A 142,945-nucleotide genomic window follows, 5' to 3' on the forward strand; every position below is an offset into this window, starting at 1 on the left:
CCCTTCAACCGCAACCGCGCCGCTCTGCTTGGGGACAGACACGTGGGCTCGCCCGGCGGGGTTTCCTCTCCACCTCCGCCTCTGGCTCAGTTCTCGACTATTCCCTAATCCCACCCCCAGGCAGGATCAACAGCGCGCGTGGGGGCCGTTCGACCTCCAGGGTGCCGTAGGGCTTCGATCTGAAACGGACGCAGCCTCGAGGAGGGTTAAGCTGGGAGCGCCAGCTTTGGGCTCCGAGGGCATAGAAGTCAGCCGGGTCGAGGTAGCTCCGGGCGCAGCGTCTGGCCTGAGCCGCCAGCACTCTGGGGCCGAGGTGCGGCCGCCAACTCGCAGAGCTGTGGCCTCTCTTCTCACGCACCCAGGCCGACTCAGGGATGCCCGACCTTCCCGCCCGGACCCTTGGCCCAGCTCCCCTAAGTGTCTCGGATAGGAGGCGGCCGGGTTTGGCGAGAGGGGGCAGGTGCCAGGGGGCGTGCCTGGCAGCGGAGAGAAGGTGCCAGGGGGGCGGGTAGGGCTGGGCAGGTGGCGGTGCTCCGGCGGCGGCGCGCCGGTAGGGCGGATCGCGCTCACCTGGGTCATGAGGCGGTCGGCGCCGGTGTTTTCCTCGTCTTTGAAGATGATGTCGGGGTTGTAATTGGGAGTGAGCTCCTTGAAGCGCTCCGAGCTGCGCGCGATCTTGCCTTCATAGCGACCGCTGGCGCCCAGCGTCTTCTCAGGCACGTTGGGGCTGAACTGCTTGTAAGCGAGTGGCACAAGTTTGCGCGGCGGCCGCCGGCGGCTACCCACCACCCGGCCCGGCCCGCAGCCCCGCGCCGCCGGCACCAGCAGCAGCAGCAGGAGAAGGCAGAACCGCAATCGGGGCCGGGGCCGGAGCCGGGCGGGAGACATGGCCGGAAAGAGCCCGGGAAAGCGACGGGGGGCTCGAGCGCCTAAGAGGGCTAATGGGTAGGCGGGTCGACGGGCGCGCTCTGCTGGGGGGAACTCAGACGTCCGGGTGGCTCCGGAGGGCTCCTGGCTGGGGCGCCATGGGCGGCGGGGCGCGGCGCACGGCCGGTGGGACTCAGGTGCGGGGCAGGGGCCCGGGGCCCAGGCTGGTGGCGGTGCGCTGTCCCCCTCGGCGCCTCGACTGTGAGCTGCCCGGCTCGCCGGCCGCCAATAAATAGGCCGGCCCGTTTGTTTTGGCAACGCGGCAGCGGCGGGGGGCGGCGGGCGGCGGGGCTGCGGGCCGCCGGGCTGGGCTGGGCTGGCCGGGCCGGCGGGCTGGAGGGCTCCGCGGTTAGCACCCCGGCCCGGCGGTCAGGCGGCTCGGGCGGAGCAGGAGCTGCTGCCGTTCGTGGCGCAGCTCGGGGCCGAGTGAGAGGGGAAATGGAAGAGATCCGGGCTCCAGCCCCGCGCAGACCGCACCCTACCCATGTCCCTGCCTCCTGTGCGCCCGACAGCGAACCTGCGGCAAGGGCAGCCCAGCCTCCTCCCCCTCGGGCGGGCGGCCCCGCCGCTGGTCCAGCTCGCGTCTCAGCCGCGCATCCGCCCGCCCGCTGCCCTCTGCGCCCCCACGCGCTGCCTGAGGTCTCCCTCCCAGATCGGACGAGCTTCACCCCCACGTCCCCGCTTCTCGTGGCTCCGGGGGTGCCCCGTCAGGCGCAAACCTCCTGGACAGGAGCTGCCACCCCCACAGAGACCGCAACCCACGGCGCGGCCGGATGCAAGGAAAGGGTTGGGGGGCGGAGAACAGTGGCTGGACCGCACAACCGCCCACGGTGTCCCCTGAGGGGTAGCAAGCCCAAAAGGCAGGAGGCCGCTGGTAACCTGGTGCCCCACCCTGCAGGGCAACGTGCCCTCAGTTTGGCGGGACTCAGTTTCGTGTCAGCCCGTTTCGCATCCCACGGCCCGCGCGGTGTGAAACTGGGAGTGGGTAAAGCAACCTTCCTAAGAGTCAGACAAGGGATCTGAGTGGGCAATAGGCATGGAAACCAGAGGGAAGAAGCTGCACAGGCAAGACAAGGCCAAGAGGCAGGCCAGCAGGGCTAATAATGCAGGGAGTATCCACGGAACGTGGAGGAGCCGCCGGGACAACCCATTGACACGGGAACAGTCCAGATCTCCCCCACTTAGCCGGACTTGCTAAGAAAGTCAAAGTGACGCAAAACCACCAGCACCCGAAGTGCCAAATAATCACTCTTACAGGGAATCTTCTCAGGTAAAAAGCTAAGGTAGAGAATATGGGAAGGCAGTCAGAGAAGAAACCATTGGCTATTCATTTCGATAAAGGAAAATCCTAATTCAGGACAATCAAGAACGCTGAGCGAATTAGGATCCAATCGACCCAAACAGGAAAAAGACAGCAGACAAAAACCACCACCCTCACCATGGCACGCCATCCACTTTGGTTGAAACGGATTCTACATATTCAGTAAAGTCAGGAACAAAAGTATGAGAAATCATGAGGCTGGGAAAACTCTCATTGTTCCGGTATTAACAGGTGCCACTGTATTAGTGCTTATGTATTTGGCCTGAGGCAGCTTTTAGATACTATGATACTTAGAGTCCCACTCACTTTGTCCAATTTATACTCACAACAGTTGCATGAGCTATCAAGATCCCCATTTTACACAGGAAGACGTTGAAGCTGAGAGCTGTTAACTTGCTGCTGGCTGAGAAGCCAGGAGCCCGCCCCCTACACACACACACACGCATACATGGGTGGTCTGCCCTGGGCCTGACTTTCCCATGTGCAGGTGCAGAGACCTTTGGTCTGCACAGGGCTCAGCCATTCAGCATCCCTGGATTTGGACTGAGGCAGCTTTTCCCAGACTGGATTAGTTTTGTCACCACAAATAAGACTAGAAGGGGCAAGCAGGACGGTTCAGTTGCAGTCCTGGCTGCTGAAAAGGAGATGGGGCTCACCGGAGGAGATTTTGGATGGCTCCCCTCAACTCTCTGGTGGTGTGGAGTGGTGGGATGGCCTCCACTCCTGGCTGAAGCTCGCTGTCTCGCTACCCTTCTGCCCTCCCTTAGCATTTGGCTCCCTTGTTTCCTAGTCATAGATTAGTATTTCCAAGGTGCTACCAGTGGTGTTTTCCAAGGTTTCAGAACTCTCCTTGCATGCTTCTCATCGACCACTCTACCTCTGCTCCCGACCCGCTTCAGGTGTCTAGGGCAGACCCTTCTGGCAAGTCCAGACCAAACAGGGGTGCCGTCTTCCTCCTTTCCTCTTTAATGCAAATTCTTTTTTTAAAAAAAGATTTATTATTATTGGAAAGCCAGATATACAGAGAGGAGGAGAGAGAGAGAGGAAGATCTTCCATCCGATGTTTCATTCCCGAAGTGAGCCGCAACGGGCCGGTGCGCGCCAATCCAAAGCCGGGAACCAGGGACCTCTTCCAGGTCTCCCACACGGGTGCAGGGTCCCAATGCATTGGGCCGTCCTCGACTGCTTTTCCAGGCCACAAGCAGGGAGCTGGATGGGAAGTGGAGCTGCCAGGATTAGAATCAGCGCCCATATGGGATCCCGGGGCGTTCAAGGCGAGGACTTTAGCCGCTAGGCCATGCCGCCGGGCCCTCCTCTTTAATGCAAATTCAACCACCACTATCACCCCCTTTTTCTCTTGACCTCAACAATTAGGGCCATTGTCTTGCCTGATGTCCCACGTACAGTTCACTTTCAATCTGCTTTTCTCTGAGAGAAAACTGTAAGATTCCGATTCTCCTTGGTAGCCATTTATGATCTCTGCCATTTTCCTTGCCACTCCTTAGTGTCAAATACAAGTCCAGTGAAGGTCTGAGCAGCGTCAAAGCAGAATGGCTGGCGCAGTGTCACCTCCCTCCCTGATCTTCACTGAGACTCCGCTCTGCCAGGCAGTGGTCAGTGTACATTCTGGCAGAAGCAGATGCAGGTCAACATGCACCACATCTTTCATCTCTGCCAGGTGCTTGACACAATTAATAAAATTCCCACAATGCCACTCCGTGAGTAGCAGCTATTATTCTCATTTGACAAATCCCAGCTTTCAACATTAGAAGTGGTATCATATGCCTGTAGCCTCACAGCTAAAATTTGAACCTCTAGAGTGTTTTTTTAAGTTATTTATTTATTTATTTATTTATTTGTTTGTTTGTTTTTACTGGAAAGTCATATACAGAGAAAAGGAGATACAAAGAGAAGGATCATCTATCCACTGGTTCACTCCCCAGGTATCCACAATGGACAGAGTGAGCCAATCTGAAGCCAGCAGCCAGGAGCTTCTTCCATGCGTGCAGGGTCCCAAAGCTTTGGGCCATTCTCTATTGCTTTCCCAGGCCACAGGCAGGGAGCAGCCGGGACATGAACCAGTGCCTATATTGGGATCCTGGCACATGCAAGGCAAGGGCTTTAGCCACTAGGCTACCACACTGAGCACCATCCCCCCCCTTTTTTTTAAAAGATTTATTTATTTTTATTAGAAAGGTAGATTTACAGAGAGAGGGAGAGAGAGAGAGAGATCTTCCATCAATGATCAGAGCTGAGCTAATATGAAGCCAGGAGCTTCCTCTGGGTCTCCAAGAGAGAGGTTAAGGACTTGAGCCATCCTCTGCTGCTTTCCCAAGCCATAAGCAGGGAGCTGGATTGGAAATGGAGTAGCTGGAGCTCGAACCTGTATTCCTATGGAATGCCAGTTCTGTGGATTGATGATTACCCGGGTGAGCCACCGTGTTTGCCTCAATCCTGGAGTTTTTATGCTCCAAAGCTATTCTTTTTTCATGACGCAAGGGTACTGCAGAACCCAAGTCTCAGAGCTCAGCCTCAGTTCAGGCTCCTGCGGTGGAGGGAGAGGGAGCAGTAGGCAGAGATTAGGGCACAGTTTTATAGCAGTGAGTAGAGCACTTCAAAAAAATATTGATTTCAAAGTGGCAAAGAAAGTGAGAAGCAAATATCTTCCACCTTTGGTTCACTTCTGGATGCCAGCAGCTACCGGGGTAAGCCAGGCTGAAGCCAAAAGGTAGAAACTAGGAGCTCTGTGTGATTTTCTGCTGTGGGTAGCAGGAACCCCAGGACTTGAGCCATCATCCACTACCTCCCAGGTGCATTAGCAGGAAGCTGGGCTGGAAGCCCACAAGAGCCAGGACTTGAACCAGTTCTGTAGAAATAGGAATGTGTGTGTCCCAAGTGGAAGCTTAACTCACTGAACCACAAGGGCCACTTGAGCAACTTTAACCAGTTTAGGTGCCAAGACCCTTGATCATTCCTGGGGTGCCTAGGTTTTTAGCTGTTCAGTACACATGGGGCCAGTACCTTAGACCCATTAAGGGAAAGCCTGACTCTTTTCCAGGTTGCTGATGAGTTCTACAAGCCGCAAAATGGGGGAACTGAAGTGTGCCACCCTGGAGGCATGAAGGGCCCGGGTGTGCCCTGGGCTCAGCAATAGGACAGAGCAGCAGAGACAAATCCTCATCAGGTGCCTCTTAGGTCAGTCCTGGCCTGCAGATGGAATCATCTTCTTCTATAGCCTTTAGATCCTTTCCACTCCTCAAATAATTGTTTTACAAAGAACAAGGAATATCCTATTTCTTTGGATAAAGTGATTCTTGTTTTCCCACTTATAAAAATGAAAGTTGAAAAGGGAAGAAAATACAACCATGAAATGTGATCATGGAACCATTTGTTTGGTAGACTACCATATGAGTATATAGAGTCAATCTTAGCTTAACACTAAAGTATAACCACGTAGCCCTTATAGTACATAGTAAGCACATCATATATATTATATCCATAGCATGTAATGTAAACTCACGTGCATATGAATTCTTCAAAAAGGTTTTCAAAAATGGAACTAAAAGATAGGTTTATTTTGGTGCAAAGAATTTTGAAACCATGCCGTGTTTTTTTCAGAATATACATTTTTATGTACTTTTTGAAGATCCTTCATATGCTTTATTTCAAATACAAAAAAAAAAAAATTGAACCTATCTTGTGGTCCCATTTTCTTTTCCACTGCATTCTGCATAGATCTATACTTCTTTAGTCACCTAGTCTGTTTTCTCCTAATCCTACCACTTGACTAGATCAATCCAGTTCTAAATCCAAGAGTGCTGAGCCACAGTCAGGCATGTTTGAGGAATGCAGTTGGTCAAATGTCCACTTGGGAGTCATTGTTCAGCAGTCCTGGTTCAGTGGAAGCCGTAGAGTCTGGAGGGGACAGACCCATGCCTGAGCACGGTTTTTGCTACCTTCTACTCATGTGACTTTGGGAAAGTCATTTCACTTCTCTGAATTTGTTTTCTCACCTGTACTAGGAAAATAATAACAGCTATTTCATAGGGTTGTTGAGAGGGTTCAAAACCCAAGTGTTCAAGTGCAATAGCTGAGTGTGTCGTTCAATCCTGTCCTCTGCTGAGCTGACTCAGGGTAGTGATGGTCCTGTGATTCCTTCCATTCATCAGGATGCTCACTGTGTGCCCCTGGATGGCAGTGGTAATCAGGAGGTCCCTCATCCAGTAGGGAGCATCCAGGACCAAGATATGGAAGGATAGCAAATGCAAGCAGCTGAGTCCAAGGCATTCACTGCTCTTCCTTAAGACAAATCTGGAAAGTGAAGCACAATTCCAAAAGAACAAGAGCTGTTCGTGAATGAGTGTGGAATAATGTTTATAAGTCAGATAGGTTGATAGAAGAGGCAAATTCGGCCCAGGAAAATGTGGGGTTGTTAAATGACTAACCTGAGGTTAGATTTCTTGGAATTGAATCAGTTTTGAAGGAGCAAAAGGAATGATAGACAAGGAGGAGGAGGAGCCACAGAAAAAAAGAAGGGTGCAAGCCAGGCGGATGGCCCCTCCTAGTGAAGAGCCAGGAGAAGGGATCTGGTGAAGGTGGAAGCCCTCCTGTCACTCCATGAAGCCATCACACAAACCCTACTAAGGGGGCACTTTCATCTTGGGTTTGTCATGAGGACCCTGAGGCCCAGGGCTCATATGTGAGGAAGTGGGAGCTGAAATCCAGGCCGGTTTGACTCGGCAATAACACTGTTTCTCAGAGAGTGACTCCCAGGGCAAGCATGCTAGGTTGTTGACCTGGGTCCAAGTCAATCATTTTCACTTCTAAAGCTAAGGGACTGTTTTTCCTCTTTCAAGAGTCATTGCCTTTTGTTGGGGCTTTTAAGCTCTCATATTCTGTTTGACCAGTTCCCTGTTTGGGATCATCCTGACTTCCAGTTTTGATTTGAAGAGGTTAGTGACTCCATGAAGTTTGACCTATATGCAGAAATGCTTGTCTTTCCAAACCATGGATCAGTCCAAAACATGTGGTGAGATGTAATTAGAGACACTCAAAACTAACAATGCCTTAAAAGCTAGCTATTGAGAATGTCAAGTTACCTTTGCCCAGACAATAAGCTCATTACAAGGCACTTCAGAGAGATTTGGGCATTAAAGACCTTGCTTTGATGACTTTGAAAAGGTAGGAAAAGGCAGTAGAATTACTTTCAAAAAGAGTGTTTTTCCTCTGTCGGAAAACTAAAGGTTGTGGGAAACTCTTATCTTTGTAGACAGACATTTGCAGATGGAACGGCATGGGGACAAACACACTTCTGTTTACAGATTGTAACAAGTTTACCAGCTATCCTGTTCCAATGTGTCTATTTGAGGAGGCATAGTTACTTTCTAGAGAATCTGAATGTTCCCTGAAGAGATACTACTGTTCCAAAACTGGGATTATCCTCCTGACGCGCTGTTAGTTTTCTGTCCACCCACTCTCTCTTGCCTGGTCTCTCTTGGTAGAGAGATGGTATCCTATAGAGGCTGAGGATTTCTAGCCAAAGAAAGTAAGAACACACTCCATTACTTGCTTCTAAACACACGGTCTTAGACGCTGTAAAATGCTGAATGCATTCCACTGCAGCTACAGCCAGCAAAAAGGTTTTCAACCCCATTCCTACCCCACAACATGTTGTCCCCTCAGAGGGCTAAAGCCACCCCCAAATACTGCAAGCAGGTGTGTGTGTGTGTGCGTGTGCTTTTTCGTGTATTCACTGAGAAGCAAAACAATTTTTAGCTCCTCTTAAGTGCCAGACATGATTCTAAGTACCCGGGATGTGAGACAACAACAACAAAACACCCCAGACATCCTTGTTCTCCTAGAGGTGTGTTCTAATGGGGGAAACAAAGTACTAAAAGCAGACATTATAATGTATGCAATATGCTGGAAGGGCCTAAGGAAGGACTAGGATTTATTACAGGGCTTTAGAAATAAGGACTAGGAACAAAATAGGTTAAGACTGGGTGAAAGGATTGAGAGCATGGGTGCCAGCTGAGAAGGCCCACGGCTCTGCTCCAGTAAGGAACGGCTGGGGTATTAAGAAGGTATGAGAAGATCCCACAGAAATCTGGCAGCGCCTATGTAGGGATAGGGCACTCCGGGCAGGGGGAATTGCACAGAGCAAAGGCCCCTCCAGGCAAGGCATGCTGGGAGAAACAGCCAGGAGGCCCTTGGGAGGAAGATAAAGCTAGAAGAAATGGAAGGGGAGAGCTTGATTTTCTGCCTACTGACCACATGGGTGTTTTTTTGTTTTTTAATTTTTTACAGAGTTCAGAGTAAAGATAATGTGCATTTTTAAGATATTTATGTAGCCATTGGCAGGTACATTAAGATACAACATAGCCCAGTGAAAGTAGGTAAGACGATGACCTTAATACACAAGCTTCTTGTAAAGGGAGAGCCCTTTCTATTCCAGACACTTGAAAACACCATCCTTTAAACATCCTTTAAACATCAATGCTGGCTCACCGCCAGCTTACTGTAAGCAGAGAGGGTTTTGTTGTTGTTGTTGTTGTGTGTGTGTAGCTGTTTGGTAAGGAGCTTCATACCCTTGATGGACTGGATGCTAGGGAGCACTCCACACTTGTCTGATTCCTGTTTCTGGTTGGACACAAGTTTTCCTGTCTCATTCCCAACATATTTCCTAGAAACTTGTCCCATTCCTTCAAACTTCTTTGTAGTGATCAGGAATATTTTTCCATTTGCAGCTCAAGGCTGTGAATAACATGAGGTTTAACTGACTACCTTTGCTTCTTACTTCTACCTGTTCAGGAATATAGCCCATTCTCTGGGGCTTCTGATGTGGTTCTTCCATCCCACGGAATGCTTTCCACATGCTGTATTGCAAGTTAGCCAAGATGCTTCCCATCACCTTCAGATCCCATTCATAGCGGTGTCCCATTTGATGACTCGCGGTATTTCTGAGCAGCCCAAACAGCAGCTTCTAGGAGCTGCTTTTGATGTGAAGCACAAGTGCCGTCACGCAACCTCAGCTTCAGAACGGCTTTGAGGAATGACCTGCAGGAGCCCTGCTAATCCCTGAGTCAGCACATTGCACCTTTCCACGAGAAACGTGGCCCAGTGTTCCTTGCTCTTGCTCCGCCCCCACCCTATTTGCACGGATTAAGGAAATAAGGTTTTGTTTGGCACAGTCCTGCTAGTTTTCATTCTTCAAATCCTTAGGGAGAAGAAAAAAAAAAAAAGCACAAACACTGATGGTTCAACAGTCCACGGTCCTGGGACCGGGGCCTCAGGGTACTTATCTGACTGACCAGTGACCCTTTCAGGGCAGTGGCTGCCACCTGCACCCAGTGCATGCTGGGTACAGAACCACCAAGCATGTTCCTGAGCTGGGTGCGCTCGTGTCTGCCAGAGAAACCTGGCTGAACAGATCTCTGTGTTAAATGTCCCCAAAGCTGCATCTTCTGTTCTTTTTGGTTCACTGTTGGTTGTGTGGCTTCTCCTCCTTTCAGGATCTGTCATCCTAATTATGTAAATCAGCCTGCCACATTGAATTCACAAAGAACACTACCTCTTCACCAGAGAACCCCACAACTTTGGTCACACGGATAACCTTCATGGACTCTCAGAGTATCAATTTTAATATTGCTATCATAGGTTACTAATGTAACAGAAAACCTTTGTTCCCAGCTCTGCTTCCCGCACTGCTGCCTTCCCCTTCCTCCCAAAGGTAACATAGAACCAAGTGGCACTGCCATGACCTGGAAGCCCCAGGTAGAAACAGCAAATGAAGTTGGTGGCTTTTCCTTGTCGTGTGGGGCGAGTTTATCTGTCTTGAATGAGTGAATCTTATTCCCACCCGTGATTCTCAGCAGCTGTGTCTCAGGGTCAGTCCCTGAATGGAACCCGCACCCTGTGGGGTTTCCCAGCAGCTCCAACCCTCTTTTGCTCACCTTTCAAGGCCTGGGGTGGGTAGGAGAGGGAAGGCAGGATGGAGTGCCAGTCAAAAGGATCACCCTTCCCCTACTCCATTCTCCCCTCTCTTGTCACTGATTTCTGACTGGCTCTGGATCCTATCAGGGGTCCATAAAGCTGGGAGGACTCTGGCCCGGGGAGAGGGGGGTAGGGGTTAGGCAAACACACCAGGGAGGCAGTTGGTTGAAATTTAACCACAATATTCTCAGTCTCTATTGTTTTGAGTGAGGCCCAATATTTCCACAGTGGGATTATAGGATCTGATTAACCATGTTAGACAACAATGCCAAGCTGGGATGGGCTTCCCCTTGCAGCTGCCAATATGAAAAAGTAAATACAACACCCAGATTTCAGAAGGGACTCCCAGCAGCCCCTGAGGCCCACTCCCCAATTCCAAGCCTGCTACTGTGTTTGGCCCCAAGCAAGGGGAGGGAGGAAGAGTGTGGCACGGCATGCTCCTTTAACTGCTGGCCCTTGGCCCAGCGAGACAAGTCACCCTGGCACAATCTTCTCAGGTGAGTCAATGGCCCTGTGCTCCCCACACCCTGGAATGTGGCCAGTGTCATTTCCGGGTTCCCCCTGGTTGGCTGGCCCAGATTCTGAAAGCTGGGTGCCGGGAAGCTGGCCCACACCTGGAGGGCCTGGGCTATGGATGAAGCTCCTAGGAGACACTCAGTGGGTAGTGTGAGGAACAGCTCAGAAAGAGTGATTGGGCCTTGGCTGCAATTCCTTGGTGCTGCCAGTGGGCTTTCCATAGGCCAGGGGGCAGAAATGAAGCCCTAGAGCTTAGCAGCCACATTGGGGACCCCCCAAGAACAATGGCACAGGAGAGGGAAAAGTGCCCTCCCTGAAAGTGTTCTGCAACCAAAGATGGGGGAACCCACTTCCAAGTGCCTCAAATGCAGGTTCCCTTGTCCCTACACATGGACAGACTACCTCAGGTGCTCCCCCCCAACTTACCCAACACAAGACCCTCTGGGGCTCCAGCCAACAAGTCAGGAAGGAACTTTGGTCAATCCTACAGCATCTCTCAAGGGTGCTAGCAATCAAAGGAAGCCCCTCCTTTGCTGTGCCCTCCCCACAACATGAGCTCTCTTCTCTTTCTGTATTTTTTTTCCTGTGTCTATAGGGTCTCCTATAATCTATTAGAAGTTTGCCAGCGTACATTCAGGACTTGTGGGTTCCACACATGGGAATTAGGGTACCCAGGGCCTGAGGTCTTTTTAGTGTCTCCTTCAGCACACAACTTGGAAAAACCTAGCCTGGTTGTTATCAAAACCCAGTTAAGATAAAGCCAACTCTTCTTTAGTAGTGTAATACCACGACTGTGATATGGACTCAAATCAGTGGCCTCAAACAACATAATCAAATCGATGGAGGGATGGCTACCAACAAGTGCACAGGACACGTGTCTGTTAACACCGATTACATTCACACAGCACAGTGAGGGCTGGGCAGCACAGGTGATCTGTGCTTGCCAAGTCACGAGGAGGAGTTGATTAAAAAGAGTTAGGCTTCTTCTGAATTCTTTTGCCACAAATCCTTCTACTCTTATAAGGAGGAGAAAATGAGGGAAAGGTAAAAGTGGTGAGAAGAAAATGTCCCTAACTGAGTGTCCAGAAGGTGACCACTTCCAGGAGCACTAGAAGCACAGCCAGTCCCCCACTTACCCTACTGCTTCATAGAGAGAATGCAGGTGCTAAGAGGGGAAGGTGAGAACTGGGGCAGAGAAGGGTGCAAAAGCAGACTGTATGAGCCAGGGACAGGCTCGCAGCAGCTCCATCCCCTAGGGCTCCCTGTGGGCACATTGCAGCAGGCTGGGTGGGGATGGCAGGGGTGTGGGCCAGGGTGCAGCTCTTATTGGGCCAGATTCTTCTGCAGTCCAGGGCACAAGGGTATCCTAAGAATTTTGTACTCAGGGAAGGCATAGTGAAAAGCATCCTTCTCCCTTCCCTTTTCTGAAATTTCACTGCTTTTTTGGGGAAACTGCTTGACCCAGAGAACTAACTGCTTGATGATGGGAAGAGAATGGTCCTGGTGGGATTTCCGAGGTTCCAGGATTGCTGTGAGGTGCTCTCACCCCATTTATACCCCACATGAGGCATGAGGCGGCCCAGCAATGAGGGATTCCTCCCATAGCCTAGAGCGTGCTTGTGTTGCCTGCCAGCTGGCAGAGCGGCCTGTAGGGCCAAGTAGGTCTTGCAACCTAGGTGGCGCTATTTCTCTACTTTTTAGGTCGAGTTCCTGCAGGAACTTCCTCGAGGTCCCAAGACCTCTGCTCCTGGTTTGCTGGCTTGCTCGTGTAAACCACCTTATATTATTTTTTTTGCTAAAAATACTCCAAAGCAATTGAAAGAGTCCCTTCTCCCACCAGCCAGCCCTGGCCCCAGCCCCGGCCCCGGGGAGCGGGTGGGTAGGCGGGGAGGTGGGCCACTGCTTTATTAAACACAGGGAAAACTAATATTTACGGAATAAAATTTATGGAGCAGCCACGAGAATTCGACCCTTTTATGTGCCTGAGGACTGGGGGGGAAGGGGGTTGGGCCAGGCTGGGGGCCTCAGGGAGGGGCCCAAGCCAAGGGGCAGGGCTGGAATACAGCCTGATCAGGCCAATTTGTCAATGTGGGGATTTCCTCAGTGTGGCCTGAGATGCATGTGTCTCTGCCATCACCCCGGGCTCTGGGGGGGTGGTGAGGGCTCAAGGGCACGGGTACCCCAGTCAGGGCCACGGCTGCAGAGTCTCTAAGGCTGCATTTCAACAACTCCCCCACAGAAGCAGCAACCTCTGGGAATAAAGGGGCCATGCTGGTTACCAGGCATGCTGGGGCTTAACTTTTTCTCCAAAGTTACACACTATCCAAAGTTGCACTCTTTGGATTTTTCCTTACAGCCTTGGAGGGTTTACAGGCATCTCTCTGGTCCCCCAATGAGATGTGCCCTCAAGACCATGCTCTGACAACTCAGGAAGGACCCTCCTCGGTGAAGGGCTATGTTATCTCCCAGCTTCCTGGAGAAGCCGTTCTGGTCCCATGCCTTGGAGATGTGGAAACACGGCAGTGGGCATCAGGTCTCAAGGAAACTAAAAACAATCTGAGTGGACTGAACCACCAACTGTGAGCGCCCCGGGGGCGGGGGCTCTGTGGCCCGAGGTAAAACACTCAAGGGGGAGGCAGGAAATGGTCGAAAGGAAATCCTAGGAGCCTCAGGGAGTTCATAGTGAGCTGAGCAACCATGGTAAGGTGCAGGGTAGGAGGAAAAGGATGGTTACAGTGGCAGACCAGAAAGAGGGATTTAACATCTCTCCTGGCGAGTGTTCCCTGTCAGCTAAGCTTCGGTCTGCAGGGCCAGCATCCCACATGGATGCTGGTGTGAGTCCTGGATGTTTCGCTTCTGACTGAGCTCCCTGCTAGTGTGTCTGGGAACTGTATGGGATGGCCCTAGTTCTTGGGCCCCTGAACCCACGTGGGAGACCCAGAGGAAGCCCCTGGCTCTTGGTTTCAGGTCAACTCAGCTCCTACTGTTGGGGCCATTAGGGGAATGAACCAGCAGATGGAAGATCTCACTCTAGCTGTCCTCTGTCTCTCTAAATCTGCCTTCCCAATAAGAATATAAATAAATCTTTCAAAAATTAAAAAAAAATTTAAAAAAGGAACAAAAAGAAAGTATTCCCAGGTTAGGTGGAGAACACTGTTGTAGAGTACTAGGCCAACTAGGTTTGAATCCTGGCTGTTATTACTATGGGACCTTTGATAAGTCCCAGAACCAAAGACTTCACTGCCAGGGGAGTTAACAGTATCTTCTACATGTCATGCTGTGAGGATTCAACACCAGGCTCCAACCAGAGGGCCTGCTCTACAGAAGCTGCTCAGTAAGTGTCACATTATTATAAAATGTTTTCATTGTGGCTTGGATAGTGATCTCACTGTGACTTGACATTAGGACAGAAACAGCTCCCACTGGAGGGGACAGAATCATCAGAGGCACCTGACAGCTCTTAGTGAACCTCTGAACTCTACTTTTGTTCTGTTCTCATCAATGGACAATTTCAGTGTTTTTTTTTTTTTTAAGTGATATTCTTACTGATTGATTTGAAAGGTGGAGTGACACAGATTGAGGAAGACAGAGACAGAGCGAGCAAAAATGTGCTCCTAACTGCTGGTTCACTTCCTAGTCATACGGCCAGGGCTGAGCCAGGCAGAGCTGGGAGCTGGGAACTCCACATGGGTATTCCACACAGGTGGCAGAGATCCAAGTACTTGGGCCATTTTTGCTGCTTTCCCAGACTAAGAAGCAGGGAACTGGATCAGCAGAATAGCAGCCAGGATTCAAATCAGCATCTATACGGGAATGTCACTGGCACAGATGGCAGCTTAACTTGCTGGGCAACAAACGGCTCTTCAGGTGGTCTTATCAAGAAAGGAAAACCTGGGCCCGGCGGCGTGGCCTAGCGGCTAAAGTCCTCGCCTTGAAAGCCCCGGGATCCCATATGGGCGCCGGTTCTAATCCCGGCTGCTCCACTTCCCATCCAGCTCCCTGCTTGTGGCCTGGGAAAGCAGTTGAGGACGGCCCAATGCTTTGGGACACTGCACCCGCGTGGGAGACCCGGAAGAGGTTCCAGGTTCCCGGCTTCGGATCGGCGCGCATCGGCCCGTTGCGGCTCACTTGGGGAGTGAATCATCGGACGGAAGATCTTCCTCTCTGTCTCTCCTCTGTATATATCTGGCTGTAATAAAATGAATAAATCTTTAAAAAAAAAGAAAGGAAAACCTGGCAGTGAAGCCTGGGACTTGGCCAATTGTGGAGTGATGAAGAACTTTCTACTTGCCTCAGACTCTACTGATTGCCCTTAATCTGCACCCTTTTTCCTGCTTGACGCTCTGAGTTCTATGGACCAATTCTGTCGTCCCAGGGAACCCCCCAGTCATTTCCTGTTCTCTGTCATCCTAGCTTTCCTAGCTGGGTAGTTACAGGGTTATTTAAAGTACAGTGGAGAAGGAGGAAGCAGCCTACCTCCCCTGCCTCTTTCTCCCCCTGCCTCCTGCTGCCCCCCACCACCCGCCCCCAGCTGGAACCTCCCACGGCCCCAGACCTCGAAGCTCTTTGTTATTTCAGTCCCTCCTTGTGGCTTCACATGTTGTCTGTGTCTTGGTCACAGAGAAACACCCAGGCTTGGCCCAGGAGAACACCAGCTTAGTTTCTTGTCCTATGCCCACCACAGACAAGGATCCTGAGATCAAAATGTCCAGATGCAGGCTTTGGAGCTGGACAGAGGATGCCAACTGCACCCAGGGGCAGCCATGAGGTGGGGGACCCAGGGAGGCCAGGTAAGGTGTATGGCCACAGAGACAGGTCCTGGCAAAGGCAGGGCAGTCCAAGAGAGTGTGCTTTATTCTCTGCCAAGAAGTCAGGTGGGTCCCTGGGGAGAACCTGGCAAGGCAGACTTTCTGTGCCTTTCTACTGCTTCGTTCTCTAGCTGGGTCCTGGTAGAGAAACTCCATCAAAAGCAAATGCAAGATGCCCAGAGACTGGTCTCCACTAGACCAGGCAAGGACAGTGCCCCATGGGTGAGAGCCATGCTCCTGTTGCCTTTGCAGCCCCTCCCATCAAGTAGCTAGGGGCCATGGATTTCAGCTTGCTTGTCCAGGACTCTGTCTCAGGGATTCTGCTGCCAGGCTAGCTCCTTTCTAAGGCCATCCCCAGCAGTTGGGACAGGTTAATCGAAGAGTCCCCTTGGCTTCTTCCTCTTGGCTTTTGATAGCTGAGGTCTCTGAGAAGAGGTTGAAATAACCTAGGGAAAACCAATCAAACAAACTTAAGTGAACGGAGTTTAACAATTTTTTAAATTATTTTCAGTCAGAAAAAGATTTTTTGCTAGTTCACTGCCCAAATGCCTATAATAGCCTGGGCTGAGTCAAGCCACAACCAGGGACCAGGAACTTAAGTTGGGTTTTCCACATAGGTGGCACCTGAGCTGTCATTTGCTGCCTCCCAGCGTGCATGTGGGCAGGAAACTGGATCTGAGGCAAAGGAGCCAGGACTTGAACAGGTGTCCCAAGTGGAGTTTTAACTGCCATGCCACATGCCTATCCCAAGAGGGGTTTTGAATCAGCACCACTTAATTCAGGAAAGGAACCTTCCACTTCTCAGGGCCACTGCTGAGAAGAAGAGGCCTCTGCAGGTGGCGGACATGTGTTTTGAGCTTTGTGTCATGCAGTGAATATAAGACTCTGAGGAGTGATGTGTGTACCCCTCCTCCTCACACACTGTCACTGGAGATGGGACAAGGTGACTTAGGAGCCAAGGATGAGGGCTGCTGAAAGCAGACGGCAAGGAGGACTCTCCCTCCACACAGGCCCGGATGGGAAGCCTGGTTATACACAGCCCTCAACATGGCTGAGACTGTCCATGGGGGGCAGTGCCAGGGGCTTCCAGCTTGGGATGATGGGTGCCCACTCTTCCATTGCCCAGAACATCACTCAGGAAGCTGCTCGGGACTCACAGCGGGCTCTTTCTCAGGCCCTGAAAGGGCTGCTGCTGAGACGACTGGCTGTTCTGGCTGATCCACAAGTTGGTTGTCAGCAGTTTGTATGGTGGCACTGCTTGAGGTCAGCAGATCTGCTAAAATAAAAAAGATCAAGAGAAGATAGTGATGAATGCCTTCTTCCTATCAGGGAGACATTTGGATTCCCTAAGCAGCTGCTAAGGATCAGGCTTTGGTATCAACACATAAACAGCCAGAAGGAGCCCCCAGTTCAATCTTCAGCTGGCTTCCAGAAAGTCCTGTTTCTACCACAAAGACTGCCCTGGCCCACTTTCAGCAACCAGGGTAAGAGTTTCCTTGACTGAAAATAACCAACTGTTCTCCTATACTTCATTCCCTGACATGTCTTGAGTATGGAAATTCAACTTTCTCCTAGTCCTCTTGCTAACCTTCTTCCTCTTCCTTTTTCCCATCCAGCTATTTGAAAGGCAGAGCAACAGCGAGAGTGAGACAACAAGAACAAGAGCAAGAGCAAGAGCAAAAGAGTGAGAGAGAGAGTATTCTTGACCTTTCACCCACTGGTTCACTCCCCAAATGCACACAGTAGAGCTGGGGATGAACCAGGTAAAAGCTGAATGCTTCATCTGGGTCTCCCATGTGGGTGGCAGAGACCCAAGTATGTGAGCAATCACCTGCTGCCCTCTAGGGTGTGGCATTAACAGGAATTGGATCAAATGTAGAGGAGCCAGGACTTAAACCAGGCATTCCAATGTGAGATGTGGCCATCCTATGTAGTAGCTTGACCAGCTACACTATAATATCTACCCCTCTTGCTAAATCTTCTGAGTACTTAGAACTCCTGGCCATGATAAAAATGTTCCATATCTGCACTGTCACATTTGATAGTTACCAGGCTAAAAATCCATACCTTTGAAAAGTAGCTAGTGCCAATGAGAAATAAATGGAAAATGTTACTTTGCTTTCATTCATCAACACTTCTCAGAGACCTCAGGGACTACTCACCTGTGCCTTGAGGCTTCTGTCCCCTCTGTACCTCTTGCTTGGTGACTGCCAGGTAAAGACTCTGCAGACTCAGGACAAAGGACCTTCCATCACCAACACTGCAGGCCTCTGACAGTTTCTACAGAGAGAGGAGACCCAGTCTTTGCTTATTCTGTCTGACCAAAGAAAAGGGCTCTGATAGCCTGCCATCAGAACTCTAATGGTTCCCAACTGGGTTACAGCTAAGAGAGAAGATCACAGCCAAGCCTCCTGGGATTAACATCAAGACTTCCTTGGGCCCGGCGGCGTGGCCTAGTGGCTAAAGTCCTCGCCTTGAACGCCCCGGGATCCCATATGGGCGCCGGTTCTAATCCCGGCAGCTCCACTTCCCATCCAGCTCCCTGCTGGTGGCCTGGGAAAGCAGTTGAGGACAGCCCAATGCATTGGGACCCTGCACCCGCGTGGGAGACCCGGAAGAGGTTCCAGGTTCCCGGCTTCGGATTGGCGCGCATCGGCCCGTTGCGGCTCACTTGGGGAGTGAATCATCGGACGGAAGATCTTCCTCTCTGTCTCTCCTCCTCTGTGTATATCTGGCTGTAATAAAATGAATAAATCTTTAAAAAAAAACCAGACTTCCTCGGCTCAACTCTGATCAGCAGCTCCAGCATACATCCTTACTCCCTCTTGGTCTTTGGGTCCTTAATGTCTTGCTGTGAATATTCCATAGGTTTACAGGCTCTTTCTTCCAAAGGAATGACATCTAGGGGGGCTGGTGTACAACATCATCTTCCCTAAGTTGCACAGAAGACTAGTTTTAATGAAAACTACTCCCTAATTTCCATACTCTAGATGAAAAAAAGCCCCAAAAAATCTAGGATAGAGAAAGAACAAAATGGAGGTGCCAGGTGGAGAGACCCAAAAGGCAAATCATGACACTGTGATCACAGTCAGAGGAAACAAGGGTGACAAAGCTCTGGAGGCTCACCTGCCATTCCCGACTCCCCACTGTGGTTCTATTGTATTGTGCTGATTCAAACACTTATCATGGGAATGATGCTTCCCCCAAGAGGCTGGAAACTGATTCTTGAGGGATAAACACACTTAGCTAGCTATACAAATAATACAAAAATAGACTTTTGGTATATAGCTGTGTATACAGCTTACAATTTCCTGAGCAAGAGTCACTAGGGAAAATAAATGTCTTAGAAGTTTCCTTAGGGAGATGGCAGTGAGAAAAAGGTTGACAATCCCTGCTACAATTGCATGATATTACATGTTCCCCTCACCAAAGGATGAACCATGACTTTAAAAGTACACAGAATGCTATGTCTAGTTTTATATACTTGCCTGAACCAAGCTGAAATCATGGTTGAAGACTGAACAGAGTGCACTAGAAATGACAGAATGTGGTGTCCAGCAGTCCCAAACCTGGCTGCACTTCAGAATCTTGGGAAAGGCCTGGAATGACTTCCCCTGTCCCTATGCAGCCTGGCATGCACTGCCAACTGTCACTGTCCCAGCCAAGTTAGCAGGTCCCCAAGAACAACTCCCACGGGAAACAACCCAAGAATCCTGCAGCTCATGTCAAGGGCACCTCTCTGTGCAACAGGGCATTCATTCCTGAGAACCCCCTGTGGGAGAGGGCAGCAGAGAGAAGGTGGGAGACACTAGAAGGGAGGTGCTGAGCCTCAGACAGAATTACAGCTATCCTTCCCTAAGTGTTGTGATAGCCGGAGAACTTACTGTTGCCCAGGAAATGTATGTTACAACATACATCCAACCCTACCCCCCATAAAGACCATATCATGCTTGGACTTTCACTGTAAACCACAGGCAATGACTCACGAGCCTTGAGCTGAGACTTTACCTCCTGCCAGGAATCAGGCTAGGAGTCTCAACAGCCCTTTGGCAGCATGCCCCATGAGGAATGACCTGAGACAGCGAAGGTAAAACTCTCAGGCCACACCACATCCACCCTCCCTCACCCTCCTTCCTGGGTTCAGTTCTCCAACTCCCAAGCCACCTCTTCCCTGAAAAGAAGGTCCTCTACACTATAGCCAGAGAGCCCTGGCAGTGGGGAGGCAAACAGACTTATCTCCCTCCTTACAGCTCATGTCTCTAGGCTGTCTGCTCATACTGCTCAAACCTTGTAGCCTTCCTAAGTATCCTTCTTACACAGCTGGGTAGGTGCTGTGCTGTCAGTACAAATGGGTTGGGCAGAATCAAGGCAGTCCAGGGTCATTTCCTCCTTCGCTTTCTATGGAACTAAACACTCATAAATTTTCCAGAGTGATCTTTACCCAGCTCATGTATTCAACCTCAAAAATAAAACGCCAGAAATGAAAGGCCATTGCCACCAGTGCTGCCCTGTATCTAAGGCCATATCTGGAACCTGATGTTAGCTCTTCCTCTCTCAGAAAGATCTGGTCCTTCAGGTGCTGCTAGAGGTGATCCCTGAGAATGCATGCTCTCAGGAAAGCGGGATGGCTGTATTTTGAGGAACAGACTATTCATATTTTTGCTCAGTATTTATTATACGTTAGTTAGTGCTTTAAGTATTTCAAGTGTATTAGCCCGTTCTTGTTTTATTGACTGCTACCTCTGTGGCATTCTAGAATTGCCCCTAGTCTATGATAGGAATTCAATGACATCAAGAGCATGAGAGGAGCCCAGCGCAGTAACCTAGTGGCTAAGTCCTCACCTTGCACACACCTGGATCCCATATGGGTGCCAGTTTGTATCCTTGCAGCTCCACTTCCCATCCAGCTCCCTGCCTGTAGCCTGGGAAAGCAGTCAAGGATGGCCCTAAGCCTTGGGACCCTGCACCCATGTGGGAGACCTAGAGGAGACTCCAGGCTCCTGGATCCCATATGGGCACGAGTTTGTACCCTGGTGGCTCCACTTCCCATCCAGCTCCCTGCCTGTGATCTAGGAGAGCAGCAGAGGACGACCTAAAGTCTTGGGACCCTGCACCCACATGGGAGACCTAGAGGAAGCTCCTGGCTCTTGGCTTTGGATCAGCTCAGCTCTGGCTATTGTGGCCACTTGGGGAGTAAACCAGAGGATGGAAAATCTTCCTCTCTGTCTTTCCAATAAAAAAATAAGTAAATAAATATATATATTTTTAAAGTATAAGAGGCACTAAAATATTCCTGTTTGCCTGAGGTCATTAATCAGAGCAGACAAGTGGTAGAGCAAGATTAGATTCCATGCAATCTGGGTCCAAGGACTTGAGCCCCTGACACCCATGTGGGAGATCAAAATGGAATTCATGGCTCCTGACTCGGACCTAACCCAGCCCTGGCTGTTTGTGGGCTTTTGGGGAGTCAACCAGTAGACAGAAGATCTCTTTCTCTCCTTCTCTCTCTCTCTCCTCTCATTCTTACATTTCAACTAAATAAATCTTTAAAGAGAGAAAGAGAAAAAGAGAGAGAGAGAGAGAAAAGGTCACAGAAGTCTGGCTCTAGGGCCCATGCACATTATCACTGCTCTCCTTACTTCTTGGAATAGAAGATTTTTAGTCAAAAGGTTAATCCAGACTCTCTCATGATTACAATCCACAGTCCATGGCACCTGCCATCCAGCTGAGGAACAAGCTCTCCAAGATGACAAGAAATGAGTGAGCAGACAGAAAGGAGGTAGCTGGTCCAGACTGGACCCCATAAGGACTGACAGGCCACACTCACAGTCCGATTCTGGCAGTCCCCATTGCCACAGATTCCTTAGGTGCCATTCTCAGAACACAGGGCAGGGAAAGGCCTGCATTTGGGAGGGAGAATGCTGGCTCCCTGGGCAGAACAATGGTAGGATCCAGCTGGGGCAGGCAGCAGAGATCAAAGGGAGAATCTGAATAAGGACTAAGCAAAGCAAATAGTGCCCCCGTTAGAAGTACAACTGAGCCAGGATCATGATGTACCAGCCACAAAGCGGGTCACTGCCCAGAGTGGGAGGGGAAGAGGCAGGTCAGCCTACTGTATAACACGTTCATCTGATTAACCCAGAATCAATTTTAGCCAGCAAACTGCTGTGGGGGTTCTACTGTGTGCCAAGCACTTCAGGGCTGGCAGCAGGGGAAATGGATGCATCAATCCTTCTTTCCTCTTAACAGGGCTAACCTCAGGTAAAGTGAAGTAAGTCAGGGTCTCTGCCTCAATGGGTTCATATTCATGTGCGCGAGATGGGCACATAGAACTTCTTTTGTTTTACTTTTCAAGAGATTAGCTGCAACAGAATTACAACAAAAAGGGGGTGGTGATAGTAAAAAAAGGGACGTGTTCTGACTGAGAGTAAATAGCTCAAGAGGTGGTGACTTCAAGGTAAGCCTTGCAAGTTAGACTTTGAACGTGATGTTAGTACGTGAGGCACAGGTGTCAGAAGACAGGCTATGTGGACAGATCTTGGGGGAGGGACAGAGGGCTAAGTTCACAGAGCAGACAGCAAAGGACTTGGTTTTCTGAATTAAGGGTAATGCCCACGGGAATTTCCTTCTGTCTCACAAAATGACTTCCTCTGCTACAAAACTGTTTGCCAAGCCTCTTTGGCTCCAAACTGATATTGAAACTATGAGGAATCAGAAGCCCCCCACCCACCCCCAACTCCTGCCCTAGTTTCCATTTCTAGGCTCTCTGCTACAGTTACTTGAACTCTTTTAGTACTTCTTTAGTACTTACTAATTTTTAGTACTTACTTCGAGTACTGTGACTTTGCAATAAGCTGTTCTGATTCCCTATCACCACTGCTGCTGCACAGTCCTATCAGAAGCTCCAGGACGAGCAACACTGTAGAAAGCCACAAGGATTGTACTTCTCCTGTGCCTCCTGTTGTCCATTTGGGTCCGAGGGATCCAACTCCTGCACCTTCCCTGGCCCTTTTTTCACAGTAATTCCCATCTTCATCAAATCTAAAACTCACTCTGAGGGGCCCTAGAAATTCTAACATTCCCTCTGCATTTGCTGGAGAGATTCCAACTGCCATTTTCAGTGAGAAACAAGTGGTCTGCCTCTCGCTCCTTTTCTCTGAGACTTTCAGAAAAGGAACCTTTACCGTCCTGGGGAAAGAAAGGCTTAACCCTAATATACAGCTTACCCTGCAAATACAGGCCCATTTCTGCAGCTACAAGTGTGACAGAGAAAAAAAGACCAGAAAGCAAGCTACCTGGAGCTCTCCAGCATCTGTCTTTGAGCAAGTCATGGGTTCTGGCAGCAACCACAGAAGCTGGTGTAGTCCAAAGTCCTGGCACCGACTCTTACCGTATCATAACTACCAGGGCAGAGGCCCTGACATTTGACTTCTCCACAGGTAAGAAATCGTTTCCCACCTCTTGCAATCCAGAGAACTCTGCTTGTCTGGACATAGTTTTCCTTCCCCCTAAGTCCAAGTCTCAGTGTAGGGAATCATGGCAATGTCTGTCATTAGCTTCTCTCAGGCACAAGAGCATATTAGGGATTTGTCTAGGATCTCAGGTTGCCAGAGATTTTGCTAAAATAAGTATAAAGAAACAAGAAACATGATATATGAGAGGACTCTAGTGAGGAAGACTATAAGAGACGCACCTCTGAGGCAGGTGTTTGGTTCAACGGTTAAGACTCCACTCGGGGTGCCTGCATCCTGTAAGAGTATCTGGTTCAAGTCCAAGCTCTTCAATCTAGCTTCCTGCCAATGCATATCCTGAGAGACAGTGTTGATGGGACAAGTACCTAGGTTGCTGTCACCCACGTGTGAGACCTAGATTGAGTTCCAGGGTCCTGGTTTTGGCTTGGCCTACCTCTGGCTATTCTAGGCATTTGGAGAGTGAATCATTAGATTGGAGCAATCTATCTCCCTCTCTGTCGCTCTTCATGTCAAATAAAATGAAATATATATATATATAATATATATTATGTATAATATATAGTATATATAATATATGTATAAATATATATATATATTTTTAAAAACTTAAAAATACCAAGAAATTCAACACTCCTCTGCCAATCCATTCATATTTAACAGAAGTTACTATCTGCTATGGTGTTCAGTACAGCATAGACATGGAGGATATAGTGTGGTAAACAAAAGAAATTAAAATCTCTTGAAGTTTATGTTCTAGGGAGATCAGCACAAACACACAGGTAGTTAAAGCATACTCCGTTAGATGAGGACAGTACCAGATCCACAAAGGTGCCATGGAATGAGGGTAAAAATATGTGCAGTGTTCAACACAGGCCAAGAAACGCATCACTGAGACAGAGTGACATCTCAAAGAACTGCATGAAAGAGAGAGAGAATGACCTCTGAGGCCATTGGAATCAAGAAACCAGAACCCCAGTTGGCCTTGAACAGTCCCTTTTTACGTTGATTTGCCCAGTTTCATCAAGGATTCCCTTTCTTTCTTAGAAGTGTCTCAACTTGTAGGCTAAATTAAATAGCTGTCCTCCACTAGAGAAAGAACATTGGCAGATAAATGGATGTACCTACAGTTTATTTGTAATCATGAGCTCATGTGGCAAACTCTTATTCTGTAGGTTATGAGGCCACTAGATCTTAGCAGCAGATGATGAAATGATATGAGTTATATTTTTAAAAGATCACTTTGAGTATGAAAGGGCCAGGAAAGAAGCAGACAGCCCTGTGAGGAGGCAGCAATGGAGATGGTGAGAAGTAATGATAATGATGGGTACACTTGAAGATATAACCGACGTAACTTCAGACTGATGGACTGCGTGTGAGGGGGTAAGGATGACCTCACTCAAGAGAATAAGGAAGATCCCAAAACCTAACAGGAAATTCCCAAAACAAAGATGAACTAACAGAGCCCCTAGGTGCATAAAACAGACCCTACTTTGGCAGTAAAAAAGTGAGAATCAGAAGGAAAGGCAACTCAATGTCCAAGGAAAGCATCAGTTAGAAACAGAAAGCCTCAAATGCTTTTCAGTAGAAGAAGTAAGACTGCTCAGGAATTAGGAAAGAAATTCCTAGGATAAAAGAGCGGGAGAGAGAGAGAAAATGGAAACAAGCTTTAAGTTCTGGCTGCAGAGTCTTAAGGACTTGGATTTGTATCTAAGATCTTCTACTTGCCAGTTGTGACACTTTGGGCAGGTTATTCTATTTAGTCATCATCTTGTATTGAGAAGGGGGCTGAGACTAACAACATCTATACTGCAGAACTTATGAAAGGATTAAATGAGAGAGCAGAATATGTAGCCAAGTAATGTCCGTTTCCTCCCTTTGTGAGGCACACCGAGACGCTTCTTACCTGGCCCTATTCCAGTGTCAAGTGGACTCAAGAATGATAAAGTACATAGAAAAACCTGGATCTGAACCAATTATTAACTTTTCCCCAACTGGTATCCCAAAGAAAATGATCTTCTAAGAATTCAGTGACTAGTTAAGGTCCAGATCAGGAATGGAGAGTGGCACGGAAGCCCAGCTAGTAACCTGCAAGGAGTTTGCCTTACCTCCCCCAAACATCTTACTAGCCTGCTTTCCCCTCTCTAATATACAGCAGGGCAACACAGCTCTTGCTTTAGCAGGTCCTGTTCAGAGCCTGGCTTTGCCAGTGACCAAGTATGTTCCTAATCTCTTTCAGTCTCTGTTCCCACTCCAGAAGAACACACAGTGCAATCCCTATTGGACAGATGAAGGACACACAAGATAAAATGTGGAATGGTATCTGCCCGGTATGCCTCAAGCCTCCTGACCTTCCAACACAGCCTTCTGGCCTTGTCCTTTATTCACCCAGCTCTTCAGGAGGTTCCCAAGAGGCCAGGCTTTCACCCTGTTTTCCTGTGGGGTGGGAATGGAGGGCAGGTGCAACAGTGGAGAGTAGAGCTATGACTTTGCCCAGACGCCACCAAGCATAAACAGCTTGCTTCCCACAACATGTCATCCAAACTGTTCTGCACAGCCTAATGGGTCCAGCAATGCTTCTACCAGGAACTCTTTCTCACTGCCACTTCCTGCTTCTAAGTATGCCTTGTCCAACAGGCTCAGCTAGACTGTTTCTGTTTTAAGGCAATACTCTCAATAAGCTCTCTTTGGAAAATTAAAAAAACATGACCTGCAGCTATGTCATCCAAACAGCTCACAAATGATTCCTGATGGGATTAATCTCACAGTTTCCTTAAAGTCTGAGACAGTAAGGAAAAAATAATATTGATAACAGAAAAAGAGGAAAGAGATCGTGGTGATGTTCAGGTTTTGGAAAGACCATCTCATGCTCCCTTCTTGTCACATCATCCTCCACAGCAGCTCCCCGGATGAGCTGTTCCTGAGTTTCAGGCAAGATCCAACCTTGAGGCTGCTTTTTGTCTCTCACCAAGCATTCACCTACCAGTCACTGAACAGAAACCTTGCTGATATGGGAGAGAAGGTAGACCCTTTAGGTACACAAGGCCTGCTGCCCTTGAAGGGCCGTATGTGGAATCAATGAGACAGCCGACATGGCTCCTGTGTTTGGTCTGAGTTGGCTTTGTTTGGGTCTGTGCCTCCAATAAGACCTTGTTTGTCCATTCTGTCCTGCACTGCTGACTTCAGAGCATCTATTCAGAGCTGGACTAGAAACAAAAAGAGCACAGGGGGGCCTGAACTTTACCTTGGATGTAGGGATCTTGGGAGTTAATTATAGTACAACTCAGTCCTCCTCTCTTTTTTGTTTTTGAGGTTTTTGTTGTTGTTTGTATGTATTAATTTTAAAATATTTCTTTCTTTTTTTGGAAGGCAGAGTTACACAGAGAAACACACACACACACACACACACACACACACACAGATCATCCATCTGCTGGCTCACTTCTTAAAAAGCCACAATGGCTGAAGCTGGGCTAGTTTGAAGCCAGGAGCTTCTTCTGTGTCTTCCATGTGGGTACAGGGGCCTAAAGACTTGAGCCATCTTCTGCTACTTTCCCAGGCCTCTAGCAGGTAGCCGGATCAGAAGTGGAGAAGCCAGGACACGAACTGGCACCTAAATGGGATGTCAGAGCCACAGGCTGAGGCTTAGCCTAATACACCATGATGCCAGCCCCCATTTGTTTTTAAGACTTATTTTTATTTACTTAAAAAGGCAGAATTACAGAGAGAGGAAGAGGAAGAAAAGAGCAAGTGAGTAAGAGTGAGATTCTTTCAATTGCTGGTTCACTCCCCACATAGCCATAACGGCCAGAGCTAAGCCGACTTGAACCCAGGCACTTCTTCCAGGTATCCCATGTGGGTGCAAGAACCAAAGGCTTTCAGACATTCTCTGCTGCTTTCCCAGGCTTTTAGTATAGAGTTGTATTGGGAAATGGATGAGTTGGGACACAAACCAGTGCCTATTTGGGATGCTAGTACTCACAGGTTGAGGACTAGTCAATTGAGTCATCGCGTTGATCCCACTGAGGTTGTCCTAGGTAGCCTTTCTCAGGTGTATTAGCAGGGAGATGGATCAAAAGTGGAACAGTTAGGTCTTGAATTGCCCATATGGGATGCTGGCACCACAAGTGATCATTTAACAAGCTATGCCAACATGTTGCTTCCTATCTCCTACCTTTTAAAACAAGGCCAGAGAATGGATGCACGCAAGCTTCACCCAAGCAAGCATACATGTACATCACTTAGTCAAGTTAAGAAACTACTCTGTGTGCGTGTGTGTATGTGTGGCTTCCCTTCAATATGTGAGAATCTCGCTACCTCATGCTTTCTCCTAATGTAGGGAACACAGAAGAGGTAAGATAGTTACAAATACAAAACAGGTAGAGAGAAAGTTCAGGTCATACTATATTCTTAGACTCCCCTGGTTTAGTTTGAGGCCTGGCACAGTCCCTGAGGGAGAGAGAAGAAATACTGTAAAGAGAGGTCCAAACCGATGACTTGAATAACATCAGTCAGTAGGTAAGATTAACCAACTTTCTGAATGCTTTCAATGTGTTACATACTGGCTAAATATTTAAACACATTATCTCAAGCTGCATAGTTACCTTATTGACTAGGCATCATTTTATAGATGAGAAAGCAAAGGCTCAAAGGGATTAAATAACTTGACTAAGGTCACAGCAAATGGAGAAGCAGAAAACCCATGAAAGGGCTGGGGTTGCAGGGAACAGTAGGTTAGGTTGCTACCTGTAATGTTACATCACATATGAACACCAAGTTTGAGTCTTGGCTGCTCCACTTCTGATCCAGCTCTCGACTAATGCATCTGAGAAAACAAAGGAAGATGGCCCAAGTACCCACATGGGAGACCTGGATGGAATTCCAGGCTCCTCCTGGCTTTGGCTTGGTCCAGCCCTGGCAAAAGTGGCCATTTGCGGAAAGAGCCACTTGATGGAAGCTCTCTGTCTCTCTGTGACTGACTTTCAAGTAAATAAGTAAATCCTTAAGAGAAGAAAACAACGATCTTAGAAGTTGAACTCTAGAACCTACCCTTGAAGTACGGCATGATAAAGTCTCTTAAAAGCACCCAGTGGGATTCAGCTTCTCCTTCCCACCCTACCCTCATCAAGGATCTGGTTACCGTTCTGAGGTCTGCTAGGAATAGAAACTCTTTCTTCCTCTGTCCAATCTCCAGATAGGCCAAGAAGCTGACAGAGGAAAAGACAGGATGCTCTTTGGGGAAGGAAAGTCTTACCTATCCCTTTGTGTGTCCTCTGAAGGTACCAGAAACTCAGATAAACGAATCTTTGACTTTGGGCCTGGGGCAGAGGGCTGTGGGGGCGAAAGGCTCTAGATCCTGAATATCCTTTTAATGTAAGTACAGCCCCTTAGAGTCATAGCAAGAAGGCCTCTCAGCTCTGCCCCCAAAGAAAAATAATGGTGAAGGAGTGGAAGTGGAGGTGGGGGCAGGGGCAGCCGCTCTCATAAGAGCCCTTTGTGGTGGCTGCCTCTGAAAGGAGGTTTTACCAGACAAGGTGGGACTTCTCAAGGTGACAAGCAAATGGTACAGACTGAGCTGTGACCCTCTGCTCCCTCCCCCACCTCCCCTTTGGAGGGTCAGAGCCTAAACTGCAGCTAGAGCCCCACCCAGCCACAGCACAAACCAAGGCTTTCTAGTCTGGAGAGCAACTAACGAGCGGCCAAGGGGCTCGGGGGACGACAGTGGTTTCCGGGGGGGCCGGGGCCACAGAGCCCCTCCGAAAGTTCAGGAGCCCTTCTCATTAATTCTTTTCTCTGCTCCCACTCCTTCTCCAAGAACAAGCAGCTCCTGTCCGTCCTGATTCGAGGAAGGGGCTCTATCTATGCAGCCTGGCAGGGGGCTAGCAGTCTGAACTTTACTTTGATACTGCAGCCAGCTCATCATCCTTTTCCTAAGTAGAAACAAAACAATTTGGGGGGAAATCAGAAAGAAAAGGAGCACCAGGTTAAAAGCCAACCTAAGGGCTCTAAGGAGGCGGTTGGGCCAGGACAGTTCATTCCTGCCTTGTGCCACGGCACTGTGCAGGGTGCACATTTTGTCTCTGCCTCCTATGTTCAAGTGGTGAGGAAAGAACGGTTGGTGCGGTCTGCAAGTGCAGAGGTGAGTAAGAGATCAGTGGCATTCTCTTGGATTCTCTTTCACTCCAGATTACACGCTTGACAGCTGGGAACACAGCCCAAGGCGCTGCCTTCTGGGGGTGCCCTGCCTCCACAGTCTCTCTCCTGCCAGCTCTCTCTCTCTTAGGGAGACAGTGTCCTCTCTGCCCTAAGAAACTTTACTTAGCAGAGTAATACAGCATCTCCTTACACACACACATACACACACACACACTCTGATACGTAGACACATGCACACATTCACACACTCTTGAACACTCACATGCTCACATATGTACACCCATCCTCAGTCTCTCACATTCACACTTACATATTCACTCATATGCTCACACACATATACATACACATTCACACACTCCCATACACATTCACACATACATAAACATTCACTCACAGGCTCTCTCTCTCTCTCACACACACACACACACACCACACACACACACACACACGTTAGGATCTGATCTTCATGTCCTTCGAAACATGAAGACTTAATCACACAAATCACAAAAAAAAAGGTTGACAAATTGGACATTAAAATTAGGGATTTCTATTCATTGAACAATCCAATTAGTAACAAAGTAAGCTGCAGGGTGCGAGAAAATATTTGCATTACATAACTAACAAAGGACCAAACTCTAAAACATATGAAAAACTTCTATTAAGAAAACAATCCAATATAAAATTGGAAAAGAGCTATGTCATACCTAAATCGTCAATGATTATATGAAAATATGGGCCCAGCATGATAGCCTAGTGGCTAAATTCCTCACCTAGCACACGATGGGATCTCATAGGGCACTGGTTCTAATTCCGGCAGCCCTGCTTCCCATCCAGCTCCCTGATTGTGGCCTGGGAAAGCAGGAGTGGATGGGCCAAAGCCTTGAGACTCTGAGCCCGCATGTGAGACCTGGCAAAGTTCCTGGCTCAATCCTAGCTTCAGATTGGCTCAGCTCTGACTATTGCAACCACTTAGCGAATGAATCAGCAGGTGGGAGATCTTCCTCTCTGTCTCTCCTCTAGGTATATCTGACTTTTATATATAAATAAATCTTAGAAAACAGAAAATGTACAGAACATATCTAGTTGTCGGAGAAATTAGAACCACAATAGGTGGGAGCCAGATTACGCTTTTAATGTGCATACTGGAAAAATTTTAAGTGTTGATTTAGGTGATGGTTACACACCTATTTTTATTTTTGAATACTTCTACCAGTTGGATGCCTATGAAATGGGCACTTGTCTGTATGTATCTTATATATGAGGGGACTTCAAAAGGGTTATGGGAAATAAAACCAAACCCAAAAATAAGCTTATTTTGGTGCAAAAAGTATGATACTTGTGCATGCTAGGGATTTTCAAAACATTCATAAAATATATATTACAAAATACTATGCATGTGGGGCTGGTATGGTGGCTCAACAGGCTACTCCTCTGCTTTGCAATGCCAGCATCCCATTTGGCTACTAGTTCTAGTACTGGCTGTTCTACTTCCAATCCAGCTCTCTGCTTTGGTCTGGAAAAGCAGTGGAGGATGGCACAGGTCCTTGAGCCCCTGCATCCAAGGGGGTGATCTGAAGAAAACTCCTGGCTTTGGATGCGTCAGCTCCAGCCATAGAGGCCATTTATGGAGCAGGCCAGCGAATGGAAGATTTCTCTCTCTTTCCCGCTCTCTCTTTACTCCCTGTAAATCTTCTTTTAAAATAAAAATAAATAAATCTTTAGGGCCCAGTGGCGTGACCTTGAGGCTAAAGTCCTCGCCTTGAACGCCCCGGGCTCCCATATGGGTGCCAGTTCTAATCCTGGGCAGCTCCACTTCCCATCCAGCTCCCTGCTTGTGGCCTGGGAAAGCAGTCAAGGAAGGCCCAAAGCCTTGGGACCCTGCACCTGCATGGGAGACCTGGAGGAGCTCCTGGCTCCTGGCTTCCAGCTTCAGATCGGCACAGCACCGGCCGTTGCAGTCACTTGGGGAGTGAATCATTGGACGGAAGATCTACCTCTCTGTCTCTCCTCCTCTCTGTGTATCTGACTTTGTAATGAAAACAAAAATAAATCTTTAAAAAATAAATAAATAAATCTTTAAAAAATGCTTGAACTGGGCTCAGCACAATAGCCCAGTGGCTAAAATCCTCGTCTTGCATGTGCTGAGATCCTATATGGGCACCAGTTTGTGTCCTGACTGCTCCACTTCCCATCCAGCTCCCTGCTTGTGGCCTGGGAAAGCAGTCTAGGATGATCCAAAGCCTTGGGACCATGCACCTATGCGGGAAACACAGAAGCTCCTAGCTCCTGGCTTTGGATCAGCTCAGCTCTGGCTGTTGCAGCCAGTTCGGGAGTAAACCAGCTGATAGAAAATTTTTGTCTCTGTCTATGTAAATTGTAGATCTGCCTTTCCAATAAAAATAAATAAGTCTCTTATATGTTATATATATTTAAAGATTTATTTATTTTTTACTACAAAGTCAGATATACAGAGAGGAGGACAGACAGAGAGGAATATCCTCCATCTGATGATTCACTCCCCAAGTGACCACAACAGCCAAAGCTGAGCTGATCCAAAGCCAAGAGCCAAGAGCTTCATCCGGGTCTCCCACGTGGGTGCAGGGTCCCAAGGTTTTGGGCCATCCATGACTGCCTTCCCAGGCCACAATCAGGGAGCTGGATGGGAAGCAGGGCCACTGGGATTAGAACTGGTGCCCATATGGGATCCTGGCACGCTCAAGGTGAGGATTTTAGTCACTAGCCCACCACACCTGGCCCAAAATAAATAAATCTTAAAAAAACATTTGTAGGGCCCGGAGTGATAGCTTAGTGGCTAAAGTCCTCACCTTGAACGTTGCGGTCACTTGGGGAGTGATTCATCAGACGGAAGATCTTCCTCTCTGTCTCTCTTCCTCTCTGTACTTCTGACTTTGCAATAGAAATAAATAAATCTTTAAAAAATATATTTGTACTTGGGCCCGGCGGCCTGGCCTAGTGGCTAAAGTCCTCGCCTTGAACGCCCTGGGATCCCATGTGGGTACCGGTTCTAATCCCGGCAGCTCCACTTCCCATCCAGCTCCCTGCTTGTGGCCTGGGAAAGCAGTCGAGGACGGCCCAAGGCTTTGGGACCCTGCACCCGCGTGGGAGACCTAGAAGAGGTTCCTGGTTCCCGGCTTTGGATCGGCACAGCACCAGCCATTGTGGTCACTTGGGGAGTAAGTCATCGGATGGAAGATATTCCTCTCTGTCTCTCCTCTCTGTATATGTGACTTTGTAATAAAAATAAATAAATCTTTAAAATAAATAAATAAATAAATATATATATATATATATATATATATACACATATATTTGTACTTAACAAAAAACATGGATTTTAAATTTCTATGTTACCAAAATAAACAAATCTTAATTCCAGTTTCCAGAAATGTTTTGAAGTATCCTTGTACTTTCAAATACTTTGTTTATTTTTATTTTATTTGACAGAGGGACAGAGAGAGAGAGAAAGGAAGAGGGCAAGAGAGAGAGGGAGATACACCTTCCATCTAGTCGTTCATCCCACAAATGGCTATAACATCCAGGGCTGGATGAGGCTGCAGCCAGGAGCCTAGAACTCAGTCCAGGTCTCCTATGTGGGAAGCTGAGACCCAAACACTCCCGCCCTTACATGCCACTTGCCCGAGTGTGCAAGAGCAGGAAGCCAGAAATGAGAGTGGAACCAGGACTCACACCTAGGTCCTTCCTCAACAAGATGTGGGCATTCTAATTGACAGCTAATCTACTGCCACAAACACCCATTCCCAGTAACTTGTAATTTAATTTTAAAATTTTATTAATAAAATACAATCACTGTGGAAAACAGTATTTTCCTCAAAAACTCTTGTGTTCCTGAAAGATTTAAACACAGAGTACTATGTGATCCAGAAATTCTACTCTTAGATATATGCCTTAGAGAACTAAAATCATATGTTCACATAAAAATGTGTATAAGAATGTTCATAGCAACAGTATACTTAATAGCCAAAAAGTAGGAACAATCCAAATGTCAACTGACGAATGAACAAAATGTGAGATCACCATACAATGGTATCTTGTTCTGCCATTAAAAGAAATTACATATTAATACTTGCTTCAATAGGTGAACTTTATAAACATTATGTTGGGCCCAGCGCGGTGGCCTTGAGGCTAAAGTCCTCACCTTGAACGTGTTGGAATCCCATATGGGTGCCAGTTCTAATCGTGACAGTTCCACTTCCCATCCAGCTCCCTGCTTGTGGCCTGGGAAAGCAGTCAAAGACAGCCCAAAGCCTTGGAATCCTGTACCCGCATGGGAGACCTAGAAGAGGACGGCCTAGAAGAGGCAGTCGCTAGAAGAGGCAGTCGAGGACGGCCCAAAGCCTTGGGACTCTGCACCAGTGTAGGAGACCTGGAAGAGGTTCCTGGCTCCTGGCTTCGGATTGGCGCAGCACCAGCCATTGTGGTCACTTGGGGAGTGAATCATCAGACGAAAGATCTTCCTCACTGTCTCTCCTCCCCTCTGTATATCTGACTTTCCAATAAAAACAAATAAATATTTTAAAAAATAAACATTATGTTAAGTGATAGTGGTTACATAAGAGACCACATACTGTATGATTCCCTCTGTGTGAAATATGCAGAAAAGACAAACCCATAGAGACAGAAAGTAGATTGGTTCTTTTCTAGTGACTGGAACAAAAGGGGTAAACAGAAAATGACTGCAAATGAGTATAGGGTTTCTTTCTGGGGTGATGAAAATGTTCCGGAATTAGATAATGGTTATGGCTGTACAACTTGCAAATATACTGAATTGGATATATCTTATTTTACTTCTAAAGATTCATTTATTTTTATTGCAAAGTCAGATATATGAGATGAGGAGAGACAGTGAGGAAGATCTTTTGTTTAATGATTTACTCCCCAAGTGACTGCAACGGCCTGAGCTGAGCCAATCAGAAGTCAGGAGCCAGGAACCTCTTCCAGGTCTCCTACGCTGGTGCAGAGTCCCAAGGCTTTGGGCCGTCCTCGACTGCCTTCCCAAGCTACAATCAGGGAGCTGTATGGGAAGTGGAGCTGCCAGGATTATAATTGGCACCCATATAGGATCCCAGAGTATACAAGGCGAGGACTTTAGCCTCAAGGCAACCATGCTGGGCCCTAAATTGGATATATTTTTTAAAATTATTTTATTTGTATTTACTTGAAAAGCACAGTGACATAGAAAACGAGATGTTCCCTCTGTTGGTTTATTGGCTAAACAGCAACTGGGATAAGGACTGACTGAAGTAAGCAATTCCATCCAGGTCTCCCACAGGGGTGGCAGGATTAAAGCATTTAAGCTGTTTTCCACTACTTTCCCAGGTGCATTTAGCAAGGGGCTGGACTAGAAGCAGAAAATCCAGGATTCAAATCTGTGCTCTATATGGGATCTTGTGTCATAGGTGGCAGCTTAATTGTCTATATTACCACACCATTCCAAATATCGCACACTTTTGGTATACATTTTTCAATAAAATTTTGTGGGATGAAAGTCATAGCTCAGTTTGTTTAAAGGATGCAAAAAAAAAAAAAAAGATAAAATCTTTATTCTCCATTCTGCTGTCTATCCTCTAATCTGTTCTCTCAGGAACAGACTTTCAGGCTCCCAAAGGGCCTGGACAACTTTAAAAGGATGTGAACACTCTCAGCGTGGCAGATGCTGGCTCAGTGGCAGAGTGACTGCCAGTGTCATGGGATGCTCAAACGCATGGAATCTAGAGCCAGACAGGTGGCTTTGAAAAGAAGTTCCCCACTTACACAATACTTCTATGATCCTGCAAAGTGACTTAACTCTTTTGAGCCTCAATTTTCGCACTAGTTAAGTGAAAGAATTCTTACCCATGAAGGTTGCTCTAATGATTATTAAATGACATAATGTATGTAACATCTAGTTCTCTTCCCTTGAGAGTCCCAATTGAATCTCAGCTAGTTGACAACAAGGAAAAGCACTTGCTGCTTACGCTGGGATCCCAGGTGCACACTTCACTTTTTTCTAAACTTTAATTTTTCCAACTGTATCATGGGAATATTAACAATTTAGGTGCATTATAGACTTCTTATGAAGATTAGATGAGATAAGGCTCATGTAAAATGTCCTTTACATTGTCTGGCACACACTGGAACATAGGAGGTGATTAATACATGTTAACTCTTAACTGCCCACAAAGCCAGAGAGTGTCTGTGCTAAGGTGAGGGAGGGTTCACTGCCCTCAAGGAGTTCACAGTCTGACTTGGGAGTTAGACACATAAACAAACAATTGTTCTCCCCACACTGGAGCCTTTGATTCCCAGTCAATACCACCAGGTTGGAAGTGTTAGGAAACAAAGCTGGATGTGTAGGGAACAGACTAACCCTGATTCAACAGTAGGCCCTTCTCTTTCCACAAACAGCCTACAGAAATCTAAATGAGTAGGCAGGCAGATAGATATCCACCTAGGCAATACAGTAGCTGGCCAGCACCTTAAGGAATCATCTCCTACATTTCTGCCTACCCTACCTACCCTTCAGGTCTCAGTTTTTTTGTTTGTTTGTTTGTTTTTTAAAGATTTCCCTATTTTTATCACAAAGTCAGATATAGAGAGAGGAGGAGTGACAGAGAGGAAGATCTTCTATCTGATGATTCACTCCCCAAGTGAGCCGCAACGGCTGGTACTGCACCGATCTGAAGCCGGGAACCAGGAACCTCCACTGGGTCTCCCACATGGGTGCAGGGTCCCAAAGCTTTGGGCCGTCCTCGACTGCCCTCCCAGGCCACAAGTAGGGAGCTGGATGGGAAGCGGGGCTTCCGGGATTAGAACCGGCGCCCAAATGGGATCCCAGAGCGTTCAAGGCAAGGACCTCAGCCACTAGGCCACGCCACCGGGCCCATCGGGTCTCAGTTTTAACCTCAGTTCTTCCAGCCCCCAACCATATAATCTAAGGCATTTGCTCTTGCAACATTCTGTCCTTCTTCCTCAAAACAATTATCCTAATTTTCAATTACTTTTTCTTGACTTGGTTCCTATCTCTTACACCAGGCTGTGAGCTCCTTGAGCCTGCAGCCATTCATCAGCAAATATGCACTGGCTGTCTACTATGTGCAGGCCCTGCAGTGTACGCTGGGAATTCATCTGGAGTGTGGGATACACAGGGTCATCACCTCACAGACCTTATGGTCTATAGTTGGGGAGAAGCTTTGGGATGAAGTTTATCCATCTTGGCTAAAGAGTCTCTTTTTTTCAGATTTATTTATTTTTATTTGAAAGGCAGATTTACAGAGAGATTGAGAGGTCTTCAATCCACTGGTTCACTCCCCAAACGGTCATTATGGCAAGAGCTGAGTTGATCTAACATCCAAGAGCCAGGAGCTTCCTCCAGGTCTCCCACCTAGGTGAAGGAACCTAAGGACTTGGGCCATTCTCTGTTGCTTTTCCAAGTCATAAACAGGGAGCTGGACAGGAAGTTGAGCAATCAGGACCAGAACCAGCTCCCAGATGAGCTGTCAGCATTGTAAGGCTGAGGATTAGCAGTTGAGCCACTGTGCCAGCCCCAGACTCTCTTCTGACTAGCTAGTTAGATATAAGCTCTTGACTGGCAATTTCTCGTAAGTCCAAAAAGCTGGAGGCTGCACTTGCGGGAATCTGTTTTTCCTGATATAATCCCGGCTCCTCATGCTGATACACTGTCCCAGTTTAAGCTGGGACAAAAAACACAATCTCACAGGCCATTCCTGAGGATTCTTTTTTCAATAATATGATTCATTACCAGCATCCAAAGGGTAGTTATGGCTGGTATTAGGCAAGGGACATTTTGGTTGAGGTGGAGGGTGTTATGAGTTGGAAGGCAAGAGACTCCCTAAGTCATATAAAGAGGAAATAACTGAACATGGAGTTGCTGGGCACTCAGCACATTTCAATTTTGATAGCTCAAGCTTCTCAGATGGTTGCTCACCTTAGAGTGAGCTTCTCTGTATTCAGTCTGATTTCATCCTTAAGGTTGCTTCCTATTAAGTCAGCCTGAGGTCTAGGGGTGCTAACTTAGACTCTGGTAAAAATTTTCTGCTTCAAACCCTTTGGGCAGAGGTCAAGGGAACACTGGTTTCCAAGACTAAGAGATAATAAAATACAAAAGACAGTTGGAAAAAACTGTTTTGAATTCTTTATTAAATGAAGAAGGATGTGTGTGTGTATGTATATATAAAATTAATAGATTCTTAGTTTTTTTGTAGCTCAAATATATGTATTTATTTGGCAAGAAAAGTGGTAAAGAGAGGGAAGAAGAGACTGAGTGAGGTCTTACATCCACTTGTTCACTCTCTAAATGGTCACAATGGCCGAGGCTGGTCCAGATTGAAATCAGGAGCCTGAAACTCCTGGCTATCTCACATGTGCTGGCAGGGGTCCAAGCACTTGAACCATCTTCAGCAGGGAGCTGGATCAGAAGTGAAATTAATAGATTCCTAATAGCAGGAGATAATGCTCTGAAAGCAGAATTGAGGACAATGCCTCAAGCCACAAAAGCAAATACATGTATTCACTTCAGAATCACTTATTTGGTTTTTTCAGTGAACCAGACTGCTCTGGGTACAACTAAATCAAAGAACGAGTGCAAGTTCAACAAAATATATTTGGCTCTATGATACAGGTCTGTGTGCAGTCTGCTGTGAAAGAAGAGCAGAAGGCATTTTGGTTCTGCCCCTAACTTTCTGCTCTTAACCTGGACAAAGGATAAGGCAAGCAAGGCCTTTGAGCTAGACCTAGAGGGTGAGGCTAGGGCAAGGTATGGCCACAAAATCAAAACAGCACACTGAGCTGAAAATAGGAGGGAAAACCACAGGCCCCAGCCAGCTAATCACCCTGGTCGCAAGCATGGCCACCAAGGATCTCAGAATTAATGAAGCAGCTATAAGAGAGCTGGCAAGGAGCTACTGCACCACGGGGAGAATGATGTTTGCCACTAAAGCTACATGGGGCTGTCCTAGGAAAACGAGATTCTCTGGAAATCTCTGCCCTCAAATTCCTAACCCAAACCCAGGTTAGAAGAATGCATTTTTTTTTTTTGAAGAATGCATTTCTAACCATTAGTGCTCCCTTGTCCTCTTTGAACAGAAGTTGAGTTTCATGTTGTTTACCATGTATAAAGAATTTGTACATTCCAGATAAATATACTAAACATATCCATGGCAAGTTTGTCATGGAACAATCTGAAATTTGGAAAAAATGGGTATTTAAGAATGCTAGCTCTTCCAGAACTCTGTGATCCTGAGGGTAAGGGGTCATTCAATGACAAAACTTTGTTATTCCAACTTTTCCCCGATTCATTTATTTTTATTGGAAAGCAAGTTTTACAAAAAGGAGGGGAAATAGAAAGATCTTCCACCCACTGGTTCACTCCACAGACAGCTATAAGACCTGGAGCTGAGCTGATCCGAAGCCAGGAGCCAGGAGCTTCTGACTAGTCTCCCACACAGGTGCAAGGTCCTAAAACTCTGGGCCATCCTCTGCTGCCCTCTCAGGCCACAAGCAGGGAGTTGGACATGAAGTGGAGCAGCCAGGACACAAACCAGCACCCATATGGAATCCTGGCACTTGCAGGTGGAAGATTAGCCAATTGAGCCATTGCACCAGGCCCTGTTATTCCAATTCCTAACAGTATTTTCTTCCCAATACTAACATAATGCTTTTTAGGGCTTATTTTGCGCTAATTTATTTTGAGCTAATCACACATTACTGCCTGATTCCTCTCATGACCAATTCCATATATTTTCTAGATGGATTATACAACATGAGTGCAGAGGGAAACTGTTTTCTACATCAAAATACATAGGATCACAAAAGAAATCAATTAATTAGAATGCTATCATTCAAATATTCAAAACATATTTGAATTCATAATAGATTTGCGTCTTATCAACACATCAAATTACAAGGCCTAGAGGTGACCCTAATAAACTATCATCATTTCAAGTAGATTTCAAGATATCTGCACAAATATAAAATGACCTGAAAATATTTGCGATATCAGTGCTGACAAAATCATAAATATTGCTAAGACACAGTAGATTTTTGCTAACATTAGTGACAGAAGGAACGCTGTTTCAGTTACAGGTTAATGAAAATAAAGATGGAATCTCTCCTCTCTACTCCATGCAGTTCGTGAAACACAGTACCCCTAATCTAAAAATCTGAAACTTTCTGAACATTGACACATATGAGGAGACAATCCCATACCTCACCTCATGTGACACACCACAACCAAATCACAAGTGCATTAAAAATATTGTACACTATTACTTTCAGATTATGTGTTTAAAGTATTTGGCAAACATATATGAATTTTGTGTTTGGGCTTCAGTTCTATATCCCTCAAGATATCTTATTATGCATATGGAAATATTCCAAAATCCAAAACATTTCTAGTCCCAAGCATTTCAGATAAGGGATACTCAACCTGTAATATCCAGTGCCACTAACAGAAAAACCTGCTGTTCCTCTGCTTCTGTGGTTACACCTGACAGGTAGGGCAGTGTATCCACAGATAGCTAGTGAGTTCCTAGGAGTCAGACAGAACTGGGCAAGAATACCTAATGCAGATGTCATAGCACCATCTGAATTCCCATAGACTTTATGTGCAGGCAAAGCAAGGGCAAGCAGAAGATGTGACAGGCCAGGAGAAGAAACCAAAGATAGCAGAAGTTCTCTTGGAAAATGAGTCTGACACAGATTCTCCGTTTTGCTGATGGGAGAAAAACTAAGGGTTAGAATAAACTGAGCCCTGAACAGCTTTCTCATGATAAAAGTAACACAAGTAGAAAGTAGGCATTATGGTGCAATGAGTTAATCCACTTTTTGGACACGTGCATCCTATATCAGAGTGCCTGATTCAAATTCTGGCAACTTTGTGTCTGATCCAGTTTCCTGCTAATGTGCCTAGGAGGCAGAAATTGATGGCTTAACTGTATGGGTTTCTGCCACTCATGAGAAGACCTGGATGGAATTCTAGGCTCCTGGCTTCAGCTTGGCCAAGGCACAAGTATTGCAGGCATTTCAGGAGTGGACCAGAGAATAAATGATGACTCTCTGCCTTTCAAATAAATAAATCTTGAATAAAAATATAAGATAACATATGTGGCCAATGCATAAACTCCTACTAGGCAGATGCTGACTTGGGGCCACTTTCACAGAGAAGAGAGTTCAATGATCCTTAAAGATTCTTCCACTGGTCTTTCCAGTGTTTTTAACCCCACTAAGGGCAAACAGGAAAGTAAAAGAGAAGGGACAAACCATGAATATTACTGTTTTTAGTACACGTGCTGCCGAAGCGAGCATGTATATTACTGTTAAAGTTAAATGCTAGGGCCAGTGTTGTGGCATAGTGGACCAAAAATCCCATATAGGCATTAGTTCATGTTCTGGCTTCTCCACTTCCAATCCAGCTCCCTGCTAATGTGCCCTGGAAAACAGCAGAAGATGGCCCCTTGGGCTCCTGCACCCATGTGAGGAGACCTGGAAGAGGCTCTGGCTCCTGGCATCAGATCAGTTTGGGTCCACTTGTGGAATGAAACAGTGTAAGGAAAATTTCTTGACTCTTCTGCTCCTTTTCTGTAAATCTGCCTTTCAAATAAATAAATCTTCAAAAAAATTAAGTGCTTAAAAATGGAACCAGTGGTGGTTATATGGTATTTGCTTTAATATTTTTAAAGTTTTTTTTTTTTAATTGGAAAGGTAGATTTACAGAGAGAAGGAGAGACGGAGAGAAAGATTTTTCATCTGCTGGCTCACTCCCCAAGTGACCGCAACGCCCAAGCTGTGCTGATCTGAAGCCAGGAACCCGGAGCCTCTTCCAGGTCTCCTACATGGGTGCAGGGTCCCAAGGCTTTGGGTCATCCTCTACTACTTTCTCAGGCCACAAGCAGGGAGCTAGATGGGAAGTGGAGCAGCTGGGACACGAACCAGCACCCATATGGGATCTAGACACTATGCAAAAGAGGATTAGCCAATTGAGTCATTGTACTGTCCCCTGCTTTTTTATTCTTTATATATGTGATGCATCTTATTTTACATTTATTAAATATCTTAGAGTAAAAATACTTCATAAGACATGGCGAAGACCAAACTAAGTCAAATACCCAAATGGAAGAGTAAACAGTATTTGACACGGTATTAACAGTGATGCTCAAAGTCCAAGTGGGAAAAAGTCCATGGAGGAACACACTCTCAAGACTGGTAAAGGTGAGTGAGCATCCCTAGGAGTCTGAGGTTTGAGAAAAAAACTTTTTCTGAATACAAAATCAATGTCTAGAAAATCAAGATGACTGGTAGGCTGTGAGGCAGGAAGTTGAAGGGGGCACAGCTCAGGAAGAGGAGGGAACATAAAGCTGGAACATCCCAGGGTGTGTGCTGGGAAGCAGAGTGGGGGCTGGAAGCCAGATACGGACATAGACTGCAGGCATCCCAAATGGTTTCCTATAAGGCCTAACTTATCTACCACCAGTTGAATGCCAAAATACTCATTCTCAACAGGGGACCTTCCAGGGCTGGTAGATGATATTGAGAATTGGCCTGGATTTATTCAGTGATGACCCTAAAATTCAACGCCTTAGAAAAATTTAGCAGGTCTAACTAGGTATCAGAGATTTAAGAAAATGATGTCATACAGGAAGAAAAGAAGTGAGGTCAAAAGAGATCTAATTACACAATGTGTAATGACAAGGATACAGTGTAAGACATTTAAGACATGGCTTCATTGTGTAAACATCACAGAGTAGACCAAACTACAGCTACAACTAGGCAATTTAATCTTATGAGACCACCATCGCAATTTGTTATCTGTTGTGGCGTGAAACATGGTTATGCAACTTATGACTGTACTTCAATTTTGACCTGGACTCACACAGGAATGTGGGGGTGTGGTGGTACTCCTGGGAAGTTCTGGGTGGGTGCTAGGATCAGGCTAATGGAGAAAATTGGCATTTTCAACAGAATGAAGCCAAGTCTGATTACAAGACATTTTCATAAGTGGATGTGACTAAGTTTGAAGCTGACAGCTACTTCCTGAGATTTCCAGTTGTTCAGTTTAGAACTTCTGCATCCCCATTACCCACTTCGGAACATAATTCTGGAGCTCTAAATGCCAGCCATTTCCAGGTACAACACATCTCATATTCTTATGGATCTAAGTTTCACTGGGGAGGAGAGAATGTCCCGGTTACTTGATTTAGCATTTCCTAGCCAATAAGCTCTGCATTTCCTCGCAGGAAGCCATAGCTTGTGGGTATAGCATTCCCACTAGGCTTGCTAACTCCGAGGTCAAGACTCACTGAAGAGGCCACAGCAAGCATCCCTGACACTAGGCTGACCCTAGTCAACAACAGAGCAGCTCCTCCAGGGGTCATCTCCAGGTGAGGGGATGAGGGAAAGACCGAATCTAGGCTCTGCTTACAGGGCATCTTGGACACCTGCTGATAATAAAACATTATCTGTCATGGTTTTGGGCTTCAACCTATGCAAACAGAGGAAGAGGGTGGGAGAGGAATTTTTTTCCCTCTGATTTCTACTCCAGATAACAATCACCCTCTGTTGTGCCCCAAAAGGCCACAAGCCAAAGCAGAAGAACCCTTGAGGAAGGGCCTTGAGCAAGGGCTGATCCAGGTGTGAAAAACTGTATCACCCTTCTTAGAAAGGTAAGGGAAAGTGGCAGTGAATTTGGGAGAAAGGCTGAAGAAGCATGTAGCCAGGTCAGCTTTCATCCTTCCTTCTTCCACTCAGCCTGACTAGCAAGGCAGCATCTGTAACATCTGTGGGAGAATGAAGCAGGGAAGTGTATGGGGGAAAAAAGCCTACAGTGATAAAAAGAAACCAATAGATTGAGTCCAGCCCAGGACATCAGGTCTCTAGTTTCAAGGGATGTATCTTTTATTGAGAAATGATCTATTACTGGTTACCGTTAAAATGTATCTATTAAAATGTCTCATCACCTGTTGTTAGCATGTGTTTGTAAATGATACAGTAGGATGCCATATATCTAATCATCACTTAGTACTTGTCCCCTCCCCATCTCATCTCACATACACCCTAAACTTCAATAAGACTCTATAACCTCTGCCAATTTCTTGTGCAGAAGACTCCCCTGGTTCATGAAAACCCTTAGCATAAATGTGTGAGTTGGTAATGGAACTGGGTAGACAGGACAGAACTGAGCAATCCTTAGCCCACAAGCAAAATTAGAAATCAGGATGGAGCACAAGTCATGCCGAGCTAGGCTCTTGCACCTACTGGTCTGCGTGAGCCAGGGACATTAAGCCAGAGCGTCTAAGGCAGAGGCCGGGACAGATGAGGGGCTGTGCCAAGCTTAGTCAGAGCAACCACTGGCATGCGTGCAATCTATGGCAGCCAAATGAAGGTGAGTCAAGAAGCACTAGGTGACCAGCTGCATCAAATGCTACTTGTAAACTAAGTAAGGTGGGAAATGAAAATTAGGAAATGAGAAATGGATTCTTGCAACGGGGAAATCCTTGATGGCAGAGTGAAGGTTTGGTGCAGTAGTTGTTGCTGCTTGGAACACCTGCATCCAACCTCAGAGGGCCTAGTTTGAGTTCTGGGTTTTCAATTTTTCATCCAACTTTCTGCTAAAGCAAATTGTAGGAGGCAGCAGATAATGGCTCAACTAACTAGGTTCCTGCCACCCTGGAGGAGACCTGAATTGAGTTCTTGGTTCCTGTTTCAGCCTAGCCCAGCCCCAGCTGATACAGATATGGGGAGTAAACCAGTAGAAAAATTCTCTCTCTGTCTCTCCTTCTCTCTTCCATCCTTCCTTCCTCCCTTTCATACATATACATCCTTCCAAATAAAATGAAAGTAAGTAAATATAAATATGTAAAAATCAGTAGTGGCCTTTTAAAAAAAAGTAGTGGTCTCTTCAAGAACAATTTTAACAGGGTGATGGGAACCAAAATCCCATTAACATCGTTTTTTTTTATAGCAAGGCAGTTTATTAGAATTCTCACAGAAATGCTTATTAATCTATTTCCCATAGCAGCACCTGTAAATAGCATCTGAGAAAAAAATTTTAAGGTAATTCAATAGTCTAATAATTTACACTATAACTTTGACATTCACATAATATTTACAGCTAACTAATAGTTCTATCAGTTCCTGCAAGATGCCTACTTGACTAGGATAGCATAAAAAGACAGATCTTACAAGGAATTTTATAGCAAAAGGCAACAAAGAAGTAAGATGTTAACTGATGGTCAAAGAGGATGATTTTTAATATGGGAAAAACAATAGCACATATGTGAACAGGATAAATTGATAGAAACACATAGTTGAGAAAGGAGAATTACGGAAACATTTCCTTGATAGGAGAGAAAGACTACTGCACAAATACAGGGATGGCACAGCTAACATACTGATGCAAATAGGCAGAAAGGTGGAGTCTAAGGGTACACATGCTAGCAGCAAATAGAAGTGGTAGGTTAAGTTTATGAAAAAAATTGTTCTGACTGATTCTTCTCCCCCTACACCTGGGAAAAACAGGAGGCAAGATTATAGTGATACATTCTTAAGGAAAAAGAAGTATATAATACAGTAATTTAGAATGATTGGTTACAGAAATACAGTATGATTGCTTGGTATAGGATGATTTGAGAGATTCAATCAAGATTTTAAATTGAAACTAGTCGGTATGGATGTATGTTTGTTCAGGATTTTCTAAATTTTTTATTTTTAAAGATTTATTTATTTATTTGAAAGGCAAAATTACAGAGAGACAGATTGGTTCACTCTCCAAATGGCCACAACAACCAGAGCTGGTCAAGCCAAAGCCAGAAACTTGGAACTTTATCCACAGCTCCCACACAGGTGGCAAAGTCACAAGCACTTGGGCTATCTTCTGCTGCTTTCCCAAGTGCATTAGTAGGAAGCTGGATCAGAGGTGGAGCAGCTGGGATGCAAACTGGTGTTCATGTTGAATGCCAGTGTTGCAGGTGTATGTGTAGGGGGTTGTTAATCGCTATGTTACAGTGCTGCCCATTCTCCTTTTGGCTACCTTTGGCTGCAAATGTAGGGATGGAGACGGTAGACAAGTTGAGTTAAACTGTGCATAACATGAGAGACGGATAATAGACTCTACAGAGTACACAAGGGAGTGAGCATGACTGACCATGGATGCTGGGTCAGAAAGGAATGCAAAACATCAAAGGAGTTGGAACAATGAAAAGGAAGGTAAGATCAATGGACTGGAGCTCTAGGTAGGATTAAAGGAAAGTAAGTCAAGGTACAGAAGGAGAACTGAAAAGATGGTAGAAGGTGACCACAGTATGATGGATAAGGGTTGGATTACAGAGGGAATTGCAATTATTGGTGATGACAAGGTCTAGAGAAGACCTTGGAGCAGGGTTTCTTAACAGTGGCAACTAGTGACATTTGGGGCTAGACAACTTCTTCCTCTGTCCTATGTATTCTAGGACATTGAGCAACATCCCTGGATGCTGTGAGATGCCAGTAGCCCATCTGAGAAGAACTGGCCTTTCTGAGAAATTATGACCACCACAAGTGTCTTCAGACACTGCCAATGTTCACTGTGAACAAAATTTCCCATTACTGAAAACCATTGCTCAACAGCAGGTGCAGAAAAGTCAGTGAAAGAGACAGAGCAGTACTGGGGAAAGTTTCAGTGAGTCAGGAGCTAAAGTCCTCCAGGAATGAGTGAGGATGACTCAGAGGCAGTACATTTCAGCAACAGGGAAGGCTGCTTAACGAAATATTCTGATGACATGAAACTCTGAGCTGGTGGTTTTTTGGGTTTTCTTGTTTGTTTTGCTTTGTTTTCCTTGTATGGCAGGGGAAAATGATCAGAAAGTCACAATGAAAAACAAGGATATGGATCTCATTTCCATCTCAGTGATAAGTCCATGAAAGAATAAAGAATTTGAGAGGGCAACAGATAAAGGTGTCGCTAAGGAAAAACCAGGTTTTGAACCAAAGAGAAAGGAATGCTTATAGAAGAAGCTAAAGGAAAACAATTCACCAGACTATTAATTCTAGAAGGTACAGTGGAAGGGCTTAGGAATTGGCAAAGGGTTAGAAAAGAAGAAAACATGTAAGACATACCACTCAAACTGGAAGCAAGTAGGAGGCCCCTCGAGGACAGCAGAGGGGTAGCTTGGAGAGACAGACGTTTAAAACAAGACAAGGTGGGGGCAGAGTGGGCCAGAGTGAGTTAAGCCACTGTCTGTGATACTGGCATTCCATATGGGTGATGGTTCAAGTCCTAGCTACTCTACTTCTTATCCAGCTCCCTGATAATGCATTTGGGAAAATAGCGGAAGATGGCTCAACTGTTTGGGCCCCTGTACCCACAAAGAAGACCTGGAAAAAGCTCCTGGTCCCTGACTTCAGCCTGGTCTAGTCCTGGCTATTGCAGCTCTTGTGGAGTGAGTTAACAGATAGGAGATATCTCTGTGTAACTCTGATTTTCAAATAAATACATAAATCCTTAAAAATTAATCAGAGCACAACTTCCTTGAAACTTCCTCAGGAGGGAGCCTGGGGATCTATGTTATAGTATAGTGGGTAAAGTTACAACTTGCAAGGTTGGCATCTCATATGGGCCCAGTTCAAGTCCTGGCTGCTCCACTTCATGTAGCTCCCTGCTAATGTGCCTGGGAAAGCAGTAGAGGATGACTCTGCACTCACATGGAAGATCTGGAAGAAGCTCCTTGCTCCTGGCTCTGGCCTAGCACAGCCATAGCCATTGCAGCCATTGAGGCGTGAACCAGTGTACAGAGTGTCTCTGTGTCCCTCCATTTCTCTGTCTCTGTAATTGTATCTTTCAAATAAAGCAAACCTAAAAAATAGAGACCTAATATCAGAATCTGCCAGAAATATGGCACATATCAACTGGAAATCTTATTCTAATTTCCAACCCAAAGCTAGAACTAGACTAGACCTAATGGATAATTGTTTAAAGTTTCATTAGCTTTAGCATTATAAACTCAGAAAAAAAAAAAAAAAGTCAGCTACACAGACACAACTCTATCAGGATATGAAAAGGTTTTTTCAAGAATCTAGGAGTTAAGAAAACCTTCAAGCAAGGTAAAACCTGTGTGGGGTTAGTGAAGATAGGCCTAAAGCAGTAATTAGAATTCTTTTGTTAAAGTTTTATTTATTTACTTGAAAGAACAATAGGGAGACAGAGAGATGATGGGCAGAGAGGTGGTGATGGAGAGAAAGAGTAGCAGAGTGTTTGATCTGCTGGTTCACTCCCCAAATGCTTGGAACAGACAGGGCTGGGCCAGGTTGAAACCAGGAGTCTGGAACTCCATCCAGTTTTCCACACAGATGGCTGGGATCCAAGTATTTCAGCCATCATCTGCTGCCTCCCAGGGTGCGGATTAGAAGTGAAGCAAGGGCCCGGCATGATGGCTCAACGACTAAATTCTCACCTTGTAAGTGCTGGGATCCCACATGGACACCTGAATTCCACATGGGACCCTGCACCCGTGTAGGAGACCCGGAAGAAGCGCCTGGCTTCTGGCTCCTGGCTTAGGATTGGCTCAGCTATGGCCATTGCAGCCATTTAGGGAGTGAACCAGTAGATGGAAGATCTTTCTCTCTGTTTCTCCTCTGTGTAAAATCTGATCTGCCTTTCCAATAAAAATAAACAAATCTTAAAAAAAAAAAAAAAGAAGTGGAGCAAGGACTCAAACCCGAGGCACTCTGATACAGGATGCAGGCATCCCAAGCAGTCTCCTAACTGCTGTGCCAAATGCCTACTCACCTCAGGAGAACTTTTGGGGGCTGGTTAGGAAGTTCCCTTCTTCCTTAAAGGATGAGAAATGAGGCCAACCTGAGAGAGGCAGAGGAACTCTACAGAAGCAATGAAGTATGGCTGAGGATCTGGGGAATCTTACCAAGTGTTTATAAACTCTTGAAGAAAATTAGGATGTAAATTCCCAGACGAACAAAGAAAGTAACCTGGATTAATAAACCCAAGAAGCAAAGAAAACTGAGCTAAAATAAGGCAAGATAAGGATCTGATTCTGGGTAAACTCATCCATTTATACTTCTTCCTTCACAGGTATTTTAGAAAATTCAAAAAAGACACTTAGTTTAATCTAAACACTATACAAGTATATCAGTAAAAGACCTCTTCTCCTTTTTACCTCCAATTTATTCTTTAGAGGAAGCCACTATGAACAATTTGATGTGTATCCTCCTAGATTGTTTTTCTATTCATTTTTCACCCACAGGGATCATACTACATCTTGTTTTTCGCATTCAACAGTGTAGTATGGTTATCTTTTCAAGGTATGCATAAGTCAATTTCATTCTTTTTAACGGTTTTGTGTCTTACATTGTAAGAATAAATTATAATTTATATTGTATGAATAAATTATAATTTATTTCAATTTCCATAACGATGGACATTTTAGACTGTTTCCAATTTTTCCTGTAATAAATAATGCTGCTTTGAACATACTTGTGCCAAAATCTTTGTCTTTGTATATTAATAATTTTATAGATTACAGTCCTACCCAATGGGTTAAAGGATGTATCTGATAATGCCAAAAAATTGCCCTCCAAAAATGTACCAATTTATTTTCTTACTAAAATTACAGAGTACCCAATTCCTCATTCTCTTGTCAAAGCTATAATACCGTTTGCCAATTTGTGAGAAGAGAATCTCATTCTTGTTTTAATGTGAGTTCCTTTTGGGTTTTGTTTGTTTTGAAAGGAGGATTTGTCAGTTCAAGAATAATGGAAATCTCTGTCAAACTTGCTTATATGTATAAGCATTGAATCAAGAGGAGGCCATTTTCATTATATAGACTGAAAAATGCTGAAGTAAATTCTATTATTGAATTCTCACCAACTCCATAAAAGAGAGAGTACTTTCCTCATTTTTTACTAAAAAAACCTGAAGCCAGATAGGTTCAGTAGCATTTTTAAAGTCACACAGCTTGTAACTAAGTAGACCTGGGTTTTAGAGTCAGACCACTTGACCTTGAGGCCACATTTAGACAATTGAAATAACCTGTTCAACCAAAGCAACCTAGCCTAGAAGAGGCATAGTCTCCAAACCCAGGGCTGCCCAGCTCTAGGGCACACATATGTAATTTGTTTGATTAATAGAATTTATATTATCTGTATGAATAATGTAATGATAGTGTTGGGAAGCATTTATTCCTATCCAAACATTTTCTTTGGTTCTGGTTTTAGTATTTTTGGTTTTGTTTTGCCAAAGGTTTAAAAAAAAAATACCAACATTGCCTCGGTTGAACTAACGGAAGGACCACTGCATTGCATCACTCCAGGAGCATACCAGCTCACTGGAGTTGTGAGTTACACAACCTGCAGAGCCGGAAAAAGAGCCCCAGGACCCACAACTAGGCAGAAAGAGCTAGCAAAAACAGAGCGTCCCCTAGTGGTTGAAAGTAGTACCAACAATATTAAAAGTCTAGAAATCTCCAGAACTGAAAGAATGAAGATAGTTGCTGAAGCAAGGCCAGAAAACCTGAAAACTTTAGTTGTTGCTCTATCCATGGTGTCCCCTTGTAAGGAAGTGATTAAAGACTGATTAAGATTACTCTAGGAAAACCAAAGGTTCCAGAGGATAGGAAGGGGAACAGAGATAAGGATCATCCAAAGAATAAGATGGCTTCAGGGTAAATGAAGAGAGGATAGAAAAATGATTTTTGTTAAATGAGAGGAATTGGTGGAGAGGGGGTGGTATACACAGACTAACTCAAGCCTGGGTAATCAGCCCTGGAAGCGTCTTAGTGATCTTCCCCAAGCTACCCCTCCTCCATACCCACACGCACAACACTAGAAAATTAGGAGAACCTTGAAAATGTTCTCAAGGGAGAAAATGATGCTAAAAGAAACCCAGATGTGGCGAATATAAAATGAATGGAATTTTGGATTCATTCCTACTGTCAGCCTCTCTTAGAATTGAGGCAAAGGCAATTGCAGACTTGGGAAGAAAGGCTTAAGTTGACCAAATTAAAATGGCCTAAAGCCATGAAGAGACCATGGGTAAAGCAGAAACATACATCAGCCGGGACAGAAGATAGACACCGAGAATCAGAGCAGAAACTGAGGGAAAAGGAGAAGATTCAGCCAAGGTAAACACGATTATAGCTGAATGCTGGTCGCTGCTTGATTGAGAAGGGGAGATTCTGGTTAATCATATTTTCTAGTTTAATATTTACCATTTGTTTCTTATAAAGATTGCCAGTTTACAAAGAATTGGAAAGCATGCCATAAAATAAAAATAACACTCTAAGTATCAGTCATCTCTAATCATCACTATTGTCTAAGGTTTATACAGAATTTGGTCTGTTATTGACTTGTCAAAGGTCTGGCTAAGAAAAAATATCTAGAAAGATGCAGATGGCACCAAGTTAGGAGATGACAATGCCCAGACGGCAATGAGACATTCTTGCAGTGCAGAGGATTTTGTCCAATAAGAAGTCTGGTAAATGATATTAACACTGAGAGGAAACAGAAAGCTACACTACACCCAGTTTGACAATTCATGAGACTGCCAGCTATAAAAGAGCAAGGACTTTGTTGAGCTCACTGCCATGTCACTGCTTTAGAACACTGACTGGTACATAGTAGGCTCTCAAAATATCTATTCAAACGAGGAATGAGTGTTGTTCTATTTCATATGCCCTTTATGAAAATATTTTTTGAAATAAAAAATGAGCAGTGTTCTCTCTGAGCTTCCTTCTTTCTTATTCTCTAATTTGGAAAATTCTCACCAAGTCTCTTCTTCAAAATCTTTCTTTATTTGTTCCTGCTTCCTACAACTCTGCCTCCTTTAAGAAGCCATAATTAAGCCTTTCTTTATTCTTTTCATCATAACACATTGCCTGGACCCATATCTGCTCTCGTTTCATTGCATTCTGCATGATAATTTACTGATTCCTTCACTGGGTTATAACCTCTTTTAGGGCAAGGTTCTAGTTTCAGTTCACCTGGAATTTCATCTTCTAACAAAATGTCATACCAAATCATGATTACTTAAATGTCTGCTAAGTCTTAGAAAATAGAATTAATAAATCTTGATGTCTAGTAAGAAGCTAGCATACATGAGGTGCTCAGTAAATGTTGATTATATAAATGAACAGAAAGATGATAATACCAACATAACTGAGTTGCCTCCAATCCCAGGGCTGGGAGGCCCCATCCTGGAAGATAAATGTCTCTTCCTTTTGGTTCTAGGGAAGACCTTGCCACTTCCTGGGTCCAGAGTTGTGCACTTTGGCAGCAAAAATGTAGATAAGTTTGAAGGAGTCCCAGTAAGAGTAAAATAACTGTCTAGGGGTTGAGGAGGGAAGGGTGGAAAAGGAGCAATCAGGGGACCCAAGCTAGGCACATGGCCAAAGTGACGTGCGTGACTAGACATGATAGCCTTCTGTGGCAGGCAGAGTGTAAACATCCAAGAGGGGAGGCATTGTTTAGCCTGGTCCACTGAGCTCCAAGCGGGAGAAAGGAGGAGACCAGAGGCGGCAGATCAAAGTCCTGAGACAGAAAGCCAACCAAGAGAGACATTGCTCTCCTTGGACCCAGTAAACAACGTCATATGCATTTTCATAGATAGCAGAAAGTGTCATTAGGAAGTTTACAAACAGATGAATTATGGAAACTAGAAAAACTGAACCTGAATACAAAGAAGTCGCACTTGGAACGGTGAAATTCTTTTACCATTTATGTAAAACATAGCTCCACAGCCAGCATTATTAAAGCAGTGTCCAAAGACCCACTGGCTCAGACTGCACCATAAGCAAAAGCACCTTTAAGAGAAGGTGAGAGAAGAGGTAGAAAGAGTAGAAAGAGGACATGCAACTGGAATCCCAGGGTTCAGTAAATTGCATGAGATCTCCCATCTGTGTTGTCATTTGCTAACAAAGACATTTCCCTTTAGAATTTTGTTTAATTTAACAAAGACATTTCTCAAACTAGAGTTTGCTAAAAATGTATCCACTCCATTCCATTTCCCACTGCACTGCAAGTATGCCTGTCTGCCTTATAGTAAGTTTTAGTAGACTCTAATGGTGCCTGGACCATTGATACTAAGTGCTGTGAGAGACACACAGAAGATATGGTGCTTCAAAATACTTGTAATCTAGTCACTCAATAAGACAAAATATAAGTAGGTGAAAATAATAAGAAATTTAAAAAGTATGGAAATATGTGTCACATGAAAAAAGAAAGTAGGATTAGCTAATTCCATAACTGCTAATGATCTGTGAAATGAGAGGAAGACCAAACTGATAATTTAGGAAGGACTTCCTGGCACAGGAGAATTTTCTTCCTGAAGAAGAAAAGTAGAAATCAATTGGTTGAAATCAACTGATGATTTACAAAGGCTAGAGGAGTCCTATTATGTTAAAATAGCTCATTTAATGACAGATGCATTTAACAGAAGCTCAGAGTGCTTAAATAATATGTGTAATTGACAAATCAAACAAATTAGAAAAACTAGAATTCAGATCAAAGTATTCTGACTTCAAATCCTGGGCAGATATGGGAACAGGAGCAGACAACTAAGTCCAATCTACTCGCAAGTAGTCTCTTTGGCTTTACTTCTTTCCCTCTCTTCAGGAACACCTAAATAGTGACAAGAACTTGTAGGACCTCTGTGTTTTCATGCTACAAGCCCTGTTCTGGGGCCCATTCTCCTCTGGGGGCTATGATTCTCACTCCCAGATGCCTGGCTGGTCCTAGGACCCTAGAAATGACAAGATGTACATATGGCAAAGCCAACCCAGAAGTTACTCCACATAGGAACTTTTGGTTCTGCTCACAACTCCACCCTTCTCCTGTGCCCCCACCAACATGGAGGAAACCAGATGTGCAAATGGTTAACAGAGAAAAAGAAAAAAATCCCACCCGGACCACTTGAAACACAGCTGGGCTGGCTGGGCTTTGAGTCCTCTCAGCGACGGCTCCATGACTGCTATTTATAGCCTCTGGGTACCCAGCCCAGCTTCCAGGTCACTAATTGTGGCCCTACCCTGAGCCAACCCCCTCACCTCCTCCCTCGCCCTGCAACACAGGAACAAGAAGCAAATGCAATTCTGTCCAGTTCAGAAAGAACAGGAAGATGTGAGATCTGAATCCAAAACCCTGTGTTATATACCTTGCAGAAAACGGTCCAGAAGGGTCTGCTCTCATATTACACATCTCAGAGAGCTGAGATTGTCCTCTTCTTCTATACAGGCTCCTTTCCTGGATCCTCTACGTTCAATCAAAGTTGGGTCCCGATTTCACTCTAACAAACTCACATACCAGACAGGGAGATATGGGTTCTAGCCATGAAGGGTATCAATCGAGCTCAGGAAACAGCACATCTCTGTGGCTGTGACACTTTTTGTTTGCCTCCCCTCAGGGTCTATTTATTAGACCATCAATCTACTCATATTTCTACTTCAGTCATCCATAGCAAGTAAAGTGCCAGGGAGGGAACATGCTCAGAACTAAACTGCAAACAATTATCTTCTAGAGCCCACTGAATATCTTAAATATTCCATAATCTTAGTTTCTGATATAAGTGATTCTTTCTGGTTCACAGTTGCTAGTATTTGACTAACATTCTAGAATGCTGTTTTCTCAGATTCTACAGATTACTGAGATGGGCCATCATTGTTTCTTGGCATATGAGGTTTTATGAAGCTATCCTGAGTGGGGGAAAAAATTATAAGGCACAAGAGTTAACAGCAAAAGGATGTGGCAAAAAGATTTCTATGAGGCTCTCTCTGTTAGTTCTGTACCTGTGCTAGACTGTGGCAACCACCACTGGGCTACATTCTCCACTGTAAATTCTGAACTTTATGTTTCCATCCCAATTAGACTTGACATTATTGACAATGCTCATATTCAGAACAGAGGGCTGGGACTAAAGATATAGGTAAAGATTAACAGAGTGAGATGTTCTCGTGCCCTAGCACCCAACCTTTTTTTCTACCATCTTCTCAGACAGATTCAAGATACTTACAACCCTCTATAACCTTGACTGATGTGGGCCAAGACCTCATACACAACCCAGTGCCAGTCTTCTCCTTCTCATTTTGGGGTTCGTTTGGGCCACTGGATAATAGGCCAAAGATTCCGGTTATTGGAGCCAGAACCAGAATGCTGCCGGGTTATCTCATCATCACCCACAAATACCAATTCCTGGCCCCAAATGGTCCCAAATCTTTCCTCCTAAGACCACAAGGGAAAAAAAGTTTCCAAATTAAAAACTAAAACTGGCAACAAAGGTGCCCCATGGCAGTAACCTTTAAAACTGGCCATTAAAGTTTATAAGTCAGACGGGCACCAACATGAGCAACCAAGAAGAGAAAAACAGCGCCCCCCCCCCTTGGAGACCTAGAGCCACAGCCTTCCCCCGAAAGCCACAGAGCTGATGTCACAAGGAGTGCGTGTTGCCATCAAGGGTTCTCTGTGTCCCGTTGGCAGCCACTCCCAATGTAGGCAGCCTCTCTGAGTGTCTGGCTGAGAATAAAGCAAAGGAAGAGACAAGGAGGCTGGTACCGTGGGGTGAACATAGGGAAAGGTGGGGAGGGGAGGGGGACAAAAATGTTGCTAGCAACGAGGGCTGTGTCACAGGTGAAGAGTAAATGTGCCCTGACAAACTGGTAAGGACAGTGGTTCTTAACTTTTTTTTTTCTCTCCCACACAACTCACATGATGCATACCACAGATTCTCATCAACTTTGGTTCATTATGCAGAGATTCTTAACTATCTTGGGGTCAAGGGGGCACACATCAGAATTTTCTTTACTTTTTTTTTTTTTTTTTTTTTTTGTGAAAGTATGAAGTGTTTGAAAAGGCCTCCAAATCGCTGTTCCTCCCCTAAGGCGTCTATACCCCTAGGAAGAATCATGAGTTCACGAGTTAAGGGAACCTACTTCTCCTTCCCTCCCTTCCTTCCTTCCATGTATTCAACAAATGCATTTTGAGAGCTTACGTGTGCCAGGCATTGTTCTAGAGGCACTGGGGAGACAGCGATGAACACACAGACAGAAAGCCCAGCTGTCATGGAGAATCTATACCAACATGGGGGAAGGCAAAGCACACATGCGAAAAGCAGACTCTGTGGTATAAAAGTCACAATAAACACCAAGGAGAAGCCCGACCAAGGTGACAGACAGCCCTGGTGTGGTTGGGGTGAGGGGAGAAGCTGATGTTATCAGAAAGGATGGTTGGGAAGTCCTCAAGTAGAAGGTACTATGTGCAAAAAGCCCTGCAGATACCTGAGGAGGGGCTCCTTGGCAGAGGAATAGCCAAGCACAGAGGTCCCAAGGAGGGGCAGTCATCTAGAATGCCCAGGAAACAGCAAGGGGGTGGCCACTGTCAGAGAGCCCCTATGCAATTGGCCAACACAGGGCTCCTCCACACTTTGAGAGGGGATGTTCTGACAAATTGGAGCTGAGTGCCTAGCAGACAGAACTGTCTGCGCCAGGACACACTCCCAGGCTGAAAGAATTTCCATCGCTTGGTGAAGAGAGGCATGGCTAAGTAAGAGGAATTAAGTATCAGAGTATTTCTCCTTAGTTAAATAGCTCAGATTTCCTTTAAACAAGATCTCACCCATCCTCCCAAACAGTTAGGAACACAAGCCACATCCCTTAAGCAAGGACCATAGCAGGTCTACTCCTGAATTCAGCCCAAGGCTCTGCTATTCATTAAAAAAAAAAAAATCATAGAATATTCAAAATGGGAAGACAGATTATCTTGTCCAGTACCCTCATATTAAAGAGCTGGCCAATTAGAACCCAGGTTTCCTGGTTAAGAGGTTAAAATTCCTTAGAAAGCAAAGTAGAGGGAAAGATGGTACAGCTTTTAAAATATTTTGAATCCCGGGCTCGGCGGCGTGGCCTAGCAGCTAAAGTACTCGCCTTGAACGCCCCGGGATCCCAAATGGGCGCCAGTTCTAATCCCGGAAGCTCCACTTCCCATCCAGCTCCCTGCTTGTGGCCTGGGAAAGCAGTCCAGGACGGCTCAGAGCACTGGGACCCTGCATCCATGTGGGAGACCCGGAAGAGGTTCCTGGTTCCCGGGCTTCGAATTGGCACAGCACCGACTGTTGCGGTCATTTGGGGAGTGAATCATTGGACGGAAGATCTTCCTCTCTGTCTCTCCTCCTCTCTGTGTATCTGACTTTGTAGTGGAAAATAAATAAATCTTTAAAAAAAATTTTGAATCCCACATTCTAGAAAGTATCCTGCAAGGGACAGATATGGAGATCAAACTGTATTCTCTATTACCTGACACCCCTGCGCCCCCAGAAGAAAGTCAAGCTAGTTCTACACAGTAGGCCCACAGCCTTTACCTAGCTTTCTTTCTTTTGTCCTTCGGGAGGCAGAGTCTGGCCAAGCCAGTGGGTTACAGGTTCTAAACACCAGAGTTAAGTCTGCAGTGTGTATACACACACACACACACACACACACACACACAGAGATATACACGATCAGTAGGGAGAAGGAGAAAGGAAAGAACACACAACACAACACACCAGGGCAGCTGCAGAAAACAACTGCTTGTTAAGTTAAAATTAAACTCTGCACAAATATTGACCTTTGGAGGGGACAGAAACTGGTCCCATATTTACCAGCTTTATAAATGGGACTGACCACAGCTGCCCCACGCGCTTGGCCAGCATGATGGCAGGATGGGGCGAGGCCACATTTTGGGGGTGGGAGATGAATGAGAGGGGCAGAAGACATTTTAAACACTTTCTAAAATGTAGTCACTACTGGTAGGTCAAAGTTCCCAACAGCCTTAAAAGAGGAATTTCTAGGAAAGCAAATAAGGCTGTCTGTAGAAGTAGAGGGGGAGGTCAGAAAAAAAGAAAAGGAGAGGGGAAAGAAAGCATCATAAAGGGAAAAAATTGATGAAAAGAATGAGAACTATAACTTAGATTGAAACTGAATGAAGAGAACGCTGGGGAGTTTTACCCTTTTGAACCCTGACCCTTGGTCAAACCAAGAGTCATAAGGTAAAAGACCAGGTGACCAACCTAAGTAGCCTAATGGAATAATCTAAATTGACCTGGTTTGAGTCTTGGCTCTGCTGCTCACTTGCTGGGAAAACTCAGGAACCCCTACTTTCCTCAGCCATAAACCAGGAATACTCATGCAAAAAAAAAATGGCCTTATCTTACAAAAACCAGAATCAAAATGAGACAATTCACGTGAAAGTACTTTGTCAACCTCAAAGACCACACAGATACAGATCAGTAATATTATTAATTCTGTCCCAGCTAACTATGCACTATGTCCCCTCCAAACCGGTCAACAAATGGCTGTTTCCCAAGCAGCATAGGCAAACACTAGACGGGGAACTTCAGTTTGTCCCGAACTCATTAAAAGCATCCTATAGAAGCAGGCATTTGGCCTGTTGGTTAGGGCACCCAGAAAAGTATGTGTGCCTCACATCAGAGTGCCTGAATTCAATTCCCAGTGCTGGCTCCTAACTCCAGCTTCCTGTTCGAGCATACCCTAAGACATAGTAGTGATGGCTTCAAGGTACTGGATTTTTGCCACCTGCATAGGAGACCTGGATCATGTTATTTTTTTTAAGATTTATTCTTACTGGAAAGTCAGGTATACAGAGATCAGGAGAGATAGAGAGGAGGATCTCCCGTCCATTGATTCATTCCCCCAAGTGGTCAAAGCTACACTGATCTGAAGCCAGGAGCCTAAAGTCTTTTCTGAGTTCCCCAAGCGGGTACAGGATCCCAAGGCTTTGGGCCATCCTTGACTGCTTTCCCAGGCCACAAACAGGGAGTTGGATGGGAAGTGGGGCTGCCAGGATTAAAACTGGTTCTCATATGGAATCCTGACACATTCAAGGTGAGGACTTTAGCTATTAGGCTACTGTGCCAGGCCCCCTGGATCGTGTTTTTTTTTTTTTTTTAAGGAAGGCCTACCAGAGGCACACCTCCATCCTACCCTTGCTTCAGAATAACAAGGAGTTATTCTGCTGAAATGGGCTCCAAATGATCCAGCTATGAAGGAGGAAAAAGGACTCATCAACACTATTTCCCTAAAATTTAATGTCTAGCAACCTCTAAAGCTTCTCTGATGTCCTTTTTATACTCGTGACTTTCATAATTAATAATAATAAGCATGGGGTAGGTATTTGGATAGCAGTTAAGAGGCCAATTGGAACATCCACATCACACATCAGAGTCCCCGAGTTCGGGCTGTGTCTCTGCTTCCAGTTCCAACTTCCTGTTAATGCACACTCCCAAAGGCAGCTGGGGATGGCTCAAGCATTTGGATCACCTGCATGGGAGATATGAATTGAGTTCCAGGCTCCTGGCTCTGGCCTTGCCAGCCCTTGTTGTTGTGGGCATTTGGGGAATGGACTGGCAGATGGGAGATCTTTCTTTTTGTCCATCAGTCTCTTTCTTAATTGGTTTGTCTCTCTACCTTTCAAGTAAAAAAAAAAAAGTACATAAAATAAAATAAAATAATTATAAGGGGCCAGCACGATGGGTCAAATAGCTAATCCTCTACCTACAAGTGCTAGTATCCCATATGGGCACTGGTTCATGTCCTGGCTGCTCCACTTTCTATCCAGTTCCCTGCTTACTGGCTGGAAAAACAGCAGAGAATGACCCAACACCTTGGGACCCTGCACCAATGTAGGAGATTCAGAAGAAGCTCCTAGCTCCTGGCTTCAGATTGGCTCAGCTCCAAGGCTTTGGGCCATCCTCTACTGCTTTCTCAGCCCATAAGCAGGGAACTAGATGGGAAGTGGAGCAGCTAGGACATGAACCAGTGCCTGTATGGAATACTGGCACATGCAAGGTGAGGATTTAGCCATTGAGCCATCACACCAGGCCCAAAAATATATAAATAATTTTAAAAAGAATTATAAACATAGATAATCTGAGTCTATTTCCACGGGGTGGGGCAAGGCATATAACTCCCCCTCCATTGTGCCACCAAGATTCACAATCCTGAAAGTATTTCAATAAGACAATAACAACTCATGAAAAGATCTTGCCGAAAGTAGTTGCCAGTTTTACAACAGGTTCCTGTGTCTTCATCTGATGTGCTGTTTATTTCGTACATCCTAAAGTCATGGGGCAGACACACAACTAGCGCTCCTGGTGCAGGACAAAAACAGTAACTCAAGTGCAGTCCTCTGTTTCTGTGGTGCAGCCCAACACAGCTCACCAGCATCTCTTGACTCTGCTCACTTGTTCAATATTTTACCTTAATATATCACAGTTTATATTGTTAAACGTGTGTCATAAAACATAAACAATGTACAGCAGAACCATGTCAGCAATTCAGAAAGAATTCCCAACGCTGTAATCTCTGTGGTCATGAGGCAGGAAAATGTTTTGCATTTGGTGCATCCAATAGGTGCTGATGCCCCCCCAAAAAACACAAATTTGGCCAAGGGAAATGGAAAGGAATGGAAGATAGGGGAAGGAAAGGGGTTATTATATTCCAGGTGGGGGCACCAGCTTTCTTGAATTCTGACTCAAGGACTTATATCAAAGTGTAATCATTATTCATGTCAAGGAGCTTCTTTCTATGGCTTCTTCAGGGCTTTAGGCATGGTTAAGCCTCCAGATTCGATCACTGAGAGCCACTGAAGCATTTATCAGTCTACTTAGAAGAGTTCCTTTCCTCACTTCCTCCCCATGTTCAGGAGCAAACAATGGCCCTTTGCAGGCTTTTATTTCCTTGTCCATAACTCTGGAAAAGTACAACTTGCTGATTCTGCAATGTGAGACTAAGATCCTTTGCTGGGTCTATTACACTATAGCTATAATCAAGGTATTCCACACTTCCAGAGAAGGAGAAGCAGTGTCCCCACAATTAAGAATGGCACCCACTTAAATATTCCCAATAAAATTCACTCCTCTCATTCTTAGCACCAAGCTCAAAGGAGAAGCCCCAAAGGGTTATATTTTAGGGTCCTCTTCTCACAGAGTTTTCTTTCAAGGAAAATCAATGACACAGGAAAGGGATGTATCTGGGGCTGGTGTTGTGGCACACTAGGTTATGCTACTGCTTATAATACCTGTTTTCCACATTAGAAAGAAGGTCTAGTATGATGTGTCAACCGACTAATCCTTCACCTCCAAGCACCAGCACCCCATACGGGTGCTGGTTTGTGTCCCATCTGCTCCACTTCCTATCCAGTTCCCTGCTTGGGGCCTGGGAAAGCAGTGGAGGATGGCCCAAAGCCTTGGGACCCTGCATCCACATGGGAGACCCAAAAGAAGCTCCTGGTCTTTGGCTCTGGATTGGTTTAGCTCCAGCTTTTGCAGCCATCTTGGAAGTAGAGCAGACATGGAAGATCTTTCTGTCTCTCCTTCTCATTGCAAATTTGTTTTTTCCAATAAAAATTGATAAATCTTCAAAAATAAAGCAACAAAGAAAAAGATGTTTCTAGGCTAGGGACTGAAAACAAGCACCTTCAAAAGCAAAATACTCTTAAGAAGAGAATCAAAGCTTTGTGCAAACTAAGTAAATCACACCAAAAAAGCAAAAAAGGCTCACAATGGGACAAGTGATTATTACCAAGCTATAAGAGGCAACAGGTTGCAGGACACTTTGCCTGACAGATAGATGCCTCTTGATTCCACTCATAGTTCCAGCTGTGAATCCCTGATGACCACCCTCAGACTAGACTCAGGCTGGTCTGAGATGCACACAGTTCAGCAAAATGCAACCCCACATGGAATTTCTAGTTGAACATTATTTGTTTCAGCCATTTCCCATTCTGTCTTAACCAAGCTGGTAAATTGGTCCCTCAAAGAAGTCCCTAGGCAGATCATGTGCTGATTCCTGCTTAGACAGTCTTAGTAAGTAATCAAAATGTCATTCTTAGAGGCTTCAAGACAGAAGGGTACTTTTAACACCGAAGGTGACAGCAAAATGAATACTCCATGAGGTGATATTTACATTGGCTGGAGAAACAGACAGTGGGAGCCAGGGTCCCAGGAGGATGCTCTGTTGCAGCTCCATGATATGGACAAAAAGGGGTGCCCACATGGAAGATAGATGAGACTGGCAGAGAATGCAGTCACAGAGCTCAGATCTCCTCAGACCTGGAGGACACCATCCCACGTGAAGCCCAGTCAGTTTTACGTCTGTGGCCCAGACCCTTCAGGAGTTTCTGACTGTGCATGAGTAATTCCAAGCCTAGAAACAGCACTGCACCAAGCATCCTTCCACAGTCATTTCTGAAGCCCCTAGAGAAGCTAAGAAGGAAGTGCTGCTACCGGGTCCCAGAGAGTGCTGCCGGCTCACCAGCCCTAGGAAACGTCTGAACAGAGTCTTATTCAAGCCAAGGGAAAACGCTGTTAAAACACACAAAACTCCTTTGACTAATGTGGGGGGGGGAAGAACCTCTATAATTAACAGAAACTGTCACAGGCATTGGGGGCCTCCGACGTGTTCAGCGCAAACCACTTGAAAAGACCTGGTCTTCTCAGAGAGGCTGGGGTTTGTGAGCGGGGCTCCAACAGGCTGGGGACAGCTTTTCCAAAAGAATCCCACCATATTTAAAAAGGGAAAAAAAAAGGCAGCAAAGGGTGTGGGGGTGGGGTGAGGCGAAAGGAAAAACCCAAACCTCAACTTAATGTTTTTCCACCACTGGAACTAAAAAGCTAAAAAGAAGAAGAAAAGTCCAAATGCAACCAGTTTTCAATTAGGGCCTAATTAGAAAGAAAAGTGGCAGTGCTATTACAGAGCTGGGAAGGAAGAAACACAGTCAATGACTTGCATTTGGGCTGAGCCGTCCACTTGAAAGTTGTGATGATTAGAGGGACAATTTCTGGTGAGAGATGGTGGAGGGGAGCAGGGAGGAACCAATGACAGCCTGGTGGCTGGCTGATATTGCAGTTCCAGGGCCAAAGCAGATCGTCAAAGGCAGACATGGATTGGCTGCCATTTGCAAAACATTACACAAAGAGCAGGGATGAAGACAGAAGATCTTGACAGATATAACTCTGACTGCAAGAGTCTCAGAACACTGTCCCCATTTAAAACAGCCATCTCTCAACACTCAGCCACTATGTACATATGCACAAATCACAAAGTACACTCTGGCATCACAAATGCCTCCTCTCTCTAGTTCTTTAAGATTTATTTATTAAGATTTACTCATTTTTATCGGAAAGGCAGATTTACAGAGAAGACATGAGGGAAATATCTTTCATCTGTTGGTTCACCCCCCAAGTGACCACAAAGGCTGGAGCTGAGCTGATCTGAAGCCATGAGCCAGGAGCTTCTTCTGGGTATCCCACATGGGTACATGGTCCCAAGGACTTGGGCCATCCTCTGCTGGTTTCCCAGGCCATAAGCAGGGAGCTGGATGGGAAATGGATCAGCCAGGACACAAACTGGCACTCATATGGGATGTTGGTGCTTGCAGGCAGAGGATTAGCCAATTGAGCCATTGCCCGCCCCCCCGGGCTCCATTTCTCCCATACGCGTCCCACAGAGATCCTATGAAAAAGACATTATCCTCTCATATAGTTCCTCAGTGAGGTAGTCTGGGTTTACCTCAAAAAGAAGTCATTGAAGGCATAAACCCTGGCTCAAGCAGGGTGAGACGTGGCATCATTATGGAAACACCTAGAATGCCTGAAGGGCATTTTCTGCTTTCTGTACGGTCCAAAGGATTCAGGTGGACACTATAAATATAAGGACAAGTGGAAAAGAAGCCAGGAATGGACACCCTCACATATGGTGATGGGAATGAAGGGATCAGCTGGTTTCTTTCCCCATCTGTGATTAAAAAAAAAAAAAAAAAAAAGAATTCCAATGTAATCAATAGAGGTCCAGAATATGTTCTCCCCAAGTTCTGGGGTACCCTCCCCCTTGTTGATTTAGTTCAGGCAACTTGGAGGAGGGACAGGAAGGGCTAGCGCAAACATGTCACAGTCTGCAGTGAATAGGGCCAACAGAAAGGAGAGGGAAAGAACAGAGCTACCAGGAGAGGAAAAGAGGGGAGGCCTCTCTTCCCATCCCACAACCTGGGCTCCATCCAACACAAAGTTAATTCCTAACCTCGGCTTCACCACCCTGCCCGCTGCCTGCATGATTTATCCCCCTATCTGCCTGCATCGCCTTTACAAGCCTCCCAGCCCTACACACCATTATAAAAGCTGTCTGTGCTGCTGGCTCGACCTGGACTGGCCCAGGCTCCTGCCACGGTAACCCTTCCCCACCCCTGCATTTTACAAGTCTTCCACCATCATGGAAATCTGAAATCCCACGAAAGAACAGTAAACATTGCCGGGGAAAGAAAATACTTTGCCAGGGCCATTCTGGACAGCAAAGTCACAAACAGGCTGATGTCTCTTGGCGAGGGGTGAAGGCCTCTAGGCCTTCTTGCTTGGGCTCAGCTGGACAATAGCAAAGCCAAGCACACACAGATGTGGCCATCCTTTATGGTGCCTCTGCCAAGCATCCTAGTGCCCTGGGAATGCCCAGGCTCAAAGAACCAACCATGTCAGGGAAATGTCAGAGAAATTCACAAGTCAATACAGGTATCAGATTTAGAGAATGTCATGAAAATATAAAACTTTGGGCTCGGCGCAATAGTGTAGTGGTTAAAATCCTCACCTTGAACATGCTAGGATCCCAGATGGATGCCGGTTCTAATCCCGGCTGCTCCACTTCCCATCCAGCTCCCAGCTGGTGGCCTGGGAAAGCAGGTGAGGACGGCCCAAAGCCTTGGGACTCTGCACCTGTGTGGGAGACCTGGAAAGAAGTTCCTGGATCCTGGCTTCGGATTGGCGCAGCACTGGCCATTGCAGCCACTTGGGGAGTGAATCATTGGATGGAAGATCTTCCTCTCTGACCCTCCTCCTCTCTGTACATCTGCCTTTCTAATAAAAATAAATAAATCTTTAAAAAAATATATATAAAACTTTAAATAACAGAAAGAACACAATCCAAGAGTCAGCTCTGTCAGCTTCCCCCGGATTCCACAGAGGTGGATGGCACAGTGGACAGGGCGTGGCTCTAGAGTCTGTTGACAGGCTCTGAAACTGGCTTTCCCAGTTCTAGATTAGCCATGCAACTGTGGGCAGTTTAGATTTTCTCAATCTCAGGTTCACCTTCTCTACTATGGGAAAATGCCAGCTCATAAAGACAGTATAAAGATGGACACAATTTACAGCCAGAGTGCCTGGCACTTGTGGGTGTCAACAACAGTAGCTATTGGGATGAGGTGAGATGTTTGCCATCCTAAAATCAGGGAAGAAGCAATGACGTCCTCCCTTTAACTTATACAAAACTTTCCTGACTCTAAGCTAGATTTCACGACTTGATCTGGGGACCACAAATAGAGTCAAAGAGAGCTCTCTAGGCAACAATACTTCCTCACCCACCGTCTATCATTTGGAACTCACATGAAACCCAGTTTCTCTCCTGACCCTCCTCACTAGCTCCCCACTAGCTACTCCAGCCTCAGCTATTCTTTTTCTTTGCATATCTCTGAGAGAACCTGCCAGCATTCAAGGTGTACCCTTGCCTTTCACAAAATGCTGGGCTATCCTGTGCAACACCTTCTCCCAATTAATTTAGGGGAGAACAAACACTAGGTAGTCCTCCACGTGTCTCTAGGGTTCCAGAATGCTCTTCCCATGAAGTGGCAGGCTACCCAGGGCTCTGTGATTCACTTGGGGGTAGACAGCAGGGAGATGGAGGGGGAGGGCAAAGGAGGGCAGGAAGAGAAGAGAGCCTTGATTCAGGGGGCCAGACCGAATGCGCTATGGGCCAGGCTCCACTGAGGTTTCTCGGGTGAAACACGCCTCTGTGATGCCTGTGTCTGTAAAGCCCATAAAGCCATATCAAACCCTGGGCAGAGAAGGACAGGGATATATATAGAACCAGGAACCAAAGGGGCCACAGGGGATTCGGGCGGACAGCTCCGCCCAATCCTTAAACCCGCCCCGGGAAGGGGGGAGGCCCAGGGAACAAGCTTAAGGAATGAAGGTTGGAGACAGCCCGGCGGGTTGACGAAGGGAGTGGGGGAAATTAGGGGCGTCAGGGACAATGCTTAGAAGAGGGCTGCCGGCTGGGCTGCGGGAATGGCTGAGGGCTGAGGGGCATGGCACAGACCACTGTAGCACAAAGACTCTTAAGGAGCTGATGAGCCAGCCGCGCAGCAATGAGAGGGCCGCAGCTGCAGCCTTGGTATCCCAGGCTCTAGATAGTGGCCTGCTTCCTTCTCAGATCCAAGGACCTCCGATAAAGAGGCTTTCCCTAGCTTCCTCCTCTCTCCCAAATAGCACCTCGGCTTACAGTTATTCCAGGGGCTGGATAAGCCCACTCCCAGCCTCCCAGAAAACCCAGTGTTGGGGACAGACGGGGAGAGGGGCCGGCGAGACACAAATATCTATGCATAAATAATGCCCTGAAAGCAGAAAAGAATCCCAAGATGAAAATCTGGCAAAGGACAGAAATAAGTTCACAGAAAAGAAAAAGAAGCCCACAGATTGAGGCAAGAACCTCAGAAAACAGGGCCCTAACAGTCATGCTGGGAACAGAAATGAATCAGCCCTGATTGACTGGGGTCTCTTCACAACACCTCTTCCTGCCATAGTGGGATCTTGAGGTCCGGATGCTAGGTGCTGGGGAACCAGAAGACACAAAGCACACAAATGCTTCTCAACCCCAGCAATAGCTAAGGTATCCATGCCCCTTCCCCTCCCCACTTCAAAAGGGAATCCCTCCCCCTCTCAAGCCTGGAGCTTTGCCTAACCAGCAGGTGTAGGACAATGTTTTGGCGCCACCTCCTGTCCTTTACTGACAGCTCACCAGACTAGATCCCTGAACTGGATGGATCTCTAATGTTCCTTCTGTAATCCATCTCAAGCCCTAAAGGAGGAGAATCCAACAGAACAGAAACCGTAACATTTTCCATAGGGCTCCAGTCTTATCCCATTTCCAGGGACAGGAGTAGAACATCAAGTAGCCAGAACCTTCTCATCGACCTTTAATTTCTTGGGATGAAAGCCATAGATTTTGGAAGATTACACATGAGATCCCTACCCTCAGGGAGGCTGAATTGTAGCATGATTTTCTGATTCAAAGGGTTACTCCTGCATGCGCCGCAAAGCTCAAGACAAAAACATCAATAGATTTTGTAAGGAGCTAAAATGAAAAAAAAAAAAGTAAGAAGAAAGAGTTGCAGTCAGTGAGTAGGTAAATGAAAAATAATTGCTAGTGATATTCTTTCTATTCAAGTTTATTACCTAAGCTGATTCTTGGAAATAACTCTAGGCATGGCAGCCTCCAAGGTCAGCTCCCTGAGACCTCAAGACTCACAGGTATTTGGTAGGAAAGATGAAGGAGAGGTGATACTGATTCAATACTTGGAATCAAGAGCATAAATTATGTGGAACTGTTTTCCCAGAGGAAAAATATGAGGCACCATCAAATGTACTGTCACTGTGTGAAGCTGCTGCACGAACTCTGCAACGGAGCCTGTAAACCAAAGGAAACAGGGTCCACTAATAGTTTTACACGAGTCATGCTCTCTCCTACTCTTACTGTCCCATGGTTCCCAAGTAAGACTGTACCACTCCGGCCATCAAGGAAAGAATTTTGGAAAGTTCTGGAAAAGTAGGAAATTCCCTGGTAATATCCACTCAGGTACAAAAGTATTCTCTCTACTTCAGCTATACCACATTGCTATAACTGAAGTTTATGCACTATCTTAAAAGAAATGCAGAAAAGCTGTTTACCACCTTATACATGTTAATTTGCACATTTTAAAACCAGGAGTTACCAATCACTCTTTGAATTAAATAATTTCATTATCTTTGGATTTTTCTTTTTTATTCTATGTTTATCCTTTTTATTATTGTCCTGACTTTACTGGTATTTTTTTTCTTTCATTTCAAATTTTTATTTATTTTATCTCTTTGAGAGTAAGAATGTCCCACCTTCTGGTTTATTCCCCAAATGCCCACAATAGCCAACCTGAAGCTAGGTGACAGAAACTCAATCCATGCTTCCCATTTGGATGGCAGCATCCCAAGCACTGGAGCCTTCCTTTTGCTGCCTTTCAGATAATGTATTAGCAATAAATTGGGGTAGAAAACTAGTCTAGAACGAGACTCCAGGCACTCTGACATGGAATGGTGTGTCCCAAGCAGTGGCTTAACCAGTGTTAATTGCCTGCCACCATCCTGACTTTACTTCCTCAGTCCACTCACTGTTTGAGAGCTCTCTGGGGCAAGCACCATGGCACAGCAAGTTAGCCTGCTACACAACAGCATCAGCATCCCCTATGGGCACTGGTTTTAGTTCTGGCTGCTCTCCTTCTCTCTGTAGTTCTGCCTTTCAAATAAAAATAAATAATTCTTTAAAAAGAACCCTCTCTGAAAATATTTCACTAATTTCCCTGCAGAGAATGACTTCTTCATTTGTCCTAGTTCAGCACTTCATTTTCCTCTATTAGAACACTCTGACTTTGGGTTCTAAGTGTGTACACACCTGTCTCCCCTTCTGAGGCATGAGTTTCATGGAGGAAGAATCAGGTGTCATCGTCACATCCCTAGAAAATGCCTATCTACACTAATGCTAAAACTCAAACCCAGAGGTATCAATAAACACTGGCTAATAGCCCCCACCACAACCCCACTGTATCATCAGACAAGTTTGGGGTATTTTTCTCTTGACCCAGATCATTCACTCATAATATTTGCCTCCTCGTTTTTTTTTAAGGTCCATTTTTTTTTTTTTTTGGAAAGGCAGATTTACAGAGAGAAGAAAAGAGAGAAAGATCTTCCATCTGCTGATTCACTCCCCAAATGATCACAGCAGCCAGAACTGAGCCAAGCTGAGAGCTAGGAGCTTCTTCCAGGTCTCCCACACAGGTGCAGGGTCCCAAGGCTTTACGCCATTCTCCACTGCTTTGCCATACCACAAGGAGGGAGATGGATGGGAAGTTGAGCAGCTGGGACACAAACTGGTGTCTTGTCCCAATGGGATCCCAGTGCATGCAAGGTAAGGATTTAGCCACTGAGCCACTGCACCTGGCCCTGCCTCCTTCTTAAGAGACTCCAGGAAATATGGTTAGTTTTAAGTTCTAGAAACTCTAATCATTCCTGTTTTCTCCAGGCTAAGGGCCTGAAGGAAGACTGCAGATATCTCATGAATATTGATGAGCCCCTGCGGTCATATGAATATTAACAACACCCTGTGGCTTTCAGGAATAGCAACCTAGCCAGAAGGTCTAATATTACCCTTGGCCAGGCCCAAAAGGTGGAAAGAGCATATGCCCATGCATTGCCATGGGAGTGAAGAGTGGACAGCAGAGTGTAGTGTGGAGATTGGCCCCTATGCAAATATCAGGCATGTGAGCAGCTAAGAAAGGACTCAGCGTGCTGCCCCACATCCCTGGCACTGGGGGCTCTGCTACCTATTGCCCAGGCAGGAATCCCCCATTCTTAAGCTTTGCAGAAGTTAGGATGTAGAAACTAAATTATAACTCAATTTAGTAAACACTGGCAGAGATACACTAACCTAGTTCAACTGCTAAGGCAGAGACGGAGGGAGGCTAAAAATCACATCACATTGAACAAAAGCCAGAATCAAGACATACGACCCACTTAAGCAACAAAATACATATTCTGCAGATCACACGTTACCAGCAATGAGAACTCTCAGGACTGGGGTTTCCAGCCCCATCCCGTCCACAAGACTAGTAGACACAGGGGCCAGCACCTTGGGTCTATGAAGGACAATATTCTGGGGTCAAAGCCATGAGAGATAGAAGGGGCTGGGTTCTTTCCCGCATCTGTAGATTCTGAATGCAGAAGACAGAAAAAAAAATGATGACCCTTATTAGAACAAACAAGCCACCACCATCAAAACCCAGCCACCCAAGAATATCACGTGCCCTAGCTTTGAATATGGGCTCAAACCTTGTACTATTCACACAGAAGGCAAACTGAGTAGCCTTCTGCAGTGGTTGGAATTAATAGTGATAAGACTACTGTCCTACTGTGACTACTACTCACACAATAGTACAGACTACACTCAAAACTAGAAAGGCTTGCTTTTCTCCTCTCACTTGATCCTACACAAAGGTCTTGACCCCTTAGCTCTGCTTGACAAACTGGCCCAACCCCCTTCACCCACACTTCAGGGGAACAGAGAGGCCTGTGGGCTTAGCCCAAGCTGAGGTGGTGAGAGGCCACACCTAGGAAGAGGGAGGGGCTGCTCACGGGAGCTGTGTTCTGTCACACAATTACCATATTATGTAGCTCTAATAAAAAGAAATACTTGAAGTTTTACTGGTGCCATATAATAAAGTATTTATAGAATCCTGGACGGGGGACAGGCAGAGGTAGAGAGAAGGGGGATGTGGCGGGGGAACAGGAAGAATCAGACTTGTCAGCAGCAACTCCCAGCAGTGACCACTGCAAGCAAACTTGAGAGTGACGTGTCTGGGACATCAGGCTCAACTCACTAACCTAAATCAGCATGGCTTACTGTCCACTCCCCTCCATAACAGTCTGTCTCTGACCTATAAAGAAAGTGATAAGGAACTAGGAGGAACAGGCTTGAGGAACAAGGGATGCCATCAGCACTGTGCTGTCTCAGAGTAAAGGGGCATCCTCAAAAAAGTCAATGGAATTTGAATTTGCAAAGGTTCCACTCTGAAGCTAAACTAATTCTCACTGTCCAACACACTAGACAGATCTGAAATTTACCAAAACAGGCAAATTTCTATGCACACCTCTCACATTCTCCGTAAGAATCATACTCTGTGCACTATGCACCCCACCACAGACCAGTGCACCCCATACTCCAACCACACAGCACATTCCCCCAGCTTCCCCCAACACAGCTCCTCTGCCCACAGCCGTCGCCACCACAGCATGCACCCAATACACTAGCCACAGCACGCTCCTTCCTAAAGTGCCGGCTGCTGCATTTCCTGGCTGTCTTCCCAAATGGAGACACATCCAAGACAAAAACATTTTCTGCATCTACAACCCTCTTTAGCATTTCAAAATTTTCTATTACCCAGAAAGTCTCCCCCAAAGAAACAGAGAGGAGTGAGGGCTGTGGCATTATTACAGAGAAGACTATAAACAGAACAAATATAGAGCAGCTTTATTACAAGGCGGTGTGGAGTTGGTGGCTGACTGATTACAGGGACACTCCCGAGAGCTCTCTGCCATCCCAGTCCTCAATAAAGGCCAGACTCGAACTGCCTGCAGCCAAGGGCCCCCAAGAATCCCTTCAGATTCCAGTCCAGGATACGATACCTGCCTCGAATGAAGATGAAGAAGAAAGCAAATACATTCTACAAATGATCCCGCCTGGCAAAAAGCCACTAGGCCATCCTCTCAAAGGCAAACACAAGTTAGTATGCTCTGGGTTTTTTAAATCAATGGATTCCAAACTTTTGGGGAGAGGGGATGGAAATATCCAAAACAAATCAATAGATTGAAAGCACATATGCCTCAGGGATAGCGCAGAGTAAGGAAAAGAACCGACTAGAAGACAAGGCAGAGAAGCAGCACAGCTGGAGTGACTAAGGCAACCGGTATTACGCAGGAACTCATAGAAGGCAAGAGTGGGGAATCCACAAATCATCTCTGCTGGGCTCAGGGCACACAGCGTCCCTTCCTGGGTGACTCACAGTGGGCTCACCTTCACCCCCTGCTTCATGTGGTGAGGGCTGCTTTATAGGAAGACACACGACCAGCCTTCTCCTGCGCCACGCCTGTAAGCCAGAGCAACTGCGTCACTGACCTCCACACACACTCCCTCCCTCTGCTTTCCAGCCGGCCACCACACAAGGGATCTTGTCTTGTGGTCCCTGCAATCCTTTCATCTGAGCTCCAAACCCACTGTCACCTTGGCCCTGAATCACTCCCTAGGAGACACTGGGAAAACACAGCTGGACAAAGGGTGTCTGGATCCTGAATGGTTAGAATTGACTGATGCTTCCTAGTGAGGGAAACCTGGGCCATGCTCTTCCCTGCCCAAAGAGTTGAAATCTTGATTTTCAACCTGATCTTATAGCTAGCCCTGCCTACAGATGAGCTTTCTGCTGATTGGGGTGACACCAGCTCACTTCAACTCCTAAGAACTGAGAGATAATGCAGGCTGACAGGGAGCTCTAAAGGTACTAGCTCTTTCACCTTTCTTACTCAGTGGCCGAGAAATTGCTCAGATGGAAGAGGGCCAGCAAGTCTTCCCACAGGTCAATTCCCATGCCTTGGTTATTCTGTTCTTAGGGTAGTCCCAAGGGGGGGAAAAAAAAGACTTTGGCAGCTAAAAATGTCAGTGTTTCTCAGATCTTTCTCCAAGGCAGAGGGTTCCCTCCAACTCTGTCTCAACTCATTTCCACGTCTCATGGTCCTAGCACTTTTCCCTTGACTTGTGTGATGATGGTGCTCCACTATGGTGCTTGGTCATGTTTCTCTGTTTTCAGAGCCTGTGTTTCGATCGGAAGATTTAAGATGAATTAGAGGAACACTTTTGTTTGAGTTTTCTTCCTCTCAGACACATGTCACGAGGACAGAGCCTCGGAGACAGTGTGAGACAGTGGAAAAAAGCTCTGTACTAGAAAGTCAAAGGTTCCACCACAATTACTTGTGGGACTTGGGGTCATTCAATTTCTCTGAGCCAACCCATCCCATCCCACCCCATCTCTTTATCCTTAAGTGGCCCCAGCAGACTTGAAAAAAAAAACAGGCCAGCACTGCAGTGTAGTGGGTAAAGCCAGTGCCTTTGACACTGCCATCTGAACATATGGGCACCAGTTCATGTCTCAACGGCTCCAATTCCGATCTAACTTCCTGCTAATGGCCTGGGGTAATCAGTGGAAGATGGCCCAAGTACTTAGGCTCCTGTTATCCATATAAGAGACCCAGATGAAGCTCCTGGCTTTGGCCTTACCCAGTCACCCAGTTTTGGCTATTGTGGTCTTCTGGGGAATAAATCAGTAGATGGAAGATCTCTCTGTCTCTGTGGGGCAGGGACATTGCCTGGAGCGGGACCGCAAAAGGAACAGGAAGGGTTGGTTGTTGGTGGGAGGGAATTTCTGCAGGGAACAGCATGTGCCAAGGACTAGAGGTGAGAAAACGATGGCTATAGGAACTGACAGCAGTTCACAGATTAAGGAGGGCTAGGGGTTTAAGGTAGTTCACCAAAAAGTTGGAGATGAAAAAGGAGAGACAAATGAAAGTCAGATCATAAAATACCGTAATGATTTTATTACGGAGTTTGGCCTTTATCCCAGATCATTAGAGAGCCATCAAAGTTTGAAGCAGGGACACATGACCAGCATGGCTTTGATCAGAAGCTTCTATCTGGTTTGTTTTCTTGATTACAGATCCCTGGAGTTACTGAAATATTAGGGAAAAAAAGAGGCAGAGGTTAAGGCTGGGCCTATTTCTTTTCTCTCCATTCTTTAGCAAGGAGAGAACTCATCAAGTGCCCACTCTATTCCTCACGAGATTCTCCAGTCCTTTAAATTCATGGATTACTTTCCAGTCTTCCACCTCAGTCCCCTTACTCCTCCTCTTCTACTCTCTGTCTACCACCTCCCCACACCCACCCTCCTTCAAAGTAAAAACCTTTGACTGTATGGCCAATCCTCTCTAATCTGGGCTTTTACCTCCTTTCTTGAATATTCTCCACAACTGTTATCACCCTCCCAACAGGGCTGTCAAATAACCCTGCCAATAATCCACATTTCTAATCCAAGGCCCATTTCTTATCTGTTATTTGAATGCCACCAACTCTGCCAATATTTACTTTTCTCCTCAATCCTAGATCTCTCAACCTCTAGAAACTATTTGGTGCCTTCCTAAGAGAAGGCTGACCAAACATGCAATCAATCTACATAAGAAAGACATCCTATCAGATGACAGTGACAGACTAGTAAACTCTATGAAAACATTCACTCTTTTCCTGAATTTCTTGCCTCACTATGTCATTTAATGTTGCAGTCTAAGGTTTAGCAAAATCTTTATTGGTCATTTACTTGATCTTTTAGCCTCATCATTTTAACCTAGGAGTCACAGAACCTTGAAACTGGGAAAATAACCTTCAGTCCAAACTTCCACATTATTGTTAGAGTTCTTTGATATGACTTGGTGACTAAGATCAGGTTATGTCTCACAGCATAGTATTTTCTTCAAAATTCCTTTTTTTATTCATTCAACAAGCAAATTTAGAGTAGCTCCTCTATATCTAATAGAGACTCACAAATCTGTATCAACTCATTGGGTCTTAGTGTCCTAGGATAATGCTATTCCAAGTAGGATCAGCAAACTGGTGCTGCTCCTTGTACTGTTTATAATTAGCCCATGGTACACATAGAGTTGAGTGCAGGCACTTAAAAACCTAGACAGTAATACACATTGGCATGACATCCTAAACTTATTCAGAGGATCCATATCAATGAACAGAGTATAAAACAGTTTGAGTACTATAAGTATGGTAAGCTGTATGTGATACAGGCAGTAAGATCATATGTCAGATTAACTTTAAAAAGCACTGTTCTAAGGTTCATGGAAAGAGAAGTGAACAGGTCCTGAGGTAGGAAAGGTAATATTTCTCTTTTTCCCGCCTTCTGGATTCAATAAAGAGTGAATCTGCTGCCTAGAATGAGGAACAGGAAGCTGCTCCCTCTGAACCACTGGCTGTGTGGGGTGAAGAGGAGGGCAGGAGTTGGCGGCCAGGTTATCAGGCAATAACAAACTCGGCATCCAAGCACACGACTTCCAGCAATGCAAGGAGCTTCCTTTGTTTTAGGAAAACAATAGCTGCAAGAAGCTTCTCCTTGACACGTTCTTGCCTGGTCTCAGGAGAAGCATACCATCCCCAACACAAAAACAGGACAATCCTGGTCAATGATGGACAAGCCAGTACCCTAACCACAGCCCCTGTTTACTTTTCCTTTTCCACCACTTCCTCACTTGGAGGGCCACTGTGGGGCCACAGGTAGCTGCCAGCCTAGGTCACCATCAAGAAACTTCACCCCCAGTGACCCAATACTTCATCCACACCACTCTTCCAATGCCCTTTCAACAGCCTCTGTGGTCCTTTTCTCTCCTTAGGAGGGTACTTCTGGTCCTCTCCCTAGAGCTGTAGGCAAAACCAAGCTTCTGGATACCACTCTGACCAAGGCCATGGTGTGCTCTTGCCATCTACCCCCAGGGAGATCTGCTTCTATCCAACTGCCCTAAAAGAACAGTTCGGTATTCTGAGCAAGTATGTTACCTAAACATTAGATCCTCATTTTTCAAGAACCCAGTTATCATCAAGATTAAAATAAACTGAGGCACATCTTCATGATGCAGAATGATGTGAAAAAGCAAACTTCCAAAAAGTTAGTCAGGGAGCTTAGGAATAAAGACCAAAAACATCCAACAATACCCAGGGCCAGGATGCCTCATTACTAGGAGCATAAATTGAGTAAGAGACTCAACCACTCAGACTCATGTGACAGTGCCATGTAGACCCAAAGATGCAGGACATTCTCTACAACATCTTTGAAAAGTAAGGCTAGCAAGCTCCACTTACAACTTTACTCCTATAAATTAAGAGCCTTGGGGACCAGCACACCTTCCTCCCTCTCTGATTAATCAAGGGAGCTTTACTTCTGCCCTGATGGCCCCACAAGCCTAAGTTTCTATGAAGACTCATTTGTCCAGGAAGGGGAGGGAAGTGGGGGCAGGACACCCCCCACCCCACTCCAGGCTTCCTTCATGCCAAAGAAGGAGGAAACAGAATAAGCAAAATAAAATTCATAAAGCGAAGCAGTAATTATGGTGTGGTCAACAAGAGGCTGCTCCTCAGGCCCATCATTATGTGGCTAAATTTAACGCCCCGCACAGCCAGGAGAGCCGTACGCCCGGGGCACCGTGTGTCCACACAGACGCCAGCTCCGCCACCTTCACCCGCTCGAAAGCCGCCAGGGCTGCCAGAAAGCAGGTCACAATTTTTTTATAGTCTGTTTACCAAGATGCTGTTTTTACTGCCGAGGTTTCTCTCATTTTATCTCTTTTTCCCTTTTCCCCAAACAGACTGGCCTGTATTTTCTGTCCTGTTTTTTTTTTTTTCTTTCTCCCTCTCTTAGTACTATTTTCAGAACTCTAATTTTATATGGTATGTCCCTCTTTTTTTTTTTTTTTTTTGGTAAATATTTGCCATAACTGAGCCAGGCACATCCAGTTTGAAAGTCTTCATCCCACAAAACATTACGCCTTTAATGATACACATCTCATTAGTTTGGCCCATGAAAGAAGGTATAGAAAAAAAAAAAAGCAACTTACAGATTGTGTCACTTTTTATATCTAGAGAGACCTATACTTATATATGAACACAAACTGAAAACTGACATACTGAGCCCCAATAAGAGGCTAGTACAATGGTCATTTATTTTGGACATTGAGGGCTCAGAGGCAGTTTCAGGAATGAGAGGCCAGGAACCTGTGTATCACTGCGTGGAGCATCCAGGAGGTTTTGACCAGGAAAGTACAGCTAGAATCAGTCTATGGGCTCTAAGGCTTCAGTACTGGCCTGGTGGTGGGAACAAAACTCTGGGAAGGCTTACCACACTAAATTTCCCTTCTCTAATAGCTAACGAGGTTAAAGAAAGTAGGCTAGGGGTTAAGAGCAGCCTAGAGACATCCTTTCCAAGTAGAACCTCTACACCATGCACTCACCATCCAAGGGTTTCTCCAGACACAAAGCCTCCAAAGTGCAAAAGGATTGCTTACTGTGCATGTTGGATCCACGAATGAGAGTTATATGGTCAAGTTTGCCAATGGCAAAAAGATACAGCATCCAACAATCAATCTCTAAGTATTTGTCCGTGGTGCTTTCAGGCCCAGATTATTCCTCAAAGATGGTGATAGATGAGCCCCACGGGTCAGTGTTTGCAATAAGAAATGCTGGGGGAGTGGGAATAGTGAGGACACCTGGATGGAAAGACCCTGTGAGGCTCTCAGGCAGCGCCCCATTTGGAGTAGATACTATGCAGAAGGCAATGGCCTGGAGTTTCCAACTTCGTTTTCATTAGCTCATTTAGGGATGATCAGACTCCAGAGAATCAACTGATACTAAATAAAAGTCACAATCAGCTAATTTAGAAATTAGCCTATTATATGTTATAGCATCCCAATGACTGTAATATTTTTAGCTGCTTTTTTTCCCCCTCAGAAAACAGAACAAAGACTGAAAGTACTATCTATTAGACACAAGGGAACAAAAAAAGGCAAAAACCAACAAGTGACTCTTGTTCTACCATACTACTGCTTTAACACTGAGCTATTAAGTTAACAAACTCCCTGGCTTTCCTTTTGTTGGGTTCTACATACCTCTGGTGCTCTGTTAGCACATTTCTTCAGACATCACATAATAACTGTTCTTTTGTTTTGTTTTGTTTTGTTTTGTTTTAAAGATTTATTTATTTTTATTAGAAAGGCAGATTTACAGAGAGGAAGAGAGACAAAGATCTGTCCACCATGAATCAAGTGGCTGCAATAGCCAGAGCTGAGCCAATCCAAAACCAGGAGCCAGGAGTTTCTTCCAGGTCTCCCATATAGGTGCGGGGTTCTAAGGCTTTGGACCATCCTCTACTGCCTTCCTAGGCCACAAGCAGGAAGCTAGATGGGAAGTGGAGCAGCCAGGACACAAACCAGCACCTATATGGAATCCCAGTGCGTGCAAGGCAAGGATTTAGCCACTGGGCCATCATGCCGGACTCAATAATTGTTCTTAAACTGCTAACAAGAGCCGAGAGGTATGTAAGACTAGACGTGGGGAAAAGGATGTGGAGTGAGGCAGTACTGAGAGCAGGGTTCTTTAACCTTAGATCATTTTTCTACCTTTTAATTTAGTCTAGTTCTACTCACAGATTTGTCCTAGTCTTGTGCACATAAAGTTCTACACAAACCTGTGTAACATGTGGCAAGGCAATGGGAGAACACTAGGCCAGCCATTCAGAACTCTGAGTTTTGGTGCCAAATTCTACAACTGTTTACATGAGGGTATTTTTTTTTCCTCTTACATCCTTTTTTGGCTTCATAAGTAAAGCAAAAAGGCTTTAAAAATCCTTCAGCTCATGGAGTTCTATGGTTCCAATCTTTAGTGCAAGATCTTTGACACGGGCCCGGCGGCGTGGCCTAGTGGCTAAAGTCCTCGCCTTGAAAGCCCCGGGATCCCATATGGGCGCCGGATCTGGTCCCGGCAGCTCCACTTCCCATCCAGCTCCCTGCTTGTGGCCTGGGAAAGCAGCTGAGGACGGCCCAATGCACTGGGACACTGCACCCGCGTGGGAGACTTGGAGGAGGTTCCAGGTTCCCGGCTTCGGATCGGCGCGCATTGGCCCGTGCGGCTCACTTGGGGAGTGAATCATCAGACGGAGGATCTTCCTCTCTGTCTCTCCTCCTCTCTGTATATCTGGCTGTAATAAAATGAATAAATCTCTAAAAAAAAAAAGATCTTTGACACACCATGACTTGTTTCATTAAGGTATCAGCCCAGGCCTCAGGGATTTATAACCTAGGCTCATTAAACAATATATTTAGAAAGCATGGGGCAGGTTACTTCTGTAGATAGCTAGTTTCTTCCATTTTATTTTGATGCTTAATCACCTTAGTCAAAAAGAGAGGCTGGGATTATGGGAGAAGACTGCTTCAGGCTGGCCTCTCACTCTAAAATCATGCCATTTGGCACTTTCACTCAGCTTGTTCCCAGTTTTCTGGGGAAAGAAAAATGCAATTCCCATCAACCCCTCTTCCTCTAAACCAGGCAGTGCTATCATCGTGTCTCCAAGTGCTGCCTTCTTCCCAAGTTTATCCACAATAAACTGCAAGTAGCTCTTAGCAGCAAAAGATGTGTAGAGGAAGATGGACAGCATCAGAATTGCTCAAGCTTCAAGCCTAAGAATAAGAGAGGCCAAAGAGCTTTTGAAGGATTCCCTGAAACCACACCCAGGGACAGCCCCTCAGACCGTGCAACTGAAGAGAATACCTAGTGTGTCTTCTGCCTCAGCAAATTCACCACAAAAAATCCCTCTGAACACCACGATCCCATATTCAAACTAGCCTGGTATGACCTCCAGGCCCTCTCCAGGGGGATCTGCTTCCCCTCCTCTCAGTAAATACACTAGACTGCTTCAAAGAGGTCACATAAAAATAGAATTAAAAGATACTCTGATGTAAAAAATACTGAATGCATACATAGACTTTTAAACATTACATTTCCTACAAACTCTTAAAACTATTCTCCTATTTTATATATTTAGAATACTCTGTAGACATAAATTCTAGAGCTATAACCTCACTTAAAAGTTCATCTTCCAAGGGCAGGAAACTTGTTTTAACTTTTCAGTGGGATTCCTCCACACTTAATATTTTCGGGGGTGCATAATAAGCACTGTCCACAGAGTTTAAACTTCTAAATACAAAAACAAATAGACAGAAGATATCCCACTTAAAATGAAAAATACTCTGAGACTTCCAGCAGTTTCTTCCCTTGACCATTCGTTTCTGAGAGATATCTAGAATACCTATTAATCCTGCACTCTCCAACACAGAACAGATAACCTACCAACCTACAGGACACAGTCTCTATAGAACCCTCACTTTGAAAGGTAGCTCGATATCCAAAAAACCATTATCTACAAATGAAGGGTCCAAGAAAGGCAGAAGCCTATAAGATTATGCTTATGCAAGCAATATACCAGGTAAAGCAGGAAGGCAAATTTCTTGATACTTTTATTTTCTCTTTTCATTTTTATAACCAGAGACAGGTACCAATGTTAGAGAACCCCAAAAGACAAGACCTCTGAGCTATACTTTCTGTGTTTCTTGATCTACAAGGCGCTGTAGCAGGTTAATAAGAGGAGACAAAATGAGCAAGGCTGCCCTTCAGAATTGAATAATCGATCAGGGATGCTAAAGACAGAAATTTTCATCATACAAAATAAAAGTAGTAAGTGACACAAGAAAGAGACAAAGCATTGTACGAATTCAGAAGAGGGAAAGAATGTAGTTTGTATTTTATTTCTGTTTCATTATTTCTGTAATGGCAGAAGAATTTTATAATCATTGGCCCCTCTTTTTTAAAAAATGTATTTTATTTATTTGAAAAGCACAGAGAGAGAGAGAGAGAGAGAGAGAGAGAGAGAGAGAGTTCTCATCTGCTGGTGCATTCCCCAAATATCAACAATAACTTCTCACCAAGGGCCAGGAACCCAACTAGGGGGTTTCTTGTGTGGGTAGTGGACAACCAACTACCTGAGCCATCACTTGCTGTCTCCCAGGGTGTGTATGCACAGGAAGTTGGAGTCAGGAGTGGAGTTGAGACCTGAATGCAACCTCTTGGTCATGAGACACAGACATCCTAAGCAGTGACAACCCCATGGTTCTTGCCTTTACACGTCTCTTTTACTTTCACCAACAGGAACTTCATCTTCTCCACTGCCTTCAAACACACAAGTGTTGAGTCTTCCCATCTTGTTTTCCTTAAGAAGGCTCTCCAGCTATCTCTCATTTCCTTGTCTTTGTGAAACTTCTCTCCTTAGAAACATGTACTCATTGTTTCCTGTCTTATCAATTGATCCTTCTTTAACTGTCTGATATTTGATCTGCTGATACTGCCCAAGATGACTAATTGCCTCTTCCCATCACCCATTCTCTTGGCTCTCTCTCCTGCATGTGACACAGTGGATCACCCTCCTCGGTGATGGAAAGAACACAGGATTTTAGACAAGACAAATATGGGTAAATCAATTGAGTAATTTTAAGAGATTTACTTTACCCCTGAGCCTCTGCTTTTCTTCTTTTCCTTTTTTTTTTTTTTTATCTTTAAAATGGAGAATATATCACCTGGCTCCTAAGTAGGCTGTAAGCGTTCAGTTGTAATACAGATAAATCACCCAGCACTGTGTCTGGCACACACACAATGTTCATCTCATATCTGGTTAGTTACCTTTTCTTGACTAATCCACTGTATCCTGATTCTCTTTCTGTCTGCATTTCCTTCAGTGCTCTATTGGCTCCTTCTGCTCCTTCCAATAATGATCAGTTCCCAAATCTCAACCACTGAGCCTTTCTTCTTTTTCCACATTTTTCTCAGCCAAAAGTGGATCCAATTCTCAGGCTTCAAATTTCACTCCTTTGCAGAAGATCCCCAAATCCGTTTCTATAGATCCTATTTTTTCAACCTCTGCTTTATTCAATCCCAATGTTTTCTTTTTGGGGGTGAAGAGGTATTTGAGTATTTATTTACAAAACTCTTATGAATATAATAACTTTTAAAATGCAGGGGGAAAAAGGGGGGTCATTTACGAATTGCTGAAGTGGCACAGAAAAAAAACCCTATGATCAGTTAAAAAATTAAAGCAAATAATTTCACATTGTTAAGTGTCAGTCCCAATATTTCAACTTTTCCCTGAGCATTCCCACATGCCTGTCCTATAATCAACTTAAAGTCAACATGTCTATGAAAAAGATCTTCCTCTTTTGGTTTTCAGTGAACTCTAATTATAAATAAGCCACTGATTTTCTTTGAATAGGCTAAGGCATTGTTAAGTGGCCATTCCATAATGAGTGGAATTTATGAAACCCTTCCTCTATAAAGGGAAAGTGGAAGGAGACTCAACTGTGTGTGTCATGAAGTGCCCCAGACATACATGACGCTTGGAGGTTAGGCCTGAAAAGAGCAGAATGTCTACCCAAAATAAGACATCAGTAATCACTGCCTCAAAAATCAAAATCTAGGGTTCTGGTGTTGACACACAGCAGGTAAGTCACCCCTACAATGCCAGCATCACATCTGGGTGCCACTTTATGTCCTAGCTGTTTCACTTCCAATCCAGCTCCTGGTTGATGCACCTAGAAAAAGCCGTGGAGGAGGGCCTGAGTGCTTGGGCCCCTGCAGTCACAGGAGAGATCTGGATGAAGCTCCTGTCTCCTGGCTTTGGCTTGGCGCACCTCTGGCCGTTGCTGTCATGTGGGGAGTGAACCAGCAGATGGAAGATCTCTCTTTTTCTCTTCATTTTTCTCTCTCCCTGTAACTCCTCAAATAAATAAATAAATAAATAAACAAAGCTTCCCAAAAAAATCAAATTTGGACTAAATGGATTTCTAAGACTGGAGATTTAAATAAGAGCCCAACAGTGAATTCCATGGAATCAGACATGAAAACAAACAAATAAATAAAAAACCCTAGTTTTCATTTTAGGAGAATTGGTAACTCCCTTTGAACTAAGTAAGATACACAGCCTGCTGGAGTAGTATCTTAAATTGTGCCAGTCTATCTAGGTCTGAACACAGAGGCATGAGCAATTTCACTTTCCACATATATTTTTAAAAGTATAAGCTTTGGGGCAGTGTTGTGTGTGGCAAGTAAAGTTACTGCCTACAAAACTGGTTTTTATAAGTGTCAGTTCAGGTCCTGCTGCTCCATTTCCCATAGCCTTGAAAAAAGCAGAAGGGCCTGGCGCAGTAGCCTAGTGGCTGAAGTCCTTGGCTTGCACTCCCGATCCCATATGGGTACAGGTTCTAATCCCAGCAGCTCTGCTTCCCAACCAGCTCCCTGCTTGTGGCCTGGGAAAGCCTTGGGACCCTGCAAACGTGTGGGAGACCTGGAAGAGGCTTCAGATCAGCTCAGCTCTAGCCATTGTGGCTGCTTGGGGAGTGAATCATCAGATGGAAGATCTTCCTCTCTGTCTCTCCTCCTCTCCGTATGTCTGAATTTCCAATAAAAACAAAATAGATCTTTAAAAAAAAAAAAAAAAGTGGAAAATGGCCCAAGTATTTGGATCCCTTCTTCTCATGTGAGAGACCCACATGAATTTCCTGGTTTCTGTCTTTTGACTGATCAGTGCTGGCCCCCTCTTTCTCTCTATAATTTTGCATTTCAAAATAAATACAGAAATTTAAAAAAAAAAAAAAAAGGTATTAGCCTTTATAAAGCTTTGTAAAAGAAAGGTGAAAAATGAGGCCCTCTGGGACCAGCATTGTAGCACAGCAAATTAGGCTGCCACCTGCAATGCTGGCATCCCATTTCAGTCCCAGCTGCTCCACAGATCCAGGTCCCTGTTGATACACCTAACAAACTAGTAGGGATAGCCCAAAAGTTTGGGCTCCTGCCATCCATATGGAAGACCAGGATGGAATTCCTGGTTTAGACCTAGACTAGCCTCTGGCAGTTGTAACCATTTGGGGATCATGTTTCTCCCTTTGTCTCTCCCTCTCTCATTGTAACTCTGCCTTTCAAAATAAATAAATCCAGAAAGAAAAAGAAAGAACAATAGTAAAATAATGAAGCTTTTTATCTGTTCTTGGGCCAAGATGAAGAAAATGGTAACAACAGCTCACTGGTTTTTCTCACACTGAGAAAACCCAATAAGAAGGCAAAAGTCAGGAACCAGTATTTTGGTATAGCATGTTAAGTCGCCTCCTATAGAGCCTAACATGCCATATTAGCGCCTTCCAGCTGCTTCCCTTCTGATCCAGCTCCCACATATATGGCTATGAATGCAGCAAATGATGGTCCACATACTTAGCCTCCTGCCACTTACAGGTTCCTGGCTTCATCCTGACCCAGCCCCAGCCACTGTGGCCATTTGAGGAGTGAACCAGTAAATATCTCTGTCTCTCCCTCTCTTTCTGTAAATCTATCTTTCAAATAAGGGGGCGAGCAGAACTGTGGCCCAACAGACTAATCCTCTACCTGCTAGTGCTGACATCCCATATGGGCACTGGTTAGTGTCCCAACTGCCACACTTCCCATCCAGCGTCCTGCTTATGGCCTGGGAAAATAGTGAAGGATAGCTCAAGTCCTTAAACCCCATGTGGGAGACCTAAAGGAAGCTCCTGACTCTTGGAGTTGGACCAGCCCAACTCCAGCCATTGTGGCCATCTGGGGAGTGAGCCAGTGGATGGAAGATTTTCTCTTTCTCTCTTCTCTGTAGATCTATGTTTCAAATAAAAATAAATAAATCTTTAAAAAAAAAAAAAAGTAAAAAAGCTGAGTTAGAAAAAAGTACTTGTGGGCCCGGCGGCATGGCCTAACAGCTAAAGTCCTCACCTTTAACGCCCTGAGATCCCAGATGGGCGCCGGTTCTAATCCCAGCTGCTCCACTTCCCATACAGCTCCCTGCTTGTGGCCTGGGAAAGCAGTCCAGGACAGCCCCATGCCTTGGTACCCTGCACCCGCGTGGGAGACCTTGAAGAGGTTCCTGGTTCCCGGCTTCGGACTGGTGCAGCAGCGGCCGTTGCGCTCACTTGGGGTGTGAATCATCGGATGGAAGATCTTCCTCTCTGTCTCACCTCCTCTCTATATCTGACTTTGTAGTGAAAATAAATAAATGTTTAAAAAAAAAAGAAAAAGAAAAAAGTACTTGTGTAACTGAGAAACATGTGGCTTTCCCCTCTCCTTGAAAATTTTCATTCCAGACAGCAAATAGTGGGGGATTTGTGTTTTCAGCAAGGAAAACCATTCCTTTACATGCCCAAGATTAGATTTAGTGGAGCCCCACCCATGATTTTCTCAGTCTGTCAATGGCACCATTATTCTTCAGATTCCACAAGCATACCACCAACAGCTTGATCTTTCTAAAGACCACCTTCATGTGTCAATTCTCCAGCCAAAACTCTGAATGGCTTCCCATGATCCACAACACTAGTTAATAACTGCAAGGGGGAAGTGTCCTATCTTCTTCCTGTGAGATGTGCTCCCATGCCGAGAATCACTGCACATAATGACAACTGTCAATAACTGCACTGAGATGAGTATTTCCTCCACGTGTTACAGGAAGGAAAAACTGCAAGCACCTTCAAAATAACACATCGATCCTCTAGTCCAGAAATTTTAGGGCCTTCACCTGTCTTTTTCCTTTTCTTACACAAACAAACAAATCTCTCTTTTTACAATTTATTTTTTAAAGATTTATGTATTTTTACAGAAAGCCAGATATACAGAGAGGAGGAGAGACAGAGAGGAAGATTTTCCATCCGATGTTTCACTCCCCAAGTGAGCTGCAACGGGCCGGTGCGCGCCGATCCAAAGCCAGGAACCTGGAACCTCTTCCAGGTCTCCCACGCGGGTGCAGGGTCCCAATGCATTAGGCCATCCTCTACTGCTTTCCCAGGCCACAAGCAGGGAGCTGGATGGGAAGCAGGGCTGCCGGGATCAGAACCGGCACCCATATGGGATCCCAGTGTATTCAAGGCGAGGACCTTAGCTACTAGGCCATCGTGCCAGGTCCTATAATTTATTTTTATTTGAAAGGCAGAATTACAACAGAGAGAAGGAGAGACAGACAGACCTGCCTGCTGGTTCACTCCCCAACTGGCCACAGCCACCGTAGCTGAATCAGTCCTAAGCCAGGAGCCAGGACCTTCTTCCTGGTCTCCCATGTGGTTACAGGGGTCCATGTACCTGGGCCATATTTTGCTGCCTTCCCAGGCAATCAGCAGGGAGTTGGACTAGAAGTAGAGCAGCTGTGACTCAAACCAGTGCCCATATGGGATACCACTACCACAGGCAGAAATTTAACCCACTATGCCAGGGCACCAGTCTTGGCCATTACCTGTTAAGCCTCAAGTTATTATCTTGCTATTTGCATTCTCTACTCATCCTCACCAACTCCTATTCATTCTTACTTTGCCTGCTTTGTCCACATGTTTCGCACACAAAATGCCTTCCACATAGCTCACCATGGAAACTAGAACCAACCAATCAAGTCCTGCTTTTTATAGGACACTTCTATGGATGACCTCACCATTGCGGCTCTTACATCACGCACTAAGGACTGGGAGTACTTTAATGATGACATTATTAATTCCTATATGCTCACAGAACCTGGTTTGGCTCATGTATAACACTCATGAATATTCAAAGAAAGATTTAACTGTGAGATTCTCCAGGTCAGAGAACTGAACACACATAATGGTAGGAAGTAAATTGTCCTGGACCCAAACTGTACACAAAGGATATTGAAAAAATTACCCTCTGAAATGTATGCCTTTCCCAACATGCCAAACAACAGGTATATGATAAAAGGGCAACCTGTCTAACTGTAAAGTATAGTCTTTTTAGCTTTACAACTAATTTTCCTTCCAGGATTTTGTTAGGCTCTTATTCCTTAAGCTTCTGACCTATTAACCACTTAACCGGCTATAGGAAACAGGCTCTGAGATTTCTAAATAATAGAAGATTCAAAATTGTGACTACTTCCCAGAGAACGTAAGTGTCAAAGAAATAAGGCAGGTAAGGACCTGGAAAAGCAGTAGAGGATGACCCAAAAGCATTGGGACCCTGCACTTGTATGGGAGACCCAGAAGAAACTCCTGGTTCCTGGCTTTGGATCGGCTCAGCTCTGGCCATTGCAGCCACTTGGGGAATGAACCAGTGGACAGAATGTCTTTCTCTGTGTCTCTCCTTCTCTCTATAAATCTGTCTTTCCAATAAAAATAAAATAAATCTTAAAAAAATAAAAGAAAACCGGGCCTGGCGGCGTGGCCTAGTGGCTTAAGTCCTCGCCTTGATCGCCCCAAGTTCCCATATTGGCGCTGGCTCTAATCCCGGCTGCTCCACTTCCCATACAGCTCCCTGCTTGTGGCCTGGGAAGGCAGTAGAGGACAGCCCCATGCCTTGGTACCCTGCGCCCGCGTGGAAGACCTGGAAGAGGTTCCTGGTTCCTGGCTTCGGATTGGCGCAGCACTGGCTGTTGCGCTCACTTGGGGAGTGATTCATCAGATGGAGGATCTTCCTCTCTCTCCTCCTCTCTGTATATCTGACTTTGTAGTGGAAATAAATAAATCTTAAAAAAAAAAAAAAAAAGAAAACCTAAATTGTAACAATTAAAAAAAACAAAAACAGCCATGTCACAGTGAGTTTCTCCGGTGGAGCTCAAATCAGGAATGATTTCTCTGAGACTTCCACGGACAAAGCCACTCTACTTGAAGGGCTACAACATGGAACCCACCAACTAGCATCAGAAAAGCGAATGGGTACTGTGATGCTGGGTCATCAAGTCATCAAATACATGAGTGAATCAGGTCTGGGAGTAGAATCTGCGGGGGAGTATGTAAGTTCACCCATGTGGAACAGCAAACTGTATTGGCACAGGCAATAACTGTGTCTGAGAATAGGCTTGGTTGGGAAGCTAAGAAGAAACCCAGGTGGGTTGGAATTCCTACTGGTGAACACAAGGGCCAGAATTGGGACATTGTGCTGGGATGAACATGGCTGCAATCTCCCTTGGCACAGGTGTGGATTGGGTCTGGTGAGGGCAAGACTGGGTTAGACTCCAGCACCCACTGGTACTCATGAGAATCAGGGTGGGTGTAGAAAGGACTGGGCTAGGTCTAAGCTTCCACTGAACCATGTGAGAGCTGTGTCTGGGCATGGACCAGATGTGGCTGGGCTGCAACACCCAACAGTAAGAACTAGAAAGGGTATGGGCCAATTGGGCAAGGACACCGTTCCTGCCACGACAATAGTTGGACAAAGTCAACCTGGGCCAAAGACTCACCAGTGTACACAAGATCTGCCACTGGGAGGAGACTGGATAGAGGAGCTAGATGAATGCCTTTGTCAGGTTGGATGCAGTCCCTACAAGTAAGCATAAGAACCAAGGCAAGGGGCCCGGCGGTGTGGCCTAGCAGCTAAAGTCTTCGCCTTGATCGCCCCAGGATCCCATATGGGCCCCGGTTCTAGTCCCAGTAGCTCCACTTCCCATACAGCTCCCTGCTTGTGGCCTGGGAAAGCAGTCCAGAACGGCCCAAAGCTTGGGACCCTGTGCCCGTGTGGGAGACCCGGAAGAGGTTCCTGGTTCCGGCTTCAGATAGTCGCAGCACCTGTTGTTGCGCTCACTTGGGGAGTGAATCCTTGGACAGAAGATCTTCCTCACTGTCTCTCCTCCTCTCTGTATATCTGACTTTGTAATGAAAACAAATAAATCTTTAAAAAAAAAAAAAAAAGAACCAAGGCAAGCAGCAGCCCAAACCAGACCAGGTTACAGTATCTGCCAGCATACATATGGGTCAGGTCGGGGATAGGCCAGGCCGGGCCAGTTCATTACATCCACTGGCAGATCCAAGAACCAGGATGGGGTGCTGGAGGGTCCAGGTTGTGCCGCAATACCATCCAGTTAACACTCAAGCCAAGACTGGGGACTGACTGACCAAGGCTATGCTGTAGCACCAATCAGCACAAGCTGGAACTGGGGGCAGACTAGATCAAACTAGACTAAAGTACCTGCTGGTGGATGCCAAGGAAAGACAAGCCATGCTAGTTTGAGGATGGTAGGGATCAGGTCCGTGAACCCCAGGGATGGGGCATCCGGAGGCTCCTGGATCTCCTGATCAGGATCAAGAGATCACCCACATGGTGGGCGTTAGGTCCATGAGCCCCGGGGCTGGGGGGTTCCAGCGGGGCCTGGGTCTCCTGGCCCAGAACCTAGAGCCCAACTATGTAGTGGGACAAGGAGCTAAGTTATAATAGGATAGTGCACTTGTTCCTAGAAAAAGAGCAGATATGGAAGAAAAACTTGGCATGAAAGTTTAACAAAAGGGATGATGCACATGCAGAGTTAGGAATGCTAGATAGGATTTGCTATGAAGACAAGCGAGAAACATATAACAGACAAACAGATCAAGTAGGAAATGATCAGTAGCACAGGGTGAGGAGAATGTAGTTGCTATGAAGGAGTATAAAGGAAAGTCAGCAGGAAATGATGAATGATCTTATGTGGCATGTTTGAGCTTTATCCTACAGGTCACTGTATGCAACTGGGAATCACTAGGGGACTTGCAGCAAGAAAGTGCCAAAATCAGGTTTCTGCTTCAGAGAGATTGCTTTGACCTAACTGTAAATTCAACTGGAGAACTATGATTGCCAAGAAAACAAGGTAGAAAGCTATCATATGACATGTCAAAAGAGGGAAGCAGGCATTCCCTCTTTTAGTGACAGCAACGGAAGCTGGAAAACAGAAGGGCAGATTCAGAAGACATTTAATCAATTAACTGTTTTGGAGGTGAGGACTAAGAGGAAAGTAGGTGACTCTCATGTTTTTAGCTTAGAAAACTGAATGGATAATAGTACAATTCCCGGGAAGGAATATAAGGAAAAAAATAGATTTGGAAGGGTAATTTATTGACAGGTATTAGGTATGGCATATGTGGGATATGGTATAAAAGACAAGTATGCAGAAAGAAATATGGGGGCTGGAAACAATGCAGATTTTTATGGCAGTAAAACTGTCAGAAAGACTGACCCTGGGCCAGAGAAGAGAGTAAAGGGTGAAAGGATCAAGGTCACAATCGCAGGAGACGCTAGCATTTAAGTGGCAGGTAGGGGATAGAGAGCCAGCTAAGGAAATCAAGTACAGCATTCCATTAACCAACTTAACAAAACAGCAACTTTCAGGTTAAAGGTCTTCCCATTCTGCCCCTGTATCTTTGGTATAACTTCTAGTTTTACAGGATCAGTAACGTACTTCTTCAGAGTTTGAACTGTCTGCTCTAGAATCAGGCTGCAGTCAGACAGGGGATGAGGATAGTAACTCAAACTAGATGGGATACAGCAACCATGGCTCCACTTAGGATGCTGAATCAAATCAATGTTAACTACAGCCCCCCCCAAATCCCTTAGTTATGGTATTATACTGAGCAGACTGTTTAAGTCTCTTAAGGCATTTAGAACATAGCAATGGTAGTGACCACTATGCTGAACACCCTCCTATGAAAACAGAAAAGGAGAGAATTACAGAATCCCCATCTCTGCTAAGGGCCTTCTCCCAAAGGAAGACAACTGCACACAACTACCCAGGTTTTGGTGTCAAGGGCTGATTCTTGGCCAGGAGTTGCCAGCTGCAGAGGGCGGGGCTCTATTTTGGGCAGCCTGCTATCCCCAAGCCTGGCCGTGTCTGGTTTGAGCAGCATGCAGCCCCAGTGACTCACACACCCATGCAAACCGCCTGTGGCTCAGTGGCATGGCCTCGGAATGCCAGCCTTAGGCCAGCTCCCTCCTCACCTCATTACACTGGGATAAATAAATAAAAAGTCCGCCAGCAGCCACACAGCCTGATAGCAACCAGATGGAGAGAGAGAGAGAGAGAGAGAGAGAGAGAGAGAGAGAAGCAAGGATAGGGCCCCGGGGAAGCAACTCCCTCCAGTGGAGTAGACCAAAGAATGGGCTATGCCAGCCAGGCATTCTAAACTTCCTCTATAATGGGGTTCCTACAGTCATGCAATTATAGCCTGCAACTCTTCTCCCACTCCTAGAGGTGCCTCTCAATGTTAGGTGCCTTTCAGTTTTAGTAATTGCCTTTTGGGGGACTGCTACCTGTAAGAGGATCATGACAACAGCTAGCCCACTCAGCCCTGACTAGAATGAAGATTGCCAGCATTCTCCCAATAGTTAGGTCACTACCAGCAGGTCCCCTTGCATTCTTTCTAACTGAAATATCAGAGGCTGTTAGGGGAGAATATAAATAAATAAAAGGACTGCATAGAGGGATATAATCTCTGTCCAATCCTTAATTGTTTTTCCTAGCCTTAGGACTCCAGAAACTTCCTTGTGCTACTACTCTGTGTGCCCTAAGTCTATGGCCTCTTGCCTAGCAATATTTCCAGCGGAGCATACAAGTTGACCCCAGGCACTGACCGCATGGCCTTCTGACATTGGCTGTGGCCCCCCTGCACCTTCATCCCAAGCTCTCTCCCTGGTTTGTTTATCTTCCTATTTCACATTGCTTATTTTGATGGCACATCCTTTCAGTTCGGTCTTGGGTGACCTCATGACCCTTCTGTGTCCTGTTTTGTAAGATCTCAGGCAAGCAGAATAACTGAAAAGATGCAGTAGCTGTAAGAAGCTCTACAGCCCTGGGGAGGGGGGAATCTTTCAGTTCTAGCAGCTATGCAAGACATTCTGAGGACAGTGCAGTGGCCTCAGAGGTCACAAGGATTCCATATGACCCTGATCCATATGTCTCCCAACTAGTAAGGACAGCTAGCTAAAGGACATCATCCTAAACTGTGAATCATGGAGTAGAGAGCTTCGTAGGCAGGTATTTGGCCCAACAGTTAAGACACTGCTTAAGATGCCCACATTCTCTTTCAGACACCTGGGTTTGAGTCCTGGTTCCATTTCCAAGTCCAGCTTCCTGACAATGTATGCTCTGGGAGGTACTTGGGTCTCTGCCACTCATGTAAGAGACCTAAACTGAGTACCTGGCTCCTGGCTTCTGGCTGGTCCTGTCCTGACTATTACAGGCATTTGACAGAAGACTCATCTATCTCTGCCTTTCAAATAAAGATAAACGAAGAAAATGCAGACTATTTAAAAATTCACATGTCCAGGAGATGTTGGGCAACACAATAAACCATCACTTGGGATGCCCATCTTTCATGTCTGAGCCCCTGGGATTGAATCCTACCACTACTCCTGCTTCTAATCTAACTCCTGCTAAGAGACAACAGATGATAGCTCAAGTACCAAGTCTCTGCCATACACATAGAAGGCTGGGATGGAGTTTCTGACTCCTTGGCCTTGCCCAGCCCTAGCTATTAAGAGCATTTAGAGAGTGAACTGGAGGACCAAAGATCTTTCTCTTTCCTTTCAAATAAATAGAATGATTAAATAAACATTTTTTTCAATCATGCATGAATTTTTAAAATTAAAAACATAAAAAGAACTGTGTGGTTCTAAGTGTACAACTACAGGCAAAACCATAGGCAAGTTACTTCACCTCTCTGGGACTCAATTTCTTCAGCTATAGTAAGGTAGGGTCAGACATCTAGCCTTGCTATCATGGTGACTGTTAAGAACAGCATTCACAACAGGTATGCAGTGCAGAACCCACCTCCAGCTTCCTGCTAATGAATATCTTCAGAAGCAGCATGGATGGCCCAAGTGATCAGACTCCTGCCACCACTGTAAGGAAGCTATATTAAGGTCCCAGTTTCCAGCTTTGCCCTGGCTCAGTCCTAGCCAATGCAGATAGTTGGGGGAATAAACCAGCAGATGAGAGCTCTTCCCTCTCTCTGCCTTTCAAATAAATTAATAAGCAAGTAAACAAAATAGAGGAATTCTACAATGACCCATCTCTCAAATCGTTTCCACATATAATAAAAATCTATACATCTATAAGGTTTAGTTATATTCCATCTAGACCCTATAGGATCAATACTCTTAAAAGCAGTTGTTCCACATGGGGACCCGAGAATGACACTGAGTGGTCGTCCCACATCTTCGGGTATTGATGCAGTTAGGCTGCTAGGAGCAACCCTCTCCCATCTTCTTTTTTTTTTTTAATTTATTAATTTTTATTGGAATGCAGACATACAGAGAGGAGGAGACACAGAAGAAGGCCATCCGTCTGATGGTCCACGCCCCAAGTGGCTGCAACAGCTGGAGCTGAGCCAATCCAAAGCCAGGAGCCTCTTCCGGGTCTCCCATGCAGGTGCAGGGTTTTGGGCTGTCCTCAACTGCTTCCCCAGGCCACAAGCAGGGAGCTGGATGGGAAGCATGGTGGCTGGGATTAGAACCAGTGCCTATACAGGATCCCGGCGTGTACAAGGCGAGGACCACAACCGCTATGCTATCATGCCAGGCCCCTCCCATCTTCTTCTTCCTTTCTCCAGAAACAGGAAAAAAGAAGAAGAAAAAAAAATTGGAAATAATTGTCTCATCTACTTTTTCCCATTCTTCGACCCTTCTCACCCTAATCAGTCGTCCATGTGGGCATCCATCCTTCTCAATTATGTAAACATCATCAAAAGGAAATTTAAAAATATAAAACATTGATTCCAAAACACCAATATCCTTCCGAGGCTAGCACCTGCATGTTCTGTTTTCTTATTCAATTTCACAGGGCTCCCCTCTCTCCAATACTATAAAAGAAAGAAACCTCCAATTAAGTTCTTCCCTGTGAGAATAAATGAAGACATCAACTGGAGCTCTCCACCAAGCAAACCGTATCCACAGGTTACCACACTGCCACTATTTTCAAAAAATCCTCTTGGCAGAGATTTGTCAAAATATTCATCCAGCATCAGGGTGAAGGAATTCACCATGGGGGAAGGGTTTGGGGTGAAGGGGGGGGGAATCCCAGTACCTATGAAATTGTGTCATGTAATACAATGTAATTAATGAATAAATGAATATTAAAAAAAATATATTCATCCAGAAATTTGTTGAGAATCCACTACTTCCAGGCAAGTAGTGCTAAGGATACAAAAATGCTTTCAACAAGGTCTCTGCCTTCAGAGACCTTGTTAGTAGAAGAGAAAGCCACAGTTTAGCTGATAGCCATAGACACCAACAGTAATTCTGCAATATTATAAGTTATAAAATAGAGGCATAATGCGCAGCACTATAGTAACAAAGAAATACTGTCTTTACAAAGAGAGTCCAGAAAAGATCTCCTAAAGAAACTGAAGCTGACACTATAAAGATTAATAGAAGTTTACAAGGCAGTTTAGATCAAGGCACCGAGCATTCCAGGATAAAAATGGCACTGGGGAAATTAGAAATCATTCCATGTGACTGAAGCATAAAGGACACAGAGGAAAATGTCAAAAAGTCAAGCTGGATAGGTAGGCAGGCACTGGATCAGGAAGCGGCCTCCCTGCTGGTCTAAGAATAAGCTTTGCATTGTTTAACAACCCCACTGAAGCAGGCAGCTCTTACGTCATCCTCAACCTATGTCAATCTCCTTATATCCAAATGCAGATACATAGAGATCGTCTGAGAGACAGATAACCTAGGATATTTCTTTCCATATCTCTATGGTCGTTCTTTCTCCGTAGAAACTTGACATCTCTTCTGCCTCAAGACTCTTCTTCCTCTCCAGAGTTATAATCACTTCTATGAGAATCAACCCCAGGCCATTACCCAGGCAAATATATACAAACAGAACAGATGGTTCCAAGTCTAGCTCAAGCCCTAAGAAAAATGCTAATTTGAGGTTCAAAAGAGCTGTCAGTCACCAACCTTGTCCACAAAGAGCTTACCAATTAGCCTAGAAGATATGACAGGAATATGAATAATCTCTACATAATTCAAGTTGAGCATCCCTAATTTGAACATCTAAATGCTCTAAAGCCCAAAATTTTTTCAGCACCAACCGTGCCACCACAAGTGGAAAATTCCATACCTGACCTCATGTGATGAGTCACAGTCAAAGTGCAGGTGCACTAAAAATATTGTATAAAATTAGCTTCAGGCTAAGTGTACAAAACATATATGAAACATAAATGCATTTCATGTTTAGACTTGAGTCCTATCCCTAAGACATCTATTATTGCCAGTTTCCCCAGATCTGAAAGAACCCAAAGTCAAATACTTCTGGTACCAGGCATTTCAGATAAAGGACACTCAACATGTACTATAATAGTATGATTTACTTTCATAACACAGTACCAACTTCGGTAACGTGTATAATTAGAAAATGGAGCAATAAGGTGCCAACTGTACAACCAACAAGTCCCAAAAGAGTTAGGAAAGCAGAAGAGCAATATTGACTGGTATTATCAAAGGTCACTATTATTAATACTGCCCCTGTTTGGCATTTAATAGTTGTTTCTCTTGGCCAAGCTCAATCCTTAGAAGGGAAACCTAGGCATGAGCCTCTGACAGGCCACAATTATCTACTCCCCATTCATTCCTTTGCCAGTCCTCTTGTATAAACACTGTGATTTTCCATAGCCTACTGTGCCCACAAGACAGTCCCCAAATGGTAGCCCTGCGCTTTTCACCTTCTTCTACTGCTGGATCCTGAAGGGGGCTGGACAAATAATAACCACTACCCTTCACTCTATATCTAGACTTGTAACTAGCTCTCAGCAAGCAATAGTTTAACAGCTTGTCAACCAAACTTTCCAAGGTTAGAGAATTCTAAGTCAAGTCCCTGGGTACTTTCAGAGAGATGTATTTTAGAAACATTAATCATAGGGCTGATATTGTGACACTACTTGCTGACACCTGCAATGCTGGCATCCCATATGAACAACAGTTCAAATTCTGGCTGCTCCATTGCCAATCCAGATCAGATCCCTACAAAGGTGCCTATAACATCAGATTAAGATGGCCCAAGTACTTGAGTCCCTACCATCCACCTGGAAAACTGGATGGAGTTTCAGGCTCCTGACTGGGATGGACACGTCCTGATAGTTGTGACCATATGGGGAGTGAGCCAACAGACAAAAGATCTCTCTCTCTCTCTTTCTCTGTCTCTCCCTCTCTTTTTCTGTAACTATGTCTTTCAAATAAATAAATCTTAAAGAAAAAAAGCTAAACAGGGCCCAGCACAATGGCTTGATTGACTAATACTCACCTTGCAAGCACCAGGATCTCATATGGCACTGGTTCATGTCCTGGCTGTTCCACTTCCCATCCAGCTCCCTGCTTGTGGCCTGGGAAAGCAGTAGAGGATGGCCCAAAGCCTTGAAATCCTGCACCTAAGTGGGAGACCTGGAAGAAGCTCCTGGATCCTGGCTTCGGATCGACTCCACTCTGGGAGTGAACCAGTGGACAGGATATCTTTCTCTGTGTCTCTCATTCTCTCTGTAAATCTGTCTTTCCAATTAAAATAAATAAATAAATAAATAGCTAAACAGGGCCCAGTACAGTAGCCTAGCAACTAAAGTCCTCACCTTGAACGCTCCGGGATCCCATATGGGCGCCGGTTCTAATCCTGGCTGCTCCACTTCCCATCCAGCTCCCTGCTTGTGGCCTGGGATAGCAGTCCAGGATGGCCAAAAGCCTTGGCTTCCTGTACCCGCATAGAAGACCTGGAGGAAGTTCCTGGCTCCTGGCTTCAGATCAGCACAACGCTGGCCATTCTGGTCACTTGGGGAGTGAATCATCGGACGGAAGAGCTTCTCTCTTCCTCTCCTTCTCTCTGTATATCTGACTTTGCAATAAAAATAAATAAATCTTTAAAAAATTAGCTTAACAGCCCATTCTCACGTTTTACATTGTTTTCCCCTTCTACCCTGCATCTTCCCTCTGAATCTCTAGTTTTATCAGACTTTCTAGGGGCAAGTGTTTCAGAGAAACGACTTTCCAGCCACACACACTGCCTAATGCCCAAAATGTAAGCTGTCATTCAAGCACCTAGAAACAGGAAGTAAAGCAAAGTTGCACAGGAAAAAGGACTTAATGAACACCCTACCTCTACCATGAAATGTTCTAAGAAGGAATTTTCTTCAAATGGCTCTGTCTTCAGTCGATCTGTAATAAGAATGGATATAGAAATGAAATGTGAATATTAGAATGAGCTTCCGGGCCCAGCACGGAGGCCTAGCGGCTAAAGTCCTTGCCTTGAATGCGCCAGGATCCCACATAGGTGCCGGTTCTAACCCCAGCTGCTCCATTTCCCATCCAGTTCCCTGCTTGTAGCCTGGGAAAGCAGTTGAGGACGGCCCAAAGCCTTGGGACCCTGCACCCGCGTGGGAGACCTGGAAGAAGCTCGTGGTTCCTAGCTTTGGATTGGCGTAGCACCGGCTGTTGTGGTCACTTGGGGAGTGAATCATTGGATGGAAGATCTTCCTCTCTGTCTCTCCTCCTCTCTGTATATCTGACTTTCCAATAAAAAACTTTTTAAAAATCTTTTAAAAAAAAATAAAGAATGAGCTCCCCTCCTGTGAGATGGAAAGAACACAGAGCACAAAATTCCTCAGAAAAGAAAAACGCAGCATCCAGAGACACTTGGTCCCAAGGAAACAGCAGGGCTGAGAGTAGGCCGGCCACAGGAGAAGGGGTGATAAACAGCAAATGGCAGGTTCAGGGCAACACCTACCCTAGGAGTTGTTCCCACCAGAAAGAAAGGTCAAGTGGAACTTTTACTCTGAAGTTGGAGCAATATAGCTTCCTCAACTCCCAAGTTCATGTTGCCCTGGTACAATTTTGCTTAGCTGTTGGCTTCTTTGCAGTCTTTCGTTGTCATCGCCTAGGACACATCTGGACTTGGGGGTACTCATGGCTTCTTTTGGCCACTTGGCTGTACTCAAGGCAGAGAAAAATGTCACTTGGTTCCAGGTCAGTACCCAGCATTCACCAGGGAAAACACTTATCTGATGCAAACGGTCCTCGCCCTTTCCTATGGCCTTAGACTATCTGTACCACTCTCCATCTAACTCCTTCAAGAATGTCCTCTTACCTCGGCTCAGCACGGCCCCACTCTCCTGGTACTCCTGGATCTCGATATCTTTCATGCGAAGCAACATTGCTAGCTCCCTCACTTGGCTCTGCAATGCCAGACTCATGCCCATCAGAGGACGAATCAAATGCTGGGAGACCTTTAATGGAGAAGAGATCAATTCACCAATAGATACTTAACAGAGTGCTCCCTAAAAATTGAAATTAGGTACCAGAATTTCCTAGGCACTCACAGTTTCATAGGCAAGCAATCAGTTTACATGAATATAAACACATATGTATTAAATAAATACATTAAAGAGGTAAAGAGGAAAAAACAGAAGAGAACACCTATAAATAGATAACCTGAAGTCGTAGATTAGCTTTATGGGCCTGCGATTCTCCTGACAGTTTAGATGAGACCAGGGCCCAGTACTGTGGCCTAGTGGCTAAAGTCCTCGCCTTGAATGCACTGGCATCCCATATGGGGGCTGGTTCTAGTTCCAGCAGTCCCACATCCCATTCAGCTCCCTGCTTGCGGTCTGGGAAAGCAGTCAAGAACAGCCCAGGGCCTTGAATCCAGCACCCATGTGAGAGACCTGGAAGAGGTTCCTGGCTCCTGGCTTCGGATGGGTGTGGCTCCGGCCGTTGCAGCCACTTGGGAATCTTCCAATCTATGTCTCCTCCTCTCTGTATATCTGGCTTTGCAATAAAAATAAATCTTTAGAAAATAAAAAAAAAAAAGATGAGACCATGAGACCAGAGAGCTAGTAGGGAATGCAAACAAGTGATCTATTAGAAATAGGACCAAAAGCCACCATTGTTACATGGTTGCATATTATTTGACGGTATATGCCCATGCCCTCAGACTAGTCCAATCTCCAAATTCCTGCAATGGTTGGGGTTGGGTCAGGGCCAACACCAGGAGCTGAAAATGCAAGCCAGGTCTCCCAAATGGGTATTAAGAACCCAATTGAGCCCTCACTGGTACCTTCCTGGATGTGTACTGACAAGAGGCTAGATTCAGAAGACAAAATTGAGATTCAGGGCCTGGCACAATAGCGTAATGGTTAAGGTCCTCGCCTTGAGCGTGCCCGGGATCCCATATGGCACTGGTTCTAATCCCAGCTGCTCCACTTTCCATCCAGCTCCCAGCTCGTGGCCTGGGAAGGTAGTAGAGGACGGCCCAAAGCCTTGGGATCCTGCACCCGCGTGGGAGACCTGGAAGAAGCTCCTGGATCCTGGCTTCGGATTGGCATGGCACTGGCCATGGCAGTCACTTGGGGAGTGAATCATTGGATGGAAGATCTTCCTCTCTGTCTCTCCTCCTCTCTGTACATCTGCCTTTCCAGTGAAATAAATAAACCTTTTTAAAAAAACTGAGATTCAAATCCAGGTACTCTGATATGGGATGCAGGTATCTTAATCACTAAGCTTAATACCTGCTCCATGGAAGGCGGAATTTAAAAGTAATAAGCTGGGGTCTCTAATAAACGAAATAACTAAACAACAAAACATTAAAACTATTGCTTGGGGACCCGGCGCGGTTGTCTAGTGGCTGAAGTCCTTGCCTTGTACACCTGGGATCCCACATGGGTGCTGGTTCAACACTTGATCTTAGCCAAAAGGCCGAGAAGCGATGGTGGGTGCTGGTTCTAATCCTAGCTGCTTCATTTCCATTCCAGCTCCCTGCTTGTGGCCTAGGAAAGCAGCAGAAAACAGTCCAAAGCCTTGGGACCTGCACCCACATTCGGGGAGACCCGAAAAGAAGCTCTTGGCGCTGGCTTTGGATCAGCTCAGTTCCAGCTATTGCGACCACTTGGGGAGTGAACCAGTGGAGGGAGGATCTTTCTGTCTCTCCTTCATTCTGACTTTCCAATAAAATTAAATAAATCTAAAAAAAAAAAAAAAAAAAGAAAAACAACAATTGTTACTTGGCTGCTTTTAATTCATACAGTAGGACTTAGGAGCATGATCTATAGTAACAAGCATAATGAAAAGGGAAAGAAATGACTTTCAAAATTCATAGCCTGGTCACAGAAACAGAAAGGAAAAGTGAAAAGTATATTCTGGGTACAAGGCTGAGGGGGAGAAACCGTGTGTAAAAGAGATTACCTCAGATAAAAAGAAGCATTGTGCTACTCAGCAAGACAACGGGAAAAAGGCCTGGAGGGTATCTCAGAAATCTTGGAGCCAGCCTTCCCTTCAAGGACCCAGAGCAAGGACAAAATTGGCTCTGGAAACCACACCGCACTTGCCACAGGCTTGCTGTTGACTACCACCTTGGGATCTGTCTCTTGGCCAGCGAAGCACTCCAAGGCCACAACCATGGGTCCTGGGGTCTCAGGTATGGCTCATGGTGGCAGCAGCCTATTAGGGTCAGTCGTCACATAAGCCTGGTTTTGCAAACACTTAAGAAAACAAGAATCACAGAGTCATAGCAGCTTCCATTAAGCTTTCAAAGGGAAAGCCCGGGAGGGACTCAAATTTGCTGACCAGTTGGATCCTCTGCAGGGAGCTCCCAATGGGGTGATGTTCAGTGGAAACACAGGGATGGAACTCAAGTGGAGACACCAGAAAGGTGGGACAAGCAGTAACCAGCAATGCCCACCAAGGAAAGCCACAAACAGCATGGGCATCACAGGAGTGCAGCAATGAGAACCAAAAAAATCCTAACCCTAAAAAAAATCAAAAACAAACAAACAAAAATGGCAGCTAAAGCTGCTACCTACAACATCAGCACCCCATGTGGGTGTTGATTCAAGGCCTGACTGTTCCATTTCCAATCCAGCACCCTGCTAATGTGCCTGGGAAAGCAGTGGAACACAGCCCAAATGCTTGGACCCCCTTCACCCACATGGGTAACCTAGAAAAAATTCCTGGTTCCTGACTTCAGCTCCGTCCAAACTGATCGTTGTGGCCATTTAGGGAATGAACCAGCAGATAGAAGATACCTCTGTCCCTGTAACTGAAGCACATAAAAGAAAGAAAGAGAGGGAGGGAGAGAGAAAGAAAAGAAAGGAAAAGAAGAGAAAAGAAAAGAAAAGAAAAAAGACAAGACAAGAAAAGAAAAGAAAAAAGAAAAGAAAAGAAAAGAGATTCGAATTAGCATTAGACAATAGTAAAACTACAAAGGCATATGGGGGAATCAGGAAAAATCCTAACAACCTCTTAATAGGAGGTCATACGCATAGAGCAGGGGGGGACCCCAGAGTGGAGCAGGCGGACAGGAGGAGGCTTTTATCCCAACCCTGAAGACTCTCAGATCCTCACCAAAGACTATCAGTACGAGCACCGAGGACTACATCCCTACTGCCAAGGAGACCACGGGGAAATGGAGTGCCTTCAGAGACCAAGAACTCTGAGGTCACCCACCCCCATTTGGATCTACCACATGGGATGGAAGAAGCTCAAGTCCTGCCTTGCAGGATCCAAGGTCATCGGAACAACAACCAGGATCCCTGAGCGGTCCGCAGAAACAGAACAGTAAACTTCCTTCGGGACTAGGGAGAGGAGTTTTCTCTGATCCTTGCCTGATTCCAACTTTGGGTCCCCACTCCCTCTCGTAATAACCATCAGGAGCGCTCCAGAAACCCCTCAAAACAAACAAACAAACAAACAAAACTAGAATAGATAGACAGATAACAACAAGGAAAGCTTAGAAATAGACAGGAAACAGTCAGCGGGGATGCACTTATACCTCACTGGGTGGGACACAAAGATTAGTTACTCCTCACTGGGGTATGGAAGATTTCTCTGCATACCCCTGCTAAACATGCTCACCTAAACTGTTGCCATATATCCTGTTAGAATTCTAGAGTTAGACCACCCGAAAAACAGCCAGGTTCAGCGAAATCATGCTTCAATGCTATAAACTGCTAAAGACTAAAATTAAAATAGGCATGAGACAGCTGAATAGCAATCTAAGCCATTTTAAGGTGTATAGAACACGGTTAAATGTAAACCAAAATTGAAATGTCTATGAAGAAGTCACAGGTTGTGGTTGAGAACCTGCACTTTCCTATTAACATATTAGTTAATCAATACCATGTCAATTAATGCCATAATGTTGTAAATGGTTGGAAATACTATGTTGGGGCTTTTAATTGATTGGGATGATACTCTGCCAGCTCTACCTTCAGACCAGAGATGGTCTCACCAAGAAACCATTGAACTTACCAGGACAATAAGATGCTGGACTTTAAGCTTGGTAAATACCTCCAATGAAAGAATGTCAACTGAATTTGAACTACAGAAATGCAACAAGGTGGAGCAATCCACCGTAGGGGGAGGGTTTGGGGAGGGGCGAGGAGAATCCCAGTGCATAAAAAAATGTACCACATAATGCAATGTAATTAATTAAAAAAAAAGGAAATGCAATAAAAATATATGTTTAGGGCCCGGCAGCATGGCCTAGCGGCTAAAGTCCTCTCCTTGAAAGCCCCAGGATCCCATATGGGCGCCGGTTCTAGACCCTGCAGCTCCACTTCCCATCCAGCTCCCTGCTTGTGGCCTGGGAAAGCAGTTGAGGACGGCCCGATGCATTGGGACCCTGCACCCGTGTGGGAGACCCTGGGGAGGTTCCTGGTTCCCGGCTTTGGATCGGCGCTCACCGGCCCGTTGCGGCTCACTTGGGGAGTGAATCATCGGATGGAAGATCTTCCTCTCTGTCTCTCCTCCTCTGTGTATATCTGGCTGCAATGAAATTAATAAATCTTTAAAAATATATATATATATGTTTAAAAAAAGAAAGAAAAGAAAAGGAAAGAAAAGGAAAAAGAAAAGAAAAGAAAAATTATGGAGCTGGAATAGTTACTCTCACAGGTCAACTCTAATGTTAAAGTCATATGTACATTTTATGTAATCCACACTTCTCCATGGTGAAGTTGAAATTGGTATCTCTAATTCACAGCTGAAAAAGAACTAAACCATACAAATTCAGAACTTAGAGCAAGTGTTTGACTCAGCAGTTAAGAAATGTCACTTGGGACCCGTTTTGGAGTACCTGACTCTTCTGATCTAGCTTCCTGCTAATGCACACCCTGGAAGGCACAGGTGATGACTCAAGTTCTCGACTCCCTGACCTTCTAGCTTCAAATTGGCACAACCCTAGTGATTGTATGCATTTGGGGAGTAAAGCAGCACAGAAGCTCTCTTTATAAATTTGCCTTTCTGTCTCTGTCTTTCTGCCTTTCAAAAAAAAAAATAGGAGGCAGTGTGGTGAGGTAGCCAACTAAGTGCTGTGGTATAGTACACTAAGCCTCCACCGATGGCACTGGCATGCCATATGGGCGTGTCCTGGCTGCACTTCTGCTTATGGCCTGAGAAGCAGTGAAAGTTGGCCCAAGTCTTTGGGTTCCTGTCACCATGCAGGAGACCAGGAAGAAGCTCCTGGCTCCTGGCTTTGGACTGGTCTAACTTAGGCCATTGTGGCCATTTGGGAAGTGAACCAACAGATGGAAGATCTCTCTTTCTCAGATATTTGTTTTAATCTGCCTTTCCAATAAAAATACATAAATCTTAAATAAATAAATAAATAGTTTTTAGAATTCAGAATTTATCCAAGGTCATATATAAGTAGTCTGAAGTGATAGAATAGAATAACAAATTCAAGCCCACTGGTCCCAAAGCCTATGTTCTTTCTACCACTAAACAACCTTTAGATGTGATTTCTAGAAATCATAAAATAGTCAAAGAGGTAACAAATTAGAAAGTCAAAATATGAAAGATTAAGCATTATTAGGGCCAGCACTGCAGCACAATAGGTTAAGCACCTCTTACAATGCTAGCATTCCATATCAGAATGCTGTTTGGAATCCCGGCCACTCTGTTTCCAATTCAGTTTCCTACCAATGCCCCTGGGAAAGCGCAGAAAGAGACCCAAGTACTTGAGCACCTGCAAACCACGTGGGAGACCCACATGGAGTTCGAGTTCCTGGCTTGACTAAGGGGAGTAAATCAGAGGATAGAAGATTCTCTGTCACTGTGCCTTTCAAATAAATAAATAAATCTTTAAAGAAAATGATATTTGTTTCCAGAAAAAAATTGGTAATAGGATAGAGGCAGCATGAAGTATTCCATAAGTAGAGGTGGTTTCAGTGTCAGAAAGCAAATATCCAAAGCCATATGTATATCATAATATCCTCCATAAATTTCAGGACCATTAAATTCATCATATGAGTATATTATATTCAAGAGGAGATGGGGAAACAGGTAGCCTCCACTCCCTGACTCATAGGAGACTATACAATGTCCATGGAGGAAAATTTGACATAATGTCAGCAAGATTAAACATAAAACACCAGTGGGCCCGGCAGCATGGCCTAGCAGCTAAAGTCCTCACCTTGGACGCCCCGGGATCCCATATGGGCGCCGGTTCTAATCCCGGCAGCTCCACTTCCCATCCAGCTCCCTGCTTGTGGCCTGGGAAAGCAGTTGAGGACGGCCCGATGCATTGGGACACTGCACCCGCGTGGGAGACCCGGAGGAGGTTACTGGTTCCCGGCTTTGGATCGGCAGGCATCGGCCTGTTGCGCTCACTTGGGGAGTGATTCATCAGACGGAAGATCTTCCTCTCTGTTTCTCCTCCTCTCTGTATATCTGACTTTGTAATAAAATAAATAAATCTTAAAAAAAAAAAAAAAAAAAAACATAAAACACCAGTGTCACGGCTCTTTTAAAAATTTGCATAGCAGGTTCTCCGGTTTGCATCAGAAACTCCCCCATAAACACAGGGGAGGGGGCAGCATTGTGGCACAAGTAAAGCTGCCGCCTGCAATGCTGGCATACCACATATGGGTGCTGCCTGCTCCACTTTTCACCCAGCTCCCTGCCAATGCACCCAGGAAAGCAGCAGAAGATGGCCCAAGTATCTGGACCCCTGCACCCACATGGAAGATCCAGAAGAAACTATTGGCTCCTGGCTTTGGACTGACCCAGCTCTAGCCATTGTGGCCATTTGGGGCGTGAATCAGTTAATTAAAGAGCTTTCTCTCTCTCTTTCTCTCTCTCTCGCCCCAAAAACCTCCCCCTTCTTCCCTTCTCTCTGTAATCCTACCTTTCAAGTATATAAATCTTTTTTAAAAAATAATAAAATATTTCTTGATTTGAGTATTCCACATTTATCCACAAATTTATTCACTCCTTTACACACAGTAGGAAATTCAAGGATATTTGCTATATAGAAAAAGAAAAGATTACAAACAACTCAAAGTTTACTAGTATAAAATCAATTCAATACAGGTTGATACCTCCATTAAATAAAATGCTGTGTGGTCATTAAAAATATTAAGGCAGTGAATTGTTTTCATATGAATGATCTTGAAACTCAATAATTAAGCGAAAAAAAAAAAGTAAGGTCTAAACAGCATGGACATCATGACACCATTTGTGATAACATACATACACATGGAATGTACTGGATTGTGTGAATCCAGTCATATATATATATATACACACATATATATATATTTCTTTCAGAATTCACAAGCAGCTGCTAACAGTAGTTGCTTCAGAGGAGAAAAATGAGGCACTGGAGAAGTGGACAGAAAGGGGACCTATTTTTCACCGTACACCCTCCAACGTTGTTTGAAATGTTTGCCTTTTGCATGAATTGCCCATTCAAAAACCTATCACAAGAATGAGTAACAAACAAAAATTAGAACTGTGTGACCTCACAGACTCACACACAAGCCTGAAATAGCATCCACCTCCATCCCTGCCAGTGTCTGCTGGCTGGAACTTTTTCCCTATAAAGCTCCCTGAGGTTCAGGGGTTTCCCCACCATGGCATTCTTCTATTTTTGAATGGGAAGTATTTTCTTTTCACTTCAGGCATAATTAATTGTTAATGAGATCTTCAAGGCTAACTTTTCCTCAAGGCCAACCACGCTCACCCCTCTCGCAACACTGTTGCCTCTCACCTTCAGGGCTGTCCTCAATTTGAGGAGTGTGCCCAGAATAGCTGGGTTTAGTTTATATGTTTTTCAGTTATAATATCATCTTAAGCAAGTGTTCTGTACTGTATTCTTTTTAGAAGAGTAAAATACTAGAGTCCATTAGCCTCTCAGGAAAACTGCCTGCTGCCCAAGTCACATCATTCTGAACTTCCAGGGTTTGTACTATAAAGTGAGACTATGAACTTGGGATTCCAAAAGACTGTCCAAAATGTTCGGGACACAGAACAATCATTTCTAAGGGAACAGTGCCCCCTGGTGTCACTCAGAAAAAGCTACAGGGGTTTTGAATCAAGGCACATTATTTACCTAAAGGTGGATGGAAAATTATACAAGAAATTCATTGAAAATCAACAAGTAGGAGGGACTACTATATGGTAAGCCCTATTTTTAGACTTTAGAAGTTCAAAAATGAAGCAGAAATAGTTCTTCTAGCACATAAGTCTAGTTATACTGGGGAGTTCCAGATTTAAAGTAAATATCAGCAAGCAGATTTTCAAAAACTTCTTACATCTATGTAATCATCTGGGGATGCTAATGCATCACATGGAAAGCTAAACAAGGATGATGGAAATAATTCTCAGTGATCTTCAGATCTTCTACCAGAGCCACCATCGAGTCTCCCCAAAAACACCCTGTCCTCTGAGTCCTGCTAACTGAAACAAATCCTGCTTGTTATTCTTGCAAACCAATTTTCAATGCCCACCCTTAATTTATTTATTTTAAAGGCAAAAAAAAAAAAAGGAAAGACACACACAGATACACTCATACAATCCTCCATCTACTGGTTCACTCCCAAAATGGCCACAACAAGGCTGGGCCAGGCTAAAGCCAGGAGGCCAGGGTTGTATTCAGGTCTCCCAAGAAGGTATCAGAGGCCCCAAGTACTTGGGACATCTTCCACTGCTTTTCTGCACAGGCAACTGGACTGAAAGCAAAGCAGCTAGCACTCAATCCGGTGTCAAAAACAGTAGATTAATGCAAGCCCACTATCCACCTTTAATTTTTTTTTTAAGAGTTACTTATTTAGGGCCCGGTGGCGTGGCCTAGTGGCTTAAGTCCTCACCTTGAACACCCCAGGATCCCATATGGGCGCTGGCTCTAATCCCGGCTGCTCCACTTCCCATCCAGCTCCCTGCTCGTGGCCTGGGAAAGCAGTCGAGGACGGCCCAAAGCTTTGGGACCCTGCACCTGCGTGGGAGACCTGGAAGAGGTTCCTGGTTCCCGCCTTCGGATCTGCACAGTACCGGCCATTGCGGTCACTTAGAGAGTGAATCATCAGACAGAAGATCTTCCTCTCTGTCTCTCCTCCTCGCTGTATATCTGACTTTGTAATGAAAATAAATAAATCTTTAAAAAAAAAGTTGGATCATCTTAAAAAAAAATTTATTTATTTTTATTGGAAAGTCAGATAACAAGAGAAAAGACAGAGAGGAAGATCTTCCTGTACACTGATTCACTACCCAAATGACCACAACAGTCGGAGCTGAGCCAATCTGAAGTGAGGAGCAAGGAGCAAAGAGCTCTGCTCTTAGTGCAGAGCGCTAAGGTTTTGGGCCGTCCTCCACTGCTTTCCCAGGCCATCAACAGGGAGCTGGATGTAAAGTAGGGCTGCTGGGACTCTAACTGGCATCCATATGAGATATCAGTGCATGCTATGCAAGGACTTTAACCACTAGGTTAATGCCTTTAATTTTTAATAGGTGCTCTTAGGGTACATAAAAACTACAAGTGAGAAGAGGACACCATGACCCTTTTCTCTGAAAATGGGCTTTCAGATCCAACCAATCTAGATGCCAATTTCAGCTCACTCATTCATTTTTTTTTAAAGATTTATTTATTTTGTTACAAAGTCAGATATACAGAGAGGAGGGGAGAGAGAGGAAGATCTTCCGTCCGATGATTCACTCCACAAGTGAGCCGCAACGGCCGGTGCTGCGCCGATCTGAAGCCGGGAACCAGGAACCTCTTCCAGGTCTCCCACGCGGGTACAGTGTCCCAAGGCATTGGGCCGTCCTCGACTGCTTTCCCAGGCCACAAGCAGGGAGCTGGATGGGAAGTGGAGCAGCCGGGATTAGAGCCAGCGCCCATATGGGATCCTGGGGTGATCAATGCAAGGACTTAAGCCACTAGGCCATGCTGCCGGGCCCTCACTCATTCATTTTTAAGCTGAAAGACTTCGGGCAAAATACCTTCGATCTCATTTCCCTCTCTAAAGAATGGGAATACTAGGGGCTAGCTTGGTGGCATATTAGGCTAATCCACTGCTTGCAGTGCTGGCATTCCATAAGAGCACCAGTTCATGTTCCAGCTACTCCACTTCTGATTCAGCTCCCTGTTTACTGTAAAAGTAGCAGGAGATGGCTCAAGTCCTTGGGCTCCTGAACCCACATTTGGGAAACCCAGAAGAAGCTCCTAATTCCTGACTCTTGGTTTTGGCCCAGCCCATATCCTCTCTATATAATTTTACCTTCCAAATAAAAAGTAAATAAATCTTACAACAACAACAGCAAAAAAAAAAAAAAGGAGAATGAGAATACTGCTACTTATCTCACAGGAGAGTGCATGAGGATTAGAAGATAAGATACGGGCCGGGAGGCATGGCTTAGGGGCTAAAGTCCTCGCCTTGATCGCCCCAGGATCCCATATGGGCCCCGGTTCTAGTCCCAGTAGCTCCACTTCCCATCCAGCTCCCTGCTTGTGGCCTGGGAAAGCAGTCGAAGACAGCCCAATGCCTTGGGACTCTGCACCCATGTAGGAGACCTGGAAGAAGTTCCTGGATCCTGGCCTCAGATCAGCTCAGCTCTAGCAGTTGCGGCCACTTGGGGAGTGAACCAGCCAATGGAGCTCTTTCTGTCTCACCTTCCCTGTGTAAATCTGACTTTCCAATAAAAATAAATAACTCTCTAAAAATTTTCAAAATAAATAAATAAATTCAGTTCAGAAACTCTCTCCTCAAAGAATTTGTCTCTGATTCTCAAGCCTTCCTGGACTTCCCTCAATTGAAGAACTGACCACACTTTATAATTTCCTGCCTACTTGTCATCTCACCAGGTTATAAACTCAAGGAAAAGGCTATATTGTTTCAAGTCTGGATATTCCAAAACTAGCACAGAGTAGATGCTTCATGAAAGAAAAATTTAAGAAGACACCCAATAAAGATGTAGATTTAAATTCTGCTCCCTTTGCAAGCAAAGGCTATTGCAGTCAAGGATTTGTTTTTTTGTTTGTTTTGTTTTATTTTGTTTTGTTTTTGTCTACAGTCAAGAAATGGTTTTTGTTGTTACTCCAGGCCTCAGAAGCGGAGTCTGGGGATCAAATCCAGACACGAAGATGTGGGATACAGGCCAGACATCCATCCAAGGGTTATTTCCCAAGAGGAGAATTTCACATGGAGTTGGCAGAAAAACAGCAGCACCTAAAACTTCCATTTAAACAGCTGGCCCTCCTGATCCTACAGTTGAATCACACTTACCAAGAAAGGACTAGCTGGGGTGCAGTGGAAATTCCAACAGAATGGGAGACCAGAGAGCTCACTCCGCACCTGCAGAATCAGTGCTTCTGTGGTCTGGTCACAGGAGAAGGTAGCTGCATTAGGGCAGGAGGTGTCTTTCAACAGTGGGCGGAGCAAATCCTCCAAATGACAGAGGAAAGCTGCAGGAGGTGCCGTCAGGCGCTTGTTCAACTCCTAGAGACACAAGTCATGGCAGAGTGGAAGTATTCAGAGGAAACTGACTCCCTCATAAGCAAAGGAAAACTCTGGATAACGTGAAGACAAGGGGTAGGAGAAAAAGAGCAGGGAAGATAAAAGCATGCATGCAGAACATCACGCACACAGAACAGAATCTTTTTCTTTTCATTCACTACCTACTCCCAGCTCACAGTACAAAGAGACAGAAAGAACCCAGGCTACTAGCAGAGATGTAGAACATCAACTGGAATCACCTTTAATCAACTCAACCTCCCGTGGCAACCTGTAGACAGGTGAGCCGGTTGATGTGAACGTCCCATGGAACAGTATCTCCCACCACCTCGCGGCAGTCCCTCTCTTTACACCTACCTTGGCCCTCTGGATGACCACAGTGGTGTCCACCTGTTCATGCCACACCTGGTGCAGATCTGAAACCAGTAAGGCATAACCCTGCCTGGTAATACAGGCCTTGGCCAAGAGGGAGTTCTCAGCAAGCTGTAGCCATGCCCACGGCTGTGTCAACAGGCCTTGCTCCAATTCCTCCATCTGTAGGAAAATCCTAATTTAGCAAAGGGCTCCCAGGGTAGTCTGGTCTAGGGAGGGTAGCATGTGAAAATCATCCCAGATAAGACAGAAGGCACACATTTATATCCTATCTCTATATACAACCAGCAAAACACCAACCTAACTACTCCTTGGCCACTAAAAATCTATTTAGAATCTTCCGAGGTTTGCATTCATACTAAGCTCCTACAAGATCAAAAATATCTTTCTACCACAGTGATTAAGCCTCAACATATTGGTGTTTGTATTTCTGCCTTCTAATAATATAATTCAATGTGAAAGCCACACCATACTTGTTGCATCTTTATCATTCCTAATAAACCAATGCTGTTCTTCCCCAGGTTGTTTAGAAGGGAATGAACAGCTTTTATTTTATAAAACATCATCAATCACACATGCCTAAGACACAAAATTCAAATTATTTGATCATTATCTAGAATTTCTACAAAGCTCTTGGCTCAGGCATTTGGTGCCACCATTAAGATACCACTTGAGAGGCCACCATCCCATCTTTGAGTACCCAGGTTTGAGTTCTAATTCTGCTCCCAATTCCAGCTTCCTGCTAATGTGCCTAGACAGCAAATGCTGGGTCTAGTAGATCGGGGCCATGTGGAAAACCCTTGGGACTCCTAGCATCTGCCTGATCCAGCCCCTGCTGTAGTGGGCATTTGGGGAGAGAACCAATAGAGAGCTTATTCTCTCTCTTTCCTGTTTCTCTCCCTTTCAAATAATTTTTAAAAATAACAACAAGCTTCTGAAGTTCCCAGAATTACAGAAAAACCAAACCTCTGGAAGTTTCCAGAATTACAGCAAGCCCCCGAAAGTTTCACTAGTGGGAAACTCACATTCCAAATCAGAATGCCTGGTCTCCCATCTTAGATCGTCTTGCAGTTCCAGCTTCTTGCTGCTACACACTCTCTGATGGTTCAGGGAGTTGGGTTCCTATCTATCCACATAGGAAGCCTGGCTTTGTTCCTGGTTCATGGTCTCAGCCACCTAGCCCTAGCAATTGCAGTTTCTTGGAGGGTAAACCAGAGGATGGAAACTCCCTGTCTAGTTCTCTTGTTTCTGGCTCTCAAATAAACAAAATAGACAAAATATTTTTGTTAAAATTTTATTTCTATGTATTTTAGAGTCGGAGTTACAGAGATAGAGACAGCTCTTCCAGCTACTATTTTACTCCCCAAATGGCTGCGATGACCAGGGATAGGCCAGGTCAAAGCCACAATTCTGAACTCCCACCTGCGTGGGAGATAAGGAAGAAGCACCTGGCTTCAGATCAGCTCAACTCGAAAGTCGTGGCCATTTGGGATTTAACCAGCGGGTGGAAGATATTTCTGTCTCTCCTTCACTCCATAAATCTGATCTGCCTCTCCAACAAAAATCAATAAATCTTTAACAACAAGAAAATAAAAAGTTTGCCAAAACCTTAGAAGACAAATAACAGGAAAGGTTTCATGAGTGTTCTTCACCACTCTAAAAATGTTCTTGTTTTCCTCTCATCACACAAGGAAAAAGTTGCAAGGGTTTCAGTGGGAAATCATTAAACATCCACCTTAGCCTCAATCTGGCTGCTTCTGATTTTGTTTTCTAATCTTTTTTTTTTTTAAGATTTATTTATTTGATTACAAAGTCAGATATACAGAGAAGAGGAGAGACAGAGAGGAAGATCTTCCGTCCGATGATTCACTCCCCAAGTGAGCCGCAACGGGCTGGTGCGCGCCGATCCAAAGCCGGGAACCTGGAACCTCTTCCGGGTCTCCCACGCGGGTGCAGTGTCCCAATGCATTGGGCCGTCCTCAACTGCTTTCCCAGGCCACAAGCAGGGAGCTGGATGGGAAGTGGAGCTGCCGGGATTAGAACCGGCGCCCATATGGGAACTTGGGGCATTCAAGGCGAGGACTTTAGCCGCTAGGCCACGCCGCTGGGCCCTTGTTTTCTAATCTTAAAACAAAAAAATTTCTAGGGAAAGGCAGTTGTTAAGAAAGCCAATCCTCAGCCAGCAGTGCTGGCATCCCATTCGGGTGCTGCTTTGTGTCCAGTTTGCTCCACTTCTCACCCATCCAGTTTTCTGCTTGTGGCCTGAAAATGCAGTGAAGGATGGTCCAAGTCCTGGGGCCTCTGCACCCACATGGGAGATCCTTTAGAGGTTCCTGGCTCCCAGCTTCACATCAGCTCAGATCTAGCCACTGAAGCCATTTGGCGAGTGCACAAGCAGATGAAAGATCTTGCTCTGTCTCTTAATCTGCCTTTCAAATAAAAATACAAAGAAATCTTTTTTAAAATTCTCTAAAGGGCAGTAACTTGTAGTAAATACTGCATTGACACGGTTAGACTTCCAAAACGCCCAGTTATTCAGGGATGTACTAAATGTCTGATATCATCACAGCAATTTCTTTAACGTGACCAAGCTTTTTACACTGAGGGAAAAAAAAAAGGGTTCACATTTTTATCTTTCATTTCCACGTTTCCACCAATTATTGAAGTGCCCTTGTATGCTGTCACTGATTTGCAGAAGGTCTCAATCTGGTGGGAGAATGGTAGTTATCACATTTCTCCTATGTCCCTAGAGGCAGACATGACTCAGCTAAGTCGAGCTCCCGAGCTGCCAAAGGTCGCAAATGCAAATGAGGCCACCTAGCTCCTTTCTAGGCACTCCCCGTGGAGGGAAGCTTAACTGGAATTCTTTTTGTTATCCCAGCCAGCCAGCGACTCTCTATTTGATGGCTTGTTGCTCAGGAGAGGCGACGCTAAAATGTGGCTCCATAAAAACGTCTAACACACTGAACGCGACCTCGCTTGGCATGGCCGCCGTGAGTCCCCTTCTAAGCCTGAGGTCTCTCTAAACATCCTCTTCTTCCTTCCACGAAACCTTTCCCAGTCACAAAAGCCAGCTTCTCCCATCTCGCACGAGAAGGGAAGGGTGCCGCAAGGAGGCAGCGGGAATGAGGTTTCTCTCCTCAGAACAGGTTTGCCCCTCAAGTTCCAACCCCGGCCATGGGCCCCTCCGGAGCCTGTAGAGGGCAACAAAGCCTCAGAGAGCACTCAAGCCGGGCCCCGCCTGACCACAGCGCTGCCCAGTTTCCATCCGCCCTCCCGCTTCTACAGCACTGCTGCTGAGACCCCGCAGACTGGGACTCCTCTGCAAAGCCGAACCTTCGTGCTGCGTCCCTCATTACAACCCCAAGAACCCCCCTAGCCCCAGCGCCACTGCAAGCCCTGCGGCGGCAGGCAGACCGCGCACGCGCGGCTCCGCCCCCCGGCCTGCCCTAGGCTCGGGGCAGCGCGCGGTCCCTGCTGGGAAAACCACCGTGCCAGGCCCAGCTCTCAGTTTTTAGGCCGCCAGTCACCGGTCACCGGCCGGACCGACCCCGTCCCTAGCCAGAGGCAGATCTTACCTACCGTCAGCTGCCGGCACAGCTTACACCGTCCTCGAAGCTGGCCAGCCCGCGCAAACCGAAAAGCTTAGAGGAACGGCAGATGCCCCCCCACCCTGCAGAGAGGCGGGGACTCAGCGACCAGGGGCGGGGCCAGGGACGTCGTGGGCGGGGGCTCCGGCTCAGGGGCGGGGCCCGCGGCTGTTGTGGAAGAAGCCCCCTTTGGCTGGACTAGTCTCAGCAGCTGCCCTTCGTTGCTGCATGCCCCCTTGTGCCCAAGAAAACTGGGATAGGCCTGGCTGGGCTGAAGAGTCGTGGCCCCATTTGGGGTCAGACTGGAAGAGTAGAAAGAACACCAAAGTGCAGGTGGAGGGCATCCAAGTTGGAATGTGTCAAGCTCCAGTTACTTCTCTTGCCTCACCCTACATGGCCAGGCTCTATCTAAAATTTAAAATAATACAATTGAACTACCTTGTAACCTCCCACGTTCTTACCATCAACTGGCATTGTTTGAGAGGAATCTCCTTGCCCGATTCTACTGGAAAGCCCTCCATCACCATCTACTTTGTCTAATTGGTGCTTTTGCTCCAGCTGGGACTCAAAGCCTAAAAAATGTTCCCCATCTGTTGTTTTGTTATGTTGTTATGTTATGTTATGTTATGTTATGTTATGTTATGTTATGTTACATTCTCTTAACTGTGCAGGCCCTAGCTGCTCCCACAAGTCTCCAATCAGAATGTTATCCCTTCCTCTTTGAATGCACATTATTTTATTCATCACAAAGGACCTTCTGCTTTACATCTGAGTAAGAATTATGTAATCCTTTTAGAATAAAATGCCTTAAGAGTGCAGGAACCTTTGGGCCTGGCGCAGTAGCCTAGCGGCTGAAGCCTTTACATTGCATGCGCCAAGATCCCATATGGGTGCCAGTTCTAATCCCGGCAGCCCTGCTTCCCATCCAGCTCCCTGCTTGTGGCCTGGGAAAGCAGTCAAGGACGGCCCAAAGCTTTGGGACCCTGCACCCGCATGGGGGACCTGGAAGAGGCTCCTGCCTCCTGGCTTCAGATTGGCACAGCTCTGGCCGTCTGAGCCACTTGGGGAATGAATCATCGGATGGAAGATCTTCCTCTCTTATTTGTCCTCCTCTCTGTATATCTGACTTTCCAATAAAAAATCTTTTTTGAAAAATGTAGGAACCCAGTCATATTTGTATCTTTAATGCTAGGTTCTTGCATATGGTATAGAGGCATCACTCAATAAAAGGTAAGTAAATGCTAGGGTTCAATGGCATTGAAAGTTCACAGGCGAGGATCACGATGGCAGAATAGGGTAAGGACACGTTTAAACAGACAGAGAAACATTAGCCAGTGTGAAGCAGAGAGGGCACATTCCAGGAAATAGGAGAAGTCAGAACAACAGCAGAGGGGTACCTGGAGACTGATAGACACAGGGAAGCAGCAAAAACAATAGTGTGGTGTTGCAGTGACTGATACCAAGCCAGCATTCAGCAAACAGTGATCTGGACTCCAGCAGCAACAAGGTGGGAAGGGACATTTACCGGGAGCTCAGGAGGTGAACTGCTCGTCCTGCTAGTCTGATTTGACCAGGAGCAGAGACAGAGCAGCAGGTCCCAGACAGGCTGTGCGGGAATAGGGTGGATTTCACAGCCCAGTCTGCCTCCTAGAGCCCTAATGGGCACTATTTTGTTTAAACAGGCAAAGACTATGGACAGTACTGCACCTGCACATGCACGGAGCTGTGAGTGAACTCATTTCTGACTCAGTGAACTGTAACAAAGTGGCATCCTACATGTTCTACCCAAGACAGGTCCAAGTAGCCCTCAGACCTGATGGCCAGCAGATCAAGAACTCTAGTAGTGGCGCATCAGACACCATTTCTTGCAGTTGGGCAAAGAATTTCAGACTGCAGGGGACAACAGTGAACTGCACATGCACTGAGCTTGGCAAGAACTCACCAAGCTCAGTGCATTGCACTGGTCCCACATGGAAACACTGCTGACTATGGCATCGTGCACGTCAAAATAGGTCCAAGTCGTCCTGAGACCTGACAGCCAACAGGTTCTGGCAAGATCTGCACCACCAACAGCCTAACTATATAGGACAGCTGGTGTTTCCCTAATCCTGGGACCTACTCCAACCTCAAGTGGGAGAAAAGTTGTACAGATAACCATGCAGGCTCAGCATGGTATCACAGGAGGTGAAGAATGGTGAGCCAGGAGCTGGGGCTGTGGAGACCATGGCGGAAATCTAACATAAGAACCCAGACCTGGAACTCGCGGGAAGGAGTGGCACAAGTGACTGCAAACAAAGAGCCATGTACCAACTGCAGTAAGTAAAACTGAACGGTAGCCCTGTGGGTGCCACAGCTTTAAAAACTTGCCGCAAGGAGGTTTTTCTGCTCACCAGAAGTACAATGACCAAGAGCAAAAGAAGAGACAGAGGCACAATCAATATTACTGAAGACTCCCCTGCAAAGGAGCAAAATCCTTTGCCAACTTCAGAATTAATTGAGGAAGACATCGAGAAAATGTGGGATACCGAATTCAAAACACTTGTTATAAAACTTGTTATCAACAACAAGAAGCACATAAAGCAGGCATTCAAGGAATTTAAGGAATATGTCACACTGGAAATGAATCAAATGAAAGCTGATATATCAAAAATGAAGAATACAGTGGAGTAAATTAAAAGTACAGTGAGGAGTCTCCAAAACAGAATGAAGAGGCAGAAGAAAGAATCTCAAAATTAGAAGATATTTCCAGTCACCGGGAGAAACACAAAAAGCTGGAAGCACAGCTGGATCAGGCCAAAAGTATTCAAGAATTGAAAGACATTATTAATTAATTAAGGCCAAATATAAGAGTTATGGGAGTCTCAGAAGGTGCAGAAAGAGAAGTTGGGTTTACAAATGGATTTAATGAAATCATAAGGGAAAATTTCCCCAATATAGAGAAAGAATTGGGAAACAGCACCCAGGATGGGGTAAAGAACTCCCAACAGGCTTGACCAAAAGCAGTCTTCACCACAACACATGATAATCAAGCTCTCTTCAATCGAACATAAGCAAAAGATCCTTAAATGTGCACATGAAAAAAATCAACTGACATATAAAGGAATGCCAGTCAAATTCTCATGAGACTTCTCACAGGAAACTCTACAGGCCAGAAGAGAATGAAGCAACATATTCCAGCTCCTAAAAGCAAAAACTGTCAGCCAAGGATAACGTAACCAACAACACTTTCCTTTGTCTTTGAAAATGAAATAAAATTCAGGCTCGGCAGCATGGCCTAGCAGCTAAAGTCCTCACCTTGAGCGCCCCAGGATCCCATATGGGCGCTGGCTCTAATCCCAGCTGCTCCACTTCCCATACGCTCCCTGCTTGTAGCCTGGGAAGGCAGTGGAGGACGGCCCAAAGCCTTGGGACCCTGTACCAGCGTGGGAGACCTGGAAGAGGTTCCTGGTTCCCGGCTTTGGATCAGCGCAGTACCGGCCATTGCAGCCACTTGTGGAGTGAATCATCGGACGGAAGATCTTCCTCTCTGTTTCTCCTCCTCTCTGTATATCTGACTTTGTAATAAAAAAAAAATGAAATAAAATTCTTCCACAGTTAAGAAAAGTTAAAAGAATATGCCTCTTCCAAGCCTGCTTTATAAATGATATTTAAAGATGTTCTCTTGACAGAGAAAAGGAATAACGCCCACCAAAACCAAAGGCAAATGCAAACAACAACCCAGTAAAATAACAACAGAAAACTAAGTCAATGAACAACCTATTGCTAAAGTGACAGAACCAAATTACTACCTATTTGTACTAACCCTGCATGCAAATCAATCAAATGTCATAGATTAGTAGACTGGATTAAAAAACAAAACCCATATATTTGCTTTCTACAGGAGACACATTTCACCAACAAAAATCAGCAGAAACTGTATCTCATGGATTTTGATGTTTTTTGTTATTTTCATCTCTTCAAAACACTTTCTTCTAATTAAATTCTTCAATGACTCATAGATCCCACAGAAGCATAATTTTCTTCAAGAAGGTTCTTGTCGCTGTCCTGCAGCGGTGGACTTGGTTCACGGAGCTGCTAACAACACACGTGGACTACTGACTGATGGTCAATAGCTGAAGTTTATTAGTGGCATCAGACCTTACACACTGAGGGTCATATGGGATAAGGGAGGAAGTATTGAGCTTATCAACAAAACCCATCCACTGTTTCTATACTTTTGTTTGGAACTCCTTTTGTTTTGTATATTCCACCAAGTATTCTCATTCACATGCTGTCCACTCAGCTGTTCTCATACAAATGGTATCCAATCAGTTATACAAAAGGTATCCATTTGGTTGTTCTCATACAAATGTTACCCAATCACTTGTAATCCTGTGCTCGCTGACCTTCTAGGGTCATAATGTCCTTCTAGAGGTTCTTTTCTTTTCATTTCTTCAGCGACACATTAGTCATTCAGTAGCATGTTATTTAACTTCAAGCTGTTGTTAATTTCTTTTTTTTTCTTCCTGTTTATTTTGTTTCGTGGCTTTTCACTTAAGGAGTGTATAGTAACTATATAATGAAGACTATCATATCTAGCAGCATGTTATTTATCTTTATGGCACTGTAAATTTTTATTTTTCTTCCTATTGCTGATTTTGCATTATGGCTTTTCATTTAAGGGGATGTATAGTAACTATGTAATGGAAATTATCATATCCAGATACAATGCAGTATGCATCTCTACTTCCAGGCAAAAATGAACTCCCAATGAAACTGTTTACTATATCTTGGCATATGGATGCTGGACTCTCTGCCATTGTCCATGGCTGCAATGATAGACATATGACTATGTATGAAGAACTATACTATAGCAATGATATAGAGGAACTCAGTGAGGGGGGAGAGTGTAAGGCCCCCCAACAGGGAACACCTTACCATCTATCTCAAGAGAGCTTCCCCAATGACCACCGAAGATGAGGCTTGATGCAAAAGCAAAAGGCTTTATTCGATCACCAGCGCTGGGGCCAGGGCCAGTTCCTCATGCAGGAGGCTAGGCATCGCCCCCGAGTCATGGTATAGCATCCTTTTTAAAGGCTAAACCAAGGCTAAAATCACAAAACCATAAAACCATAACCATGAACAGGGAAGGGGAACCCTAAATATAAACAGGGAGGGGGAACCCTAAACATAAACAGGGAGGGGGCCATGCAATTAGAGGTGGGGGCTAGTTGCAGGTGCCCCTTATCTCTCAGGCTCACAGGCTCTATCTAAACTTAATCATGAAATATTCCTTCAGCTATTCACTGTTTTCTACTGCAAGCGAAATACAGAAAGCAAAGAAAAAGCAAATTAAATCCTTCTGTCCTTCCAATCCCAAATGTTCCCCTTCAAGGGAATTGGTGAGGGGATAAGGGAAATTCCAGGGCCTATGGAACTGTATCATAAAATGATAATAATAAAAAGAAGTAAAATTTCACAGGCAAAATCTCCTTCATGGCTCACTAAACCCTGGCCCCTGCTATGGAACACAACAAAGTTAAGAGAAGGAAAGGCAACCTGCCGCATTGAAAAGTGTAACCTTTAGGTGGTCACACACACACGCACACACACACCCTTCTTCCAAGGTGTTGGAGACTTAAGCATCTCTCTCTGCTAGATGGCAGCGCCTGACTCCTCAGATGTTGGGCTAAAAAAATGAGGGCAGCTGACACATGTTCACAGCCTCCTATCTAGAAAAGCAGAAAGAGAGGTACCAGCCTAAACAACTGAAGTAGGGGGTACTTGCTCCAATATGAGTCCAGCTGATGTGTCTACTCGCCAAGCATGGGCGATGGGAAGGCAGTAAGGGGCTGAACCAGCCTCAAAGAAACCAAGCCCCACACAGAGCAGTCCCACTAAGTGGGACACTCTCCAAGATCCAGCCTGCATGAAGAAGAGATGCTGGGCAGTACAGCCATTTCCTGGGACTGTCTGATGCTGTATCCGGCTGGTTCCCTCTCGTTTCAATCCCAACTCAGATGTTAGCTTTTCAAGAAGCATCATGACCATTCTATCCAAAGGCATCTCCTGTTGCACCCCATCACTTTTCTTTGTTTTCTTTTTTTTTAAAGACTTATTTTATTTTTATTGAATATATACAGAGAGGAGGAAAGACAGAGAGGAAGATCTTCTGTCCGATGATTCACTCCCCAAGTGATCGCAACAGCCAGAGTTGTGCTGGTCCAAAGCCAGGAGCCTAGAGCTCTTCCAGGTCTCCCATGCAGGTGCAGCGTCCCAAGGCTATTGGCTGTCCTCAACTGCTTTCCCAGGCCACAAGCAGGGAGCTGGATGGCAAGTGGAGCTGCCGGGATTAGAATTGGCGCCCCTATGCGATCCTGGCACATTCAAGGTGAGGACTTTAGGCACTAGGCCACCGCATTTTGTCCTACTTTGCTTTCTTATTAGCACTGGTCACTCTCTGAAATCACTTTCTTCCCCCCACTTGCAGTGGTCTGCCTCTCCCTCTATGAAGTCTCCAAGACTACAAGGATTTATGTGACTTATTCTCACAGCCCAACCTTGGTACGTGCCCAGTGCACAGAAATGCTTTAGCGGTGATTGGTTGTCTGTCACACTCCTTTCCTGTCTTCCCCTAAGTGAGATCACCTATGTGAAGTGCTGACCTAGGGTTAGGTACAGCTGGAAACTATCAGTGTCAATTCCTTTTTTCCTCCCTCACCTCCAGCTCCCCTACCCCAGGGTGGTATACCTGGAAAAGACTCTCTGGGCCTACACTGGGGAAGCTGGAATTCATATCCCAGCAGCCCAGCCAACATGCTGCCCATGCCCTCCAAGCTCCAAGCACCTGAGCAGCAAGACTGAGACAGAAAAACGACTCCCCCAAAACCTTGAGTGCCAGCCTTGGAAGAGCAGGCAGAATGCAAAAAGTGGAAGGCCCAAGTGAGCCCTCATTACCAGGCCTTCGTCTGCCCAGACCCCCATCTAGCAAGAGGAGCCGGAAAGCAGGAATGTGAATTGAAGGGGTTGAAGGAGTTGAAACTGACCTCCAGGGAGTGGTCCAGGAGGGAAATAGTGGGCACCTCCCTCTTGGGTTACCACTCACACTGGAGAACATGAAAATCAGGATTGGGGAGGGGATGGCTAGACAGAATGGCACCCACCAGAATGTGTGTGGGCTGGACAGTGGATCTAGTTGGGTTTAACTAGGCTTCAACTCCCATTGACATGTATGAGAGCTGAATGGGATGTGAGACAGACTGGACTAATCTGTTACACATACTGGCAAGCACGGGAACCAGGGTAGGGGGCAGGCCTGGTGGGGTTATTGTAGGTCGCTCCAACTAGGCTGCAGCTCCCACTGGTTAATGTGAGGCCCAAGTGTGTGCTGGGCAGAATCAGGCTGGACTACATAACCCATTGGTTCCAGTGGAAGACAGAGCTGGAAACAGAACCGACCCAGCAATTGCAGCCACCAGTTGATTTGGGGCGATGGACTGTGCTGGGCCCTGTACTTGCAAGTACACACAAAAATCAGGTCTGGGATCACTTCAGATGAAGTTTCTTTGGGGATTTCCCAAGTTGAACTGCCGGATCAGAACCCCAACTATGAAGGGAAGTGCAGGTTCCATGGTCTGCCATGGAGTACGATTGCCAGAGCCGAGTCTCTTCAGAGGCTCAGACGGAGCAGTGGACAACACAATCAGGTGCGCATGGAGGTCTATCGGAACCTGCAGAGGATACCTGGCACCACAACAGAGGACAGAATTAATCAATCAACTACTCTAGCCATATATTGGCAGTGAAAAACTGGGCAAACCGAGACTCTAAGGTGGACTATGTCAATCAGTGGATTCTGCAGTGACTTCTTCGTGCTTGAAATGGCAAGATTGGCTGTAGGAGGACATTGTGATCCTAAAGGTCAGCAAGCACAGGATTACAGTTGATTGGACAGTATTTGTATGAGAACAACTAAATGGATACCTTTTGCATAACTGGGTATCATTTGTATGAGAACAGCTGAGTAGACAGCATGTGAATGAGAACACTTGGTAGAATATACAAAACAAAAGGAGTTCCAAACAAAAGTATGGAACAGTGGATGGGTTTGTTGATAAGCTCAATACTTCCTCCCTTATCCCATATGACCACTAATAAACTTCGGCTTTGACCATCAGTCAGAGTCCATGAGTATTATTATTGGCTCCATGCACCAAGTCCACTGCTGCGCGACAGCGACAATTGGCAGCAATTCAGAATTGTTGAACTATCAAAACTGCATGAGAAGGACCTTCGGAGCATGCCCCACATCGGGGACCTGGGATGGATGGGAGGCTGGGTGGGATTTCTCCCTTTGTCTCCCCATTTACCTCAGATTAAAAAAAAAAGAACGTGGAAATAACAGTTTTCCTGTAGCCCTTGAACCTTTGTGCCCTAATTAACCATGTAAGGATTGCCAAAAAAAAGAGAAAGTTTTCAGTAACTTGCATTCCAAACTGGAAGTTTGAGCACAACCAAATCAGTAGACAATGTGTTAAATGCCATCCCCACGACCATATGCAGAATGACCATGGCCATGAAGGCAGCAAGGCCAGCGGACACACTGGTGCTTTACTGGCAATTCAGATACTATCAGCAGGGCTGACATCAGTGAACTGATTTTTTCCAAAACAGTGAACAAACTCTTGGAAAAGTACTGATCAAAACAGTTTTATTTTCTGGGGAGGTGTATATGTAGTAAACTTTTCAGAATATGCAAAGATGACTTGATTCTTTTTTGTTTCAAGATTTATTTTATTTTTATTACAAAGTCAGATATACAGAGAGGAGAAGAGATAGAGAGGAAGATCTTCCATCCATCCGATCATTCACTCCCTAAGTGAGCGCAAGGACCGGTGCTGCGCCTATCCGAAGCCAGGAGCCAGAAACTTCCTTCCGGGTCTTCCACACAGGTGCAGGGTCCCAAAGCATTGGGCCGTCCTAGACTGCTTTCCCAGGCCACAAGCAGGAAGCTGGATGGGGAGTGGAGCTGCTGGGATTAGAACCAGCGCCCATATGGGATCCCGGGGCGTTCAGGTGAGGACTTCAGCTGCTAGGCCACGCCACCAGGCCCAAGATGATTTGATTCTACCATGTGAAAATTCTAGGCTCAGATACATCTGCACAGGATTTTCACACACATGGTGACCAATGGTTTGAAAGTTGTCTCCATAGAAAGGGAGGTCCTGGACTGTAACATCCTGCTCAGGCCGCCTACATGCCAGTAGCACCCCCACAAATCCTTGCAACAATCAAGAAATGGCCTCTGATTTCCAAAATGTCCCCAAGGGGGCGGTACCACATCTGCTGTGGATGACCTTCAGCAGTCCCAAATACCCTCGTCCAGGAGCTGTTTTCCATCCTTCCAGTGAGTCAGTTTTGGAGTTTCTGTAACATCACTGACTTCCTCCATGTATCAGGTCAGCAGAGAGGTTCTTGGGGGATTGTCCCTTTAGAGCTGAGGGGGCTCTGCTGGATACAGGGCTGGGCTAAGGATCCAAGGATGGTGCTCATACAGAACATTCAACAAGGCCAGCTCCAAGCATGGGACAGGCACCAAGTACTTATATAAACAGCATTCCAAATGAAAGAGGACCAAGGCCCTAGGATGCAGGAGCAGAGAGGAGGGGCAGTTTGAAATGGGAACCTGTGATAGATACCAGACATCTGGGAAGTTCTGGAATGAGGCTCATAGAAAAGGACATGCAAGGTGACCAGATTAGAGAGTAGAGGGAGGGGCTGGGAAAGCAGGTAAGAGTAGGGATTATCTTCAAGAACTGCTGCAGAAGGAAAAGGCCAGGCCATGCAACTGAAACTGTTTATTGAAACTTCAGTTCTACAAAAGCGTGAAAAACCCAGATACAAAGCGGCAGCCGAAGAGGGCTGTGGATAGATCATCCCAGAGAAGAACTACAAGAGGGGGAAGCCCAGGAGTGGGGCAGTATGGTTGGAACACAAAGGTTAAGACTAAAGGTCCTGGCAGTCCGTGGCTCCATCAGACTGCAGGCAGGGGCTGGGTAGGGAGATGGTGCCAACCTCACTCACTCACACTTCCTCCAGCAGCTCTGACCTTGATCCCATCAGTCCCTGGCTCTCCTGCCTTTGGGACCTCACACAGGCCCAGGCCAGTGGCTGCTTTCTCCTCTTACCCCAAAGCCCCTACCTCCCACCTAGGGAACTCAAAAGCAGAAGTTTAGAAGAGCCCAGGGGAGGTCAAGCTGGAGTCTTTCCTCTGTTCATCTGTGGCATGCTGGTGGTCACCGCGCTGGAGCTTTCCTTGGCATCATCACTGCCTGGCCAGGCAGCCAGCCAGCCTCTGAGGTGCAGGGGTGACCCACCTAATGACCTTAAGTCCATCTGCCCCATAATCATGTTAGCTCCTCCCCAGGAGGACAGGGGACCAGCCAAGGACCCAAAGAGGTAGGGAGGCTCGAAGTCAAGCTTTGCTCCTCCAGGTTCTTAAGAGACTCCCAAATCCTCATAAGGCATTCCTTGGAGACCTACCTAGCCTGGAAAAATAAAAGACTTGAGGCGGGACAGCTCCATGACACTGTACAATGAACACTGCTGGGACTGGGCAAGTGGTGGAGGTTCTGGGCTCCAGGGCCAGGCCAGGGCTGGGCCAGGCGCATGGTACCCAGTGATCAGAGGTCTGGTGGCAAGCGTGTGATTGGGATGGTGGCAGGCCTGGCAAACTGGGGAGTCTCTCTGGAGCTTCTGGCAAAGGAGGCAGTTATAAAGAACAGTGGGAGGGGCAGGAGGTTCTGGGGGAGGCAGCGGAGGAGGAGCCAGGGGGGCCAGAAGACTGCCCCAGAGAAAACACAGTCCCATGTCACCTCCGAGGCAGTTGGAGATGTTAGAAGGAGGCGGTAGGCACTGCGGCAAAGGAGAAGGAGTACAGGGCTCCAAAAGGCACCTGGAGGTCAATCCAAGGTTGGGAGGACCAGGTGCAGGGCTGCAAGACAGTACTAAGGACTGGTGCATGACCGCCACTGATGCCACGGCCAAGGCCACACTGCTCACGTATGCCATTGCCAACAAGCAGGACAGCTGCAGGGGAGAAAGTACAAAAGAAGGTTTCTGACTGTTTTGAACACAATCATCCTACTCCAGTCTATTCAGGCTGGGCTCTCCTTTATAGCCTTTTATAGCCCACCCTACCCAACTACTTTCAACCCCCACCCCTGAGCCTATACCACCCTGTGCTCTGGCCTCTTCGTGCCCCCACCTCACCTTTACCAGCCGCTGGCAGAGGGAGCCCAGGGCTAGCTGCCAGGTTGGCTGCTCCAGCAGCACACACAGGTCTGTGTAGGTGTACCAGCCCCGCCGCCGTCCCTGCTGCTCAGCCACACTGGCAGGAAGTGAGAAGACACAGGGATTCTGCAAACTCTCCCCCAGGCAGCCTAGCAGCCTGCTCCCCTCCCACAGGACCCAGCAAAAAACACTGGGGAACTTGGTGATGCTGCTGCCACTGTAGATAATGAAGATAATCAAACCCGCGCTCATTTGTTTGTTTGTTTTGAGAGACAAGGAGAGGGGCACAAAAGAGTTCCTGGACACTGGTTCAGTACTCAAATGTCCCAGTGGCCAGGGCTGGACTGAACTGGGACCAATGTTAGGGTTCAGGAACTTAATCCGGGTGTCCAGCATGGGTAGCAGGAACCCAACTACATGAGTCATCCCCACTGGCTCCCAGGGTCTGCAGTGGCAGGAAGCTGGAGTCAGCAGGAAGAAGCAGGTTACATCTAGGAACTCCAATGTGGGAACTCCACACACACCCCCAAATACCTGTATTTTTATTGAAGTTGCTCCTACTCTCCCAAAGAAGGGCAGACAAATTTGGGAACCATGATATCAGGGAATCCTCTTTACTGTCTCTCCCCTCCCCTATAATCCTTCATCTCTAGCTCCTATGCCTTAGGTCTCTGACCCCAAATATCCTCAGCCCTCTTCCCAATCCCTGGAACGTACCAGCCCTCCAGCCAGCTCAGCACCTCAAAGATCTCCCGGGGATCTGTGTAGAGACGCCAGTCCTGTGGGTGAGAGACAAGACTTGGACGTGAACTACAGACATTCAGCAGGGCTGCAGCAGTGACTACAACTACCACCAGCACTTCCACACTCCTGCGGAACTTACTACAACCCGGAAACTGTTGTGAACGTTTCCATGGGTTACCTCACTTAATCACCACTTCCCTGGTTCCCCAATACCCCCTCCACCAAGGGTGAAGAGAGAAAATGAACTCTGAGAGTGCCCACAGGGAGGTCAGAGAAAGTCTGAAAGCAAATAATCAGAGTCTGATTGGATAAACCCTGACTCCTGGGCTCACCATCCAGGAATCACCAGAAGTTGTGGATAGTGAATAGGAACAAAAAAAGAAACACTGACAAAGTAGGGTGGAAGGATGGGCAGGAAGAGACATGAAAAAGAAATAGAATACAATGAGACCAGGAAGAAAGGGAAGCAGTGACGGGCCAAGAACCAGAGCAAGAGAAGAGACAGCATCTCACCATGGCACGCAGGAAGCTCCGCTCCAGGGCATTCAGAGTGGATACTGCCACACCCCCAGCAGCTCCCCATTCATCATTGAAGACCTCCTCCTCCTCGCCTTCGTCATAGAGGTACTTACTGGCCACCATCTGCAGAGGAACCAGAGGAGATGGCATGAGAGCTCGCACACTTGGTGCTTTGGTCTCGCTAGGCGATGAAGGGAAGGGGGCATCTCACCATGGAGATCAGGAACAAGTCGGAGGATGACACGTGTTGCAGGTAGTCTGGGTTTCGGTGCCGGAGGCGCTCGATGTACACCAGGGCCAGCATCATGGCACATGGGGAGATGCAAGCCTCCCTGGGGGGCAGAAAGACCTGATAATTAAACCCCAGGGTCCTGTTCTTGTAGTTTGAAAGATGCACAGCCCTGTCTGTATAGCTCTCTCTTTCGGGAGACAAACATTCCCCTCTCTCACAGGGGGCTGACCCTCTCAACCTCTCCCGCTTCCCTTCCAGGCTCACCGTGACACATGAGCCACATATTTCTTCTGGAGTCGGCGAACAGGGCTAGGGGCTGCCTTCTGGAGCAGCTCCACCGCAATGTCTGTGAAGAATACAAGGCAGCTGCCATGAGCATTCAGCCCCCAACCAGCCCACATGCTCTCAGCGAAGACCAGGGCCACATGACCTGAGACCTCGCAGGCAGGACCCTAACTAGCCAAACAGAAGTCACACCTTTCCAGGCTGGGGGGTCAGAAAGACCATTCCAGGCTTGAATTGCAATTCCTTGCATCAGCCAAGTTTACGTCCCTGACACTGGAATGTTTTCATACCTGTCTCACACTGTCATCCATCTCAGAAGTAAACACTTTGTTTACTTGGGAAGCATGATGGTTATTCTGGGAAAATCAAGTGTTTATATAAAATTGAGAATGATACAGATCTGTTCTCACAAGTTTTTTTTTTTTTAATTCACTTGGGCTAAAAAAATATGAAGCAAACTATCTTCTAAGGGTGTCTCCCCAAGAAAAACTTCAGTAGCTCCTGAGAACCCCATTTCCACCTGCTGGGACACACCACACCACCTCCTCACCTGCCACGGGGCTGGAGAGCTCCTCCAGGCTGCAGTCGGTCTCCCAGTCCCAGCCATAATAGAGTCTCCTTCGAATCCTGGCACTCAGCTTCTGGTGTCCAGGGAGGAACTGAAACACAGTGATGAAGTAGCATGGGGAGGGCAAAGGGCACAGAAGGAAGCTTCGTGCCCTTTGCCAATAGCAGCCTGACACCCAGAGAGACAGACACTCACCCACGCACACCACAGGGTTCCTGGAGAGAGGTTCAACAAGAACGGCTCCTTGTCACCAGCCCTATCCCCCTATTCCGACACCCGCGTTTCTCCTTCGGGGCCCAAGTGGCCTGGGCCGGGAGCAGGCACTTCCTCCCAGTCCAGAGCACCACAGCCCAGAGAATGAGCTCTGGGAGGTTTGGAGGCGGGCCGCGTGCTCACCGTGAAGTCTTGGAAGCCGGTAAGGGAGAAGGTGCCTTCCTCATCCAGGAGAAGTCCGGCCAGGTCCATCGCGTGCCGCCAACCACCGCCCTGCCAAAGGCGGAACGGAAGGAGTTGTGAGGGACTCGGAGTGGCCCTCGCCCCAGGTCCACCTGCAGCGAAGCCTCCCCGGTGCCGACCGCCTCGGCCCGCGCAGCCCCCTCCCTCAGCGGCTCCTCCTGCAGCAGCAGCAGCAGCGACAGGCGGAGCCCCGGCAGAAGGGCGACTCTTCCTGTTCCGCCCGGACGCGGTGCTCACCTCTCCTGTGTCAGAGGAGGCCTGGCTGACTGCCGCGCCCGCCCGCGTTTACAAGCCGCAGGGTGTTGCCGTCCTCAGCCAGTCAGCGCGTCGGCACTTCCTGCCGGCCCAGCCCCGCCCAGCCTTAGCCTCCCTGCCCCAACTCCAGGTCAGCCGAGCACTCCTGCGGTCCTCGTCAGAGAAATGGGGACGGTGCCTAGGCGAGAATGGAGAAGCTAGGCGGGGATCAGAGCAGAGGCGGAGCAGCCAGTCCCTCCTATTTGTTTTGTGCCAGGCAAGATACAAACACACCCAGCACTGCACCTGCCAAGTGGGGGAAAGCGCACCCCAGAAACTTACAGAAGGGGCACACGAACCGCGAAAAGGGCACAAGGGAAACCTACTACCTGCCTCTTCATGCCGTGTGCAACTTTAAACCTTAAACACTATTTTTGCAGGATCATTGTGGAGAGGAAGATCTCAAAGAACTAGCAAGGTTCAGAACAATCCTAACACTTCCACCACCACCCTCAGAAGAAAACAACTAAACAAGCTTTTATTTTTTAAATCCACCTCCCGCTCCCAATTTTACTCCGAGTGAAGAATGGTGGGGACAGAGAAGGAAGAAGCTTCTAAAGTTTACGGAAATAATAGGAAAAGGAAGCAACTTTTCCGAGTGGGCCAAGCTCTTGGCGAGGCTGCCGAGTCACGCGCTCCTTGTTTACCCGCTGAGGGGAGGGGACCGGGAGGACCCGAGCGTTTAGCTGAATAGGAAGGGTCGCCGCCGCCCTTCCCGAACGAACACAAGCGGATCCTGCCGGCCAGGGGATTCTGGGTGCCTGGACGCCCACTTCCTGGCCCGCAGTCAGGAATGACACCTGGGACGCTGGAGCGAGCACCAGAGTCCCTGGAGGCCGCCCCCACCGTCCGGACCCTGACCCCGCCGCCTCAGGACTCCCGGCAGCCAAACACCCTTTCCGTTCGCCCGCGTCGGCGCCGGGGTCATAAGCACCCGCCGTGCGCAGGCGCGGGTCGCCCTACCGCGTCGGTTAGCCTACGTCACGTGACGCCTCGTCGCGCCGCCGTCACGTGACGGCCGTCCGCAGCTTCTGGCCTCCTGGGCGTGCGCCCCCTTCCGCCTGACGCGCCCCCGGCGGCGGCCGCGCAGCAGCCCTGGCTCCTCGCGGGCTCGGGCGGCGGCTGCGGCGGGGCTATGGCGAGCGGAGGCGGAGGTGGTAACACCGGCGCGGTGGGAGTCCAGGGGCTGGGCCTGAGCCTCGGCCTGGGCCTGGGTCTAAGCCTTGGCATGGGGGAGGCCCCTGGCGAGGCGGAGGAGGAGGCTGCCACGGCCGAGGCGGTAGGACGCCTAGCTACGGCGCTGTGGCTGCGGCTCCGGGGCTGGGAAGCGGTGCTGGCGGCGGCGCAGCGACTGCTGGTGTGGGAGAAGCCGCTGCACAGCCTGGTCACTGCGGCGGCGCTCAACGGCCTCTTCTGGTAACGGCCGCGGAGGCGGGGGCGGGGCCGGGGCCGGGCTGCGCGGGAGTGCGGGGGCGGGAGAGGCTGGCGGAGCTGTCCCCTGGGCTGGGGTGCCGCTGGGTCCCCGAGGGGAATGGCCCATTTCTGTCATACCCCCCTCCAGTTATGGGAAGCTGACGTCCGACTAGATAGACCCAGTTCTCTTGTCTCTGGGTGGTGAGTTAGGCCTGCAGGTGCAGTTCCCCCATCACTTGGTGCCTCTCCGCCATTGGCCTTGGGCACGGGAGCCTGTGTCACCCACTCACCGCTGAGGTGCCGGTCTGTCCCTAAGGTTGCTGTCTTCGTCGTCCCTCCGGCCCTTTTTCCTGCTCAGCGTCTCACTTTTGGCCTATTTTCTCCTGGATCTTTGGCAGCCACGCGTTCTCCCCGAGGTTGCAGGTGAGTATTCCTTTATGCAATCAACAAACAGCCATTGTGTGCTCGCTCATTCGCCTCCTGGGTGGAGTTGGATAGTGAGGGGTTTATGCTTCTCATCTTAGGACAGCTGTCTTAGATGAGAATTGTCCCTTTCCCAAAAGTGAGGTTAGCGGGGGCGGGGAAGGGCGGATAGTGAGTGGGTTAAGACTGTAGAGTTTGCAACAAAGTTGCTTGGATCTACCACTTATTGTATGTGAAACATTGTTTCTGGATCCTTATTTTACTCCCTCTCCTTATCTGTGAAGCAGGGAGCATAGAACTTGCTTCCTAGGCAGATGAAGATTAAATGAGATAACACACCTTACTCATGGTATTGCATCATATAAGATGGATGTCAGGGGTAATGTTAGCCCATTGTTGTTGTTGCTATCTGTGTATCTGCAGATAGATATTTTGGAGCAATTAGGTACTAGGCTGAGTGTGGTGTACTTTGGGTGTATACCTGAGTAAAATGAAGAAGGTGAAGTCTAAAGGAGACAGACCATAACACATGAAATCCTCTGTGATCGGTGACGACTACAGGTGAGAGGATCCCACCACTCAGTGATTTGTCCCCTTTCTCTGTCTCTCTAGCATCCTCCCCAGAAGAGCCACACTCTGACAGGTGAGCAGAGGAATACCTCTTGAAGACCACCCTCAAATCCTGTCTTTCTTGCTAGGATTCACATGGGGCAGTGCTGCAGCCCCAGTAGTCACAGTCCTAGCATAACGAGTGGACTGGTCGGAATCTGGGGACTGCTGGGTGCTAGGCTCCCTGAGGTGGTCCTCTCTGGGCAGAGGGTTGGGCTCTCTGTGTCTGGCATTCCTGAGCCCAGCCAGCCTCCCTGTGGAAGGTGGGATTGTCTGCTGCCTTCAGGGTCTCACTGATGTTCTTGGAGGAGTGTGAGTACCCGGGAAGCCTGGGTCTGAGGCCTCCAGGGCTTGTGTCCTGTTTCCCCAGTGAGGGTGCGGGGTCAGGCGCCCGGCCTCACCTGCTGAGTGTGCCCGAGTTGTGCAGATACCTGGCTGAGAGCTGGCTCACCTTCCAGATTCACCTACAGGAGCTGCTGCAGTACAAGAGGCAGAATCCAGCTCAGGTAATCTGTCCCTCCTCCATCGTGGTTGATGCAGTGGGTTTCTGCGTTGTGGGGAAATAGAGGCTGGGGAATGGAGGATAACTTTGTGATCTGTTGACACTCTCCTACCAAGGCAAACCATTGAGAATTATGGGTGTTTGCTGGTTTTCCTGGCAGACTCCCTGAACTGGTGGTGCCAGGCCTCCTCTGGGCTAGAGCAGGTCTCTGCATCCCTAGTGAACATTCCCCTCCCCCACCTGCCGAGCACTGGTTTCCCAGCCAGGTGAGTGGACGGTGGTGCCTGTGTGTTCTCCCCTGCAGTTCTGTGCTCGAGTCTGCTCTGGCTGTGCCGTGCTGGCCGTGCTGGGACACTATGTGCCCGGGATCATGATTTCCTACATTGTCTGTGAGTAGCACCAGTTCTGCCCTGCCCAGAGTCCGCCCATTTCCCATTCGTTCGTTTTGTTTTGCCCCACACTGTGCACCACTCAGCTTCTAGTTTGTGAGGCCTCCAGGGATGCTATAGTAGTATTCACAGTGGGCGAGTCCTCAGGGAGGAGGGCAGCAGGCATGGAAGGGGAGAGACTGGCACAGCCTTGGGAGAAGGCCTTGTCTGCCTGTTCAGCCCTGCTACTTAGAGACCATTGGATGAGGGCTCCTGGGAAGTGGGAGTAGGGAACTGAGTGGACTCTACCCTGTAGTGCTAAGTATCCTGCTGTGGCCCCTGGTGGTATATCATGAGCTGATCCAGAGAATGTATACTCGCCTTGAGCCCCTGCTCATGCAGCTGGACTACAGCATGAAGGCAGAAGCTGATGCCCTGCACCACAAACACGACAAGAGGAGTAAGGGGCACAGGCGGGAGGTGGTGTGGAGGGGGATTTGAATCATGAACTGCCCTGGGATCCAAAGTCCAGTTCCTTGGCCCTGTGTGTCGCCACCATGGATGCCTGCTGACTCAGTACCCCCGCTGTTCTTGCTTCCCCAGAGCGCCAGGGGAAGTGCACTCCCCCAGGAGGTGATGAGCCACTGGCAGAGACCGAGAGCGAAAGTGAGGCAGAGCTGGCTGGCTTCCCCCCAGTGGTGAGGTCCCCAGAGTGGGGAGGGGGAAGATTCGTCTGCTTCACCGCTGCCTCCCCTCTGGGGTGGGGTGGGGGATAGGAGGAGCCGGAAGTTTAGAGGGAAGTGGTACTCCTGGGAAATTGGTTCTCTTGTCCCCTGTTTGTTCATCTATGTTCTGCAGGTGGATGTGAAGAAAACAGCACTGGCCTTGGCCATTACAGACTCAGAGCTTTCGGATGAAGAGGCTTCTATCTTGGAGAGTGGCGGTTTCTCCGTGTCCCGGGCAACAACTCCACAGCTGACCGATGTCTCCGAAGGTATAGGGGACACACTGCCGTTCTTGATATTTCTGCTCCATGTTAGACAACATTGGTTGTCATAAGCTCTTTGGTTCCCCATAAACGTCTTATATGAACAATTGATTCTACTGTTCTTTTTTTTGTTGTTCTGTTTTTGTAACTGATTCTACTCTTAAATATATACAACCTTAACACCTGGTGCTTGGCCCAGTTCCAGGGCTTGAGTGTGCCTCCTTGAGTTGATCAGCCACTACAGCCAATCAGAGCAGCGCACCCATTCTGAACCCTTTGTTTTCCATATAGATTTGGACCAACAGAGCCTGCCAAGTGAGCCAGAGGAGGCCCTGAGCCGGGAGCTAGGAGAGGGAGAAGGAGAAGAAGCAGAGCTGGCCCCTCCGGAAGTTGTGCTGGGCACCCCCCAGACCCTCTCGAGGCAAGCCCTGGACTCAGAGGAGGAGGAGGAGGAGGAAGACATGGCCACCCAAGAAACCCTGCTCCGGCTTTCATCCCCCCTCCACTTTGTGAACACGCACTTCAATGGGGCAGGGTCTTCCTCAGGTGCGGGGCCGTGCTCCTCTGGAGGACCAGTGGAGACGCTGATCCCCAAGGCAGTGAGTGGTGACCTCACTGATGCACCCAGCACCCTGTCACCCCCACTTGGCCTTGCTGCAAGCAACCTGGTCCCATCCCCTTCCATGCTCCCCCCTCCTTGCCAGGACTTCCCCCAGACCCTGCCAGCCCCTGAGGAAGAAGAGGCACTCACCACTGAGGACTTTGAGTTGCTGGATCAGGGGGAGCTGGAGCAGCTGACCACGGAGCCGGGCTTGGGGCCAGAGACACCCCCAGAGCCCCCGGATGCTCCTCCTCCTCTATCAGCAGGGCTGGATGCCCGTTCTCTGGTACAGTCAGACCAAGAGGCCCAGGCTGGGGCAGAGCCATGAGCCCTCAGGGGAGGAGCTGCAGGCACGCCAGGGCTTCCTGGCTGCAGGTGTTACTGTTTCCTCCTGCCCCTCCAGACCCAATAAGGGGCCATGTATAGGGCAACTGGCTGTCAGATGGTAGCCAGTCCACCCCTCTGCCTGCCTGCCTGCCTGCCTGCTATCCTGGGCCTCATGGTGCACCTGTGCCTAGGATTGGTTTTAAGTTTGTAAATACTTTTCCAGTTGGATCTGTGGATGTGAACAGGGCCAGGGAAGTCTTTCCCACAGCCTGCACTTGGCTCCCTGCCTCATCTGTATTCTCATTCCACTGTGTCCCAAGCCCTGGTGGTCCAGCCCTCTGTTCTCCCTCCTATCCTCAGGGACCTGCACTGCTCTGCCCTCGTGTCCCACTGGGTTGTTTAGTTCAGGCACTTTATTGTTTTCCTTTCCTGTACCTTATTCCTCTCTGCTTTACCTCCCTGCTGTGTCATGTCTTTAGCAACTCAGCCCCACCTTTGCCACCTCCGTTTTCCCAGCAGGCACTATGAAGCTTTAGGGAGGCTCCCAGGCTGGGGGCAGTGGGTCCGACCAGTAGTTTTGCACTTAGGTCACTGGTAGCTCTGGAAGCTGCACTGCCCCCTTGCCCTTGTTCATGCAAGCCTCTACTGATGCAGAAGAGCAGGGCTCCTGCAGCATAGGCACTTGTGCTGGGGACAGGGAACATGTCCCAGGAGTGAAGAAGGCAGCCTGCTCCTCTGGGCCACGGGTGGTCAAAGTGTGGTGGAACCCTTGTCCTCGGGGCAGGCAGTAGTAACATCTGTGCGGGTGTCACTTGGGAAAATAAAGTGTCCATTGGCTAGAAGCACTGCCTGCCTCCTTATGGCTCTGCTTTCCACACTCTGCGCTTTGTCCGGTCCTCACCCTGCCCTCTCCCACCCCAGTCTTGCTCCTGGCTGTTTATTTACCTTGGTGCAAAACAAGTCCAGAGGCAAAGGCTTAATCCAGACAACCTTAACTTCACCTTTTCACCATCTGCTCTGGCAGCCTGATCTGTTTAGTGAGATTTAGCATGTGTGAATAAAGTTTATGCAGGAGGAAAATGCTTGGTCTTCCCACTCAATAGAAACTTGGGGTCCTAACAGTTGTTTCATACCATGTGGCCCACAATCCTAACCCTGTCCTCTCAGCAGTTTTATAGATGCTCACAGTTGACTTGCTCAGCTCTGGTTTAGCTATGCTAGGGAAATCAGACAGATGGTGGAGCTCTTAGACCCATATCCAAACTAAATTCAGGCCAAGGAACACTGAAAGAAATGGTATCTAACACTGAATACGTAATACACCTGGCTCTGTTCGGAGTGTTTTGTGTATATTAATAGGATTCGTCTCACGACTCTTGAGATGCATGATGTTATTAACTCCTCTTTACAGGCAGATTAGCCTACCCAGAGGCCATGAGGCCTAAAAAGCCAGGATTCAAACCCAAGCAGTTGGGTTCCAGCAAGTATATGGCAAGCCCCTGTCTGGTAATAGGACAAAACATGAAATGCTCAAAGATATGTAAACTGGCGTGGATTCCTGGCAGTCCTTCCTGTGTGGGGAACAAAGCCCAAAAGTGCAGATGGTTTCCTCCAGAGATGTTCTCAGCCTTCAGCTGCAGGCACCATATGGCAGTGCTACCTGTCTTCCAGGTCAGATTCTAATGCCATGTACTTTGTCTGTCAGAATCTTCCATTTGTTAAGCATTTGCCTGAGACCATCTTTCAGGACTACCTGAGGCTCTGTCCTGTGCCACTGAAGGAACAGGAGTTTTTAATCAGCTAGAGGTTTCAGAGAATGGAAAAGCAGTTCTGATCAACAAGTAGGCATTCATGCACAGTGAATAATCGGACAACAGCTGCCATGTGCCCCACTTTGTTTTCCTTGTTGAGCTGGGAGTTTGAGGACAGAGGCAGAAGCCTATCCCTAGGTTGAGAGACTCCTCACCAGTGTGGAGTTCTGTGATGAGCTTGCCTTAACCCTCCCCCTGGCCTGATAATTGCTACATAGCTGCTCGTGATTTTCTTCCCATTATGGGGTGTTCTTGTCTTTTTGTGCTGTGTAATGAGAGAGATCCAAAGAAAGCTTTTCATTGGAATGAATAAAGGGCAGGAATGTGAAACCTACAGTTAAGCTAAGTAAAATTCCACTGCAGAAATCCAGGCAGGGGAAGAAAAGTTGGCTGTATATGCATGTTGGGAGAAGGGACAGTGCCTAGAGTTAACTGTAGTCAGCTGAGTGTAATGTCCCCACTCGTAGACTCAACTTCAATGCATTACATCATTTTCTTTTTTTTTTTTTAAAGATTTTTTTTTTTTTTTTTTTTTATTACAACCAGATATACAGAGAGGAGGAGAGACAGAGAGGAAGATCTTCCGTCCGATGATCCACTCCCCAAGTGAGCTGCAACGGGCCGGTGCGCACTGATCCGAAGCCGGGAACCAGGAACCTCTTCCGGGTCTCCCACGCAGGTGCAGGGTCCCAATGCATTGGGCCGTCCCCGACTGCTTTCCCAGGCCACAAGCAGGGAACTGGATGGGAAGCGGAGCTGCCAGGACTAGAACCGGCGCCCATATGGGATCCCGGGGCTTTCAAGGCGAGGACCTTAGCCGCTAGGCCACGCCACTGGGCCCCATTACATCATTTTCAAAACAAGTTAGGTAATATTCTCATGGACTGTGCATGATGCATAAAGAATCCTGCCTGAAAATGGTTTGTTGTGTTTTTGGATAAACAGACTGCCTTGTGGCCAGGAGACCACTGGAGTTGACTGAAAACTATCACATGAGAAACTGTTGAGGGGGCTGGGGACTTCATCCAAGGAGAGCTGGGTCCACTCATGTCAGCTGACCCTCAACTTTGAGAGTCTGTAGGACTTCAGAGGGCTAAAATGAGTTACTGGAGGAGAGATTGGTTGAAAATAGTGGTGGATAGGACTTAGTAAAGGGATATGACATAAACAGAGTTAGATGATCTTTAAAAAGATTGACCAGAGACAGTGCTATGGTGTAGCTTGTAAAGCTGCCGTCTGCAGTGCCAGCACCCCCATTTAGGCACCAGTTCTTGTCCCAGCTGCTCCACTTCCAATTCGTCTCCCTATCATTAACGGCCTGGGAAAAGGAACAGAAGATGGCCTAAGTGCTTAGGCCCCTTGTCTCCAACGTGGGAGGTCTGGGTAAAACTTTTGGCTCCTGACTTCAGCCATGCCTAGTGCTAGCCTTTGGAGCCATCTGGAGAGTGTACCAGTGGATGGAAGATATCTCACCTTTCTCTGTCACTCCCTCTCTCTGTGTAAACCTTTCAAAATAAATCTTTTTTAAAAGCACATTGGCTGGGCCCGGCGGCGTGGCCTAGCGGCTAAAGTCCTCGCCTTGAAAGCCCCGGGATCCCATATGGGCGCCGGTTCTAATCCCGGCAGCTCCACTTCCCATCCAGCTCCCTGCTTGTGGCCTGGGAAGGCAGTTGAGGACGGCCCAATGCATTAGGACACTGCACCCGCGTGGGAGACCTGGAAGAGGTTCCAGGTTCCCGGCTTCGGATCGGCGCGCATCGGCCCGTTGCGGCTCACTTGGGGAGTGAATCATCGGACGGAAGATCTTCCTCTCTGTCTCTCCTCTGTATATATCTGGCTGTAATAAAATGAATAAATCTTTAAAAAAAAAAAAAAAGCACATTGGCTAAGGGCGGTGTTTCTGAAATCTGCTAATTCTTGTATGTATTACATTTTGCTTTTGTTCAACTAACGTCTGTCAGGGATCACTTCTTCCATCTGCTACCTTAAATGTTGGTATTTTGTTGGGCGTTACTGGCTTGCTTTTCTTTGTATTGTCTTCACCTATCCTAGGAAATTTCTGGTATTTCCTCATTTAATTTCCACTTGTGCTGTTTTAAGACTCAGTTCAGTTTCTTTTCCAAAATCTCCAATGAGGCATCTCTCCTTGAAAGCCTCATGGGGGCCCAGTGTGATAGCCTGCTGGCTAAATCCTTGCCTTGCCACTATGGAATTCTGTATGGACACTGGTTCATGTCCTGGATGCTCCACTTCCCATCCAGCTCCCTTGCTTGTGGTCTGGGAAAGCAGTAGAGAATGGCCCAAAGCCTTGGGACCCTGCACCCCCATGAGAGACCTTAAAGGAGCTCCTGGCTCCTGGCTTTGGCAGCCACCTGGGGATTGAACCAACAGATAAAAGATCTTTCTGTCTCTCTTTCCTCCTCTCTGTATGTCTGCCTTTCCAATAAAAATTAATACATCTTAGAAAGAAAGCCTCATTGCTGGAGTCCAGCTCCAGCTGAATTCGGAAGTTGACAAGGGTGCATGGAGTGGATGTAAAGAGAAAAGAAATGGAAAGCGACGATTTTATGATAACAGAGGACAATGCAAGAAAGTGTCCTCTTGTTTTATACAGAAGCCCTCACAACTCTGACACAGACTTTTCACACCTGGTCAAGTGGACATTCCTAAGGATAATTCTGCCAATTGTTTCATTGAGGCAGTATATCAGCCATCGGAATCCTGTGGTCAGGAAGTTCTCTATTGACGCACATATCAATCAGCAACATATTCCTACTACAATCCTCATTCTACAACTTTATCTTGAATCATGTCCTGGCGCAATAGCATAATGGTTAAGGTCCTCGCCTTGAACGCGCCCGGGATCCCATATGGACGCCGGTTCTAATCCCGACAGCTCCACTTCTCATCAAGATCCCTGCTTGTGGCCTGGAAAAGCAGTCGAGGATGGCCCAAAGCCTTGGGATCCTACACCCACATGGGAGACCTGGAAGAAGTTTCTGGTTCCTGGCTTCGGATCAGCGCAGCACCGGCCCGTTGCGGTCACTTGGGGAGTGAATCATCAAACGTAAGATCTTCCTCTCTGTCTCTCCTTTTTTCTGTATATCTGCCTTTTCAATAAAAATAAATACATCTTTAAATAAATAATACAGAATTCTAATTTCTTTTTAAAATATGTATTTATTTTTATTGCAAAGTCAGATATACAGAGAGGAAGAGAGACAGAGAGGAAGATTTCTGTCCGCTGATTCATTCCCCAAGTAGCCACCAGGGTCGGAGCTGAGCCTAGCAGAAGCCAGGAGCCAGGAACCCATGTCTCCCATGCATGGGTGCAGGGTCCCAAGGCTTTGGGCCATGCTCAACTGCTTTCCCAGGCCACGAGCAGGGATCTGGATGGGAAGTGAAACTGCCAGGATTAGAACCGGTGCCCATATGGGATCACAGGGCATTCAAGGCGAGGACTTTAGCCGCTAGGCCACGCCGCCAGGCCCCAACAAGGTGAGGATCTTAACCACTAGGCCACTGTACCAGGCCTGAATTCTGGAGCATTTATACCTGAGATATAACAAAATAAAAAATGTGAGTACAAGACAATCTGTTTAGAAAGCATTATTGTGGGCCCAGTGTGATGGCTCAGTGGTTAAATTGTCACTTTGCAAGCCCCCAAATTCCATATCAACATTCTATTGTAGCCTATTTTATTCACTTCTTCTCTCTTCATGCATCAGTGGCTTTGAGACTGGGGGCTTGTGGTTTGGGGAATCTTGTATGGAGAAGACCACACAGATAGAAACATTATTACTCCATCCACCACCACATGGCTGAAGGTTTGGACAACCGAAGTTACTCTGTCTTGAGCAGGAGCAGAGGTGGTTGAGGAAGGCACTTAGGAAGGGATAAAAAACTAAGCACCATCAACAGCCAAGCTGTGTGTGTTGCCCAAATCCCATCACCTCCCATGCCAATCACCATGGCTGAAGACTGCCCCCAGTCATGCAGCTAAGCCTTACTTTATGTCATGCTCCAGACACCACTGCACTTTCCTAAGAGACTCTTCTTCCAAGATCTAAAAAAGGATCATGGGCCAGCCCAAGTCACCATTCCCCAGTGCAGAGTGGGGACACAGCTGCCTTCTGAATAAAAGACAAAAGGGGAACACAGGGCAACCCAGTAACATTTGGCAACTTGAATAAAGCACTTCAGAAACCATCAATGAACAAGTGAGCATCACTTAAGTCCTTTTATTTTGGGCCAAACAAAGCACGCGCAGACATGTAAAGCCACTTTAGGCTTCTGCTAGAGGCGACTCTGGGTTGCAACCTATCATTGGAACAGCAAATGTCAGCCACGCTGCAACTGGGACTTAGTTTTGGCCAGATGCCTCTCATTTCAGCTTCAGCAGATTTCCGCCAGACAAGGTTAAAGTGAGAGCCGCCAGCAGGACTGCCACTGCCCCATTTCTCCTCCAATGTCAATTCAATCTCATCTGTCTGGGTGTTCCTCCACCTTTTGAACCTTTGGAGAAAAGGTATGTGCACAAACAGAGAGCATAACTCCTGTTCGTTAAGGTGTCCTGCTCTTCCTCATAAAGTTAGCTTACACAACCCGCACCACCCCTGTAAGCCTTTTAAAGGTAGATAGATATTCACATAACATTGTTCTTACCTTAGAAAACAGGTTGGTTTCTAGAGGTTGGTGCTCCTGCTTGCCAGAGTCAGGTGCAAGGTCTTTCTTGCTCTCACTTGCTGAGAGCCTTTGCGATTGCCTTTGTTGTCCCATCATTATGAGACTCGCTCAAAGTGAAGCTGATGCAGTGTCTTGACATAAACCAAACCACGGGAGGCTGTCCCTGCTCTGGACCTAGCCGTCTTTCTGGGACCTGCTCTCAGTTTGCTTGACATTGATCTTGAAGAGTTAGTCAGAGTTGGCCAAGTGAAAAGTAGAGAACCATATTGGAGACAGACGCAAATACAGAGAGAAAGAGCATGGAGAATGACACTTGTGGGCCCAGTGGCGTGGCCTAGCGGCTAAGATCCTCGCCTTGAAGGCATCTCAGGATCCCATATGGGCACCGGTTCTAATCCCGACAGCTCCACTTCCCATTCAGCTCCCTGCTTGTGGCCTGGGAAAGCAGTCGAGGATGGCCCAATGCATTGGGACCCTGCACCCGTGTAGGAGACATGGAAGAGGTTCCAGGTTCCTGGCTTCGGATCGGCGTGCACCGGCCCGTTGCGGCTCACTTGGGGAGTGAATCATCGGACGGAGGATCTTCCTCTCTGTCTCTCCTCTCTGTATATCTGGCTGTAATAAAATGAATAAATCTTTAAAAAAAATTAAGATAATCTTTTAAAAAAAGAGAATGACACTTGTAATTCTGTAGTTGTCATATCAAATTAGGTGGGGCACATGAGGAGAGATAGAAAACTGAACAGCCAAGCAATTGTATTATTTGGAAACACATATTTAAAAAATCTCTATGCAGGGAGTGGGTAGTGAGGATTCAAACTCACCTTTGATTCTTTTTTTAGTGTTCTTTTAACATAGCCAGAGAGCAGGTTGATGTATGTCAATGACCAGGAATACTGTGCCTTCAAGGGACATTTGCCAATGTGTGGAGACATTTTAGTTGTCATAATCAGTTTCCAGAGAGTAAGGTGGGGTAGAGGGTACTATCATTCAATGATCACAAGTAGCCAAAAAATGCTGCTAAATTCTTTTTAAAAATATTTATTTATTTTTGTTGGAAAGTGAGATCTACAGAGAGAAAGAAAGACAGAAAGAAAAGATCTTCTACATGCTAGTTCACTCCCCAAGGGACTTCAACGGCTGGAGCTGAGCTGATCCGAAGCCAGGAGTTTCTTCCAGGTCTTTCACGTAGGTGTGTGTTGTGCTGGATTTTGAAATCCCAGAAAATCATCGAGTCTGAAGTGGGTGCTAATGCATAAAGGTGGTTTATTCAGGTTAGCCTAGGTCTCCCAGCCACCTCCCCAGGGGGAGGGGCAGCTGCAGCCAAGGATGGAGCAGGATCTGCAGGGTGGGCTGGGGCGGGTGGGGTGGGTGGATGGAGCGGGAAGAGAAGGCAGAAGGGCGAGGTAGAACAGCACAGGGTTCTTATCCATTTCAGCACAATTCCATATAATTATACAGTCATAATTGGTCAGTTTTAACTGTTCACTTTCTTTTTTTTTTTAAGATTTTTTTTAAAATTTTTATTGGAAAGTCAGATATACAGAGAGGAGGAGAGACAGTGAGAAAGATCTTCCATCTGATCATTCACTCCCCAAGTGAGCGCAACGGTTGGTGCTATGCCGATCCGAAGCCAGGACCCAGGAACTTCTTCCGGGTCTCCCACGCGGGTGCAGAGTCCCAAGGCTTTGGGCCATCCTCGACTGCTTTCCCAGGCCACAAGCAGGGAGCTGAATGGGAAGCGGGGCTGCCGGGATTAGAACTGGTGCCCATATGGGATCCCAGGGCGTTCAAGGCGAGGACTTTAGCCCCTAGGCCAACCCGCTGGGCCCTAACTGTTCACTTTCAAAAAGAACAAGTAGGCAGGCTTCTATTGGTGGGTTTGAAGGAAGCAACTTTCAGAAGATACAAACTAATGGGCTATAGGGTGGTGAATCTTATCTAACACCAGGGACCTCCTTCCTGAGGAGTGGTCTGCCTATGTGACCTGCCAGGTGTCCTGCCCTCCTTCCTGAGGAGTGGTCTGCCTATGTGACCTGCCAGGTGTCCTGCCGGTGTCAGTAAACTGTCAGGCCTGGAGTTCACACAGCCCCTAGCCAAGCAATGAAGGCAGGAATCACAAAAGGCAGAAAACACCTAGCTTCTTCAGTGCAGGTCCCAATGCTTAGGGTCATCCTTTATTGCTTTTCCAGGCCATAAACAGGGAGCTGGAAGAGATGTAGAGCAGCCAGGACACAAACCAGCACCCATGTAAGATCCTGGCACTTGGTGGCAAGGTGAGGATTTAACCATTGAGCCATCATGCCATGCCTGCCAAATTCTACAAAAAACAGGATAGTCTTCATTCCTCAAAGAAGTCACTACTGAGAACATCAATGGACCTGTCCCCGAGAAACTAATTCAAAGGAAGAGTGAAAGTAGGGCTGTTCCAAGTTCCCTATTTTGCCAATAAAAACTCATTTAAAAATCTTTCCTTTATTTATTTTCTTTTTATTTGAAAGGCAGAGAGGCAAGAGGGAAAGATAATAACAGAGAGAAAGCAAAAGAGAATCCTCCATCTGCTAGTTCATTCTCCAAATGCCTAAAATGCCAGGGCAGGTCTAGGCCAAAGCCAGGAGCCTGGAACTCAGCCAGGGTCTGCCACCTGAGTGGCAGACACTCAAGCACTTAGGTTGTCATTTGCTGCCTTCCAGGATGCTCCTTACCCAAATTTGGAATCAGAAAATGAGCAAGTGGGATATGAACTAATCACTTGGAGATAGGGCAAGAGCATCTGGAAGCTGATTGCCTAGCATGTGGTGTTGAATACAAGCAGGTCCCAATCTCTCAGTCTCCCTCCTGTAGCTTAACACATCAACTTCCCCAAATTATTATGGGTGTGCTACACTATAGTTTTCACAATAGATTAATGGTTTGTTTCAAGGCATTCCTCCTTGCTACCTCTCCCTTCCGCCAAGAACTCCTGGAGCAAAAAGTAAACACCACTAGCACATAGTCCCCAGACTGACCAAAGTCCATTTTGTCATCACTAAAATTCCTTAAAGACATATTATAGATCAGTGAAAGATCAGGAATTTGTGCATAAACTATACACTTGCATCCCACATCCAATCTCAGTCTTTAAGAAACTTTGCCTGTTAATTGTTCAGGCGGCAAGAAATTCAGTGATCACTGCCAGGCTCCTTGTAGGGTTCTCTGCAATAAATACCATGGTGCTTTCACCACCTCAGTGTCACTGGACAGACCTATTTTGAGGTTTCTATAGTAATCCCTCCAGCTAGTTTTGGGGAGTTGTTCTGTATCATTCCCAAGTGCTGTCTAAGCTGCCATGCAAAACACCTGCCCCAGTAACTTATTTTTAAAGCAAAATGTTCAGCATTCTAAAAAAGCTAAATTGCCTAACAGGTTGGAAGACAAGGATTTGTGTACACACGCACACACACATATATGCAGAAATTTTAGCTCAGCATGGGTAAAACGTTTGGCACCATTTCATTATTTTTAAAAAAGATTTATCTATTTTATTTATTTATTTTTAAGATTTATTTTATTTTCATTACAAAGTCAGATATACAGAGAGAAGGAGAGACAGAGAGGAAGATCTTCTGTCCAATAATTCATTCCCCAAGTGGCCACCAGGGTCGGAGCTGAGCCAATCCAAAGCCAAGAGCCAGGAGCCTCTTTCGGGTCTCCCACACAGGTGCAGGGTCCCAAGGCTTTGGGCCGTCCTCGACTGCTTTCCCAGTCCACAGGCAGGGAGCTGGATGGGAAGTGAAGCTGCCAGGATTAGAACTGGTGCCCATATGGGATCCCAGCACGTTCAAGGTGAGGACTTCAGTCACTAGGCCACCATGTCGGGCCCTATTTATTTTATTTTTAAAGGCATATTTTTAATTATTATTAATTACATTGCATTATGTGACACAGTTTTGTAGGCACTGGGATTCCCCCCACTCCTCCGTAAATCCTCCCCCCATGCTGGATTCTAAAGGCATATTTTTATGTGCCAATATATTAAAGGCATAATTTTACAGAAAGAAAGAGAGACAGAGAGGTAAAGATCTTCCATTCACTGGTTTACTCTCCAAATAGCAGCAACAGCTGAAGTTGAGCCAATCTGAAGCCAGGAGCCAGGAGTCTTGTCCAGATCTCCTACATGGGTGCAGAGTCCCAAGGCTTTGGGCCTTCCTTCACTGCTTTCCCAGACCATAAGTAGGGAGCTGAATTGGAAATGTAGTCGGGACACAAATTGACACCCATATGGGATGCTTGCACTTGAAACTGGAGGATTAGCCTGTTGAGCCACATTACCAGCCCTACAATGCCAGAGTCCAGCTCCAGCCTGGGTTTCGGAACTCGGGAAGGGTGCGTGGATGAGGCGCAGAAAGAAAGAGACAGACCACTAGGATTCCATGATGATAGTGGACACAGCAATAAAGCCGTCCGCTTTATTTATACAGAATCAGTTAAACTCTGGCTCAGACTTTCCACGTCATGGTCAAGTGGGTGTTTCTAAGGACAATCATGCCATCTGCTTTATCCAAAAACAACAGAAATTCCTGCTACAATCCTATCTTGTATCACAAAGAAAAGAAGAACCTAAAGATTAAGGAGAGGATGAACCCTAAACACAGGTCCCTTGATTAGCATAAGGTCAATGGGGACAGCCAAAACAGTAGAAATAATAGAAGGCCCTTTCGTAAGACATTATTATTGACATTAACCTCCAAGCTCACATTGTGTAAAAAGCCAGTCTCACAGTAGCAAAAATGCCTGGACAGATTAGAATTCTTCCGCTGAGCCGGCATAGTAGGCACGGCGAATGTCCAAGTGAAAAGCACTGACACACAGAGACCATGGTGGTGGTAGAA

At 46.4% G+C, this 142,945-nt stretch overlaps 4 protein-coding genes across 6 annotated transcripts in view; 1 reads left to right on the forward strand and 3 right to left on the reverse strand.

The window, feature by feature from the left end:
* IHH (Indian hedgehog signaling molecule) overlaps positions 1-1,379 on the reverse strand; it is a 6,277-nt gene extending 4,898 nt beyond the window's left edge. Inside the window, exon 1 of the mRNA XM_004576818.2 lies at positions 571-1,379. Within this exon, the coding sequence (XP_004576875.1) occupies positions 571-888 (318 nt within the window). The 5' untranslated portion in view covers positions 889-1,379. The remainder of the gene's footprint in view (positions 1-570) is intronic.
* Positions 1,380-15,587: 14,208 nt separating this feature from the next.
* Positions 15,588-112,058, reverse strand: NHEJ1 (non-homologous end joining factor 1). Of its 2 annotated transcripts, none has more exons than XM_058665025.1 (8): positions 111,970-112,058; positions 108,373-108,549; positions 107,788-108,000; positions 96,381-96,519; positions 95,394-95,452; positions 17,727-17,844; positions 16,722-16,837; positions 15,588-16,010 (listed from the first exon to the last, which is right to left on the reverse strand). In XM_058665025.1, the coding sequence occupies exons 2-8, from the start codon at positions 108,547-108,549 to the stop codon at positions 15,936-15,938; spliced, it is 897 nt and encodes a 298-aa protein (XP_058521008.1). In that variant the 5' UTR covers positions 111,970-112,058; the 3' UTR covers positions 15,588-15,935. The 2 variants fall into 2 exon arrangements, with proteins under 2 accessions (XP_058521008.1, XP_058521007.1); XM_058665024.1 differs by having other exon boundaries at positions 16,722-16,840.
* Positions 112,059-122,156: 10,098 nt separating this feature from the next.
* Positions 122,157-127,026, reverse strand: CNPPD1 (cyclin Pas1/PHO80 domain containing 1). The gene is made up of 9 exons (XM_004576817.4): positions 126,994-127,026; positions 125,993-126,082; positions 125,579-125,687; positions 125,008-125,089; positions 124,723-124,843; positions 124,506-124,634; positions 123,966-124,027; positions 123,228-123,345; positions 122,157-123,044 (listed from the first exon to the last, which is right to left on the reverse strand). Exons 2-9 carry the CDS (start codon positions 126,059-126,061, stop codon positions 122,499-122,501), a joined length of 1,236 nt encoding a protein of 411 aa, XP_004576874.2. The 5' UTR covers positions 126,062-126,082; positions 126,994-127,026; the 3' UTR covers positions 122,157-122,498.
* A 23-nt stretch (positions 127,027-127,049) lies between these two features.
* On the forward strand, positions 127,050-132,425 carry RETREG2 (reticulophagy regulator family member 2). 2 transcript variants are annotated; one of them, XM_004576816.2, is made up of 9 exons: positions 127,050-127,762; positions 128,076-128,182; positions 128,795-128,825; positions 129,162-129,297; positions 129,598-129,682; positions 129,978-130,121; positions 130,265-130,359; positions 130,520-130,655; positions 130,941-132,425. In XM_004576816.2, the coding sequence occupies exons 1-9, from the start codon at positions 127,482-127,484 to the stop codon at positions 131,576-131,578; spliced, it is 1,653 nt and encodes a 550-aa protein (XP_004576873.2). In that variant the 5' UTR covers positions 127,050-127,481; the 3' UTR covers positions 131,579-132,425. The 2 variants fall into 2 exon arrangements, with proteins under 2 accessions (XP_004576873.2, XP_058521009.1); XM_058665026.1 differs by lacking the exon at positions 127,050-127,762 and having other exon boundaries at positions 128,097-128,182; positions 129,250-129,297.
* Positions 132,426-142,945: the final 10,520 nt, after the last annotated feature.

This window comes from Ochotona princeps, chromosome 5, assembly GCF_030435755.1.
Source record: "Ochotona princeps isolate mOchPri1 chromosome 5, mOchPri1.hap1, whole genome shotgun sequence".
In the NCBI taxonomy this organism is placed as follows: Eukaryota; Metazoa; Chordata; class Mammalia; order Lagomorpha; family Ochotonidae; genus Ochotona; species Ochotona princeps.

Bases quoted from the DNA above. Each gene is read 5' to 3' on its own strand.
- NHEJ1 (XM_058665024.1), bottom strand. From the start codon at position 108,549: ATGGAGGAATTGGAGCAAGGCCTGTTGACACAGCCGTGGGCATGGCTA. The intron at 95,453-96,380 runs GTAAGAGGACAT...TTCTTATTACAG, and splicing joins TGGGGCCGTGCTGAGCCGAG to ATCGACTGAAGACAGAGCCA. The intron at 16,011-16,721 runs GTGAGTCCCGAG...GGTTTTCCCTAG, and splicing joins GGCCTGAGAAAGAGCCCGCT to GTTATTTCAACCTCTTCTCA.
- CNPPD1 (XM_004576817.4), bottom strand. From the start codon at position 126,061: ATGGACCTGGCCGGACTTCTCCTGGATGAGGAAGGCACCTTCTCCCTT. The intron at 125,090-125,578 runs GTGAGGAGGTGG...TATTCTTCACAG, and splicing joins GCTCTCCAGCCCCGTGGCAG to ACATTGCGGTGGAGCTGCTC. The intron at 123,045-123,227 runs GTGAGGTGGGGG...TCTCCCCTGCAG, and splicing joins TCTGCCAGCGGCTGGTAAAG to CTGTCCTGCTTGTTGGCAAT.
- RETREG2 (XM_004576816.2), top strand. From the start codon at position 127,482: ATGGCGAGCGGAGGCGGAGGTGGTAACACCGGCGCGGTGGGAGTCCAG. The intron at 128,183-128,794 runs GTGAGTATTCCT...CTGTCTCTCTAG, and splicing joins CGTTCTCCCCGAGGTTGCAG to CATCCTCCCCAGAAGAGCCA. The intron at 130,122-130,264 runs GTAAGGGGCACA...TTGCTTCCCCAG, and splicing joins CCACAAACACGACAAGAGGA to AGCGCCAGGGGAAGTGCACT.